Source organism: Thermobia domestica, chromosome 8 (genome assembly GCF_964235325.1).
Source record: "Thermobia domestica chromosome 8, izTheDome1.hap1.1, whole genome shotgun sequence".
Taxonomy (NCBI): Eukaryota; Metazoa; Arthropoda; class Insecta; order Zygentoma; family Lepismatidae; genus Thermobia; species Thermobia domestica.
The window spans coordinates 160,746,424-160,890,602 of record NC_137461.1 but is presented as its reverse complement, the minus strand read 5'-3'; the positions used below and the strand labels follow the sequence as shown (position 1 = coordinate 160,890,602).

The following is a 144,179-nucleotide window of genomic DNA, read 5'->3' as shown; positions in this document are numbered from 1 at the left end:
CATTTTCCCGCCTTAGATACATGATGGAGACACGCGAGTCATACCGCCTGAAAGGCAGTTCTATTCTGAAGAGAATGATGGGCGAAACATGACCCTAGGATAATTAGGGATGTCTCTGGAAATTTTTTACCTGAGATCATGGTGTTTTACGGTAATTTGGGACATGGTGGGAATTCCTGATAAAATTTCTCCCGCCCTTGGTATTCAAGATAGAAACTTGAAATTTGGCACACACATTCAGTATACCAAGTACTGTTTATCAGATTTTTTTTATATGGCTACGTTTACACAGGGCCGCTCCAGAGGGGCCCAAAGTGCGAGAAAAAATTTTCCATCCGAAATTTTCCCTTTGACATCATTTTTACCGCTCCTGGTATATGGTATGAGCATGCAAGTGGTATCATTTGAAAGCCAGCTCTATTCTATTTATAAGAATGTCAATTGTAAATTTATGAAACCAGAAAAAGAGAAAGGAGAAGACCACGAATGTTAGCAAGGTACCAGCAAGCTGTAGTTATGTCCCTGAACAAAGCCATGTCTTTCTACTCTTAAGCATGTTGACGGATATTTCCACTCTGTATGGTGTAGGAGGAATAGTTAATTACATGTATATATGTATTAATCACAATATATATGTATTATATAATTATATATATTAATCACAATCAGGCTCACATGGCTTGTTCATACAGTATTACTTTCTGCTTTCAAATTTTCAATAGTACACCAACATTTGGGAGCCTTCATTTTGGGACAATATTCTTCAGCTTGATTTGTTTTAAAATTGTTGGAAGCAACTGGTTCGCAGTGTATTATACAATGCACGACCACTTTGATATAATTGTTTTCGTGAACAATATTTTTTTTAAATCTTTTTTAAAGAATTACGGCATTAGACATATTATTTAGGCTCTTGTGTAGCCAAGTGATGAAGGCATTGGCCTTCACTAGGCCTTCGTGTGATTCTGGTAGGAGCACGATGGTATTACAGTTCCTAACCGACAAGTTACGTGCCTATATGAAAACGAAATATTTATCTCGCTTGTGACGTTTTCATTTCCCTATATATAAAAATGTTTGTAGTGTTATTGGGGGAGGGGCGATTACCCCCTCGGTCCCCTTACGAACGGTGTTTATGTTATATATATATATATATATATATATATATATATATATATATATATATATATATATATATATATAATTAATACGTAGATAATAATTAGTTAATTAGTTATTTCACAAGAAGCTGTTACATTGAAGTTTATAACAGATTTTGATTCAAAATATTTGTATTTTCTGTAAGTTGGCCAGTTTTCAATGGAAACGATGGTGACCAACATAGACAGATTTTACTTTACTGTGAATGATAAAATTAGGACGTAGTACATTTCTACTCCTCCAAGCAATCTTGAAGTAGTGTTTTCGCTAAGCCTTATTTGAAAAGAAGCAATGTAATTATGACACTTTAAAAATCCATTTAAAAACGTGAAAAATGCCACGTTATATTCTTTTCTTTTTTATTTATTTATTTATAATATTATTATTATTATTATTATTATTATTATTATTATTATTATTATTATTATTATTATTATTATTATTTTATAATACCAGCTGCAATTGTTTAGTTGAACTTCCGTTTCCTTGTGAGCTAAATAATAACTACCACTAAATGATTATGTTTGTATAGGTGGAATAAAGACAATACAAGAGAAAAAGTTAGTTCTGAAAGACCCCCACTATCACATTGTCTGCCACAAACTCAGATAGCTTGGAATCGAATCTATGGACACTCGAAACCGGGGTGAATGCTCTACCGCTGAGCTATCGTGCGTTATAACACAATCAATCTTCCTTTCTGGTATTACGTGTACATTGAATTTTAGCGGAGGACTGAGTGATTCCCAGGTTTGCCAACGGAAAAAGGAAGTAACGCAAGAATAGAATCAGATAATGTTATACAGTATATGACCTTTGTAGCTCATACATGTACAAAAGCGTCATTCAATTATTGCTGTTACTAAGGTTTCAGTGAGCAGGCAAGATTGCTATACATTCGTTACTCACATTTTCGTTCTGTTTTACGGAGCAAAAATATTATGGTATTAATACAACTCAATTTCAACACAGGCCAGTGTTTCCAGTATGTCAACAACTTTAGCGTGTTATCTTAATACCAAGAGTGAGATGCTGGATTTAGCACAGGCCCGGTGTTACCATTTTGAAATAGAACGGGTATTGAACGGTGTGAAAATAACACCGTGGTGATGTTAAAGAATTAGGTGGATGAATGAAGGATCGTGGAAATATGAACACAACAAGGTTGATTCGTAACATCCTATTAGTGTAGTAGCTTAGCGACTGGATCATGCAAAATGTGATACCAACATGCCACTTTCAGAGATGATAGGCCTATTAATAAGAAGTAAATCCTGATATAGAACCACCTCGACGGGGGTCTTGTTTTAGGTATATGACGTCATCAATATGGCCGCCAACGAATTTCGATTTAACTGAGTTTAAAAATGTATAACTCCATTACCATTCAAGGTAGAAACTTCGTTTCTCCTTTATTTTGCAGAGAATACATTATACCTTTGTCGTCATTATAAATACTTGCCTTATATTGCCGCCATTTTTAAATATGGCGTCTCAAACTGGAAAAATGTTTATTTTCAAAACGATTTTCTATGTTTTATAGCAAATAACTTTGAAACTGCTATGATTATGGAAAAATACAATCGTCAAAGGTCATTTCAATAGCTTTCGAACGCGACCAGAATCACTGAGGTATCTCAACAAATAACTGAGATAATAAATTTTTTGTAGGACTAAATGTCGAACTTTCGTGAATAATGTTCGAATGTATCCGTAGATGTAGTTATATGGATTTGTAGTTCCACTGGCCTTTTAATAATAGGAACAAAGTACCGCTACCAGTATGTCAGCGAGAGATAAATTTACAACACAATAAACAGTTTTACAATTAAATATGTTAAGAATTTAGAAGAGAAAATATTAGTGATATAGTATGACTGTTAACATCTGAAACGTACTTCAGAGAACTAGGGGAAGTAATTTTTGTTAATCACATTTCTTATTTAGACAAGATCAACTCACAATAAAATGATCTTCTCGATCACACTGTCCATCGCAGGTACACAATAAAGTGCACACTAACCCCAAGTTTTGACACTTGCAAGAATGTTGACAAAGAGTCTTGCAACCACAGCGAATAAGTTCTCTACTGTGCACAGAAACTTCTGGAAGTAAGGACCACAGAGGATAATAACCACGATCCACCTTCTTCCAACCCCATTTACAGATTTCGGGTATTATGGGCACTTTCTGGAGAGCTTGAGACCAGTAATACCCGGCCTGTAGGGCAGCTCTCAGACAGTGTTGAAATAAGGCTGCCTCTGTAGGTGGGATCCCTTCGTAAGAACAATTCTTTTTCGTCATTAATCTTTGTCGACAGTCATTAACATTTATTAAAGAGCTAGAGCGATCGTACAGGAGTACGGTGAAGCGTTGAAGAGCTGCAAAGTCCTGAGCTGAAATTTCAACAGGAGTAATTGAAAGTTTGATGAATGTATCCGTTATTTCAGGGAATGCTTGCCACACCTGCCAAGCTGTCTTCTTGCCACGACCACCAAAAGCGGACACTGTGTCACACCCTGTAAATGCGTGCCAAAATAGCAGGGCTTTTGAGTGAGACTTTCCTAGGCTTGTTGCAATTTCATGGACAGGAATATATCTTTTATTTTTACCAGTCCCATACTCAATCCACAATTGTGATACATTGAGCTCAAAGAATAAAGCAACGGCAATAACAACTACATCAGAATCGACAGTTTTAATTGAAATATTCTTATGTCCGTGGTTGCTGGCATGCAATGCATGCAAGAACATGCGTGTATCTGCTTCTTCTTGTTAGCAGGGCATAAGGCTTGTTACGTCCATATTAGAGTTTGCTGATGCGGTATCATCATATGCACACACAATCTCTCTCTTACCATCAGAATCACGTATGTTCTGTAAGTGTTTACACAGAAGTCGAAATAAATCAGTTTTGTTTTCAGAATTATTCAAAAATAATGCCCATTTTTTGGGAGTTCGTGTGGAGTCTTTCACAAGTATTCTTGGTCCTTTTCCTCGTTGGTCTCGTTCTTCTTTTTTCAGACTGTCGGGATCATAATTGTCAAAGACTATGTCCATTCTAATGACATCACTCGCAAACTTTTCTAAAAATGGTTGAAATGTGTTAGTGTAATACATAGAAAACGTCTGTTCCGGAATAGGTTTCAGCATGTGAGCTAATACTGCTCCATCAAATATAACACACGATACACTAGGTACATCGTATTGTGATATTCCAAGTGGTTCTAAGCAAGAAATAACATCTGATTTTGTTCCCTTGCGCAATTGACCATTTGAAGAGAGTGACGGAGGATACGAAAGGTTTTCGTGAGCAAAGAAGTCTTTGATGTCTCCACCTCGACTTTGACAAGCTATGTATAAGCGAGAAAACAGGCTACAGTCACTCTTTAAAATTGACTCCTTGAGTCCCTTCTTCGTTCCTTCTTTTTGCGATGTGTGAAAGAGCGAAAGTTTATTTCTTTTAATCGGTTCTCTTAAAGGCGTGTTGCATTCGATGAGCCGTTTCCGAACAAATGTTTTGTACTGTTGCTTTCCCAATTCTTCTGCTTTGAAGACAGACTCAGCTGCTTTCTCATCCATAACACCATATGTGGCAATGCATATTAGGGCTCAATTTTCTTGAGCAAATGGATTTCTGTAATCATCTTCACATCCATTTACTAAAGCTTCCACATGTTTTTTGAACCTAGAGGAAAAAGCGTCTGTATCTTCATGATGACTGTGATAATCTGAATCGTCTATTATTCCTGCTTCTTTCTCAAATTCGGTTAGTAATCCTGCAATCACTGGTCCCGAAACCATCCAACGCAGAAGAGCACTTTCATTGTCAAAGAGACCAATGGCACCTCCTTCACATTTTAGATCCTTATTACATTGTTCATGTAACTGGTCATGGGACATGTACGAATAATTACTGTTTGTCTTTCTTCCCACAAAATTACCTTTCTGAAATTCATCATATACTTGAGGGTTTCGTACATTCAACTCTCCCAAAGACTTTACGAATACTGACATCCAACGGGCATAATTGATATGATCCAGAGCGAACATCCAAGGACAAATCTGATCCAATGCACTACAATAGGAGGAAAATTTCGCCGATCGAATACTGTCCAGCAAATAAAAAAGAAGTGATTCAAGGTTCATGGCCGTGTACCAAAATTTGAATTGGGCCGATTGAGTCTGTCTTAGTGCTACCCAGTCATGTAATGTGAGAATTTGCTCATTTTGAGTTGCGTTATTTGCGTACTCAGAGTAGGCTTTATTCAGAAGGATGTATAAGGCTGCCATTGTTACCTGATGAGCATAACGTGAACGTTTAACATGCGAAGAACTGAGACAACTCTCTGCTTTTCCAGATGGGTAGACATTCGCTTCAACGAGCATTTCTGTCCAACCACTGCCCCGCAGCCAGTCGCCCAAAACGCCCAATACAGCCATTTCTATGTGAAGGCCTCCCATCATCACAACTACTTGATCTTCTCCATACTGGTCGGGGAGCAACCACTGAAGTTGTTTTGCTATTGCATACACTGGCTGGTCGCAAGTGATCACTGGCGTTTGATTAGGATTTATTGAGCGCAATATGTTCCGTACAACGTCTATCGCATGTCTAACCATTCCAGGGGAATTAACTGAGTCACGGAATAATGGAAGTACAGCAATTTCACTTTGTGATGGTCCATCACAGTCTTCCTTATTATTGGAATGGAATGCTGACCATGATAAATGTTCAGTGCTATCTCCATATCCTAGCACGGTTGTTTCAACAGCACTAAGCCACTCCCTAGCTTCTACTAGACTGTTTGTGTGGGTCCAAACCAATGAATTCACGGTTGAAAGTGGCACTTCAGGACGCTGTGTTGGTGTATTTGGGAGCTGTGTATACCAATCTGGTAACTGATTAACACTCTTCGTCCATTTTCCGTTGATTTGCAAGTAACATGAGGCTGGTTGAAACTGGCTGTGTGACTGAATTAATGAAATAGCTGTACCATGAAATGATTTAACAGACGTACTTGATGAAGGATTGTGGTCCAGATTATCGATGGCAGCGCAGGTAAACACCTCTTTCTGAAAGTTTGGGATGCAGATGTTACTTGAATCAGCGTATGTTTCAGTTATCTGATTTGAGATTGTAGATGACACTTCCAGAACACGATCATATGAAATTGATAATCCTAAATGTGCCAATCTGTCAATAATACCTCGTTTTCTTGTTTTTGCATGAATCATCAAACCAACATATAGCGGTAAAGGTGTCTCTGTATCTCTCTGGTGCCGAACGTTCGTAGTGGGTTCTTTTCTCTTTCGCTTTATGCAGTTGTGACGAATTAACTGGGAAATCGATAGTGCAGCTGTATTAATTGTTTTATCCTCTTCTTTCTCTATAGTAGGACCTTCCAAAATCATGCCCACTAGTGCGGACAGAGCTGCTGGGACGGAACCTTCCTGACAATGTGATGAAAAAGATCCATTAAATGTGGACAGTGTAGAAAATATTTCTCTGCGTATGATAGCTGCTGCTTTTGCTATATATATACCGTCTTCTTCTATGCTCACTGTCCTATTTCTCAGTACATCGCCTACTTCATCTTTGCACACCAACAACACGTCTCTTCCACTTTGGTACAGAGATGTTCACCCTCGCGAGGGTGGCCCTCTCGAGGGCATCCTCACCCTCAAGTTCCCTCGCCCACAGTGACGCGAGGACGAGGGTGCGCGAGGGCGAGGACAAGCTTCGATGGCGAGGGTGAGGGTGCGCGAGGGCGAGGACAAGTTTTGACCGCGAGGGCGAGGGTGCGCGAGGGCGAGGACAAGCTTCGATGGCGAGGGTGAGGGTGCGCGAGGGCGAGGAAAAGCTTCGACGAAGAGGGTGAGGGTGCGCGAGGGCGAGGACAAGTTTCGGCAGCGAGGGCGAGGGTGCGCGAGGGCGAGGACAGGCTTCGATGGCGAGGGTGAGGGTGCGCGAGGGCGAGGAAAAGCTTCGACAAAGAGGGCGAGGGTGCGCGAGGGCGAGGACAAGTTTCGGCAGCGAGGGCGAGGAAAAGCTTCAACGAAGAGGGCGAGGGTGCGCGAGGGCGAGGACAAGCTTCGACGAAGAAGGCGAGGATGAACGAGGGTGAGGGCCAAGTGTTACTGCGGGAGCGAGGGTGCACGATGGCTAGAGACAACTTCCTTCAGGAGAACGAGGGCACGCGAGGGAGGAGGACAAGCTTCCTTAAAAGCAACTGTTTTGGAGTTTGCTGTTTGACCTCTTTTGGAGAGAGGCAAAATTTAAAATATCATCTGCCATGTCTCCTAGATGAAAAGTTAGTGTCATAGCAAGGTTGTACATTAATCGTATTTTTCCTTTCAATTAATTGCAGTAGACAATTTCTCGTGTGTACGTACATAATTATTAAAAATAATAATGCAAATAAGAATAATATTTGATTTTTCCCATGAAAGTTTCCGGGTAGAAATAGCGCTACATTAAGAAGTAAGTGTGCCTCATTGTTGCCCTCCCTGTGTTGGAGACGTTTTAGATAAGAAGTGTCTACTACACTGTCATGTTTAAAGAGTGTTGGTAGACAGACAGACAGTCACTCACGTCATTCAGCAGTAAATGACAAGAGCGCTGATATCTGAACAAACACAATCAATGAGAGAACCATCAGAATGCAGTAGATCAGATGGAGAAAGACTTGATGGAATGACTTTGGTTCATATATGGCCATTTTGCTCTGGATTCTCTCGGACTCGGGCTCATTTTTTTCAACTGGGCTCTCGCTCATTTATTCCTTTGGGAATCGTGCTCGGGCTCACTTCCCTCAGTTGGACTCGCGCTGACTTATTTCATTGGCGCTCGGGATGGCGCTTAATTATTGAACCCGAGAACGGTTGAGTGCGAATGCCGAGCTAGCGAGCGTTGGGCTCGTGAGTTTGGATGCCCATGAAATGGGCTGATTAATAGCATACGTCCTCCTCCAATGTCCACCACTGATGAAGTTGTTACAATTAATCGGAATTTTTAACTTTTCATAGTTTTGTGACAGCCCAAACTATTATCTGAATCGATATTTGTTAAAATAATGTCAGTCACTATTGTATCGATTTTCATTGTTTCTGCTTTTATAATCTACGTGGGTAGAGCTATCATTTAGTTACAAAATAAATATTTTTTTTCTTGTCCTTAAATAGAAATATCTGACACGTTAATACTGAAATTTTGTTAAAAGAGCTGCTTTAACAAAATAAATTTAATAAGTTCCACAAGTTGTTTATGCAGCCGAAATTTGCAACTGTTGACTGATTGCCGTTTAGCGTCCTCTTTCGTCGGCGAGGCTATATGAGAAGTGGACCTATAGGTTTAACGCGGAATTCGATCCACTGTCGTTCAATGTTCTCCCACTCGGAATTGTCCCCAGGATCCCAGGCACCAAAGGTTCGCGTGCAAGCCAGTGAGATAGGGTTTGTATGTTGTGTTGTTCAATGATTTTTATTAGGAATAAAATACGTTACAGGATGATATACTGATTGTAAATATTATAGTGCAAGTATTGAACGATTGTGTGGTAAAAGGAGAAATATAAATTTGGACAAATTAAAAAAAAGGCCTGAAAAAACTGTAGGATATATGAAACATATAAAACTTAGGAAAAGCCACTTCAGCAAAACGAGCAGGATTTTGTTGTGGGTAAACAGTTTAATCATATTACTATTAATTTCGCACAAATGTGCCACACATCATAGCATGGGCGGCGATTAGGGGGGCAAAGGGGGACAGTTATCCCCCCCCACTCCTTTGAAATGAGGGGCCGCGGTGGCTCAGTGGTAGAGCGTTCACCTCTGGTGCTTGGGGTCCGGGGTTCGATCCCAGCCCCCGCCAAGTGAACTTTGTGGTGGACAAACACCGTGTGCGTGGGTTTTCTCAGGATTCTCCCGTTTCCTCCCACTTTCTTCATTCCACCATTTCATTCATTTCTCATAATCACCGTCTCCTTTAGCCTAACCGGCATAATCGTGGGACGTAAAACTCAAAGATTTCATTTCATTTTTTCCTTTGAAATGACCCATTAATGTCGCTATATAGTTTCATTTGGAAATATAAAGTTTTTGTATGTATTAAGGTTCATAGAATGAAAATGAGTGTTCTGAAGTATTTTATTTGTTTGCTGACGGAGTTTCAAAATTAAGCTCTTTAGATCTTTCCCTTTGAATTTGTTCAAATTGCTCAGTTACGCTACATACATCAGAATGGCCAACGTGTTGACTGTCAAATTCTGACAGATAGTCCGCGGCAGTCACTCTACCGCCACTCATCAAACCTTGATTTCACCCTCACCCTCATGAGAGCCGCCCTTGTGTGGCTGAATACTTATGCTTGCATCGTAGTTCAAGGAACATTTTGAAGTAAAGGCATTGGATACTGTTGATAAATGATGTAAACGTCACTATCGACCGAGATCTCCATTGTAACAGTTGTTCCATTTTAGGTGTTCCACAGTAAGTTATACGATGATATGTTTAGTTTCCTTTCTTTAGGACGTATGTTAAGCAAGGGCGGATCCCGGACGGACATCTGGTGGGGGTGGTGGGTTGTAATACTGCTACTTAGAGCTTCTTTTAAGAGCTCCAAACTCTCGGATGCGTTTTATTTGTATATATAAAATAAAGAAGTTTCGTCTTCTGGGGGGGAGCGATCGCCCCGATCGCCCCCCTGGATCCGCCACTGACGATAAGGAAATAATTCAAAAATAGGTTGAATAATTGATGTTCTGATCCTCACGAAGGAGGCCCTCTCGAGGCCTCCTCACCTTCAATTACCCTCGCCCTCAATGATATGAGGGCGAGGGTGCGCGAGGGCGAGGAAAAGTTTTGAGCACGAAGCGAGGGCGAGCGAGGATAATGGACAACTCCTATCGCGAGGGCGAGGGTGCGCGAGGGCGAGGACAAGCTTCAATGGCGAGGGTGAGGGTGCGCGAGGGCGAGGACAAGCTTCGATGGCGAGGGTGAGGGTGCGCGAGGGCGAGGAAAAGCTTCGACGGAGAGGGCGAGGGTGCGCGAGGGCGAGGACAAGTTTCGGCAGCGAGGGCGAGGGTGCGCGAGGACGAGGACAAGCTTCGATGGCGAGGGTGAGGGTGCGCGAGGGCGAGGACAAGCTTCGATGGCGAGGGTGAGGGTGCGCGAGGGCGAGGACAAGTTTCGGCAGCGAGGGTGAGGGCGCGCGAGGGCGATGAACAATTCCATTCGCGAGGGCGAGGGTGAACGAGGGCGAGGGCCAACTGCTACTGCGAGGGCGAGGGTGAGTGAGGTCGAAGTAAAATGAACATCTATGCTTTGGTATGCTTCCAAACGTGGAATGCAGGCAAGTATTTTTGTCTTTAGCCTTGTGCTATGGACATATTTGGTTGCCTCAGTTGCTCCTAACATGGTCATTCTTTGGATGACAGTCTGAGTGATTTGCGACAGTTTGAAAACGGGAACTGTTTCGGAGTGTTGAATGATATCATCCAAATGATTTATAATGTCGGTGGATGCAGCGCTGTAAATGACAGCTTCAGAAGCATTTTGGGTATGTTCTTCGCGATCAAGTTTCCTGACACGATTGTACAAGGAAGCTAAACACTTTTTGTGGTATTTTGCTTCGGTTGCAACCAGATCACCAACACTTACTTTTGCTAGCAACTTTGTATCACATAGACGGGTAGCAGCCATTCGCACACGATCACTAAGCTCCAAAGTACGAACATTAACTAAATTGTCTTTGTTATCTTCCAGATCACAAAACAAACACGTTGTTCTTTCACTTGTCAACTGACAGGATGAACGGGTTGCAGCAAGATGCTCAATGCCATCTTTCCCTTTGTTCTTTCTAGCTCGGTCCAATTTGACTTGGTTGTATTCACTCCGGCATGATTTGTGAAACTTTGCTTTGTTCTGGAAAAGCACTTGCACTGTTTCACTACTATCATTTTTTATGCTATGGAATATTATATTCTTCGGAAGTCCAATTTCTGCTTCATATTCCCTTAAATCTTTTACGAGACTGGCATATTCTAATGTTTTCTCACTTATTTTACTATCTGCGGGGCATACTAAGTTTTCTGAAGTTAACTTCTGGCACAGAACACACAACTCCCATTTTAGGCACGACACTGAGGAACCAAGTGCTGCAGTACTGCTGTCTACCTCAACCGCTTTCCATTTCCTTTTCTTCGACATATCGGTTCAGTTAAAGAACATAGGAAATTATGTCACACATCACGTACTGTTTCCTGGAACACAAACCAAGAACAACAATATATTAAAAATACCAAAAAACAGAAAAATAAAACATATAATATTATGCATAACATATATTTAAGAGTCGACGGCAATCTTGGGTTTATGACGTCATATACTCGCCTTTTGCCTCAAAGAAAAGACAATAACTTATGTTACTTTATGATTCTACATATGAAAAAAAATATTGGTGGTTGTTGCACGTTTCTATCGTTTCTCTAATGCGAGAAATAAATAATTTTCATAATCCGTATGTAAGCCATGGCGCCATACTGTGTTTATGACGTCATATACTGGCTTCTAGAAACAAAGGGGAGCCAATCACATGTTATGTCAAGATTCTTCACATCCAAAGAAAGAGATTGGCGGTTATTGCATGTTTCTATTATTTTTCTGTAGCGAGAAATTCCCATTTCTCGTACCGGAAATAAACCGCGGCAGCCATCTTGGATTTATGACGTTATAAAGGGTTTTCATCACGGACAGAAGATAAACACTTATGATTTGCTATTCTCCACGTTAAAAGGAACATACTGGTAGCGGTACTATGTTCCTATTGTCAAAGGGCCAATGGAACTACAAATGCCATATAACTACATCTACGGATACATTCGAACATTATTCACGAAAGTTCGACATTTACTCCTACAAAAAATTGATTATCTCAGTTATTTGTTGAGATACATCAATGATTCTGGTCTCGTTCGAAAGCTATTGAAATGACCATTGACGATTGTTTCAGAGTATTTTTCCATAATCATAGCAGTTTCAAAGTTATTTGCTATAAAACATAGAAAATCGTTTTGAAAATAAACATTTTTCCAGTTTGAGACGCCATATTTAAAAATGGCGGCAATATAAGGCAAGTATTTATAATGACGACAAAGGTATAATGTATTCTCTGCAAAATAAAGGGAAAACGAAGTTTCTACCTTGAATGGTAATGGAGTTATATATTTTTAAACTCAGTTAAATCGAAATTCGTTGGCGGCCATATTGATGACGTCATATACCTAAAACAAGACCCCCGTCGAGGTGGTTCTATATCAGGATTTACTTCTCATTAATAGGCCTATCATCCCTGAAAGTGGCATGTTGGTATCACATTTTGCATAATTGGGCCCTTTTATGCTGCTAAGCTACTAGACTATATCTACTGTGATGAAAATGTAAACCCTAGATGTACCAATACTGATATCTGTATTATTTGTCAGTGATCCACCACGGTATTTGTTTTCTACGAACTTTATATACCTTGGCTATCAAAAGTAGCTTAGAAAAGGATTATAGCCAATTCAAAATTCTGTGTATCAGACAGGTAATCTATACTATTTTAAGGAATTGGTCTTTAATACACCAACTCCTCTATAGATACGAAATCCATGTTAAACAGAGTGAAAATGTGCATGGCTGTACCGGGGATCTTCCGCATACTGTCCCGAAGAGTTAACCACTATACTACCCAATGCGCTCCCAAAACAACCACACTCTCTCTCACTTCTTTCAGTCAAACCACACATGCCTTGTACACTTCTGGTCACAAAAACCTAGACTGCCTTCTAGAGTCTATGTTGAATCTATATCCTTATGTTCTTCGCATCTCTTTAGAAGGGAAATCTATTTTCTTCCCATTCACTTACAGAGCAATATACGTATTCTCTAATAGAAATATACCATTTGGACATTGCCTCCAAGTAAATATTGAAATTACGTGGTATGTAGTATAAGACAAAAAAAAAAAAAAAAAAAAAGATTGTCTACACTGGCATACTACATGATACGAAAATAAAACTCGTGGACAGTATAGAACAGTAACACAATGTAAAGGTAACCAAGAAAGTTCTGTCGCTTTTTCACCCACCAACTTCAAACACCGATATGTCACCTAAGACGTACCTGGAAGATCAAAAAAAGTCCCCATCACCATCGAACCCTTCTGCCAACATTCTGAAAGGCCATGGATTCCATCGCGGTAGAACTTGGTAGGTCGTAAAGCGAAGAAGGTATCAAGTGCATTTTGCACCTCTAATAGGGATTTGAACTGGTGTCCTTTAAGATGATTCTCCAAGGAATGGAATAAGTGATAATCGGACGGTGCAATGTCCAAGGAGTATGGCGGATGTATTAGTGTTGCCCACCCAAGGCGTAGGATGGTGTCTCGGGCCACGTGGGGCTTAGCGTTGTCCTGTAACAGCAGAACCCTTTTGCGATGCAGAAGTGCTGGCTCTAGAGTTTTGATTTTATTTTTTCTTGAGCACGGTTCAACTGCTGACAGTACACAGTTGCATTGATGCTCTGACCAGCTGGTGGCAGTTTCCGACGCACGATGTTTATTTTAACATGGGTTCAAAACCTGTCTACACTAGCCTTTTGTGAATAAAAAATTGCATTTTCCTGACAAAGAGCATTCATATTTGGATGCAAGAAATTCATAAAAGTTGTAGAAAAATAGGGGCCAAGCTTACCCAAGCCCCATTTTGAAGTGAATTTATATATGGAAATTGCATAAACACATTTTACGAAAAAATTCTGAGCCAAACTGTTTACTATTAAGTTAAATTGATTAGATTACTAATTAGCATATAGAACTATACGTAGAACTCTATGACTTTTAATCATAAAGAACTTATATCTTTAATTATTACACATAACTAAATTTAATCATAAAGAACTTATCTAAAATTATTACACTATAAATACGTACTATAATACTACTATAAATACATTCTACATTTATTTCTATTCTGTCTCATAATGAATCTACAGTAAGGTGTTTATACCATCTTTCAAAGCACATCTCTTATAACATATACAACTAGAGTGAATTTATTCACCTCTGCACTATATAATTCATGTTTGTAATTTCTAACTAAATTCGTCTTCTTGTAATATTCATTTCGATTGAACAGTGAGATTCATTACTTGTGAGCTCCTTACACAGGGTGTTTCAAAACAGAGTGTAAAAACTAAAATGTGCGCTATCCGAAAATACATGTTTCAGAATCCTAATGTACTCACGCAACAATTTTTACAGAGGGAGTTTGGTTACGGGCATATAATTCGTAGTATTCACCAACTACCTTAAAAATTGTTGCGGAAGTAACGGAGGATTCTGAAACTTGGATATTAAGATGAGGATGAGGCACATACCAGTTCCTAAGTGGAGTCTTGACCAAACTATTGTGGGTCCCACAGTTTTGGAACTATGAACCTTTAAAGTTCATTTTTTCATGCTTTGGGCAGCCTATAGCTCCGAAAGGAAGCATTTGTGCACCCAGGTTGCTTTATACTTTTTGTTTTATCTTGGTGTCAGGAATCACCTCCCAAACTTTGATGGTGATGTTTTGAAACATCCTGTATATTATATTTTTCTTAGCACCCTTTGCTTTTTTTTTTACACATTTCTTTATCGAATATACTTTTTAAAATTTTTATCTATTAGATCAATCTGTAATGCTTTAATTGAGTACATTTTGATAGTAATCTGAATAACTTCTCGATAAGTGTTCATTTAGCTTGATCCTTCATTTTATCAAGTACTTTTTACTTATTTGAGTTAATTTGTACCTATTGTTTTGCCGTTAATAATTTGTATCGAAGTAGTTAATAGAATATTTTATATATTCATACCATCTTTCGTTTAAATATGATAAATATATCTGCAGTGGCGAAGCGTAATCCCACAAGTAGGGTAAGCCCGACAAACTAGTAATACAAGTTACATTTAATGTATCATAAAATTTTTAAAATTATAGTCATAATTCTACTTATCTTATTGAGTTAAACAAAAAACTACCAATTATTTTAAAGAACTTTCTTAGCTGTATTTCTAACACTGTTTAGAGTTGAATTTATGTGCACTCCCATCTATAAGTTTAGATCTATAGTTCTTTAACCAATCAAACTGTTTAAACCCTATTACTCGATGAATTTTCTTTAATTTTGATCTAAGTGACAGATGTTGTTTTAACTTTCGATAGTGAATAATATATATTTCTTTATCATATAAAGTTGTTTATATCTTAGTTTGTTTTGAAGATCTAACTATTATTAGAGGACCTTAGGGATAGTCTTTGTGGTGGCAAGGTAGTTTTTGAGATATTCAAGATCAATTTTCAATATATAACCAGTAACATAATTGCTAGGTATGCTTATGAAATTTATTGTTTCTTTTTCTTTTTCATCTAAAGTAGAATACGATCTTCACTAGTCCAAAGCAAAGGACTAAATGACAAATTGGCGACACAGCTAAGGTCATTTACTTCTTTTCCTTAAGCAAAAGCAGGGTTTCATCCACCAGAGTGTAGCGACGGTGGGGCCGAATTATAGTTCGCCCATTTTCCGAGGGCACAGGTGGAATAGACAGGCTCTAAAACATTAACATATTGAATATGAATAAATCAACTTGCACGGAGAGAGACCTCCTTGCACATGAACTTCTTGTCTATTGGTTTCTTTTTATAGCAAAATTAAAGGTTTTAACTTACAGAATTAATAAAGAAGAGGAAACAGCCACTTCTACCATCGTTGTTGACTAGTGATTTAAATAATATGAGTCTTTGAGAACAATCCCAATCCGAACTAGCCTCTAGTTAGTTTTTCGTCACTTGTTTATCTTGTATCTCGTTTCTATATTCTGGTTGGGTCTTTTACCAGTTGTTTTTACCTTCAATCTGTTTTGTTTTTTCACTTTCAATATTATTTCTAGCCTTCTCTTCTTGGAAAATGAAAATTGCCTGTTTTCCAGGAAGCATTATTTAAAATTATTTTTACAATGGTATACAAAAATTTTTAATACACATTAAATAATCCAAAATTATATCACATTCACTTTTCTAGGAAAAGAAAAGAAACAAGTGCTGTGTATCAATCATTGGTTACATCTTGCTCTTCCTGTTTATTTTTCTAAATTTTTATATACATCAATTTGGACCAACACACTGAAAATTTAATGCCGGCTAATTCCTGTGTCGGAACAGTTTCACGAAGGACGGAATACTAGAAGTTCACTAGTACTAGAAGAAAACAAGTGTATCAAGACGGATATTCTGGTTGTTTCGATTTTATAAAAGCAATAATAAACAGAACAGAAATAAATGTAAACAAACGCAATGGTCTAAAAGTTTCTGTAACAATTGTTAATATAAGAAAAATACAAATTTTCGAGATTTTTACCTTACCACACATAATGCACAAATACTTGAATCAGCAAACTTAAATTAATTAATAAATAACAAATATGAACTGAATTTGGAAAATGTGAATAAACTAATGGGTTTTGGAAAAAATGTTCGAAGAAATTTTAGGCCCAAAAGTAAAGAACCCATTAGTCATATTCCCGTTAGAAATAACTTATGCCATATAGAATTATTTAGGAAATTATTTATGTGAACTATGAGCAAAAGCGTCTGAATAATTTCTGAGACAGTTGTCGAAAAAGTCACCCTCAAGAATACACTATCACTTGTGGATCTTTTCAAATTAAACGAGTTGTGCTGTGTTGTTACTGTTTTCATGAAACATTTATGAAATATTAACAAAATCGCCTGAGTCGTTCTTGAGGAAGTCGCAGGGTAAAACTTATTCCCAAAAGTGATATACCACTTCTAGATTTTCAGGATGGTGGAATTATATCATTAGGTTATTTATGTAACATTTATTTATGAAATATGAACAACAAAATCTCCTGAGTTGTTTTTGCGACGGTCATCGGGAAATACTTACCTCCAAAGGTAAACTATTCTTTCTTTAATTTTGAGGATAAACGATCTATGTATATTGTATGAAATTTGTACCAAGTAGCTCGAGTCTTTTAAAGCAAATCGTTAGAAAAAAATTCACCATCAAAGTATACGTCTTTTGGACTTTTCTTTTCGAGATAAGCAAATAGACTAATTTTATATAGACTATGATATAGACACTGAATTAGGAACGTATCCAGCGTGAGGTCCTGGGGGCTGTTCCCTTCCCAAACTCAAGCACTTTTTAATAAACTTGCTTTTATCCTTTTGAGGTTCTTTTATATCAATTTACTTTCAGTCAGTGTCCAAATTTTGGGCAATGTAATGTTGTCTTTTTATAATTTTAAGAACATACCGTAATTCCATTATAACAGGTGGAATTAAAGAACACTTTTAAATAGAATTAACATTTCATTTCCGTTTTGTTTATAGTTTTAATGTATTAGGACGATACACTCATTGCCTTCTTGCTATTTTTGTTATGTGATATACGTAGTAGACAGTTTTCCTTAGTTATAGTATGTGTCTCGAAAATATGTTTTATTTCGTTTGTCCTACAATTCAGTTTGTACAAAGTAAACAGGTTTATAAATGAAAAGTATGAAAAGTTTAAGAGAAATACAGAGCTGTTGCATTATTATTATTATTATTATTATTATTATTATTATTATTATTATTAGTAGTAGTAGTAGTAGTAGTAGTAGTAGTAGTAGTAGTAGTAGTATTGATATTTTATTGATATTTTTAAAACATTAGAATTACGTGCTTACGAGGATTCGTATTGGGACCCTTCCGAAGAGAAAACCTGGATACGTGTCTGTGCAGAATGATAGACATACAAGGCATGGGGTAGACGGGCGCGCTTTTAACAATATTGTGTATTTTTAACATCTTTACTTGTATTTACGGGCAATATGTGCTATTAAAATATGCGCAAGCTAGCTAAAAGAAGAATATATAAAAAGAACTAGAATTAATTTTCTTTCTGATATTATGATTGATGTTCTGTTAACAAAATAATCTGACGATATATGTTATTGGTTGTCATAGCAACGAGAAATATAAGATATAACAAAGGATCCATCTTGTATAATCTACATGCATGTTATTTAAAGGGTGTAAATGTATCCTTAATTTCCTTCCGAACTGTGGGCTATAGTGTAACGCTATAAATAAACGGCTTTCATGTTAATAAGAACCGAAGCAATATAATAAGGAAATAACTTATTGACATTTTCCTTTAATGACGCATTTATTCAGCATTAGAGTACAATTGGTAACAACGATTGTTTTCAGCTTATGTATGCTGACTCCTCCCCTCCTCGTGCTTGCACAGCGGACCAACTTCAACTCACTTCATGTGTGCGTGTGTGTGAGTCAGGAACAGAATAAAACACGCGGCCTGCAGCCTTACACTTCCAGCAAATGAAGTAGGATAGCTTGTTGTCATAAAAAAGAGATAGAACAAAGCTGATGTTAAATTATTGTTCTAGTGTTTATATGTGTGTGTTTGCTTTTAGAGAATTGACTTTCTCTTTTTTTATATCCACAAGTGCAAGAAATGCAATCATAAGTTTGTGTAAGGAATAAAGAATGATTTCTTGAAACAAAACTAAATTATATAGATCTATGTATGCCGAACACGGATGCTTCCAAAAAATAGTATGCATCTGAACGATAATTATACCATTCTTCTAAATTATACAGTAGCGTGAAAAAGTGATATTAAAATGATATAAGGCATAAGCTTTGTCTTCTAGCATGACAATACATTAAACGTAACTCATTAAATTTTTGGGATTACAAATTATCACCTTGTAAGTGTAGGCCTATTCGTTTTCACAGTCGAGTGACGAAAAAAAAATTGTGGTGATAGTGGTAAAAATCGAATTCGAGATTTCAATGAATTGAAGTTTTATGGCCCCTACATATCAAAAAACTGATTTTTCTATGTCTATCCATCTGTTCGTCTGTCGGTTCGCCACGCTTTCACATGCACTCAAATAGAGGCTATACTGTTCAACGTATCTGGACAAAATTCTACACATGAGGTTTTTATAATATTCTATCGTTTCGAATTCTATACCCTCCGACACCTAAAAGTAAGGGTAGTTTACTGAAGGATGAAAATTTAAAATAATTAAATTTTCTCAGAAGCAGCTGTAACGATTTTGTTTATTTCTACAAATATATATTTTACTAACAACTCTCCACCGTAGTATGAATCATTGCTCTAAAAAAATACATAAGGTGTAATTTACTGTATGGGATGCGTTTTTTCGAATAATTTCTCAACCACATTTCATAAATAAACGTATCGTTAATAGGATAACAAAATGACATAAATCGTTCGTCATGTAAACATTTCTAAGGGGTAGTTTACTCTTAGAGTGACCTTTTCCTCGACCATTTTCCCATTAACACCTCAGGCAATTTTGTTCATATTTCGTAAAGAAATGTTTCAGTAATAATCTAATACACTGCATAACTCGTTTGTCCTTAAAACATCCAGAAGGGATGGTTTTCTCAAGGAATGATTTATTTTTGACAATTTTATTTGTAATAACTAGATACCGAATGTTTTGGCATTAGAAACCTGGAAAATAGGCACTCAAATAGGCACTAAAATGTAACTCGAAGTAATGAAGATAAATTAAATACTTTCTGTAACATTAAATACAATTCCAAAAATTGAAATAAAACTTGATATATCTTACATGTATATAATATAAAGAAGCCTATTCGATTTATCTATTATGTCACAAAACAAAAGATAGAACAATATTAATTTATTATGTAAAAACAAAATAAAGAAGGAATTAAAGTTGGAATAAGTTTTTAAATAGATTAGCATTTTCTCAACTAAGCAAACATAAAAGAAAAAGATGCTTATGTGATAGAAGTTTGTCATACATTTATTTACAAAATACATTAGAATAACATAAACAAGATTGCCATCAAATGACACAGTAAAAATTGAAATGCCTAAAGAAGATATATACGTGTATATATATATATATATATATATATATATATATATATATATATATATATATATATATATATATCAAATTTAAGAACTATCAATATACTATGAAGATGCCATTTGTGATATATGCTGATTTTAAATGATTCAAGTACATTGGATCTGGATTTGATTCCCGGTGAGAGCTAGGTATTTTCATCCAACGTTAAGGTATAGGTGACACGTTGGTGCAGAGAAAAAAGTATTTAAGTAAGCCTAACCAAGCTAATTAATAATACAAGGAAATAATACAATGTTACGAAATTATCGAAGAAACGTTGCTAATATTAGCTAGGTGCGACTGAAATGTCTACAGTTGCAAAGGTAAAAAGGTAAAAATATAATACCAGATTAATCAGTGTTCTCTAGGTAAAGCTATCCTACAAAGAAGTGATTGATATACCAAAAAATGTTGTAATCGCTGTAAGACATGTTAGGAAAATACAGTAGGTGAGAGTGAGGCTCCATACCCTTCGATTTAGAAATACGGTTCGCGAAATTTTTTTTAAAAATAATAATACTGCAAATCATGAGTAGCAAGGACCTTCTTTTGAGGAAAAATGAAAATGAAGTGAAATCTTTCAGTTTTACGTCCCACGATTATGCCGGTTATGCTAAAGGAGACAGTGATTATGAATAATGAATGAAATGGTGGAATGAAGAAAGTGGGAGGAAACGAGAGAACCCCGAGAAAACTCACGCACACGGTGTTTGTCACACAAAGTTCACTTGGCGGGGGCTGGGACCTTCTTTTGAGGGCGAGAATTGAAGTTCGTATGTGGGTTTGCATTGAAATGAACATTAGAACACAATATCTGTTGAACGTTGCTGAGGGCTTGCGAACAGTTTTGCAGTGCAGTTCACGGGGTTCGATATTGTAACGATCCTAGCGAACTCCTGAGCCTTCCCCACTATACACTATAAGTTAAATTCGTGCTTAATTAAAACTCTATTTGTTTAAATTTAAAACTGTTGACCGTTATCACCCGTGTGCCACCAGCAACACTCGCCAGTAATACTTTGTTTCCGCCTTTGTTTAAGCCCCATAAATGTGTTTGTTCATAAATTTCTTTGTGTGTGGTTTTGCGTATACGTGTCATGGACATTCAATTTTGACTTCTACGCCATTCGTATCTAATTATATACACACCTATAGAATGAACACAACAAACTTGGAATATATTTTTTGTGTATGGAAAATTACACAGGCAATGCTGCACGGGAGAGACGTATATATGGAATTCCATACACGTGGCAGTCAACGTGTTAAGAAATGTATAATAATAATAATAATAATAATAATAATAATAATAATAATAATAATAATAATAATAATAATAATAATAATAATAATAATAATAATAATAATAATAAACAGAAAAAGAAACGATCACTTACATAATTTATAAACATAAGTTAACATTTATTAACGCATGTAGTGCAATGGACTTAAGTTATTTCTCTCTCTTCCTGAACAAAACAGCTCCTACTATGCTAAGGCATAGAAGAGAACTTGTGGCATTCACGATTTGGGGTGGTGTGCGATCTGCACGGTTGTAGGTATATGCTCAATACCAAACTGCACCTACATCTGTAAAAATCATACTTTGAGCAAAATCTGCACATGGAGCATTTTGAAGGCTCAGTAACTGTATGCACTTCAATGTAACTCCTCAAAGGATGATATATACTATCTATGATTTAAGTATAAAACTCTTCCCTACTTACAATTTTATCCTAATATCTATTATCGATTTCTGCCTTTCCTGGTATTTCAGTAACTTCTTGGCAGGGTAACTTTAACCAGAGTCTGGTTTCATTTTTTCAGATTTCATTTTTTTACCTTTGAAAGTGACTCATTTAAGATGGACATTTCAGTCGCTCCAATCTCTTTTAAATAATATATCATTGATATCTTCCTAATATTAAATGCTTTGTTTGAGTAATTGATTTATTTGGTTTGGTTTATTTAACACTCCTTTTATGCGCCGGTCACCGTCCCAGGTAACTATGTTTCATTATTCTATATTCCGTTGTGCAAAAGAAGTAATGTCGTCCAGGAAGTTGTGAAGGAATTTGTCCACCGTTTATATAATTCGTCCAAGTTGTCTCTGTTTATAATATCTAAACGTTATATTATTACCATCGTGTGTTTATTTTATTGTCTCACATCGTTTTATAAAGCAAAAACAATATATATATATATATATATATATATATATATATATATATATATATATATATATATATATATATATATATATACATTTATTAAGCATTGGTTCCTCAGTGTATTTACATATTATATGTGCATCAATTTTACAATGTCTATAATATCGTCCAAAGTAAATCTTGTCCGTAACATGTCCGAGTAAACGAAAGTGAGTCTCTATCCAGTAAGTCGAATCATACGCCTGCGGGGTAGTCTGATATCAACACCGTTTCTCTCTTGCTTTGAATGGAATCATTTCCCCGAGTTGTGTAAATGTATAATGTATCACTCGTTACCATCTAGCTTATGTCTGTCCAGTAGCGGGCATTCCGTATTGTCTATTTTCCTCAAGTACTACGTTTGATAAAGTAAAGATTGATTAGCGATGGCTAGCTCATGTCTGTCCAGTAGCGGGCACTCCGTATTGTCTATTATAATATATATATATAGTTTACAATCCAAGTATTAAGTCGCCACACAGAAAATCTATGTAAATACTCGAGTTGTCTGCATGTTATATCTTGAGCTATAAGCTGTTCACTAGTTCAGCAAGGCGCGCCGAAGACGGTGGATATACGATAATACTCGCACTTTGATGTGATAGTGTTAGGGGTAGAGTCTAATTTACTGGCTGGTCTTGTACTTCCTATAATGTTTCTGCAGTATGTATTGTTATTACCGCCGCTGTTAATTGTAAGTTATGTCGAGGGAAATACCCTCTTAACAGCTGGTTGCGGAAGTAGTGGAGACGTTATGTGCCTAGGGAGGAAGGTTAATCGACACAGCCACATGTTTACTCCCTCTACAATGAGATGTTTTATGAACAGTAATGTAATTGGTAATTTCCTCTCTGTGAAGTAGCCTACTGAAGATTGTGTACTAATATTTAGTCGAGGAATGTAAACAACTCTCTTACTGTTATTAAGGATACCGTTGTTACTTATTGTTGTTACTTATCTTTGAGTTGTGTTGGCGCTAGAAGTTCTCTGAAATCTTTTAAGACTGAATACATATGATTTTTTTCTGACAATTGAGTTTAGCTGTCCATGATCGCTAAGGTTAATGATAATTCCAATATTATACGTTGTTTGCAAGAGAGTTAAATAAATATGATTGCAATATATGAGGTGTTGTTCTGAAATGATTTTTTTTTCATCTTTTCTTCCTCAGCGTCGACGATGCCACTAGTGTGCAAGAGTCTGGAGTTAAATAGCGTTGTGCTTACTGGTCTATAATTATAGCGTAAGAAAGGAATAATGTCGGCGACCCATTTTTTATTTTTCTTTCCTTTCCCTTAATGTCAGCTACGGATACAATTTAAAGTAATAACGTTTCAAGTTGGCTATCCGGCCATAGAATCGAACTAGCGTAAATTGTTGCGTTTCAACTTGATCTGGTGTATGTTTTTCTTTTACCATTTTCTTGTTCTCTTAGTAGTATTTCATGTTCCTTTAACAGTATTTTTTCTTTTCAAAATTTCTCTCTCTATTAATGCTGCTAATAGTTAAAGATAGTTACGAATTACTTTAAATCATGTATTAAATCAGAATGTCTTCTCATATTTGTTATATAGAAACTCTTGGCTATTATGTATTTATGCAAAGTTAAATTAATTAACATTTATAAGTAAAAGTTACATGTAAAATTATATATTCAAAAGAGTTACTAAAGAAAATAATGCATTGTATTATAGAAGATATTCTCTGTAGATATGTTATGAATTCGAGACTCTCTGAAGAGCAATTATCTCAAATTTATAATTTATTATAACGAATGTGATGATGAATTTGAGTATAGTACTGAAGATTTCATACGTGAATATCAACACAAAGCCAACTGAAAAATCAAACCACAGAGCAATTATCAGAAGATTTTATAAGGGAATTTTCAGCTAAGGTTAATTGGAAAAGAATTTGTGAATATTCAGAATTATCAGAATATTTTATTGAAGACTGCGCAGTCAAGGTTGACTGAGGTAAGGTAAATTTATATCAAGATTTTATTAATAAATTTATGGATAAAACTAAATTTTAGAATATATCTTGTAGAAGTAAACTTCCAGAAAAAATATAAGAAAACATGCTGATAAGCTCCAATGGTCTAGTTTATCATCACATCAAACTTTATCAGGGGGTATTGTATGAGATTATGCTAATAGAGTATAATCACTATTTTAATGTATCAATGCATAACGAGATTTTTCATTTTAGAAATTTAAAAATAGTTTTTTTTTGGTATAACATCTCACAATATCAAGACCTTTCTATAGAGTTGTATATCTATTTAGACAATACTTGGATTAGAGAATTATAGTAGGAAAATATCACAATAACTCTAATTTGGAAGATGTTTTAAATATGATGGTTAGAGTAACTGCAGAAAGTTTTTTTCATCTTTAAGTTTTTATAGATACTTTTATGTAAAAATACACAAAAGATCAATCACCATTATTATCATTTTGAATTTTAAATGCTTAAAATTCAAAACTACAATAAAACAATCTTTAGCGTCATATTCAATATTTTTAATTATCTATCTATCTATCTATCTATCTATCTATCTATCTATCTATCTATCTATCTATCTATCTATCTATCTATCTATCTATCTATCTATCTATCTATCTATCTATCTATCTATCTATCTATCTAGATCAACCATAATAATAACAATCATAATAAACGAAACAATCATAATTTTCTTTAACTTTATTCAACAGATTAATCCAATTAGGATCAATAATTTCTGATTGTAAATAACGATTCAAAATCAATCTTCTGTATATTGTACTACTATTGGTTTGAGAGATTAAACTCTTATGTTTAAATTTCCTATATGTTATTCTAATTGATTGATGGTTCGTTCTTTAATTTTAATTTGTTCATTGTTTTTCAACTTTTTAAAATTTAATTTTGTGTTCTTGTTTATGTTATATTCTTGTATTTGTTTAAAATCTTGTATAAAATAACCCTCAATGATGTTATAATATTTGTCGTAAAAATGATCAGATAAACACAATACTGTACTCAGAAATTTTTTATAAACATATGTTCCTGATATAAAAAATAATTGTATTTATTTTATTTCTTCCTTTTACTACATATATAGACCGATAAACCGAATCCAGGGGATCGCCTTTTTATCATAATTTTTTATCAGTTCTTTAGAATGTTTATTCTCTAACCATTTATACAATTTCCTTCTAAAATCTTGTCACAATTATATAGCATTAAAATAAGTTTTTGTGCTCTCTTACTGGAAATCGAAGCCGGGACCACATGCAGCAAAGACACAACCGCTAGCCACTAGACCATAGGGAAGAGCTTTACCTAGGTACATAGTTTACTTCCCTAAAAGTGTTCATTTCCGTTTAATTAGAAGAATCATATTTTTGTAAACGTAGTTGTTCGGCAATTGCACACAAAACAACACAAATTATTTGTAACTAAAATAACTTCGTATTTTATGTAAACATGTCATGTAGTTGATTTAACCTCTGCCATTTTAACGATTTACTTCAAAGTGCGATGTAATTGAAGTCATAAATGGCTTATGCAGGGGTGTAGCCAGCAGGTTTGTGTAGGAGAGGCCCGTCGTTTTTTAGGGAGGGCCAGCTACAATGTACAAAGCCAAAAAAGATATGTTCCTGCTAGTGTTTTTGAGGCCTGAAAGAAGGATAATTTTGGTTTCCTTCTGGAAAACTAAAAACACTATTTAGCTTCTTCTTCTTCTTCTTCTTCTTCTTCTTCTTCTTCTTCTTATTATTATTATTATTATTATTATTATTATTATTATTATTATTATTATTATTATTATCATCATCATCATCTCCATAAATTCTATTCAAGATAGTTTTTGCTTAATCAAAAACTTCTGTCCGGGATCAAACGCTATACTTTTGTGCATAACTATAAAGGTAACCAAGAAAGTTCTGTCCCTTTTCAATTGGACATCATACCATGAGTTGAATGCGAGTTGAGATAAGGCAGAGGTCAGTTGTTGGTGTGGGTATATCCAACATACTACCTGGTTGTGGCAATTCAGATACACCGTGTATTTACGTAAAGACAGAGGGAACATGAGACATCCATAGAGCGTCATAAGAGCACGTATGCTGAACGAGTTCAGATGGAGATCAATCGCCGCTGTAGCGGGACAGAAGATATGCCAGGCCTTTGGTGAGGATGTCGTGACGACGCGGACAGTGCAACGATGCTTTAACAAGTTTAAGGACGACGACGAAAGGACCGAAAACACCACGTGCCGAAAGACCAACACATGTACAAAGAGGAACTGGGACTACAATTCAGTGTGTAGAGAAACCATTCGGCAGCACATCCATCAACTTGGGAAGCACTACAAGTTGGGTCGATGGGTCTCACATGTTTTGACTCCGGGCCAGAAGGCAACGCGGCAGTCGCCTGTGTTTATTTACTGTTTCGGAGCCATTTCTGGACAGGGTATTGACATGTGATAAAAAGTCGGTCCTATACGAAGCTCCACGGCGCCGTTATCATTGGTTAGCATTCCATAAACCGATTTCAAAACAGCCGAAACCAGCATTGTACCAGAAGAAGGTCCTTCTGTGTGTTTGGTGCATCGTACATCGGGAACTGCTACCAGCTGGTCAGAGTATCAATGCAACTGTGTAGTGTCAGCAGTTGAGCTGTGCTCAAGAAAAACACAAAACTCTGGAGCCATCACTTCTGAATTGAAAATGGGTCGTCGTTTAAGGAACAACGCTAAGTCCCACGTAGCTAGGATGACTCAGGACACCATTCTCCGCCTTGGATGGGAAACAATATTGCAACCACCATATTCTCCGAGTATTGCACGTCCGATTATCAGCTGTTCCATTCTTTGGACAATCACCTTAGAGGACGCCAGTTCAAATCCCTAGTAAAAGTCCAAAATGTACCTGATACCTTCTTCATTTCACGGCCCAGCAAGTTCTACCGCGATGGATTCCATGGCCTTCCAGAACGTTTTCAGAAGGTCGTCGATGCTGATGGGACTATTTTTGATCTTCCAGGTTAGGTGACATATCGATGTTCGAAGGTAGTGGGTGAAAAAGCAACAAAACTTTTCTTGGTTACCTTTATATTTAAATTTAAGACCTTGTATACAGAACCTATCTACACAAGATTGATTTTCTTTGAAATTTCACTTAATTTCTTTACGATTTCCTGACAAAAATATTTATTTCTTATTCGTGACTAAAAAAACATAATTATTTTATTACACTGAGTAAAAAATAAAAGAGAGAGCGAATGAAATCCAAATTGAATTAAAACATTGTTTCTCACCAAATTTTCCATCCTCTATGTCTTTTAAAACACTTGTTAAAGTATATAAAATATACTGTACTTACAAATCAGTTTAGTACCTTTGTTTTGTGGCTGTATTTATAGTACCTTGTTAAAACGTTTGTCTTCAAACTGTCAAATATAAATCGCAGTAAATTGTGTAATCAGTGTCACGAGAAAAGTATCCTATTTTTCGATCGGTATAAGGAAGAGATACTATACTATTTTTCGATCGGTATGGAAAAACAATATTTCTCCATACTATTTTACCGTAAATTATTAATTGTCAATAAACTGTGTTACTTTTAAATGAATGAAGCGAGATAATTTTACTATGATATTTTAAAAGCTGGTCATTTGGGGGGGGGCAGGAAACCATTTGGGGGGGCTGGCCCCGATGGGCCCCCCTTGGCTACACCCCTGGGCTTGTGTAAAATTTAACACATCTCGAGTAACACAGACTTAATGTTTTGAATTCACACCATCATTTCTTACGGTGTAGATAGTATTTCACTTGTTCTAAAAACTCCTAACTTTACAAAAGAACTACTGTTTATGCCATGGACACTGAATGCAATAGTGACAATAATCGTCCATGGGATCACGACAGAAGTGACTTCTAATTTGGAAATATATCAACTTTGAGGTCATTTTTCTAGTGACTCCATTTGGAAAGTTCGTAATTATTATAATGTGTTCACGTTGTTTAGATTTTTCTTTCATATCTATCTATTACATAAGATTAAAGGTGATTCACTCATCGACATTAAGACCATACATACTACCATAGCTAGAAAACTAAATTTAAACAAGAAATTCCTTTTACAATGAAAACAAGAGATAAAAAAGGTTTTTTGAAACACGTATGTTAAGGGAGGTTGATGTGTACAAATCTTTTTTTTTCTTTTTTTTAATAAGGTATCCTAAGTTAGGAAAATGAAACTCGAAATATGAGTTTCTCATTAAAAGTAACTGGACTCTGGGAAAACTGGTCTCTTTATAGCAAAACTGCCAAATGTGATGACTCACTCAGGTTAGATGTGTGATATTTGATTTTAAAAATAAGAAAATACATGTTTCGACATTTTCGACAATTCCGCTTCTAATTGCTAAATTTAAACTAGCACTCGTGAAACCAGTATATAAAAAAGGGTCAAGAAAGGATCTCAATAACTATAGACCAATATCGCTACTTAGTAATTGTGCTAAAATATTAGAAAAATGTGTTAAAAAGAGATTAGTTTCCTTTCTTGAAACTAATAACATACTTGCATTAAATCAGTTTGGTTTCAGAAAAGAGAGAAGTACATCTGATGCAATTTATAAACTAATGGAAATAATAACAAATTACATGGATCATAATGAAAAAGTAATAACAATATTTTTGGATTTAACCAAAGCATTCGATACAATATCTCATAATATATTGTTAACTAAGCTAGAACATTATGGAGTAAGAGGTGTAGTACTCTCGTGGTTTACTAGTTATTTAAGTAATAGATTGCAAGCTGTTAAAATTGCAAATGTTATAAGTGACTTAACACAGGTTAGCTATGGAGTGCCACAAGAATCCAATTTTATTTATAATTTATATAAATGATTTGTACAATATAGGTATTGATGGCTATATACAATCTTTTGCAGATGACCACTATAACAATAACAGGGAAAAAGTGGGAAGAAACTTATAAAAAAGAGGAAATAACAGAAACTTATAAGAAAGTAAAACAATGGCTTGAACAAAATTCCTTGGTACTAAACTTAACGAAAACCAATTATATTGCTTTCTCACCAACAATAACCGGACAGCCACAAAATTTTGTCTTAAAATATCATAACTGTATTAATACTTTAGACTGTAACTGTAATATAATAAATAAAGTAATTGAACAAAATTATTTAGGAGTGAAAATTGATAAACATTTAAAGTGGACATCGCATATTCAACATGTAGCCAAGACATCAAGAAAATTGGTGTATAAATTTGTACAATTAAGAGGGTGTTTAGAATTAAAAGTTTTACGTATGGTATATTATGCACTAACACAAAATATATTACAGTATGGTATCTTAAGTAGGGGATCTGCCTATGAGACGCATATAAGACCTTTAAAGGTTCAGCAAAATAATATTATAAGAATATGTTTAAATAAAAACAAAGAAGACAGTCTAGAAAACCTGTATAGAGAATATTCAGTCTTAACTGTTGAAAAATTATATATAAAAGCAGTCCTACTCTATGTAAAAAAACATGAAAATGAATGGAATAAAATTTCTCATGGGTATGGAACAAGAAAAGTAACTCAAAAAGATCTTGAAACAATAAAAGTAAATAAGGGTATATCACAAAATCAAACATATTATTTGGTTCCGAAACTTTATAATAATACTCCAAAAGAAATTAGGGAAGAAGGAAAAATGCATAGATTAAAAATACTAATAACTAATTGGTTAAAGGAAATAAAGAATGATGACTTAAGAGCGTTAATGTATTAAATTAACGTATTAAATTAATGTATTAAATTAGTAAATAATCGATTAAAGTCACTTGAAATATGCTTATCTACAACTACTGGGGGTTTATTTTTTATTATTTTTTAAAAAAAAGGAAAAAATAGAGGAGGGGAAGGGAAAAGAAGAATAATGGAGGAGAGAAGGAAGAAAAAGATAAAAAAAGAGGAGAAAATGATAAAATTTCACTTATATATACTTTATGAAGATGGTTTCTCACTCACAAGCGAAAGCTTCTGTGAAGAGCCATCTATCATAATCATATTATGTCATTAGGTTGTATTATGTATGTGTCTTCTTGTTGAAAGATAATGTAAAATTAATAATAAATTAAATGATAGTTAATTAAAATTGTAGTAAAAAAAAGTAACAGCTATAAAAATGATTTATAATATAATACTGATTAATATTAAATAAACCCTGCCAAGGACTGGAACCTCAAGGAGGTCCGGAGGTTACCAGTCATAGTGCTAATAAATGTAAAAGAAAAAAAATAAAATAATTTTATAGTTGTGGTGTGTGTATTAGAAGTGTTGCCACCAATATATATATATATGTATGTGTCTGTCTGTCTTTATGTATTTCATAGTATGTTTTAATTTTTTTTTTTTTTTTTTTTTTTTTTTTGCCTCGTGGAATACCGGAGGCCATCCGGCCATATAGGCTGGTAGGTAAACTAAGTTTTTTGTATAGGCCTGATAATAAGTCTCTGGAGTACCGGAGAATTTCCGGCCTAAAAATAGATATACTATTTGTGTGTGCAGTGTGTGTGTTCTGTATTGTTACTTGTATATAAATATGGAAAAGGAGTATTGTATAATATTCAAATTTTTGATTCTTTATAAAGAAAGGCTCAATGTGAAAACACGTTTAAGGTTAGATATGGATTCCTGTATATATACTCCTAATTGAAATAATTCGCAAATGTATTTCAGCCCTTTTCAAACATTCGGCTCCTAAAGGGAACAATTTGTAGTATTAACATTTTCAACTCTTTATTTTAAAATGTGGGTATTTGTTTGAGTTGTTGGTACGAAATCCGATATATAAACCCATAATCCAAAACAAATCAGTATCGTTTCACAGTGTAAAACTAAGACTTTCAAACCATGCGAATTCAATATTCAAACTTTAATTAGTGATTCTATAAGTATTGACCGCAATAGAGTTATAATATTAAAGAAAGAACCTGTTCCTCAGGCGCTGAATCAACATAAAAAAGCTGTTTGCTGTAAACAGCGGTAAATATTGCTGTTTTTTTTTCTGGCGATAAAGTTTGAAATGAAAAACAGTTTATTTCAAGCACTTTCGGTTTGAATAGAAGGCAAATTAAGGAGATAGAACCTATTCTTGGGATACTCAATCTATTGAAAAAAGGCGCCTCTTGATATCTTTTACCATTTTCGCTATACGGAAATCAGCATTCAAACCGGAAATATTAGTAAATTTCAATCACTTCCGGTCTTGGTAGAGTGTTGTGGATAGTCATGATATGTTGTCTTAAGACGTTGAATCGTCTTCAAAAACAGCTTCTTGCTATCTTGTACCGTTTTTATAGACTGGCGATAAACGTTGAAAACGATATTGGCACTGGAAGTAATAGAAAATTTAATCCACTTCTGGTTTATGTAGGTTGCTGTGGATAGTCATGTTATGTCGTCTTGAGACACTGTATCGTTATATATATATATATATATATATATATATATATATATATATATATATATATATATATATATATATATATATATATATAAAACTTGCTACCTCACCGTTTTCATTGTGTGGCGATAAACGTTAAATCTGAAATGGCTAATTTTAACCATTTCCGATTTCAACGTCTATCCACATAGAACGAAAACGGGAAAGATAGCAACAAACAGTTTTTTGAGACGCTTGGAATCGATCGCATAAAACCGCATTACGTATTTCTTACCGTTTTGCTATCAGTTTGAAACCAGAAGTAAACTTCTGAGTTTCCGTAGAGCGTTGTGAATAGTAATGATGTGTTGCCTTGAGACGCTGAATTGTTTGAAAAAAAAACTGTTTGTTGCTATCTGTTCCCGTTTTCGTTCTATGTGGATAGACGTTGAAATCGGAAATGGCTAATTTTAACTACTTCCAGTTTGAATAGAGGGTTTTACAGAGCAGATGAAAACTACTCTTAGGATGCTGAATCGATTGCAGAAAACCACATCTTGATAACATTTACCGCTTTTTGCTCTGCGGAAATCACTATCGAAATCATAAATAGTGAATTTAAATCACTTCCGGTTTCGGTAGACTGCTGTGGATGATAATGATATGTTGCATGAATAGTTGCACAAAACCGCTTGATGCTATCTGTTATGAGTTTTGTTTTATGGTGATAAACGTTGAAACCAGAAATGTTTTTATAACCATTTCCGTTTTGAATAGGGGGTTAACAGAGCTGGTGAATTCTATTTTTAGGACGCTAAATCGATTCCCCCCCCCAAAAAAAAATGTTGATAACATTTACCTTTTTTGCTCTACGGAAATCAGCATTCAAACCTTAGGAACAAGTAAATTTGAACCATTTCCGGTTCTGGTAGAGTATTGTGTATAGTCATGATATATTGCTTTGGGACGCTTAATCTTCTGGAAAAATTCAGTCTCGCTATCCGTTACCATGCTTGTTCTAAGGCAGTAAACGTTGAAATCGGAAATGTCTAATTTAAATCACTTCTGGTTTCAATAGAAAGTTAAGAGGAGATGGAATCTACCTTTGGGATACTGAATCGATTGCAAAAAACTGCGAGGCAACTAGATATTTACAATATTCAAATTTCTAGTTTTATATTCATTAAATCTTATTCTTTCTGTACGAAGAACAGGCAGTTACACTTGTTCTATTATAGACATGATTCATTTGCTGTAGTAAATATGTTTAAATAATAATTTAACAGACAAATTCATTTAGGGGACAAGAAGTTATTTTGGGAGTGGTAGCCCACCATTTGCCAACCGTGGTTACATCCCTAAATGTAGTAAAATTATGTTAACTTCTTATAAGCAGTTATATTAAGCGAGGCTACTGCAGTTATAGATAAACAAGACTATGGAGTCTATTGTAATAAAATGACAATATTTCTGTTAATACAGTACTACTAGTTCTTTTGTCCTAGCTTTCGATTCGCTAGATTCATCAATGCGACATATCAAAATGGATAAGAGCCAAAGAAAACATTAAATATTATTTTTGTTTTGCATCCATAAACAAGAAGAGAGTGGTTGTAGTATTTAATCCATATCTGTACCAAATACATGCAATTAGGTTATTAGTGGCTAAATACGAACTTAACAAATAGCGATGTTGAAATCTAAATATGGTTGTTGGCCCTTGTTCTATTTTAAAATAATTAAATAGGAAGAATAATAGTTTTAAATTTGTAATCAAATCGTCACATTTTGAAATAATTAAAATGAAACCCTACCGTTTTTAAGTTGTAATTAAAACGTCATAGTAGTGTCAAGCGCATGTAACAACGTCTATTAGCATCAGATAGGCAAATAATCGTTCAGGTAACATATTTGCGGATCCCAAGCGTTTCAGGTATTCTCTGACCTTATTGGCCGATACAGATAGCACGTCAAAAGTAATGACACACATATAGCAGAAAACAAACTCTAAATGTTGTCGCCCTCTTAACTGAGCGTGCTAGTGACCGGATTAGTAAGCGAAGTCAAACCCGGGTGGGTTCAAACCCGGCCCAGTAGTAATAGTACTAGTAACGGATTAAAAGAACTGCAGAGGTTGGTTGGGTTCTGTTCTCGACATCAAATGGGCAAATTAAAGACTTGCCCAAAATTTTCTGTACATTTTACATAACCAACTTAAAACAGTTGGCTAGAGTAGCGCGCGAAAAATAAATACAGGGTAGCGCGAGAATAGTGAAACGTTTCTGATCGGCAAAATGCGTGCACGTAGCTATAATCTATTAGCGTTACCATTTGTTATTAGGAATTAGCGTAATGCACAGACTGATATATTTATCTTTGTTATTAGGATACTATCAAAAGTTATTGTTGTTCGGTGTAATAGTTAGCTGTTGCCAATGATCTTTTAAAGTAAATAAAATGAATCACTGTCCATCATTGATGGCAAAAAGAATAAATTAACTATTAACATTCATTTGATTGTATACTCAGATTTTTTGAATTACATTCGAATATTGATTATTTCTTTCATACTTATATTTAGTACAAGCAGAATATCCGTTATTCGCACAAGAGGAATACGTTTCATCTTGGACATAAAGGGCTGAATGTGGATTTAAACTGCATTGGAAGTGTAATTGCCCGTCTTAGTGACGCAGAAAATTATGGATTCGAGACTAATATCGGCCATTTTTTATTATATATATATTCCCCTCCCATAAGTTGCAGCGTCAAAATGAAACGATAAAATCCATTCCAGGCCCGAACCTTATCTATGTGGCAAATTTGATCGAGATTAGTCGGGTGGTTCAAGAGTCACAAACATAGTCACTTTCATTCATATATATATATATATATATATATATATATATATATATATATATATATATATATATATATATATATATACTGGCTGAACCTGCACTCTGTACACAGCACATCATTCACATACCAGCATGAATTTCCCTGTCATTCCTCACAACACCTGTACATGTCCCTTTACAGACACAGGTGAAAGACATCTTGATAAAAATCGTCAAGGGGTACCATAAAGGGATTTTTTTTTCGATTTTTTCAATATTTCGCACCGTTTGCAAGATTTGAGCCTACTTCCGGTTGGAGTTTCTAATTCCTATATGATCAGTGTTTTCTTCCTTCTCGCATACAGTATGTAATAAGCAAATCATTACATACGCAATTAATTGTAATCTTATGGCTATATGGGCTGAACACTCCAAACAATAAAGATTCATCTTAGACTGGAGAAACGGTTATCCTTTGTTTTTCATTTTCATTTGGGCATGAAACAAACGCCTGAGAGATATACAACCCCTCTATACACTTATGTGGAGTTGGAATCGTAGGATATAATGTTTAACTTTTTTTAAAAAAATATAACACTTCCAGTATATCCCTAAAAAGGTAATAAAGAAATAGCGGCCATATTTTCAAAAATATTCAATTAGAACTGGACGATCTACACAAAATTTAGAATCGGCCAATAAAAACGCCACATTTCTAGCACTTATGGTTTTCGAGATCTCATTGTCGAAAGGATTGGAGACAAACATATAAACTTAGTATTTTTATATATAAATCCAGTGTATATCTGAGCGTCAAGGGGGAGCTAGAGCCCCTATAGCCCCCTTGGATCTGCGCCCTATATATATATATATATATATATATATATATATATATATATATATATATATATATATATATATATATATATAAAGTGCTGATAAATTGATTCGAGAAGACAGGCACATTACAGTTCAGAATGTTGCTGGTGGATTGAAGGACTGAGAGTCCAAGAATAGTTACTGACTTGGAATATCACAAAGTCACAGATTCAATGACTTGGATGAAGCTAAAACAACATTAAAAATTATCAAGAAGGAAACAACTGGATTTTTCGAAAATGGTTTTGAAGTCTGGTTTCTACGAAGGCCCAAATGTGTTCAAAATATGGAGACTATGTTGAACAGTAGTTTTCTGTAGAGAACAGTTTAGACCATGATCTGTAATACTTTTTGTTGTTATATGTTCATTAATACATTATTAATGCCACAGAGGATATTACTTTTTGATAATTCACCCTCATATATCTATCTATTCATATATATATATACAGTGGTGCCCCCCCTTATGTCCATGACGCACCCCCCTCAATTGTATATCCATAGGTGTTCTTCCATGAAAAAAAATCTTTTCGGTTAATTTTTACACCTCCTCAAACATATTTATATAGATTTTTAACCCCACCCCAAATATTTTAATGACACAGTTTGCGTCATAGCCCCCCTTGTGGCATCCCTGATATATATATATATATATATATATATATATATATATATATATATATATATATATATATATATATTAATGAAGCAAGAAGATTTCCTTTCATATTGTTGTACAGTCGGTTTAATTTGCAGAACTAAATTATAGTTTATTCATTAGTTATTTAGTGAAAATAAACTTTACTGTAGAGACTGGATCTCCTCTCCCATTTACTTTATAACGTACTAGGCATTAGTTCCAATAGATTTTGTAATAGAATACGTGGAAGAGCATACTGGAGTAATTTTTCCATATTGTGAGGTATTAAATATTACAGTCATAAAATATTAGGCCTATTGATTTACAACCATGTCCTAAGGATGTAAACAAATGGTTTCTTCTTATAAGCACAGTAGACATAGTCAAGTAGTAGTCCTTGGCAGGAAGACACTATGTAACATTTGAAGGTTAAAGAAGCTAAAATTAGTAATGACTTTCATTTTTAAGATGAAATGTGAGATGAGAGGATGAACTGACAATTAAATTTTTAAAAATCTTTTAAAACTCAGTAAATGCCGCCAAAAACAAAATAACTCATTTTTAAAAGAATGTAACGAAAATGATTTTTATCATGGAAGTACAATAAACACAAGTTAATATTTAATAATTATTTATTATTTCACAAAACACATACACAGCCAATGATAAATTCGTATAGAGTCGAACTCCCCTGAGTATATTAGCAGTTAATATATAAATACTTTTGCTCAAGTAGATCATACCCATTTTACTGAAATCTCGCTCTTGCATCTTTGAACTTACGAAAGTTTTCTAATGCTTTTTCCTTATATATAATATTAAGATTCACCTGGGCTTATGGACAGAATAAAGGGAATGTATTTAAATTTTACCACTGAGTGAGAGTCGAAATGTAGATCTTATGAATAGGGTATTTAAAAAAATACACACAAAATTACAGGAAGAAAATTTCTAGAACGTAGGTAAGAAAAATAAGTTTTGTTAATTTTAATCTGAGAATGCTTAAGTTTCGAGGTATTCTGGATTTTTGGAACACACTTTTCCAGGATATAGTTTTATGATCTATTGGATCTAAAAACAAATAATAAATGATCCTTTTTGAGCAATGTTCTGTACATTTCCTAATACTGAAGCAACATTCAAATTACATATCTTGTTTAAAAACTCATATGCTCAATAGATCGAGAATAAATATTATGCGAATTCTTCACATGCTGTATGTAGATATAAAGAATCAACAAATATATGCACAAAATGTCAAATATGTGTACTTTACAAAAGTCACCGAGTTTTGGATATGATTAATACAAAGATGACTGTAAATGAACTTAGTATATCCAGCACAAAAAAACTACAAGCATTATCATAGTTTAGGAAAAAGTATGAAACAACAATGAATAGGAAAAATCTCTGTTTATGTACGTCAGAAGACATCACAAACGTTCAACATGTGGACCACCTTTCAAAAGACGTATGTAGAGACTTTATTCTAATTCTTTCCACATATTAGCAAGCGTGCCAGCATCTATGGATTAAATAGCAGTAGCAATAGGACGTTACAACTGTCATTTGTTACGTTGCTGATGTGATAACATACATCACATACTGTTACAAAGGGAAAATGTAGAGAAACGTCAGGAACTTGGGCGATCATTTGTGATATGCTTATTCGTTGTCAGAATAAGCACGATCAATCAAAATTTAAGCAGGTTTTTAATTTTATAAAATCTTCAGACCTCTCCAGAATCGGTATTTTCAAACTAATGGTACCAACTGGATTCCACACGAGAGTTACAGTACATAAACTTTGAAAGTTTTCCTATTCTTTGTTATATCGCGCATTCCTGCATTTTTCTACAATAAATGTTTATGGTGAGCGTGAAACATAGTATTTGTACTGCTGGGAAATCGTACGAACGATTAAAACTTCAACAGTGTGGCACATAATGCGTACAGTCCCATATCACCCTCAATTTGGTATTTGAAGTAGTAGGCTCTATTGCGAAAGGGAGGTTTACATAACATACAGTCAGTCAGTGCAAACGTGAACAAGCAAATAGAAAATGAGTAATTAAACATCACTATGGTGGTCAACGTTAAAAGGAATAATATAAACAGATGATTACTTTCGATTGAGCCGCATGTTCAACCTTCAGGAAGGCGGTCTCTCGTGTAGCGAAATTGGTTCTCGTACAAGGCATGGCACCACAACAGTGATATGTAAGAAATGGACAAAAGAGAACCGTACGCTGCGATGATCTGGCAGTAGACCGCGCAATTCAACAGGGTAGGATTATATATATCCTGTCAGCATGTTGTTCACAGTGATAACTTGACTCTGGAATACGATAACGGCGGGTACTAAGTTATCCGTGTCAAAAAAACAATGGTGCCTGATGAACAACGGACTGGTGATACATATCCCTTTAAGGCTTCTTCCATTGACTCAGAACATTTTGTACTACATTTCTTCATCCTCTATCTGTTCACTGTAGAACAATTTGTGCTTTATTTCCTTTTCACCACATTTCTTGCAAACCTAGGATGTTCATTCTTCTTCGGATCAAGTCTACAACCTTACTATTATACTCTTTTCCTTCACCGTTTCGACTTTCAACATCTCGATTTTTACATTGAACTTCCTTCTCCTCTTTCTTCTGGACTAACTTCTGCAGTTGAATCCATGGGGACGCGGTACTGGTCCTGAACGGCATAAGTTCTAAACTACACTGAAACTCTCATGCTCTAGTCCAAAACGACACAAGTTCAAAACAGCACAAGATCTAAACAACATAAATCTCAAAAATCCCTTGCGGTGTTACCATTACGTCCATGTCAAGAATACTGTAGGAGCAGTACACATAGGTAGTGAATACTGCCTTTTAAAAATCTAATATTTAAGTTTGTAGATTATAGCAGGGGTGCCCAAAGGAATGAAAGGGTTTTAATCCTCAGTACGGCATTTAAATTTTAGAGAATTTTTCAAAATTAACTTAATAGAAATTCATAATACTTAAGAATATATTAAAAATAAATATCCTTAATACAACAACAAGAATAATAATTTAATCAAGGCTGCACCCAGGGTTTTGAGGGAGATATTGAAGAACGGGCCATTGGATCAGTTCAGAAGAAATAGTTGAGCTTGAGTTTTTGAGTTTCTGTGTTTTGTTTTTATGGAAAGTTGTGGTTACAAAGGACGATATTTAATATAAATGTGAGCTCCAACCCACGACTGGGGATTGAATTTGTAACGATTTTAGTTTGCAGAAGCGTCAGTTACCGCGACTGTTCATCTGAGCATGTTGAAACAGTTTGTATTTCCAGAGATCGAACACATGCAATCTGACATTCGACATTCTGCTGCAGCAGAACGGTACATCTCCTCACTGGGCCACAATTGGTATGAGGGTTTGGGCTGCATATTTCCAGGTTGCTGGATTGGTCGAGGACAATCCATTGCCCAGTATTCAAGGTTTTCGGACATCATCCCACCAGATACTTTTGTTTCGGACTTTGTAAGGAACTCCAGTGCAGGACCTGTAGTGCAGCTCACATTGGCGAGGTGTATGTGTGAATATTATGCCGCAAACCACACCTTTCTATCTAACCCTATTTCTGACTTATAGGCTATCAAAGTTGGAGTTGAGTTGAGTTGATTTTGAGTTTAACGTCCCGTTCAGCAGCGAGGCTATATGAGACGTGGATCTACTGATTAACGTGGAATCCGAACCACATGAGCTCCCGCCGGGAATCGAACCCGGGCCTCTCACGCCAAAGGCGCGTACGCTAACCGCTTAGCCACGGAGGAGCTCTATCAAAGTTGGAAAGATCATTTTGGAACACCCTATATAATTCATGAACAACTGAATAATAATAATAATAATAATAATAATAATAATAATAATAATAATAATAATAATAATAATAATAATAATAATAATAATAATAGTGTTAGTAGCTGTTACTGTTGAAATTAACTACATTCGTAAAAGCATTGTGGCAATCACTGGACTGTTTCAGCTCTGGATAGTGATGGCAAATTTCAGAACTAAAGCAAGTGAATAGAACAGACACAAGTACTAAGCAGCACAATTTCTGAACTGTGGAAGACCTAAAATCTAGGATTTGTGGCTATATTTTTAGTACAAAACTAATGCTTTTTAGGGCTTATGAATATTATCCAATTCCATCTGTTTTTCAGGAACCTTTGCTCAATTACTGCAATCTTCGGGTGACGTGAGCGCACATTGGTTCTGGGAAAAGCCCTAGATGTAATAACTTCTAACACACTTGCATATCCATATACACGTTGTTTTGGTAATTTGTTTCGTGACCGGATGCCCTTCCTGATTTCAACCATGAAGACTTACGACTTCTTAGATGATCTCAAATTGTGTTGAGGTTGGTTAAGATCAAAACCTGAAATAGACAAATGGCTGGAAAGTTAAGTTCTGATATCACTAAGAAAATATAATAACGTAAGTATTCGTGGACTAGAAGAAGAGACGAACAGAAGCCATGTCAAAAGTCGCCAAATTATTGGGCAGCCTAATTCACACAATAAGTAACTCATTCGAAGGAATTTACAGATAAGAAAGAACCTTACCCTATTTACACTGATGCCAGTCACCGCGCAACGTCTATTTATTCATTGAAGATTAATTTTCAATTAGACATTAGGCAACTAAAATAATAAACCTTGATCAAAAACCTTCATGCTGCTTACATTTAATTCATCGAAAATGATGGCACCATAATTATGCTAATTGTTCAAAGATTTATCGAGAAAAGTAACAGTGTCCTTGAGGAAAGCAAATAAGTTCTTGATTTCATTTATTACGTTACTATGTAAATTTAATGTGTCTTGGTAAATTATACAGAGTACCTTTGCCCCATGCATTTCATCATATACTGCATGTGAGGATAGTTGCAATTCAAGAATCCTTTGAAGGATACATGTAACGAAATAAACGACAATGACTTATTTCCGCAAATGGGGGCTACCCTGACCTTATCTCATGCAAAGAAAATACCTTCGTTTAGCGTACTCTACATTCATTGCAATGGAAGAATTGTATTGCGTAATAAAATATTATTTCTGATTGACTTCATCAGCTTTTCCATGTATATACAGTATATACGAGGCTAAGTCAATAAATAACTGGAATATTTTTTCTATTTCTTTTCAGTTTGATTCTACGGCATTGTGTACTCACCAGAAGCTAGGTGTCACCGTTGGCTTCGTTTGTGATAGGTTGCAGAGTTATCACATCAGTCCACTTTGCGCTGTTATGAATAAAGATTACAACGATAACGTGTATTTTCTTTAATTAATTATTTATTCTGGGCAAATGTGCTATTCAAACATGCACTAGCTAATAATTAGAAGAAGAAGAAGGAAAATGTTATATCTAATATTACGAAAAATGTTGATTTGTAAATTACAAATTCTAATGATTATTTTTCGGTTCCCATGTAAACGAGTTTCTTTATTTGGTGTTATGGCAATTAATCTGGTTACGAAGGAAACGGTTCTGGTTTCGAGATAGATGTTTACGACTAATTAACAAGATTAATGAGCTAGAACATCGTATAATACAGACATGTATCGTGATCGCTGAAAATCAATTAATAATATATTGCAAAATATAGTGAGTAGAAGAAATTCAGCTGATATGTAATTCTTTAATAAATTCAATAGTTAGCAACAGTTAATTATACGTATATGTAGTTTAAGGCAAAATCTTGACAAAACTGGACTGCCAGTAACGTTATTGTTATGCATCTTATGGTGTTTCCGCCCGGGATTACCTTGTGTTAGACGGATTCCATTTTACTACGAAACCAACGTAGAATATACACTAGACAAATGATAAGATATTCTTGATCTGTTCCAGACATTAGAGTAGAAAAACAGTCTTCTGAGAGTAATTCTATACCCAATATGAATCTTCAAAATTTTATGCAACCGATGAGAGGACTTATGGAATTGTCACAAAGCCAAATGAACACCAAATTGGAACGTGTGGAGAGCAAAATAGAACAATCAAAGCATCAAATAAATGTTATATTGGAACATACGGTGAGCATTTTGAGCAATTTAGAGCAATCGGAATACCAAATAAATGGCATGTTGGAACGATTAGAGCAATCTCAGTCTGCTAAAATGGAAGAATTTGAGAAATCCCACAGTGTCAAACTAGAATATCTATCATTGAGTCTGAAAAGCAAGTTTGATGATAAGGAAGTCAGGGTAGATGTTAATTCTACTCAAACTTCTGAGTTTGGATTTCAAGAAAATAATAAGGATCAGCAGTGAAATCAATATGAGTTACAGCCAGAGAAGTTTTTCCAGAGGCACACCGTGTAGTAAACATTTCTGAATCACGACATACACCAAGCATAAGTATGAAGACAGAAGTTCACCGGAAATTACAACGGGGGGAAGAAATCAGTTCAGATCCTGCGAGAAGAGGGAAGAGAAGACTGGAATCCTAATCACGTAGCACCTAGATAATTAAGACCTATAAAACGGAGTAATACTAAATACCTAAATGTACCGGTAAAATTTAGTGACGTAAAATCTTTAACTAAGTTAAATGGTCGTGTGGATGATATTACGCGAGAACTTTCATAGAAAATTCGAGGAAGAATGTGAGCTAATAGGCATTAATGAGTCTAATTTTTTAAACAGATTTTACTTAATGTTTTATTGCCATCCTGTACAGTTTCGTACAAAAGCAATTAAAAACTGTTTGCGTAATTATAAAGATTTTAAGAGTATTTTGCTACCTAATTTTGAAAACGACCTCATCTTATAGAGGTAACCAAGAAAGTTATATTGCTTTTTCACTCACAACCCTCGAACATCGATTTGTCACGTAAGACATACCTGGAAGATCAAAAATAATCCCCATCACCATCGACAACCTTCTGCGAACGTTCTGCAAGGCCATGGATTCAATCACGGTAGAACTTGCTGGGCTGTGAAGCGAAGAATGTATCAAGTGCATTTTGCACCTCTACTAAGGATTTGAACTGCCGCCCTCTAAGGTGATTGTCGAAGGAATGGAAAAGGTGATAATTGGATTCTGCAATGTCCGGGGAGTGTGGCGAATGCAATAGTGTTTCCCATACAAAGCATAGAATGTTGTCCCTGGTTTCCTAGCCACGTGGGGCTTAGCGTTGTCCTGTAACAAGAGGACCCTTTTGCGATTCAGGAGTGCTGGCTCCAGAGGTTTGAATTTTCTTGAACACGGCTCAACTGCTGACAGTACACAGTGGCATTGATGCTCTGACTAGCTAGTAGCAGTTCCCGATACACGATACCGCGAGCAGTCCACCAAACACATAGGAGGGCCTTCTATGTTGCACTGCTAGTTTTGGTTGTTTTGGAACCGGTTTATGAGATGCTAACCAACGATGACGGCGAAGTGGAGCTTCGTACAGGATCTACTTTACATCACATGTCAACACCCTATCCTGAAATGGCTCCTTCCTCAGAACGAGACAGCAAAGAAACACAGATGTCTGCTCGCGTTGCCTTTTGGCGTGGAGTCAAATCGTGTGGGACCCATCGACTTAACTTGTAGTGCTTCCCAAGTATATAGAGATGTTACCGAATGGTTTCTCCACTCACACTGAATTGTAGTCCCAGTTCCTTAAATGTCTGGCCACTGTTGGCCTCAATTGCTGCCTGAAGATCTTAATTTTGTACATGTGTTGGTCTTCCAGCACATAGTGCGTCTTCGAGTGTTCCGTCACAATCTTTAAAGTTGTTAAGCCACCGCTGGACTGTCCATATAGTTACGACACCCTCACCAAAGGCTTGGCATATTTTTCTTCCCTGAGGTGGCGTTTGACCCCAGTTTGAACTCGTACAGCAATCACGCTCTTATGACGGTCTGTGAAGGTTCCATGTCCACTCTGTCCTTACGCAAGTTCATAGGTTGTGGTGGTAACTGAACTGCCAGAACCAGGTAGTATGTTGGATATACTTACACCAACAACTGACCTTCCCTTATCTCCACTCGCATTCAATTCACGGTGTGAGGGCCAATGGAACACAGACCTCCACAAAAAGCGACAGAACTTTCTTGGTTACCTTCATAGCTAACAGAGACTCACAAGTCAGAAACAAGAAGTATGATCCTAGAATAGACAGAAGCATTATGGATTTTGTTATTACCACTTACAACGATCTAAAGTTACTAAATCCTTACCAACCACATTCGATAACTTTGCGTCTATTAGAATTTTGTTATCGTACAAATTGCAACAGGTTCTAATGTAATCACAGTGCAGTAATTTTAGTCACTTATTATTGATAGTACAAAATTTTGAAAATCTGATGGCTATGCAATACAGTGCAAACAAGAATGTACTCAATAATGTTAGCAGACAAGTGCCTGTACGTAGTGTAAATATAAGACAAGAGAGTTGTAATTAAAAGGGGAATTTTAGATTTACCGGTAATGTAACCAAACCTAACTCTAATGTTAATACAGCCTTTAGAAACAAAGGTACAATCAGTCTAATCTAGTTAACATCAATATATTTCGTAACAATTCTTATAGGATAGATGGCAGAGTTTTCTACAATAGTCAAACAAGAAATGAATTGAATTCTCCTCATAGTTCGACACAAGAGTGTGCGATTCAATGTAATTTAATCGACGCGTCGTACAGTAATACCAGTACTTAAACCTAGCGTCTAATCACGAATGTAGAAACTAAAGACAATACTTCAAATAATCATTATGAAACCCTCAATGTAATTATAGAACGATGGATTGTAACGAAACCTTATTTATATACCAAACTGATTAATTCAAATGTTTTCGAATTGTATTATGTTAAAACTGTTAAACTTCTAGGTCTGCGTAAAATAGACGAATTAAAGAAATACTGTCCTTCACCTCATACGAAAAGCAAATAGATACGAATTGTTAAAACTTTAGTTCTCAAGAAATATTTTTCAAAATCAATATAAATAATGTCGATTTTCTTGGTTAATTCTTAGTAGAATAATTTTCTCGATATGTAATTTTAATGTAATACGAGCTGAACCTGCGCTCTCTACACAGTGCATTATTTACATATGAGCATGAATTTTCCTGTCATTCCACAACATGTCCCTTTACAGACAAGTGAAGGATGTCTTGATAAAAATCGGCAAGGGATACCATAAAGGGGAATTTTTTTCGATTATTTTTTCAATATGTCGCACCGTTTGAAAGATTTAAGCCTACTTCCGGTTGGAGTGTCTAATTCATGTATGATCAGTGTTTCTTTTCTTCTTGCATGCAGTATGTAATAAGCAAATACGTTACACATACAATTAATTATAATGTCAGTGATATATGGTGTTTATTGGGCAAAACACTCCAAACAATAAAGATTCATCTTAGACTGGAGAAATGGTTAGGTTTTTCATTATCATTTGACCATGAAACAAACGCCTGAGAGATATATTACTCCTGTACATAATTACATGGTGCTGGAATGTATAACTCCTAGGATATGATGCTCTCTAAAATTTCAACACTTCCAATGTCTCTAACAAATGTAATAAAGAAATAACCGCCACGTTTTTTAAGTATTCAATTAAAACTGGACAATCTACACAAAATTTGGAATAGACCAGTGAAAACTGCACGTTTCTAGCACTTATGGTTTTCGAGATCTCATTGTCGAAAGGATTGGAGACAAACATACAAACTTTTCTTTGGAGACAAACATACAGATGTGTTCAAATTATTATTCTCAACGTTCAGTTTCTGAATATTTTACTGTTCTTACAATATTACGGAGAAAATACGTTCTAACTTAGTCCAAATTACTACTTTGTAACTCTGTCCTAATTTCTAGTAGGTGTGGCATATGCTTTTCAATATCAATAAAACAAATGAGTACGCAACATTCAAATATAATTACTATAAAGTGTGTATATCCAAATTGGAAACAAAAAAATCAAATGGAATACTTACAAGAAAATTATCTCTCACACAAAGATTAATATTTCTTATGAAATCTCTTATTCTTTATTAAGTCTTTTGTCCTTTGTGGCATCCTATGTACGAGTTTAGCACATTTTGCCTTCTATTCAGCATCGTGATACCACAAATTGTTGATCTCTTTGATCAATTGAAGTTTGGTTCTAATGTGCTTCTTCTCTAGCTTTTCTTTCATGAAGCTCCAAAAGTTTTCAATCGGGTTCATATAAGGACTAGTGCCTGGCCACGAAAAAACACTGATTTCATTGTTCTCGAAGAATTTTGTCACAGCTTTGGCTCGATGGCATGGGGCTCCATCATGCATAAAGATAATTGTACGTCATCAAACCGGAGTGCAATCTGGGATAGCAGTTCTTCTTGAAGAAGTTGCAGGTATTGGTCGTGCTTCATTGTTCTCTCTGCTATATACAGTCTTCAAGGCCCGAAGACAGAGATTACACCCCAGACCATGACTGAAGTACGATGCTTTACGGTTTATTAAAGATATTTCAACTTGAATTCCTCCCAGGTCAACGTCGCACATATCGTGAACATTCATCAGACACAAAAATACATGATTCATCACTGAAAAACGATTTTCTCTAATTGTCCCCCATTCGAAGCGCATCTTTGCCATGATTGGAGTAGAATCTAATTTTTGGTTTCTTTGTTGACCGTATGCTTTTATTCCCTCGGCAAAAAGAATCCTTCAAACACTTTCAGGCCAAATGTCTGCGCCATACGCAGCCATTTTTATGCTTAAGTCTAGGGATGCGCACGAGACGAGTCGAGACATTATTTTCCTGACAAAATTCGAGTCGAGACACGGCTCTTGCAATAGAGAAATATACATTTTTCGAGTCGAGACATCACTTTTACAGCACATTTTCGAGACGAGACAGCCACAAATCTTGGCCCTACTTAAGTCTATTAGAAGTTGCATTTCTGTTTCCCAGAGCCAATCTTTTTAGTTTTCTGATACCTCTTAGAGATAGCTTTGGTTTTCGCCCACACTTCCCAACCCAATTTTGGCTCTTGTTCATTTCAAAGAGATTCTAGTCACAGATTTTAGTTCTATGCCAACTCTACTAGCAATGTATTGCCATGTATATCTTATTTCCACCAGAAGTATTTTGTTAACTTCCACTTTACGCGGAGAAAGGTCTTTTGCTTTTCCCATTATGCTGCAAATATAGGACTACACAGAATAAAAGATTGATACACAAAACACGTCACGATCATTTTAAACTGACCCATTCGAACTGTTGAACGCTTTGAATGTCGTTAACTTCTTGACAACAACCACAACACTTCAGACTGTAACTTGTTGATAGGAACCACAATAGCTACCTACAACTGAAACACCACTTTCAGAATTTCCCCCCTCACCAGGGGTAAATTGCGATGGAAAGCGGAGGGACGCCGTCTTCCCACTTCCAAAAAATATGTACAACGTCCCTCCAGTTTCTAAAAAAACGACAATCGGCAAAGATAGGCAGGGGGGACGGTGTGACGTCATGTCGCTACCTACCGTTCCCCTAACTTTTCAGATCCGCTTTTACTCCTGCCCTTCACTAATACACTCTGCTGTTCACCGGTGATATTAAGACTTCAATTGTACAGTAAATAAATGAAGGATCCTATATTGGTTGTTTAACCATTGAATTAAATGTTCTAAATCTCTAAAATTAGGACTCCTACATCAGTTTTGCATTTTTCGGGCGTGAGCTTGATTGAATACGTCTATATAAACCTGACGTTTTAATATATAGATTAATTATTGTTTGTTTCTTTTCATTTTAATTATCGTTATGTTTATTGCGATATTTGTTCTGTATCATGATAATACGAATCACATTTAAAAATTTTATGTTAGTTGTGCCTGGAGATTTCTTCATAGTTTGTTATAAAAATAATTACTAACATATCCTCATTTTATTGTCATAACAAACCAATATGCCTATGTTGCCATTAAAATAGTTTAGGTTGATCGAGCTCCTGGTGTGATAACCACAGTATTTCATGTGACTACCCCCCTCCCCCATCATTACGAAATCCTGGCTAAACGAACCAATATATGTTGCCAGTAAAATAATTTAGAATGATCGAGCCTCTGGTGTGATGACCTCGGTATTTCATGTCACGGACCCCCCTCCTTCCACTTTACGAAATCCTGGCTACGTGCCTGCTGATATTAGTGTGCAGTTCATAGTTTTCGGGGTCACTGAAATGAATAGTGAAGCTCTCATTGCCGGTGAAGTCCAAGTTCACTTTCATCAGCAGAGGCTGGGATAAGGTGGAAAATAAAATTTCAAAAATGACTAAGATTTGAGTAGAATTCATAGTTTTTGGGGTCGGGAAAACGTATGACTCTTTTGAAATGAGTTTTAGAAAATAGTACCCACTTTAAGCTGTTTTTTCAATTTGATTAAAGGTATTCTGTTTGGGTAAGTTGTCTCAATATTTATGCCAAACGTAGAGTATCTACTGTACATTTACCACTACATTCATTAAAGTACATATTCTAAGGAGGCAAGGGAATTCAAACATTTTCCCATAAACCTATTCTCCCCGTGCCAAGAATGATCATTTTAACTAGTATGTAATAAAATTTCCCATGCAGTAATAACAATTTCGCATTCTTTGCTCTACCTTTCACTAAGGACATATTTAGAACTAGGATGACTAGGTTGCTGCCTAGAAGAACAAGCTTCAAAAGGCTACAACTTCTAAACTATTAGTTTAATTGCTTAATTATTATATATTTGTTTCAGAGTAAAAGAAAGATGAATTTAGTTGCAATGCAATACAGTATTTTCCATACAATTAATCATTATTACGCAAAAAGGTACTCTACATGTGCATCAGTTGCTGTTCTAATCCACAAAAAATAGTAATTGTATTTGCACAGTACAGATATTGCACTATTTGAATGTTGTTTTACAATAGCAGAAAACATCAAATTGCTCTCCTTTACCACTGACAATACTGACGATGTACAAGAGAAAAGCAACAACGTAATCTTCAGAGACCTAGCATCAGCAATTCAGTTTCACTTATAGTGGAGAGTGTGCTTGTGTTATATTGAGTTCTTAGTAGTTTGACGTTTTGAGGAAAAAAATGTAAGAATTATAGTGGTGTTAACGAAACAAACATGGCCAACTTGTTTCTGTTTGAACATAGACATATTGAGACCACAAGCGAGATGTGGTGAGTCTAGAATTGACATAATTTTATTCCCTCCCCCTGCCAAAAAGCGAGGCAAATAACACTATTTCTGGGACTAAAATTAATAATTTTAAATAAATTTATTGCAGTAAACTTGAATCTGATATAAGAAATTCCATGTCAATGATAGTTTATCAGTAATTTGAACGTATGGACAATATATGTTTGAAGCAAATATAATAAATTCGTATAAGTAGATGGCAACATTATTTTTTGAATTTCTAACGTTTTCAGACGTTGGCATTACTGTTCAGATAGTGTTAGATGTTATATTCAAAGCCACAGTAAGAAAGCCTCGGTTTCTACTTACTTAAAATTGATTTATTATGATTTTTTGGAAATGAAATGAAATGAAATCTTTCAGTTTTACGTCCGACTGTTATGCTCAGTAGGCAAAGGAGACGGTAACGATGCGAATGAATGAAATGATGGAATGAAGAAATTAGGAGGATACGGGAGAACCCGACAAAACCCGCCCACACGGTGTTTGTCCAATACAAAATCAACTTGGCACAAACTGGGATAGAACCAGGGACCTCATACACCAAAAGTGAACACTCAACCACTCCCTCCCATGATTCTTTGAGTATACAAACTGAATACAAATATATATCCATAGTATTTCTATGAATTATCTTTTCAGTGTTTATGTTCAGTATAAATAATTAGTGTCAGTACAGTAGGTTAAAAATATTCAACGGAAAAACCTGGTACTTAATGAAAATATATTTCTTGTTCCTTGCATATTGCACTGGGTCTAATGGAACAACATTTGTGAAGGCTATGTATGCAACAGACAGAGGGTTTGCTTATCCTGCTGAGGAAATTCCTCATCTATCACAGGCTAAATTTGAAGATGGTAAATGTGTGGATTTTCAGATTCGACAACTCCATGTCTTGGGAAACCCAGGTTTGATTTCCGGCAGGAGCTCATGTGGTTCGGATTCCACGTCAAGCTGCAGGTTCTCGTTTCATATAGCCACGCTGCTAAAAAAAGACGCTAAATTACAGTAGCGGTTCGTGGTCTGTAGAAGCACCGGTTGCGATGTTGCAATATCAAAGGTATGTAGTTACGTGCAAGTGTTTCCCTCCTCCCAGCATTCTTGAGTCTTATCCAAAAATATTCAGGAAATATGAAGAGGAAAGTCCTTTTAAGCTCCATTTGTATATATATTGATTAAAGTGTATTCTCTAATATTGATTTAATATATGTTATTTCCTTTTTTTTTTCAAACAGCCACTATCAATGTACGTTTATACACTATTTATATACAAAACTAGCACGTTCATGTTGTTGAACAAGAGATAAATCGAATATATAGCATGTGCTGTAAGCCATGAATGATATCGTTAACCCAAAAAAGAAGAAAAAAGCAAGGAAATTGCATATATTCATGCACACAGTTAACCCATTATCAGCCATTGTCCCTCTTTTGGGACGGGTTTTTTCGATTATTTTTTAAAGTGTTTGCAAAGATATTCTTTCAATATTTCACTTCCTTTCATTTGTTTAGAGTCTTTTCTGCATGATACAGAAGTTACTTGCAAACTTTTAATAATACGGTGGCCAAGAGATTACACCACGTTACGTCGAATTTGTATTTTTCAACTTTTTTCCGTTTTAGCGTAATATTTGTACCGCATATTCAATAAAATAAAGTTTGTTCTGTGACAACATGAATCTCAAAGTAAAATGATAGTTTGCTATGTAACATAAATGCATTCAGTTAAATTTCTCATATATTTATTTCAAGCGTCCCAAAATTGGGACATTGGCTGGTTGCGTTAGTATTATTTCCTATGGTATTTATAAGTTGGTCTTGTGCCGAATAGTGGTAGTTCTGAAGATATAATTAGGTGTTGGTGGTAAGTAACAAAGGTTGCATTTTGTAGAACACTATGACATTCTATAAGTCTGCTCTCACAGTGGGTGAAATAGTGAATTTATTAGAAAAGTACGATAGTGATGAGATCGCCCCCCAAGATGTGGAAGTTGCAATTATACCTCCAGAACCAGACGAACTTACCGACGAGGAAGAGATAAAAGAGAATTCTTTAGTGAAAAGTGCTGTTAGTGATGTAGCTGGTACCTTCGAATTGATCGACAACTCCGATAGAATTGAGGACGGAACGAACACCAATTCCAAAGAAAAGGAAAACATCAGAGGTAAGTGTCGATGTTGCGCCGTCTACATCAAATGTATCTGAAGCAGAAAATAAAACAGGCGAGAGGAGTTTTCGTGTCTCGAAGTGGTATAAGTGTGGTCCAAAATATAGTGAATCAATGCAAACTCAAGAAATAAATTTAGATAATGTAGTGAATAAGTTGTCAGGTAAAACAGTACCAGAAATGTTTGCTGAGTTATTATCAGACGAGGTTGAAAAACTAATCATTGAACAGAGTAAAGTGTATGCTGCTCAGAAGAATTGTGGTAATTTTGAAATAACAAAAGACGATTTGCATGCATTTATTGGGATTTTGCTGCTGTCAGGATACCACACGCTTCCGCTAGAAGATATGTATTGGGAGCAAGTATCAGATGTGGGTGTTCCACTTGTTTCCAACTCTATGTCAAGAAATAAAGAAGTATTTACATCTCAACGATAATTCAAAAATTGACAAGAAGGACAAAATGTATAAAGTTCGCTTATTTTATGACACTTTATGGTGTCTGGCTAGTTCTTCAGGCTTTCTATACAACTTTTCATCATACTGTGGCAGGAGTGATGGGAGGAGTGGATCACTTCGTGACAGAGTGATTCAGGAACTTACAGCTTGTATTCCAGTTGCGGACAAAGGGAAATATAAAATATTTTTGACAACTTTTTCTCGAGCGCAAATACATTTATTGCATTCAAAGAAGACGGACTGAAAGCAGCCGGAACTATTAGGGAGAACCGTACCAATCACTGCCCTTTGATGAACAGCAAACAGATGGAGAAAGAAACAGAACGTGGTTTCATGGACCTTAGATTTGATAAAGAAAATGAAACTCTCATTGTGAAATGGAATGATAACAAAGCAGTTTCTGTTACAACAAACTTTGACACGATCGCTCCTGTGTCGTCAGTTTGGAGTTATTCTCAGAAACAAGAAAAGGAAATATATATCCCAATGACACATCTTGTCAAAGAGTACAATGCGCACATGGAATGTGTAGACCTTCTAGATAAACAGGTAGCATTATACAGGGTAAGAATCAGATCAAAGAAGTGGTGGTGGCCTTTATTTACACAAATGAAAGATGTCGCAGTTGCCAATACCTGGACGATCTATCAGATTGTCAATGTAAACGAGAACATGTCCCCGCACGATGTTCGGAGGCGGATTGTCCTATCTTTGGAAGGGAAACCGTTTTGCGACAAGAAGAGGGCCTCAGGCAAGCAAAGTGTTAGGTGGCAGAGTGAGCATTGACGTGCGTACAGACCCAGGAAATCATCTCATAATAGTAACAAAAACGCAGAAAAGATGTGTATTTCGCAAGAAGAAGACAATAAAGATTTGTAAAAGATGTAACGTAGGACTGCATGACAAATACGTAACGTAGGACTCATTTCACACATAAATCGTAGTGAAACATTGTTGCTCATGTGAATTAGTGAAGTGAGTAGTGCTTTATAATTTATAAAAATTAATTTTTGTGTAATCCTATATGATTTGCAAATATGGAGATAATCTAAAAATTCATAAAGATAAGTGTACAAACTGCTGTAGGATAACAATAAAGTAATTTAGAATTACATATATGTAAAAAAATTCAGGTGTGCAAATGTGTATTCATTTGGAATAATTTGATAAAATTCCCCATTTCAAAGACGTTTGTGAAATGCACATATAAAATGCTTACGTATTCTGCCATTGTCCCAAAAATGGGACGAGTTGTATTTCCTGAAGTATATCGGCTAACTGTATTTTAACACTAAATTTGCGTCTTTATATATCAAACAGTTATGAATAAACACATTTTAAACAATTAACAACGATGAAAGAGTTTTGGCGGGTAATGGGTTAAACAAAATAATTTAATTAAGTAAACTATGCATTATTTTAAAACGGAAGGTCTTTCTTCGTTCTTTTCGAGCTTCAGACTTCATTGAAATATGAAATGCTAATCGAGAAGTTTTTCTGAATAGAAAGCATCGCTATTGCAAATATTTTCCTCTTTATTTTCTTTAGGGTACAGAAACACCTTTCTCCTCCGACAATATGCTTTTGTTATAATAGCATTTCTTTGTATGAATATAAGGGACAAAAAGTCCATTTTTAGTAACTACGTATTTTTATCTGCTGTTCTACTATAAAGAAACATGAAATCTAAGATATTTTTTTTCAAAATGAAAAAAAAAAATAGTTTAACATTTCAGCAATTTAGGCTAAAGAAGACAGTAGACAGTGAAAGTAAATGATTTGAGATTATTTTTTTTATGCTCTCCGCCGGAAATCGAATACGGCATCATATGCACGAAAGACACTAAGCTAGGAATTAGACCAGCGGTAAGACATTTTCTTCTTGGAGACTCGATTTCACCTCCCCCCCGACTAGGATATTTCTTATTTTAAAAATAAAATCTATTCCAAGAATTTTCAAGTTTGTATTATAAATGTAAAATAAAATCCATTGACTTCGAACGACCGCCCTTCCCCAAACATTCAGCCTGGATCCACCCCTGCTTCCACCAGACCCGTATTTGTTCTTTGCGAGTTTTTGTTTTGTGAATAACTTCTTTCTTCCAAGCGTCTATATCTCAATCAGCCTATCAATTGAGTCAAGCGCTGCCAAGAGAGGAATTAGTAACTATTACAAAAGCTGACTATATACCAGTTGCGGAAGAAGGAGCAACTGGAAGAGGGCAATACGAGAGGATAGCAGCAATGCAGGAATAAATCCACTTCCTCATGGTAAGATATAGGAGCTCGCTGCCATATGCCCAATGTTACTGCTTCCAGTGGCAACGCTCGCTGCAACTGGAAATGTAAATCACTCTCTTTCTCTCAGTTTTCTAATTGATTTTTTAAAGAAATGCATCAATACTGTTTTAGTATTAAAAAAATATCCGGTTGTACAACCATGCAACATATAGATCAGGAGCATGTAATTCAGACGTAAGGCATTACTCCGTGAAGATGAGGAACTTTCCGCAAAAGTGCGCTACATTGTACAATTTTATTTCAATAAAGGCCCAAATACTGCAAAGGTCTGTAAAGAAATGTCTCCATCAACAGCATTAGTCAAAAGATGCTTCAGTTGCTTTCAATCTTGAAATGTATACGTTCAAGAGGGATATATACGTAGTGGGGGACCAATCATCTCAAATTGAACAATATTCTGATCAAGGTCGATTAAGACCAGCACATAAGCAGTCACGACATCGCCAAGAACCGAAACATCTGTTACCAAACAGCGTAATAGTAGCAATAGGAGAGGCGAAGGAGACTGTAGTTGAAGGAAGGTACTGAAGCAGAAAATTGCTACGTCAAGACGAAGAGACTAGCTAAGGACCACCGTACCTCGAAGCTTCTTAGTTGCAGCAAGTGACTTGCCAATAATGGCAGAATATCTATGATTATGATTTCTTTAGCAATATTGTCCGGAAAAGAGAGAAAAAATAAAATATTAATGATTACAATTTTATTTTAGAATAGTTTGAGTAAAAACTGAAAACGACTCAACTCTCTATGTCTTTTTTGTAAACTCAATTTATATAAATACCTTTGACCTATACCGCCATAGAAGGAGAAATGGAAGGAAAGCGTGGAATAGGAAGAAGAAGAACACAAATGATCGATGATTTCAAAAATAAAAGGAAATATTGGGAGTTAAAAGAAGATGATCTTCTCGAGACATATGGAAGAAACATTTCCAGACCCAAACTGGAAATTAAGAAGAAAAAAACACTTATTAGTCAAAACTGCATAATACTTAATAATAATAATAATAATAATAATAATAATAATAATAATAATAATAATAATAATAATAATAATAATAGAAATACAAAATAACGGCATCAAACTCCGAATTATTTGAAATAACTGTACAAAATCTCTCTCACTTGTGAACATGGATTATTGTTGTACGTAGGTATAATGTTGTATCGCTCAATCCTCAATGTTCCATATACCTAAGGAGGCTAAAAGTTATATTGATAAAAAATTATTAAGTGTATAAGCAGCCGGCCATGAAATCAAACTTGCGATCACATGCACAAAGTTTTAGTCAATGAAAATTATTTGGATATTAATTTTACGAGAACACATTAAAAATTTCCAATGGATGCTTGAACATTGGACCCAAGGCCATACCCATGTAGTCGGCACTTATGTGTACGGAATTATTAATTGTTCAATACTATATTTCTCTTTACTTTTGGAAGGAGAACACCAATGATATGTTTTGAAATGAAACGATATATCTGGTTTAACGTTTATGTACCAAAGCTAAGGGATACGGTGATGATGAGAAATGAATGAAACGGTGGAATGAAGAAAGTAGAATGAACCAGGAAAACCCCGAGAGAACCCTCGCACACGGTGTTTGCCCACCAAAAAAGCTCACATGGCGCAAGCTGCGATGGAACCAGGGATCCCATGCACCACAAGAACGCTTGTGCAAGAGTCTTGGTCTTGATCTTGCACCCCTTGGTCTTGGTCTTGGTCTTGCATCGGGATGCCTGGTTTTGGTCTTTGTCTTGGTCTTGGTCTTGCATGCAAGACTCTTGCACAAACTGCAAGACCAAGACTCTTGCGCTCAGTGCTGCCGAGCAGAACGATAGACAATCAGCGCGAGTGCGTCTACCAATTCAAAAGAAACAACCGAAAGGGGTCAATAGATACGGTGTCGTTAACCACGCTGACAATGCCAGACTGCATATATATTTAATGATCCTTTAGGAATCAAGAGAACTTGGCTTCGATATTTTAATACATCCACCATATAACATGGACCTGACACCGTCACATTATGATTTGTTTCAGTTTCTACAGAACTCACTGATTGGTGTAAGGTTAGTTTGAAAATAGGCATGTGAAAACCACGTGTCACTTTTTTTGGCTGGAAATCACAGAAGTTCTATGGTTAAGGGATTATTGTATTGTCGAAAAAATTGACAGAATGTAATCGAAGAAAATACTGCACATGTTATTTCATAATCTTATTCTCAAATCATAGTAAATGTATTCTTAATTGTGTCCTTCAAGGGTTCAATACTTTTTAGGCAATCTGATACATAAGATTTCGAAATACGACACGAAAGAGAACATATTAATAATACCAGCATATAATATAAAATATAAATTATAGTCTATTCTTCTTTTCCTGAATCTCTAGGTGGATTACAATAGTCTATTATGTTGTGAAAAAGATCTTCAGAAGCTCTTAATTGTGATTAAAAGAAATAAAAAAAAAGATTGCGACAACATGGAATTTTCATAATAAAGTATGACCGGAGAAGGAAAATGATTTCAAGTATTATTTCGCAACCCTCACAGCTTAATAACTGAAAATAAGGGACATGAAGACATTAAAACTACGTATTAAAAGATGATTATCACCATTAGTAATGATTTGCAAATTTTAAGTTGCTTAAGCATGTGAGGCTTTCTTTAGTATCATATTAATTGTTGATTCTTGATTGCAGCCTTGGAAGTCATAGAGATTGTTTCTTGAATAAATTATTTTTCAAATATATGAAGAAGATTGTTCATTAAGGGATGTAGTCCAAATTTTCAGGAAAATACATATTTTTATCAAAATTTTTGAGTTTAACTGGTGTCAGCAATGTTTCGAAAGAAAATGGAGAAACTAGGCCTCTTCACTAGAAGGTAACACTTCATAGGATTATATATATATATATATATATATATATCGAGAAATAGATAGTAGATACTCTATAGATGTAAATATGGATATACAGGGTGTTAATGAATTATTCCGACAAACTGTAAGAGGTGATTCCAAACATCAAAATAATTCAAAAAGTTCATATGGACCTGTGGGGAAAGTGCATAGTTTCAGAGCTAGGGCTGTCCAAACTCGTGAAAAATCCAAATTTCAAGCGGCCCTATTTACTCTATAGATGTAAATATGGATATACAGGGTGTTAATGAATTATTCCGACAAACTGTAAGAGGTGATTCCAAACATCAAAATAATTCAAAAAGTTCCTATGGACCTGTGGGGAAAGTGCATAGTTTCAGAGCTAGGGCTGTCCAAACTCGTGAAAAATCCAAATTTCAAGCTGCCCTATTTCGAATTCGAGAGACTGTGGATGGTGGTCCTTATCAGCTTAAAGTAAGTCCGCATACGCAATCCAAAAATGCATATTTCATTAATGTTCAATGAGTATACAGAGTATTCTTGCTGGGTGAAATTCCCAGACACGCCATCAACCGAATTTCGAGATATGCTCTGACTTTACGATTGGTCCAAAGTAGGCAAACGATAAGGCTTGATAGCAGTGAACACGAAATCCTTTGGTGCGATGCGGGAAGTGTTAAGGATCGTCAGCAACACGGTCTCTCGTACTCGGGAAAATGCATGCTGCAACGTTTTCTTTCCAGCTTATAAATAAAGAAAACGTAAAATATACCATGAGGAAATACATAATCATACGTTATTCAAAACACAAAAGAGTTGGAGCTGCCAGTTCCTAACACTTCCGAATTCCCTCCGAAGCGTTAGATGTCCATTGTTGTCAAGGCTTACCTCCTGCCTACTTTGGACCCTCCTTAAAATCAGGGTAGGGCTATATCTGAAGACTCTATTGAGAACATACCTGAGAACAGGGGCTTACGCAGGAGATGGGTTTTGGGGGTCCGGACCCCCCCGAAATTTCGATCTTTGTTTAAATTTAGCCTAACTTTAGGGGCAATTTTAGGAATTTAATATAAAATACCCTCATATTGAGTTTGGACCCCTCCCGAAACAAATTCCTGCGTACGCTACTGCCTGAGAATTACATCCTGTGGGGAATACCCTGACTCGCCTATTGAAAATTAGGGATGGTATCGAGACGAGACGAGACGAGACTTTGTACACTCTCGGTCTCGTCTCGATTGATAAATAACGATCTCGGTCTCGGTCTCGTCTCGAGTAGAAAATCACCGTCTCGGTCTCGGTCTCGTCTCGGTCAACAGATGCTTGTCTCGATCTCGGTCTCGGTCTCGAGTACCAAGTCTCGGTCTCGTCTCGAAAGTCTCGAAAGTCTCGAAATAAATAGTGTGAAACTAAAATAATGAAACTATTATTCTCGTACAGTTTGTCGTTTCCGCTTATTTTTTCCTTTCATTTTGACTTAGAATTATGCTATGGTGTACCTCTTCATAGCTAATTTGCTAGTGCTAATGCTTTCCATGCGCGTAGTCGAGGTTCAGTGATCAGTGGGTATATCACTCTAAAGCCCTAATATAACCCATATTTCACTTTCAGCAATAGACTTTGTCTCATATAACCTCAGAACTGCCTATACATTTAAACTCTATTAAATTAATTCCAGTACTATACAGTAGTTTATTTCCTTCCTTTGAATCAGAATTGTTCAATACCTCCTGACGGATTACACAACACATAGCAGCACGAATGTATTTAATTGTACCGAAATTGAAACTTTACAATTTCTCATTTATTATTCAATACATTCTGCTTTGACTGTCATTTTAAAAACAGAATATAACGTTCATTATCTTAACAAATAGGGTAAATTATTAATAGGGTAAATTATTACTATAATATACGTATTTTGTTTGAAATTGCTGAAATGCTTTATTACCGTTTCACATCTCAGTGTTTAATTGACACTTTAAAACAGGAACTTATTTAACCTTGTGGTGGGAGCTACTACACTCATCTTTGCTATGTGAGGTCTCGAGTTGGATCACAAAACAAGTTAGATTCAAAGTCCGATGTTTCGCATAACTTGCGTTTCATTTTAAGTACATTCTGTTTCTTATACAAATTCATAAGGTCGTAATGCATTACGTAAGCACATATCCAGTGCCATAACATAGATTAATCTTATTTCTGAGCTCTCAACGGTGCATGCAATCTATATTCGAGAAAACTAATCTTGCGTTCATTACGTTGAAATTTTATATTGATTAAAAATTACTTGCGAAACATGGACATACATATTATATAAGTATATAGGTAATTCGAGTTATCTGTATCTATTTTTTCTCACTCGCCAAAACAAGTGATTCTTAACTTTATAGTTTTCTTCTGTATTAATTTTCGTAGTTTTTCTGCAACATGATGGATTGAATAGTCAAAAATATGTTTTTCGCTCTATGATTTTCATTAAATTTTGGATCCATTTTTACCCTACCTTACCTAGTAAAAGTTATATATTTAGTCTTAGTTGAGGAACCGGTTTTTCGCTTCTGTAAAATTACGAAATTATGACTTGGTTTAGCTTACCTCCGAGGTTTAGATATAATAAAATCATCACCATCATCATAATCAATCATTATCAATCCATTGCTGGATGAAGGTCTTTCCAAGTCTTCACAACTATCTAACTTGGGCAATTCTTTTCCAGGTTACTCCTCAGTGGCTCTTCATTTCCTCACACCTTCTGGTATGCGTAGGTTTACTAGGCTGTTTTTGTCTTGTGGTGTCCAGTCTAGGATTGTTTTCGTCCGTCGATCATAATTTCTTCTTGCAATACGTCCAGTACATTTTCCAACTCATATTAAATTATTTCATTAGCATCATCAGTATTCATTTCTATATATTTGGGCTACAAATAATTCGAATTCGCTACTTTCGGTGTACAGACACACTACTTTTTAATCTTCGGATCTGGCAACACTGACTGAATGATTTAGATCAACATAATGTGAGAACCCCCATTTGGTCTAGCGGCTAGCACTCTTGATTTCGGTTCGCGTGGTCTCGAGTTCGATTTCCGGTAGGGGTAAAGTTGAACGACCGAAGTGGTTCGGATTCCAGTATAATCATTAGCTCCATCTCCTTTAGCCGCCCTAGCATAACTGTGGGACGTTAAACTAAAACAAAACAAAAGAAAAGTGAACACTGTGTATTACTAACTGTAAGTCCTTGAATAATTGCATATAGCTATATGGTATGGATCGAGTTTGAGGTGATCGGTGGTCAAACTAAAGGAAGTGAAATATAATTAGTGTGTAATTAGAACTTTTAATTAAGCACGGTCTTAATCTAAAGAGTACACCAGGCCTAAGGCTTAGGGGGAACAACTAGTGTTACTGAAAATTTATCACTTACATTTAATTTCAGTTACAATTTGCATTTACATCTATTGCTGGAACGAAGACTTAAACATTAACATTATAAGTAGCCCAAAGACTATGAAAAACGTCGTCTCTTGAAAGCATTCTTGCACCATAAAACAAACTATGAGTAATTTTAAAATATCTTGCAGATCATCTACGTTATTTGCACATATTTAGAATAATATTTAGCAATTTATTTAAGTTGGCAACGCTGCTTAAAATAATGTACCGGTAACTGCCACTTGTAATTAAAACCACCAAAAACTATTGTTGTAATGTTATAGAAGCAAAGAAAAGCAATAATCATTATAAAAATTTAATACAAATACGTCATTTTACGCAGTATAACAATCACTACCAATGTATTTGGTATCTCTGAAACGATTTGAAATAACAATTGTTGTAAATGGCGTTATAAGCATTTAAGTCTTTTGGAAGCATCTGCATGATAAGACTTGATATGTCAGCGCGTTTTCGAAGTAAAATCTTTAGAAACATTTAAATTTTCCGTTTCTTGTAACTTTATTAACTCATTCATTCGAAATATATTATACCATGATCACAGTATTTGACGCTAAGATACAGTTGATGTGCATTGCACCGTCCATGCCATTTGAGTTATTAGAGATTTTAAAATTGTTGATGTTAATGATACTGTATTGTCCTTTGTTACACTAAATAATGTATGGGCTATTGTGGTTTTGTTAAATAACTAAATTAGAAATATGTAATACTTTACGTAGCGCAATTTGAAAAAATACAACTTTATTTTGCTTTTAGCAACATTGTTTATCTAGTGGTATTGCAGAGTATCTAGAAGAATTTCCCAACTTGGTACAAAATTTCAGCATTTTTAATCTATCTATCTATCTATCTATCTATCTATCTATCTATCTATCTATCTATCTATCTATCTTTCTATATATATATATATATATATATATATATATATATATATATATATATATATATATATATCACAGAATAGGGGAGGGCTATAGGGACTTTAGCCCTCTTAACACTCAGGTATACATTGGATAAAATGGGTTTCAATCCTACTTTCTTTACACTGGATAAAGCGGCAAACCATGGTTTAGCCCCTCCCTTGATCACATACTAGGTACGCGGCTATATATATATATATATATATATATATATATATATATATATATATATATATATATATATATATATATATATATATATATATAGCCTATTTTGGCCCATTTTAATCTTTCCACGGAGATATCTCGAAAACGGTGAACATAAATGAACCGAACAAAAACTTAAATAGGAAATGCCATGGGGCACACCGAATGGTGTTGTCGCGGCGCCTCCCGGGGCCGCCCTTCATGGGGTACCAGGGCCAAACTTTAAAATTTTAAATATAAACATGGGGCGAGTAATACCTCGTTCCATAGATCTTTAAAAAGTAAAAAGCGTTGTGGCAAAAGTTTTTTCATATTGGTCACCGTATTCAAGATGGCCGCCAAGACATGGTGCCTGTATCTGATAAAACGTCCAGTAACCTAATATGAAAACAGTTGGAGATAAACGAACAGTCAGAAAGTGAAAAACAGGAAAGGCATGTGGCGCGTCGAGTAATGTTCTCGCAGTGCTCCCAAGGCTGCCTTTCAAGGGGCCAAACTTAGACATTTTGAACCGAAATATGGGTCAAGTGATACGTTGTTGGATACATTTTGAAACACTAAACAGTATTGTATCAAAAGATTTTTCATATGGGTCACCGTTTTCCAAATGGCCGCCAAGACATGGTACCTGTATCAGATAAAACGTCCAGTACAGAATATGAAAATAGTTGGAGATAAATGAACAGAACAAAACTCGTATAGGAAAGCACAGAGCGTATTTATCATTCCACGGCTCGAGTATAATGCAACGGAGATTATTAAAGTATAATTAACATGACCCAAAAGAGGAAATGATAGAAAATTATCTTTCCGATCTGTCCGTAAGTGGGTGAAGCGGGAATGAATGGTAAACTCAAATGAGAACCTCACTTTTATTTGCAATAGATATGGTTTGTCTGAAACACTTGTGTGTACAAATGACTGGTACTATAATGAATAAAAATAAAGTGAAATAAGATGAATAAAAATAAGGTGAAATTCAAATTTAACATTTTGCCCGCCCCCTCGCCCCTGATAATTTAACGCAATGCGTGCAGGATTTTTGGGACATATCTGCATCAGTATGTACCGTTTCGTTACTAAAGATCACAACTGAAATTACCGTTGAAAGTTATTCGGAATGTAACTGTGGACATCTCAGTGAAACTCATATTCTATCACATGCAAGAAGACATATAAGGAAAAGAAGCGAACCAATATCATGCAGACGACTGTTGAACAAAACCAACGTTTGAAAACATTGTTCTAAAATTGCATTGTTCGACAAATTGGCTTCGCATTTCAGTTGATTCATTTTTGCATCAAACCATTGCCCGCAATCAAAATAGAAGGTACCATTTAACAAGAATTTTACATATTTTATCCCATTACAGAGACATTTATCTCTTATAAAAACACATTTCAAATAACTTTGTTTCGTAGATACAATTTGCAAAAACTAAGGCTCTCATTTGCAATTTCACCGATCCTTCCCGCTTCACTCACGTACGGAGTGAGGTTAGAATACATTTCTAGGAGTTAGACTTCTTCCTTTCCATTATGGCACTTTCACTTTAATCATCTTTTCGACTGTTGCAACATTCCCGAGCTATAGAGATTTCTTCCTTTCCATTATGACACTATCATACTAATCATCTTTTCGACTGTTGCAACATTCCCGAGTTATAGAATGATAAATACCCTCTGTGATTTTCTATTCGAATATTTGTTCTGGTGTTTTCATATTAGTGATACTGGACGTTTTACCTGATGCAGGTACCATGCCTTGGTGGTCATTTTGAAAACGGTGACCCATATGAACGGTGACCCATATGAACGGTGACCCATATGCTTTACCAACAGCACTATTTAGTTTTTAAAGATATGTTGAACGAGGTATCACTCACCCCATGTTTCCATTTACAATTTTGAGGGTGGCCATGGGAGCCTCCGCGACAATATCAATCGATGTGCCACATGACATTTTCTATTTGAGTTTTTGTTCGGTTCATTTATGTTCAACCGTTTTCATATTAGTGGTACTGCACGTTTTACTGTATCTGATAGAGGCAACATGTCTTGTCGGCCATTTTGAATACAGTGCCCGATATGAAAGATCTTTTGCCACAACGCTTTTTAGTTTCTCAAGGTCTATCGAACGAGGTACTACTCACCCCTTGTTTCCATTTAAAATTAAAATTGGGCCCCAGGAACCTATGCAGGGCGGACCTGGGTGGCACCGCGACCATATATATACAGTATATATAAAGAGAGAGAGAGAGAGAGGGAGGGAGAGGGAGAGAGACACAGACAGCAGAAAGAGAAAATTCTATTTGCCTCAGCAGTGGATTTTGTTTGCGGAGAGGCTCGAGGAACGAGTAAGAAACATTTGCGTTGTACGTGCAATGCAAAAAATTATCACAAATTTATTTCGGGGAGGGGGGTTGAGCCCGATAACCACCCCCTAAATGTGCCAATGTACATCAGTCAACCGTTCTCATATTATCTAACACAGCAACGAAACAAATTTTGAGTGAAGGCAATTTTAGTATCTATTAATATCAATATTCGAGACGAGACCGAGACTTTCGAGACTGACTTAAGTCTCGTCTCGGTCTCGTCTCGATCTATAGAGGTCTGTCTCGGTCTCGGTCTCGTCTCGGTATTTAGAAGTCCTTCTCGGTCTCGGTCTCGTCTCGGTATATAAATGTCCGTCTCGGTCTCGGTACCATCCCTATTGAAAATTGATGTAATATGCATTTTTGGATTGTACACGCGTGACTTCCTTTACGCTGATAAGGACCACCATTTATAGTTTCTGGAATACGAAATAGGACCTGTTAAAATTGAGCTTTTTCGCGATTTTGGACACTTTTCCCCACAGGTCCATATGAACTTTTTCATTTAGTTTGATATGAGAAATCACCCCTTACAGTTTATGGGTATAGTTCCTTAATACCCTGTATATATAAGTAGATAGAGGGATGTATGTTCGTATGTTCCAGCAAAACTCTGGAACATACTGAACAATTGAGGCCTATTCCGGAAGAATGGCACATAGACCGTTTCCGTGAATGGAGAAAATGAGCCTTAAAGATTTTATCAGAGCATATAACAATAACATATGCTCTGATAAAATCTTTAAGGCTCATTTTCTTCATTCACGGAAACGGTCTATGTGCCCTTCTTCCGGAATAGGCCTCAATTTCAACCAAACTTGGTACGTACAATTACTATTTACAGTCTGGAAAAGAATACTGTTAGGGTAAGCCCCCTACCACACCCGGGAGAAAATTAAATGGGGAGACATAAAAATGGTCGAAAATGATCGATGTTAGTGTTGAATCCATAGTTTTCAGGGTCCATGAGATGATTGGTGACAGTTTAAATTCCCTTTAAGTCCAATTTCATTTTCCCAGTGGAGTAAAAACTCCTAGCATACCTAGGGAATAGGAAGGGTGACATACAAAAATGATTGAGAATGACCGATATGACTGTCGAATCAGCAGTTTTCGTGGTCGTTGAGAGCAACAGTGACACTTCTGATCCCGTTGAAATTCAAATTCAGTCCCCTTTTAGTACTCCCGAGGGAGAACGGTGAGACTTAAAAATAATTAAAAATGACCTATATTAGTGTCGAATCCATAGTTTTCATTATCTCTAAATTGATTAGTGACAATTTTGGCGCCCTTTAATTCCATAGTAAGCTCCAAGTTCGGGTAAGAACTCTAGTATCCCTATGGAGAGGGGTGGGTAAGACAAATAAAATGATGGAAAGCGACCTTTATTAGTGTTGAATTTATAGCTTTCAGGGTTGTTCAGAGAAGTAGAGACTACGATGCTGTTTAAATCTAATTTAAGCCCTCATTGGTACCGTGGTAGGATGTGAAATGGTGACATGTAAAAATGTCGAAAACGACCAATATTAGCGTCGAATCCATAGTTTTTGGGGTCGCTGAAGTGAATAGTGACGCTCTTAATGTCATTTAAGCCCACGTTCATTCTCATTTGCAAAGGTGGGGTGGGAGAGGTGAAAAATAAAATATAAAAAATGACTGAGATGTGTCGAATTCATAATTTTCCGGGTCGGGAAAACGTCTGATCCGTTTGAAATGACTTGGGAAAGAGTCAGTATCTATTTCAAACTGGGTATTTTAATCATATCAATTTGATTAAAGACATATTCTGTAGGGTGTTCTAATATTTATGACAAAAGTAAAGTATCTTTTACATTTTTACCATTACACTTTCATTGAGATAAATATTCTAAGTGGGAAAGGGATTCAAATATTCCCCATAAACCTATACCCCTCGTGCGAAAAACGGCCATTTCAGCTAGTAATAAATAATAGCCATATATAGCCATAAAGAACGCAACTTTTGAGTGCATAATAACATACAAATTTATTGATGAAATTAAGTAATCTACAGATTACATATTTGCATATTTTTGCATTATATGCTATCTGTGATTTTGTATTAAATATGATATATCACAAATGTCCTCCATTACTCTGGACTCTCCGACGAAATATTCCGTAACTTTTTGGCATACTCGTACGTACAGCTCTGAAATTACACGCTGAATCTCGTCCTGAACTCTGGAAATGACCATGATTTGTTGGCGTACACACGTGATTCGAAATACCCAATAAGTCATCAATGCGAGAAATCACCTCGCCAAGAAACCTCTCTCGCAACAGGTCCATACAATTCCTATCCGTACAGAAAACAGATAACAATTATTATGCGCTATGCGGAGCTCTGTTACCAATGGTCGAAGTGAGACGGTATGCGGCGGTATGCCATACCGCCTCTTTTTTTTCAGTGATGAAGGCATACCGCCTCTGTTTTTACAGTGATCGAGACAAACCATCACTGGAGAGTAGATGCTAAATACCTTTAATAAATTCATTTTGATGTATAGCTTTGCACGTAAAAAGATTTTATTTTTTATGTAAACATTATTTCTAAGTTGACAACCCAGACATTTTTGACATCATTTTCCTACCTTTTGTTTTAAAAATGAGGTGTCTTCAAAGAAATTAATCTAATTTATATTTTGATGTGCCATATTGAATTTTCTTTCTTATATATGTGTGTTTCCTCTTTCTTTGTGTGTGTCCTCTTGCCTTAATACATATAAATAACGTGCTTGAGCATGGGTGGGTTTAGGGTTGTCAGCTGTGGGGGCAGGTTTGGATTACCGCTTAGTCGAGTGAGGGATCCGGAAGTTTTCACAGAGGAAATTTTAATATAAAACTCGGTTTTTGAGCATTTTTGTGGATAATTCTCTATGATACAACATAAGGGGATATTTTTATATTTTTTCAGAAAGTTGTTGGTGGGGGATTAAAGTCTTTCCATGTCCTCCCCCTCCCGATAACTATAGAAAAGTTCTCCAATGGTTTCAAGCATTATATAAACAAGAATGCAATCTTTTAGGCAACGTACCCTCACTGTACTTCAATATTTAGATAGCCAGTATGTCGAGTCAAAATCGTAATAAAACATACCGTCTCTGCTTTTTTTCCACTTCGAACACTGTCTGTGGCTACTAACAACACAGACAACAGATGAAGATCTATAACGTTTAATACTGCCGAATTAATAGAATAGAAATGGAGGAAATTTCAAAAGTTGTGTTCTTTATGAGACACCCTCTATTTCATTTCCCGTAAAATTCAATTGAGGACCGTTTCTTCAAAACTCGATACAGAAAATTTTGAGAAACGGAGGTATGTTTTTTATGCTACCAATCGAGCTGTGAAATAAGAATTTGCAGATACAGAAATGTGCCATGTGTATAGAATAGTAAATCATGAACGCTTTGTCAGAACTCGATACAGGTTATATATATATACAATAAGAACAAAAATGCAAGAAAAAGATGTTTTGTGTTCTATCGAGTTTTGAAAAAACGCTCCCCAATTAAAATAATCCATATTCAAATATAAACTAAAGACAACGTAGACAAGTTCATATATATATATATATATATATATATATATATATATATATATATATATATATATATATATATATATTCTCAAAAATTGAAAATAAAAATTAACCCACTAGCGCCGTGCATAATCATATGATCACAACACTTAGTATTTATCAAAAGAATTCTTGCGTAACAGTTTTATTAGTTTCTTCACAAAGTATGTGTTACCTATTAGGAGAAGGTTCTAGCAACGCTGTTCAAGCAAAACAAGTTTCACATTGCGGCGTAAATGTAACCTGGAGGAACAGTTAAGCACAACGCTACAGAAATACAAGAAAAATGGCATCGACTTCCAAGTAAGTATTAAAAGATATTTTTGCATCTTTTCAAACTATTTTGTGCTGGGTTATATTTTGGAGATGTCAAAAGTTGTAACAGATTACATTTCGCTTATCTGATAATATTTGGAGTATGCCTATTCAAGTTTTTCATCAGTGTGATCGTGTGAACACGCAAGGCGTTCAAGTAGCTTTCTCTCTTTTACCTACGTATGAAAAAATGTCGATATTACATGTTAGGGGTACATAAATCAAAGGACAAAAAATGTTACGAAATTATACACATACCGTTGAAACAAGAAGAAGAAAAAGAGAAGAATTGAAAAACAGAATGGTTGATACTGGAGCAGCTGTTTCAGCTATAGGTTATCAATCGCCTTTATTAAAAGAAATTTTGATTGAAGATGTTGAGGGTCGTTTCAATAGTGCGGACGGATCTCCTATTAACACTGTGGGAAAGTGTAATGTTATGGCAGAACACAAAACTTACAAGGGTCGTTTAACTTTAATGGTAGTTAAACAAGAAACATTCCTTCCTATTTTAGGAAGAAGTTGGTTGACGAGATAGTACCTGAGTGGAGGAAGCAATGGTTTGAGATGTTTGATTTTACTAGTGATCTGAGACATATGGAAGCAGTAGACAGCCAAACAGTAAATTTATTGCAAGCGCAATTATTAAATCAATTTGAGGAAGTTTTAAAAGGATCCATTGATATACCTATTAAGAATTTTAAAGTGAATATTCCGGTTATACCAGGGGCTACGCCTATCTTTAGAAAAGCATATTATATACCTTATGCGTTACGAGATCAAGTAAAAAGCGAGTTGGATAAACTATGTAGCGCTGGAGTTTTAAGGAAAATTACACAAGCGGATTGGGCGACACCTATGGTTATAGTTAATAAGAAAAATGGTTCCATAAGATTGTGTTTAGATTTTAAAAGGACCCTAAATTTGGTTACAGAAAGAGTAAGCTATCCTTTGCCGAAGATACAGGACGTACTCAATAAGCTAACAACAGCTAAATATTTTGTATTGCAGGATTTAAAGCAAACCTATTTACAACTTGAAGTTCAAGAAAGCTCTCTAAAATACTTAGTTGTAAATACCCCCTGGGGCTTATATGTACATCACATATTGCAGGGGTGCCCACAAGGGGGGGCTATGACGCAAACTGCGTCATTGAAATATTTGGGGGGGGTTAAATCTATATAAATATGTTTGAGGGAGTGTAAAAATTAATAGAAAAGATTTTTTTCATGGAAGAACACCTACGGATAGACAATTGAGGGGGGTGCGTCATGGACATGAGGGGGGTGGGCACCACTGCAGATTGCCTTTCGGCTTGAATTGCTCAGCTCAAATATTTCAGTAGTTCAGTAGTAACTAAGGATTTGAAAGGAATAATCTGTTATCTGGACGATGTGCTAATATGTGGAAGCACTTTAGGAGAATGTCATAAAAGAACTACTCAAGTTTTGCAAAAAATCAAGGAGTACAGTATTCAGGCTAATAAAGACGAAAGAATTTTCTTTGTACAATTTTTACGTATTTAGGTTATGATATTTCACAACAAGGTATTTTACCTGCGAAAGATAAAATGCAGCCAATTTTGGATACACCTCCTCCAAAAAACATTCTGCAGTTACAGTCGTTTATGGGAATGTTGAATTTCTATCATAGACATTTACCTTCTTTACCTACTAATATTCCTTCGTTATACGGCTTATTGAAGAAAGGTGTCTGGTGGGAGTGGTCCAGTAAGTATGAACAAGAATTCCAATTAGCAAAAAACCTGTTAAAGGAAGCTAGGATCTTACATCCTTTTAAAGAAGATGCTAAAGTTGTTTTAATGACGGATGCTTCACCAGATGGAGTGGGGGCAGTATTATATAACGAAGTAGAAGGTCAACTGAGGACAGTTGCTTGTGCATCAGCTACACTCTCGGAAGCAGAAAAAAATTATTCTGTTTGAAAGGGAAGCTTTAGCCATAATTTTTGGGGTGTGGAAATTTCACAAATTTCTTTTCGGAAGGTATTTTAAAATTTTAACTGATTCACAGCCTGTAAAATGGATTTTCGGGTTGAAAGCTACACCTGATGGTGCTTCTCCGAGAATACAAAGATGGTTTCTGTTATTAACAAATTATGATTTTGACATTGTACATAGTAAATCGGTGAAATTGGCAGATTATTTATCAAGATTCCCTCTAAGAGTGCCGACAGAGGAGGAAAAGGTAGCACCTGAATTTATTAGCGAAATCTCGTCCACTATTTTGAAGAAAGAGGAGATAAAGGAAGAATCTAGGAAGGATCCCACGATTTTGAAAGTTAAAGAATGGATGATGAGAGGTTGACCAAAGAAACTGCCTTCTTGTTTCGATTTCAAGGAATATCAAGACATGTTTAAAAAACGTTTTCAGTTAGAGTGGCAGGAAGATCGTGTTTTTTGGAAAGGAAGGATGTTAATACCTAGAAGGTTAAGGGATCAATACATGAGAAAATTACACCAAGATCATATGGGTGAATATGCTACGCTAAAATTAGCATCTGAAGAAGTTTGGTGGCCTGATATGATGAATGATTTACGTTGTTTCTTAAGAAATTGTGAGATTTGTGCGGCAGTGGCTAATAATATTCCTAAGACTAACTACTCTTCTTGGCCTGCATCTAGTAAACCTTTTGCTCAAATGTATATAGACCATTGCCAATTATTGGGTTTTCTATTTCTGGTTATTGTCGACACGTTTTCACATTGGATTAAGGCGTGCAGAGTAGATTCTACAAATACAGAAACTACCTTAGAATGTTTGGAGGGACTGTTTGCATTAGTTGGGTTTCCTCAATCTATAGTAACAGATAACGGACCACCTTTCAATGGTCAGAAATTCCAAGAATATTGTAGAAAGCGAAATATTAAGTTATTAAATACACCACCTTATTCCCCGGAGAGCAATGGTAGTGCTGAAAGAGCAGTACAGAAGTTTAAAAGGTTACTAAGGAAACGGTATGTTCAAAATGGATACAAAGTTAACAAACAAGCTGTGGTTCAGTGGTTAAAGGAAATTAACTATGCTTTGTTACACACTCCTTTGAAAACTATACAATCATCACCTGCTTCGTTGATATTTGCTTTTAAACCAACTACTTGGTATAAGGTTGGTGTAACAGTTCCGAACGAAGTAAAAGACTGGGGTGTAAGTAAAGATAAACCTGAACGTACTGCTATGGAAGGTAAAATTATTTGGGTAAGAAACTACAAGACAAACTTTCCTAAATTTATTAAAGGAAATTTCGTTAAATACACTGGTTCTAATACAATGGTTCAATTCGGAGATGTCATATTCATCAAGTTAGAATGACTGACCCATTTTTCAAGCAAAATGAGAGAATGACAAAAGTAAACTTTACAACGCCATTCTTCAGAAGTAATTACAGAAAGGATAGTCTAGGTCCTTCTGGCGTAGATAGGAGAATTGATAATGCTTTTCTTCAAAAGAACTTGTCAGAGGAACGGACATTAGAAGATAAAGATGAAACAGTGAGTAGAAACCACAACGAATACGTAGATCTCCGGACAGATGGGGGTATGAATAAACATTTTTTTGAGGGGAGAAGGATGTTAGGAGTACATAAATCAAAGGGCAGAATATGTTACGAAATTATACACATACCGTTGAAACAAAAAGAAGAAAAAGAGAAGAATTGAAAAGCAGAATGGTTCGTAATGATAGTGTTTCAGGTATTATAGATTTAAAGTGTAATACTTAAAAAAAGGGGGCATTGTGTTTAGACGATATTTATGTTTTATTATAAGCATTTTAAAGCATAACAGTACAGTAAACTTTTGCAGATATATCAATTTAGAAGTTTCTACATGCTTTTATTTGACTTGCTTTATTCTTTCCAATTTATTATCAATATTATTATTATTATTATTATTATTATTATTATTATTATTATTATTATTATTATTATTATTATTATTATTATTATTACCAACTTTTATTACTGCTGTTACTGGTAATTATATGTTTTTTCTTTCCTTGCAGAGTTATTTCACTTCAGAAAATCCTTGATATTTTGGAATCGGATGACGCACAAGATATACAAGACATAAATTTTGAATCCCCGAACCTAACATCTTTTCGGCTGAAGATTCAGGAGAAGAGGATAGCGGTGGACTCATCGACAACCTTACCAGTCATGTTGAAGTTGTTTTCGTAGATAATACTCGACTTGGTGAGGATGATGTGACAATTCTGTCGTCTCAATTGCACGGGACTCAGCTTGTTTCTAATGTCGAGCGTTATTCCAAGAAAGTACATGTAGCTCTTTCATATGTATTCGGAGAATACAACAAGCACATGGCAGGTGCTAACAAAATGGACTAGAATATCTCACATTATTGCATTGAAATCATATCGAAAAAGTGGTGGTGGTGAGCACTTTTCTCTTGGATAATTGATGGGTCGGTACAAAATTCATGGCTTCTGTTGAGAAAAATCGGAATAGAAATCTCACATTTAGAATTTCGAAAGCACATTGTACAAACTTATTTGCAGGAATATAAAGTCGTAAAATTTCCAGGTGCAGGTCTTCCAGCTATTTCTAAGTTCAGCAATCAACAATACCATGTAAGTGATGATGTTCGTCTTGTGGAGAGGGACAAGCTAGTATAATAATTTGCGCTAAGCGTAAACGCTGTGCAAGACGAAAGAAATATTTCAAGTGAAATGTAGACTTGTGCACTGACTTGTCTTCTATTTTCAATTTCCATAAAGTCCCATAGATGATGCGCTGTTAAATTCTCAACACATATTATGTGTTGTCTCCGAAAGGACTTAAACGCCTAGCGTGTTCATATGCTCACAGTGTCCCCAACGAAACTGCTTACATCACAAAATCAAAATTTTTCATAAGTTATCTTTTCAATTAAATAACTCAAAATTACAAATTCCACCAAAATTGAAAACAAAAATAATTCTGACGTTAATGAGTTAAACCTACAATATTTAAAAATTTATAAAATGAAATAGTGTACAACAGTATTTCAAAATTTTGTAATTGGGTGTGCTAATTACCTCCTCACTTCTTGCGTATGGACAATATTAAATTTAGCTTTACTGTAATCATGCCTACTAATTATGGACTAAAATGATTGTTGTTTTTGAAGTATTCTGTACTGATTGGAAAATTTTCTCATCATAATTATAAACCCTCAAAGTGAAAAACAACATTTTGACTTCCCGTTACTATCTGTTTTAAAGTAAAGACTATAATTAGTCAATTAGATGAGATTATAATTAGCACATTATAAGAATTAGATGAGATTCAATGATATAATAGTATAGAATAAGGCTGTTGACATTCCTCCTCTTCCCCCAGAAAGATCTTAAGAACACTTTTCTCTTAGAGAAAAATAGGAATATACGAGATGGAATATACTATTTTATCCAGTGTAAACTGATTTTCGAAAGAGGAGTTCTGATTGTGATTTATTTCTCTCGGTAGTTAAGCTTTTGGAGAGCAACTTACTGGGAAAATATATTATGTTCTCAACACTCTTGAACGAAGAGTATACTTAATAATTCTGCAATAAAGGGTACATATGCTTGCATATACGTTTTGAAATTCACTCACTTGAATATGTCTTCAACTACATAGACCTAATTATTCAGTTTCTTTTTTCAATTAAATCCTTCCGAGTGAAAAAAAACGAGTTCATTGGAATGTCTTTTTATTAGTAAAAGACTAATTAATGTTTTATGCTAATCGGAACTTCCAAATTTATATTACTTTATGTAGTCTGTAACAAATCTTTATTTCTATTGTTTCATTCGCTATAAGAAGTACAGATTTATATTTATACAAATGTTTCATCTTCACTTCTGCAGGCTAAAATATCGAAATAGATAAAATAGGTGATTTAGTGCTTTATTTTCTTCCTTTGAATTGATTAAAAATATTGAATTTAAAGTTTCACAAGTAGGACCAAATGAAATTATTAGAGTAATATACCGGCGTTATTTCTGAACAGTAATAGTCGTTCTTCGCACGGGAAAAATAGGTTTATGGAAAATATTTGAACCACCTTGCCCTCTCCTGTTGTAGACATTTCAGAGATAGTGTAGCAAGAGAAACCCATAAGATATTCTATTTTTGCATGAATTTTGCCTTCCCCGTATTCCCCTTAGAATATGCTCTTTAATCAGTGGCACGTTAAAATTTTAACTTGACACAGGACTATGCTGCAAAGTTCATTTTAAATAGGTAAGATGTCTTCCGTAACAAGGTCTTAACCAACAGACAACGTCGATTCCAATATGGCAAAATAAATAAATAAATAAATAAATAAATAAAAATGTAGAAATTGCCAACATTTCCGCAATAAAACCGAACTTCTGGAAAATGTTGGGTCACGTGTCCATTTATTTGTAATGAGGAGTTTACATTACGGGTTTCAATGAAAGCGACAGGGAATTTTTAAAAATGGGACGAGTATTTTCAAAAACGCTGACATATGTTTAAGCCTTTTTTTAAAATTAGAAGTTTATGTGCCTAATTTTGTTTCCATAACATTAAGAGTTCACGTGATACTCCATTCTGGACAAAAGATTTGAACCCTCTTTAGATGTTTACTATTATGCATAAGCGCCCGAAGGGGAAGGGGCAAGGAGCGCCCCCCGGCCCAACGAAAATGTATAATGTAAATTTCTAAATTTCTTAAGAGTTTCTTAATAACTAACTAACTAACTAACTAACTCTATGGCCTATGGAACCCGGAGGTTCAGTGCCGCGTTCACAAAAGCTCTCCACTGACTTCTATCCTTAGCTAATTGGATCCAGTTTCTACTTTGTATTCCCATCTCTGCGAGATCCATCTTAATATTATCCTCCCATCTGCGCCTAGGTCTTCCTAATGGTCGTTTTCCTATGGGTCTACCGGTCAAGACTTTGAAAGCGTTTCTACATTCTTCCATTCTAGCTACATGACCTGCCCACCTAAGCCTCCTAGACTTGATGACCCTAACAATGTTGGGTAAACCGTATAAACTATGTAGTTCCTCGTTATGAAGCTTTCGCCATCCCCCATTCTCGTTCCTCTTGGGTCCAAATATTCTTCTCAGGATCCTGTTCTCAAATACTTTCAGTCTATGTTCTTCCCTCAGAGTAAGCGACCATGTTTCACAACCATACAGAACAACAGGCATGATTATCGTTTTATATATTTTAAGCTTCAAATTCCTCGACAGAATTCGCGATGACAAGAGATTTTGAACCGAATAGTAACACGAATTCCCTGATTTTAGTCGACATTTAATTTCTTCGTGAATATGATTTTCATCTGTTAATATTGATCCTAAATATTTGAAAGTATCCACTTTATCAAAAGTATTATTTAATATTTTAACGCCTCCACAATTTGCCGTATTACGGTCCCGACGCACTTCCATGTATTTAGTTTTCTCTGTATTTACTTCTAAACCCATGTCCCTGCAAGCGTTTAATAATATCTCTGCATTTATTTCTACTGTTCTCCTATCATCCCCTATTAAATTTACATCATCAGCATATGCCATAACCTGGTGAATGCCGTTCAACTCTAGGCCCTGGTTGCTATCTTTGATTTTCCTTATGGCGTATTCCAGCACAAAGTTAAATAATAATGGCGACAACGCATCTCCTTGTTTCAGGCCATTTTCGACGTGAAAGCTCGTGGACAAAAATTTTCCTACCCGGACTTCTTAATTAATCTAATTAGCTTTCTCGGTATTCCAAGTTCTGTAAGAACGTTGTATAATGTTTCTCTCCTAACCGAGTCGTAAGCCTTTCTAAAATCAATAAGTAGTTGATGTACCGGGGTATTGTATTCCCACTTCTTTTCGGGTATTTGGCGAATGGTAAATATTTGGTCGATAGTTGATCGATTTCATCTAAATCCGCATTGATAATCTCCAATAATTTCATCTGCGTATGGGGTCAGTCTTGCTAACAGAATATTTGAAAGGATTTTATAGGATGTTGACAGAAGAGAAATGCCTCGATAATTATTACAGTCAGTTTTGTCGCCTTTCTTGTGAATTGGAACAATGATTGACTCTTTCCACTCTTGTGGCAATTCTTCCTTGTTCCAGATAAGGAGAATGAGTTTGTGTATCTTGTTCCACAATTTTTCGCCTCCAGCTAAAATTAACTCAGCCGGAATTTCATCTACACCCGGAGATTTGTGTTTCTTTAATTTCTTTATAGCGGCTTCCACTTCTATTCGATTGGGTTCTGGAATATACGGTTCTGCGGTGTGTATCTTCTTTTCTCCACGCACATTAGTTTTTGGCTGCGTGTTCAGAAATCGTCAAAGAAATCTTTCCATCTATTTAAGAGGCTATCCGTATCAGTGAGAACTGTTCCGTCAGATTTCTTTAATATATAAGCACGAGGTTGATAGCCTTTCTTAAATTCGCTGATCCCCTTATACATGTCCCGAATATTTTTATTTTTACTATTATCTTCAAGTTCCTTAATTTTAGCTTTCAAAAAATCCCGTTTTTTTGTTCTAAAAGTTTTGGAAGTTTCCCGCCTGATATCTGCGAAATTTTGTGTACTTATTTCATTCGGATTTTGTAGCCACCGTAATTTTGCCTGTTTTCTCTTCTCTACTAGTTTAATGCATTCTTGGTCGAACCATGGTTTGTTCCTACGTATTTCCGCGTATCCCAGTTTTTCTATTGCTGAACTTTTAATGCTATCTCTAATTTCAATCCAAGTATCCTCAACACTAGTGCACTCCGAGTCTTCTAAAACCGAGAATCTATTCGAAACTTCAATCTGGTATTCCTCTCTTACCTGGCTCTCTTCTAGTTTCTTTAAATTAAGTCTCTCCGTTTTCTGACATTGAGTATTATTTTTATTCAACGATAATCTCTCCCGTATTATCGCTGCTACCAGGTAGTGATCAGTGTCACAATCAGCCCCTCTAAACGACCGGACGTCAATTATGCTAGATTGTCTTCTTCTATCTACTAAAACGTGATCAATTTGATTATGTGTTTTTCCGTCTGGTGATGTCCAAGTGTATTTATGAACGTCGCGATGTGGGAATTTTGTACTCTTCACGATTAGGTTTTTGGATGTTGCAAAGTTCACGAGTCTAACACCGTTATCATTACTTTCCTTATGCAAACTTTCGTTCCCTATAATCGGTTTGAAAATATCCTCTCGTCCTACCTCCGCATTGAAATCCCCTAATAGAATCTTCATATGGTATTGCGGTAGTTGGTCAAATATCCGTTCCACTTCTTCGTAAAAACTATCTTTTATATCGTCACCCTTATCTTCAGTTGGAGCATGTACATTTAAAACAATATCACACCACCGTCCCTTAAGAGTAATAAAAGAAAGTCTGTCAGTAACAAATTCAACCCGTTTAATTGCTGGTAATATTCGTTTGTGAACGAAAAACCCTGTTCCTAACTGGTGATTTTTATTTCCTTCCCCGTAAAAGAACGTAAAATTTCCGGAATTCTCAGATCCATTTCCTTCCCACCTAACTTCCTGAACTCCTACTAAGTCCATCCTGTATTTCTCTAACTCACTCGTTACAGATTTTAACGCGCCTGCCCTATAAAGACTTCTAATATTCCATGTTCCAAATCTCATGTCCATTTTCTTTTGCTGATGCCGTGCCAAGTTATCAGTCATTGTCCGAGGCTTTTGTGAATGTTTCTGAACAAGTACCTTTTTTTACAGGATGAGGGTGTTAGCCTTACCCAAACCCCCAAGCTGGAGGACCACTCCTAGTCGTCTGTCCGCGACTGCTTATTCAGTATATTCGCAGCTAACCTCTATATCTAGAGGCCTTCTCCTCGATCCGCAACCTGAGGACGCGCCATGCCGTGGTGACAGGAACCCACGTTATAAGAGTTTCTTAATACGAATAAAAAATAACAAACGTAATATAGCAACCAGGGAAAATCCCACCCCCTTGAAAATTTTCTCCGGTGGCCCTGGTAGTTTACGTATTTTTTCTATTTGAATAATTCTTATTAATTACTCTTGTAACTAAAGAAGTTCTCTGTCCAAATCTCATGTTTCTAGGTACATTAGTGTGCCATTGGCGTCTATAAGTGACATACTTTCATATAGACCCTAATATTGCCCCTTTTCTCTTTCAGAAGTGAAATTTTCGTAAACACTGAAATAGGAGAGGAGTTCCTATATTTTTCATTATGAGTTTATACAACGAATTTCACACCTTCAACTCAAGTGAATCTTTACATTAAGCATTTTCTGAATAAATAGAGTGGAAATTATCCCCCTTTAGAAGTGAAATTTTCACAAACACTGAAAGATACATTCAACTTTTTTTTTTAAAGCTGAGTTTAACTTAAGAGTTTCTTCATATTGGGCTCTTCATACAATAAAAGAATAGAAAATTTCAATATTATTGAAATTGCTTGAGGAAGAGCTGTGAAGAATATGGGATGAAAATAAATGGTAGAAAGATAGAGCCTTGGTGATTGGAATAAAATGGTAGGTTTCAAATATAGAAGTAGGAGAGAAGAAAGTAGAACAGGTGACTAGTTTTTGATACTTGGTAGTATTATTAGTAAGGACACGAGAAACAAAAGTATAGTAAAAAAGCAAGGACAGGAATGGCGAATGAGTCCTTGAATGGGGAATAAAAAAAACTTATTAGTGTTTCGTGCTAACTATTGTAATGTATGGGGCAAAAACATAAATCGATGAGAAAAGAACGGAATATTTCAAAATGTGGGTGTGGAGAAGAATGGAGAGAATTGTCTGGGTCAAACTGAAAACGAATGAGATGTTACAAACAGTGAAGGACAAAAGAACAATTTTAGGTTTAATTAGAGCGAGGAAGAGAAGCTGGTAGAAACATTGGCTAGAAAGGAACTGTATTGAAAGAAGCTGCAGTTGATGTACGGTACTAAAACAAAATTCCTACGTCAAGACGAAGTTAACTGAAGACCGTAGTGCATGAAAGCTTCTCAGTTCCCATGAAGTGATCTGCCAATAATGACAGAACACCTATGACGACGATGATTGTGTTGATTGTGAGGTAGCAATAGCCAAATTCTGATATTAGATCCAGGTATAGTGTCACCCCTAACCTTGTAGACACAAGAATAGTTAATGGAAGGAAAGTTTTGATTTCAGATTTAAGCAGTCCAAAGTCCAAAAGCGAACAAGGTTTTTTTGTTTTTACTAATGTCTTTAGGAGCACAGCCAAGTACTCTACCACCAAAAACCTTCAAATAGCTCGCAACTGGTTAAAGATAGACAAAGTTGATTTCTTACTTCGGTATCTCAAGACCAGTTGAATTGAGAGGGTTTTGTGTCAAAGTATGATCACTTAGGACCACAAAATAAATTATATAACATTTTAGATTTCAAACTAGCTGAACCTGCGCTCTCTACCCAGCGCATCATTCGCATATGAGCATAAATATACTTCTCATTCCTCACAACATCTATACTTGTACCTTTGCAGACACAAGTGAAAGACGTCTTGATAAAAAAAAATATCGGCAAGGGGTATCATAGAGTGGAGAATTTTTTCGATGATTTTTTCTCAATATGTCGCACTGTTTGCAAGATTTGAGCCTACTTCCGGTTGGAGTTTCTGATTCATGTATGACCAGTGTTTTCTTTCTTCTTGCATGCAGTATGTAATACGCAAATACATTATATATACAATTATTTATAATGCCAGTTATATATGGTGTTCATTGGGCAAAACACTCAAAAAATACAGATTTATCTTAGACTGGAGAAATGGTCCTTCCTTTTTCATTATTATTTGGCCATGAAACAAACGCCTGAGACATATACAACCCCAATATACAATTATGTGGTGTTGGAATGTATAATGCGTAGAATATGATGCTTTAGTTTTCTTTTAATTTCAACACTGCCAGTGTACCGTAAAAATGTAATAAAGAAATAATGGCCATATATTTTTTTTTAATATTCAATTAGAACTGGACAATCTACGCAAAATTTGCAATCGATCAGTGTAAACGTCATCTTTCTAGAGCTTGTAGTTTCCGAGATCTCATTGTCGAAAAGATTGGCCACAAACATATAAACGTCCACAAATATATAGTCTAAAAGAACTCCAAAGATGGCAGCACTATTCATTTGCATTGATTTTGGAGAAGGTTTATTAAAATACAAAGGCTTTGAACAATAATTTTAAAACATAAACTTTATGAAAAATAAAATGTTTGTCTCTGTTAAACGTGAAATCACATATAACCGTAAATAAAAGTTTTGAAAGCCAAAGTTATAGGTTGGAGCTCAGGCGTTCTTAATCCATACTTCCACTTGTCTCTCAACTCTCAGACCGAGGTACCTAAGTCTAGGCTTTGATCGGTCCTGAGTTGTGGACGCAACCAGGCAATCATTACTACGGGCGTAGTGGTGCGGCGAGATAGAGGGTTATTTTTGTTTATTGCATCATTTCATCTTCTCATTCAGTATATCTTCATCTGAGTTACGCAGTTTGTTGGTTCATCACATCGATCTAGACGACCATGGATATCGACACCAGACAAACAACACCCTCACCTTCTGGTTCAACTGGCGCTATCAACAAGACTGATAAACGCAAAAACAGCAAGGGGTCGCGGGCAGGTGTTCGATCTCGTCCGCGATCCCCAGCTCCAATGCAAACTACTCGTAGTTGGCAAAAATAGCACCGCCAAAAAGCACCACTCTTCGCAACCTGTGCAGCCTAAATCTACCGAGATGGAAGTACCGTCTCCTGACGATAGGCAGCAATTTCCTTCTCTAGAAGATATCTCGAAACCGACGTTCTATTCTTATCTACTTACTAATTACGATCCGAAGTTTCAAAACGAGAAGCAAATCTTTCTTTAATTAACGAAGTATTTCATTCGAGCACAAGTCATTCAGATCACTAAAACTCGCAACGGGATCATCATTAAATAATCAGATTCTAACTTCGCCATCACTATTCGGAATAAATACTCATTTGAAATTTTTGGCAAAAACGCTAATCTGCAGAAACTAACAGATAAGCACATTAAACAGCAACCTTCTCCACGCCGACAACCTGCTTTATCAGTAGTCACACGTGGAGTCGAACCAAGTATAAGCGATGACGAAGTCAGCGAAGAACTGAAAGGTGAGGGGCATTCAATTCTGAAGTGTTTATGCATTAAAAGCGTACATGGCTCAACTTACATGGTCCGCGTTTTGACTAACTCTCAAGAGACCATTGACGATTTACTTTGCAATGGAGCTTTCATTTATAAAAAAACGCCACAGGGTGGAGTCATCACACACTCCAGCTCCCCTTCCATTGCGTTGCGAGAAATGCCAAATTTATAACCCGCATAGCACAGCGGAATGCCGTAATCCTGCGAAATGCGGATACTGCTCGCAACTTCACAACACGAAAACCTGCTCAAACCTCCAAAATCCACCAGCGTGTAGTACCTGTGGAGATGCTCATCCCACTTTTAGCTACAAGTGGAAAGCACGGTCCAGTCCTGAACCAAGCAAGCCAGAACTAGTTTTGCAATTAAGGGTTACAGCACCTACCGACAATCCTATGGATACACCAACTTCTGTTTTTCAACCAATTCAAATCAACCAGTTTCTTTCCTTTCTCACCACAACACTTAAAATATTCTTCCCTTTCAACGGCAACAAGTCTTCCAACAAATTTAACTGGCAGCCAAAAAAATCATCAATGTTAATTTCCAAGCTACTTACTTTGGTCAAAATGTATATTTTCACTCTTCTATTCTCAACACTGACCTTACATCTGATCCACATCGAGTTTTCAGACATGGACTCTAATATTAGTTTATTGTTTCTGAATATTAGCTCCTTAGAGGAACACAAGACTTTGTTTGAACAACTTCTATTGGAGGAAACCATTCATGCATTCTTACTAAACGAAACTCACCTTACAGCTGCAAGTTATAGCAAAGTTTCAAACTATCATGTACTTTGCCATGAAAACACCATACCAGCCCCCAGAGCAAACGGTGGGGTAGCTATTGGTTTCCCTCGAAGCTTACCATATCGCATCTTCCATTCTCCAATACAAAATCTGTCTGAAAACTTGATTGTTACGCTTTATTTTTCAAACTTTTATGTAACCATTGCCAGAATTTACATTCGCCCTGGTCATGAGCTTCCTTATGGATTTTTTAAATATATTTCCAATAACTTTCGAATGTTTGTAATCATGGCCGACATCAATTTTCACAGCCGTTCCGATCGTCAAAAACGCCACTTCCAGGATTTCATCATTACGCATACTACAGGCACTATTCTGCAACTACCCAAACCAACTCGACATGTTTCCAACACTACACCAGATGTAGTCATAGTTTCGCATAATCTCATCGACCGATGCACTGTGCACGTACTCGATCCGATGGGCAGTGATCACCTTCCAATTAAACTTTCTATCACACGCCGTATCTCAAACCTTTCCAATTCTATTCCATCACGTGAAGTTCCACGTTTTGATAAAGCAGACTGGGAAGCATACCGCATTTCTCTTGAACACAGCCTGGAAAACTTAGATGCCCCTACTACAGAAGAAGGATTATACATGCACTTGACGTTATCACATCTTTATTCATGCATACGCTAACTCCCATATTCCCAAGTCAACTATTTTTCCTCATCTTCCTCAGCTCTCTCCCCATTACCTTCTACTTATTCGTCGTTCCAGAGAACTCTATAGAGATTATCAACGCACTGGTAATGTCAAATCCTTGAGGCTTCACAATTTCAACGGACAGTCGGAAACTACATACGAGCATATAGAGCATATATTGGATAGATACTTGTAATAAACTTTCAGACATAACTCATCCCACGAAATTTTGGAAAAGATTCAACATCCTAACAGGTAAAAAGATACATACACCATATCCATTAATTTACCATGATAAAGCTCTTCATGCCGATAAAGATAAGGCGGACGCTTTTGACGATTATCTACAAGCAATTTTTACTCCTCTACCACCTACTGATCAGTCGAAAAAGTTAATTTTCAGTCTCCTCATGTTCAACCAAATCCTTCCCACTCTCTATCAGCTACCCATTCACTTACAGCTCCTATCATCACAGTCGAAATTCTAGACACCATAGCACGAAAACGCAATACTGCTCCTGGCATAGATGAGATCAACTACCGCCATATCAAAGAAGGACCGTATATTCTCCTTCACCTCTTAGTTCTCATATTTACATTTATACTCAGAACAGGTCACATACTGTCTTACTGGAAAACCTCAAAAGTTCTAATGTTTCAAAAGCCGAACAAACCTGCCAATAGCGTTGCTTCTTACAGGCCAATTCAATTAACATCCATCTACAGCAAAATTCTCGAACGTATTCTCGTTCACAGGCTCTATCAACACCTCTCTGTTAAAAACCTTCTCCCGAATCATCAAGCAGGTTTTCGTCCAAATTAGTGTATCAACGACCAACTTTTACGAATGCTCACTATAATAACTGATCATTACAACACCTTTAAACCATCCTGCTTAGTATTATTTGATCTCGAAAAAGCAGTTGATAAAGTTTGGCACCGAGGTCTCATTGCTAAATTGTTGAATTTCAAACTTCCTCTTGCCTACGTCCGTTTTATTTATAATTTTCTCTCTTGCAGATTGGCCTATATCTCAATCAATAGTGCTCTTTCATATCCCCATCTTTCTACATTCCGGCGTGCCTCAGGGTTCAGCACTTTCTCCTTTATTATATCTTCTATATATCACAGTTATTATATATATATTTATTATATCTTCTATATATATCACATCCAACTTTTTCAATACGCAGATGATACAGCCTTCTTTGCCTTAGGGGACACCGTACAGCAAATTAATACTGCTATGCAGTCTGCTATCAACTCCTTCGTCAGTTGGTGCAACCAGTGGAGGCTCAAGATCAATCCAGATAAAACGCAAACATTATTTCTTCTTCCTCCCAGAAAAAAATTGTAGTTCAGAAAAATCCATCTTATCTCAATTTAACCGTTGACGACACTCGCCTGAAACCTGCTAATTACGTTAAATATCTTGGTCTCACCATCGACAAACACCTTACCTGGCGTTCTCATTTAAAGACGGTTCTCGCTAAAGCTTATAATAGGTTGAATCTATTACGACGCTTAACTGGAACGATTTGGGGCTTCAAATCATCTGTCGTCCTAAACGCATACAAAGTTTTTCTCCGGCCAATACTAACATATGGGTTCGTGGCTTGGTTTAACGCATCTCCCTTTTATTACGAGAAACTAAAAATTCTTGAACTTCATGCATTACGTATTGCATTCCGCATTAAATTACCCAGACCTACACATGAACTTTACGAGTGCCTAACTTTTTTCGATATTTTATACCACCTTGAAACACTACGACTGAAGTGTGTTACTAAACGGTTCGAGGAACGACATGCCCTTCTCTTAGATATAATGAACTTTGATATAGCTTATACCCCTTCTCATCCCCTTTATCATACTTCACTTTCCCTTCTATTTCTTTATATCATTACACTTTACCCCCTGATCATCCCGATATTCATGCCGTTGCTGCTTATAAAACCGACTATTTTCACCTCTCATATTTCCATCCTATGTTGCACAATAGTCCTTTTGTTTTAACAGGGTTCGCACTGTCTCCATCATGGTCCTGAGCCACCCCAGGACTAGAAGATAAGCTCATTCGTCCACTAACACATCCCGCGTGTTGTGACGTCCGATGCACTTCATTTCCATCTTATACATTCCCCTCATTTATTATTATAGGATTAAAGCTATAATGTCCTTCATATGATCTCACAACCATAATAAAGGCAATGTCATCTCTTGAAACAGTACCTACTCCCCATCCTTATGATTATAGCATAATGCTATAATGTCTGCTGTTATATATTCACATCTGTTTCTGTATTTACCTTCGTAATATATCTATTGTTTGTTATTGGAACTAAAAATAAACAATGCACTCATAGACCATCAATATATACCTTCTATCCACAATCCTCTTCCTTCCCATAAGGGCATAACACCTTTGGGGGAACTAACCATCAAGCTAGCACTTAAAAAAAAAACAAATAAAAAAGCTTTTGTTGCTATTGTAGCATTTTAATAGATAATAATAATAATAATAATAATAATAATAATAATAATAATAATAATAATAATAATAATAATAATAATAATAATAATAATAATAAAACGTTCTTAATTGGTATTGTAGCATTTTAATAGATGTTGAAGAGCAATAATAGGTTTTGAGAAATAAGAAAATAAATATAGATGAATGGTATGTTATAATATTCAAGCAATGACCTCGCCTGTAATAGTGTTTTGTAATTTATGATCTTAACGCCAATATTGTTTGATCGACCATAGTTTCCTTTCTATTATTTTGTTGAAGTATATAAAAGTTGTTTGAAATTTTTAGCAGTAGAAGAAGCTATCGTTTAAAATTGAGTGACGAGATGCACGGTTATTGACAACCCTATATTCTTTGAGCTGAAATATCAAATTTGTTTGTTTTTCATGAAGAACTTGATATTCAGATTGTGCTATAAGTGCTTATATGCATGTAATACGCTACAAATTCTCTGCATCTTGCATAAGTTATTTAATACTTATTAAATGAACAATACAGGGGGAAATCCAACATAGACCGATCTAGCAAAACTTCAGAAACTCAGATTTACATATCACATACTTATGGCATTGATATGAATGATAACTCCTGTTTCAGTGTACAATGTGAAATAGTTTCTCCGGAAAATATTGGTGATACTGATTTCATATGTGAAAACTTGTAAATGAGAGTCATGAAGTGATACTGATATCTATTCTTTTTATATTTCTTTTTAAATTCTGTTGTATTTTCCCTCTAGCCTTGAAATAGATTCAATGCAGTTTGGACGCATTTTATCTTCACGTAAATTCAAATAAAAAAGTAGTTGCAAATCATCTTCCCCTGTTTCTTATTATCCAGAGTGAAGAACATGGATAGACACTTGATTTTGAAGAAGCTTCATATTTAATCAAATCATGTCAAAATTTTATCTGAGATGTGTAGGAAAAATATCTAATTTTCCCAGATCTAATGTCAGATATGAAATATAGATTGTATCACTTGATTTCGTATGTCATTATGAACTCTGGACTATGATCTACATTATATCCGTCTATAAATATAGGATATTTTTTCTTTCTACTTTGTATCCACATGATAGAAGTTATTCCATGACTTTCAATTTTGAATATGTATAATATTGACATTGAAGTTGATGCGTATAGAAAATAAACTCGGCTAAATACAGTCAAGGAAATCACGCGAAACGTACATTTATGAATGAATGGGATTTTATTTATTAAATTTTCGTCCAATGTGCACCTCTAAGCCCAGGCCTAGTGGTATATCCAGCCCTGTTTCCGGTCGACTGTAGTAGCAGCCCCGATAGTCTAAACATTGAGCTGCGCTCGCATGCCAGATTAGACCCGCACAAACTTTTCAATTTACATAGGTCGTGTGTCGAGGCTACCATAGCGATATATTTTATATTGTAAACTTCTGCAATCTATCGGAAATGCTTAAATAAGCAATCTGCTGTCTGCAGTAATAGGAAGATGAATGGAGAAAGAAGGGAAAGTGTTTTATTACAAGATATATTCCAGAGAGCTAAAATAGCATCAGGAGAGTGTTTCGGACCCTGAAGAAATGCAATTAAAACACGGAAATACAGACTTAGAACAGTCATCTGTAAGACAAAGGTACTATATCCATTTGTTAACTTTATGTCTGTATTAATTTTAATTAAGGTGTTTGGTTTACCAAAAATTCGTTTATGTATTTACTCTGTGTGTCCATGTGTTCGTTTGGGAGACACGAAATCTCGGGATATAAACGATCAAAATTTAAGAATAGAGTTCGTTAATGGACGTGCTCTGCCTAATTGATCCCAAGATATAAACAATCAAAAATAGATTCCCATGTTCTCCACTTATTGCTATGGGAGTAATTATATATATCGTCTTTAGTTGATAGATTACCTGCAATGCTGTTGAGGTTAGCGCGTTACTACAACCTCAGGACTCAAAATACTTATCTTTCCGTGGAATACGACACTGAATTGAAACTTAAAGACGTTTTACTCAACAAATCTAAAGATTTGAATATTTTCTTTTTTCGAATATTCATTCGTTTTAGTACAATGTTTTAGTGAGGAATATCATCATCATAATAGGTATTCTGCCCTTACTGGCAGGTCACTTGCAGCAGCTGAGAAGCTTCCATGCTCCACTGTCCTCTGCTAACTTCTTCGTCTTCGCGTATGATCTTTCTGTTTTTATATCATCCATAATTGTAGTCTCCTTCGCCCCCTCCTTCTCTTTCCCGACACCATACCCTCTATGACGTCGCTCATGATACAATCTCTTCTTAGGTAATGTCAAAACCAGTTTCTTTTCCTCTTCCTAATAATATCTAAAAGTGTTCTTTTCTCACCCACCATTTCTAACACTCTCTCATTCGTTTTCCGCTCGAATCAACTAATTCTTTCCATTCTTCTCCGCACCCACATTTCGAAGGATTCCAGTCGATTTTCGTCACCTTTACGTAATGTCCACGTTTCCGCCCCATACAGTATAACACTCCACACGAAGCATTTTGAGTCTTTTTCTCAGCTCTCTATTCAAGGTCTCACAAAACAGACTTTTCTTCCTCCTAAAGGCTTCTTTCGCCATTCCTATCCTTCCTTTTATTTCACGTTCACACTTCATGTCATTACTAAGAATACTACCCAGATATCGAAAACTATTCACTTGTTCTATTTGCTCCCCTCCCACTTTTATATTTGACGCAGACCTCTTCGTTCCAATCACCATGGTTTTTGTCTTTCTAACATTTATTATCATCCCATATTCTTCAAAGCCCATCCTCAGGTTTTCGAACATTTTATTAATTTCCTTTTCAGATTCTGCAACAAGCGCCATATCGTCAGCAAATCTTATGCATTTAATCATTCTACCTCCTACCGAAATGCCGTCATCATCATGTAAACTCTTTTTCACTATCTCTTCTAGATAGACATTAAATAGTGTTGGCGAGAGGCAGCATCCTTGTCGAACTCCCCTTCCAATTGCACTCTCTTCCGTCAGTTCTTTCCCTATCCTAACACTTACTTGTTCGTTCATGTATAAGTTTCTTATGAGTCTTCAATCTTTCCATTCCAACCCTATCTTCTTTAGAACTCCCAACAACAATTCCTAATTTACTCGGTCAAAAGCCTTTTCTAGATCGATAAATACAACATAACCTCTTTCCCTTTTGCTGTAAATCTTTCACCGATCGTTCTTAATAATCCAATAACATCTTTTGTGCCCTTACCTCTCCTGAACCCGAACTGCTTCTCCTCAACTTCTTCGTTTGTTCTTTCATATAACCTTCTGTTCAGTATTCGGAGCAAAATTTTAGCTGCATGAGATATGAGACTAATAGTTCTATAATCCTTACATCTCTTTGGGTTCGATTTCTTAGCCATCGGTATCATGATCGTCTTCAAGAAGTGAGAATTTGCGCATAATTGATAAAATGAATTTTTATTTAAAAATTTGCGATATCGCAAATTTATCCCAAATTTTTGAATAAAAATTCATTTTATCAATTATGTGCAGATTCTCATTGCTTATCATTAATTAACCTAAAACACACCTGTTGCAGTAATTTTACGACAACAGTGCTGCCAGGAGTCGCGTTTCTGTAAAAAAAAAAAAAAAAAAAAAAGGACACCTATTTCTATTTTACGAACTTGCATTAAATAGCCTTTTTATATGGCAATACTGCATTAACCTTGTCACATTTTCGCACCAATGGATAAATATTAATGCATACTGTACATATACACAGGAATTCATCCACAGGAAATCAGTTTTTTGCAACTGAATATTGATTTTCTTCATTTTGCACATTTTTTATTTTACACTTACAGTAATTTCTTTCTTTACTACACAAAAACGTTGCAAGTTCCAGCATTGATCATGGTCTCGAAAATATGTGCATAGGACATGCTTACATTTGTTTCAAGTCTCAGGTCTCTATCATTCTTAGATCAAAAGAAATACGCAATCAAGCTTTGGGTTGCGCAACTTTACGGACACACTGTACTAACAGATAGGGTGCCAAGAGTAGGCATAATGCGAGTGAAATGGTTAATTAAAAATATTTGTCTTGACGTAATACATCTTTCGGAAGAAATTTGTAGCTCTTTTTGTACGAATTCAATATGAATGATAAAGTCAAAGGGAGAATAGGGAAAGGAGAGCGTAGAACATTGCCTTCGACAATACGCAGGGCCATTCCCTACTGCTTCACATTTTTTTTTTAAAGAAGAATAAGAGAAAATTTAACTTGTTACAAAAATGCACAAGCGTAATAATAAATGGTCAATTGTCAAAATCCATGTTATTCAGTAATAGAAAGCACATTAGCATCTGTTACATATATTCAAATCATGACTAAAATATTATAAAAGAACAAAGTCTAGTATTTCAGGGAAAATGTAATTACTGAATTGCAATAAGAGGAATCTGGAAATTACAAAATGAAAGCAAATAGTCAAGTATTCATTACCTTGATGGGTACATGAGCATTCTTATACCATTGAGATTTAAAATTCTGCAAATTTGATATTCACATCTAACTTGTCATTGAAGATACCCAGAATATATGTTCATAAGTAATTCAGTTTTTTCTGAAATAACCAACTTTATCTTTTTCAATTAAATATACAATTACAGAACTAAAGATAATAATAATAATAATAATAAACATCTAGAAGTGTAAATGAGAGGGCAACAATATTCTAGAGAAAATGCTTGTTTTACGTCCTTTATTATATTTAATAATATAAAGAGCTCCCTCATAGGTCTATGGTTGCCTAGGTTCTTTCGTGAAAGCCATATTCGATTCCCGATGGCAGCTCATGTGGTTCGAATTCCACGTTTAAGCTGTAGGAGGTTTATGTTTCACATACGGTTTGTGTACTTCCTATATTTTACGAGATTGTTCCTTATTAGAGTTGTATTCCACCGTTCCGACAAAATTCTACGAGACGCAGAATTGTCCCGTAACTTGTGGATTTCTAGTTAACGTTCTTGTAGAGAGTAATTATATCAATTGTCAGTAGAGTCATGTTGCGAGAATTGTGCCCCTAGCAGACATGATAAGAACTAAGCATGAATTTCTTGATATGACACTGTTCTGCTATGAATTGAAATTAGTTTTATTATTTTATTTGCCTTCAAAACTAAGGACTGAATAAATATCCTTTATTTCAGTGGTTCCGAGCCTTTTCTGATTGATAACATACTGAACGGTATCGACAATATGACACACTTGGTTTGGTTTTTATTAATAAGTGAAAGTCACTATGTTTGTGACTGCGTACCTCTTGAACCACCCAACTGATCTCGATCAAATTTTCAACATAGATGAAATTCGGGCCTGGGGTGGTTTTGATCATTTCACTTTGACGGTGCAACTTAGGGGAGGGGGAGGAGGGGATATTTAAAAATAATCGAAAATAACCGATATTAATCTTGAATTCATAATATTCGGAGTCATTGAGATGAACAGTGACATTTGCAATGCCGTTTAAATCCGAATTCAGCCCCTCAACTTGGAGGAGTGAAGGGAATGATATATAAAAAAAATTAAAAATGACCAATACTAGTGTCGAATATTTAGTTTTCGGGATCACTGTTCATTTCCGATGACGTTTAAATCTAAATTACCCGCTATTTTTTTTTTATTTTAGCCCAGAGAAGCGCGTAATTGACGCTAATAAAATGTACAAATTCTAATAGGGTAAGACTATAAGTTTCTATAAAGAAGTGATTGTTGCTGACGCTTGATTCGTTCATTACCATACTCTGTCTCAAAATTGATTTTAAATAATTATTAAATATTTCATGATTTTCAAATTCTAAAATTTCGCGACTCTGATTGAAAGTCACTACTTTATTATACATTGTAATTTCGATGGAAACTTGTCTCGTATTATTATTTAAACCTAGGGCTCCGAGACTTCAGATTTAGCTGGGACAATCTCGGATTTACATCATCTGTTGTCCAGACATATCTTTCCAATTATTCGGGACTCCAATGTATCTGTTTAACTTAATATCATTCATGCGATATTTTTAAAAATCTCGCTTTTGGTGACTGTTGACTTATTACTTAATTCTGATATCTCAGCAAGAAGTAAGTGCAGAATTACGACCATACTGTTAATTTTTATTGGGTGCCCCAGGTTTAGTTTATGATTATAAGGATCTATATTATGTAGACTCCCTATATATGTAAACGCTACTCATATAACCTCAGTGCTAAAAGGAAGGTAAAGCTCAAACAACAACCAACAAAATAATATAACATGGAGATCAATATAAAATAGACCAATAGAAGCGATGAGATTATAGTATGGAGCAGGACAAGCCTGTAGCTTTGAGGTGGCCAGTGAGATCATCCCCCTACCACCACATTTAGACCCCCAGAAGCTCTCGGTTTGTTTGTTGGTACGTATATGTGAATGTAAGGCGAACTGAACTTAGCTCCTCCCAAAATGACCTCGACACCCCCTTCCGTTTTAGTGTTTTGGCTATGGGCTTGAAGTAGGGTCTTTAGAAAGTGAATAACAACAATTCTAACTGAATGTCTTGCACATGATAGGTTCCAAACACTGACGTACGCAGGGGGTGGATCCTGGGGGTCCGGATACCCCGATATTTTGACTTTTGTGCAAATTTAGCCTAATTTTAGGGGCAATTTTAGGAATTTTAATATAAAATACTCTCATATTGAGTTTGGACCCCCCGAAATAAATTCCTGCGTACGCTACTGGTTCCAAACACCAATATTTTCTATCTGTAGTGATGAATTTTTGGATTTTTTATGTTCCAAATGCTAGTACTTGAACAATCTTTTTTCTCTTATCTCAGTTATCACTTACGTATAAACTTAGCTTGCAATATACAATGCTGCGTCAAGTTAATATTACGAAAAGAACAAATCTTGACACTTTGAACAAAATAGGAAGCGGATATTTTAACAGGCTCTGGAGGTGAGTTAATCTTTGGAGTCCATTTAGTGTATTGCACAGTAACTATACACTACCATAAACGAACTTTGCGCTTATGTGACCAAATGTTGACGAAGATGTATAACATTATCATGTGCGCATGTTCACATATATAAACACATGAACTAACACATACACAATGATAGAAGCGGAAAATAGAATAATACAAGGTACAGTGTATGAATCACAGTCCACAAAGGTTGACAATAGACTTGTTAGATAGAACTATACAAAGTCTGACACATACTCGAAAATCATCGAAATTATTTTCTTCCCAAAGATTAGGTCAGGTAAAAATCCTCTGATACTGCAGGTATCAAAGTTCTTCCATTACCCACCCCCTCTCTCTACCTCTGCAATTACTCACACGTGCTTGTGTATGCTTTTTATTTAAAGAAGTTCGCTTCTTTTTTTTATCAGAACAAAAGTATAAGATTTTTCTTACAATACAAGTGTCACTCATAATACATATAGCCGTTGAGAAAGACATATCAACTGATAATCAGGTGATTTGAAGGTAGGAGAAACAATATATTTTCAGTTACTATATTTACTTTATAAACTATTACTAGCAATTTACCTTGCTGCATATTCGTTACTTAATAAGACATTTTAGTATACAGCTTTGTTTACAAATCTTATGGTTTTCATTCAGAAGTTTCATTCTTGAGTTGTACAAATGGATAAATAGAACAAAAATTTAACTTCTTTGACTTGGTTGACATTTCCCTATGAACTTCAATCTCGGAATACTAGACATATTTATTTAAAGAAATAATATGAGACAGTGAAAAAGAATAAGAGTTGTTATTTCATTTAATTTCAAATAATTATGACTGATTTGGATTGTCGGTGTCTAGACCTATAACAACAAACAATTCAAGAACACGAAAGTTTGAACATGTTAAACATTTTAAAAACATGTTAAAGTCTCGAAATTGAGTTCAAATTTAATTGAAACACTTTTATTACTACAGTAAAATAAATACAATATATATCTAAAAATACGAAAGTTTACCCATATTAAACTTCGTTTTATAGGTCAGTTTTGAAATTGAATTTCAAATATGCCTTTATTACCCGGCTGTGATAAACACAGTTAACATCAACGATTGCAATCCTTAAATTATACTAATGATCATTTATATGCATAGAATCAGATTTTACGCATCGAAAATGTACTCAAAAACAAATGACAATACACTAAATTATCAATGGCAATTAGAATGCCAAATTTGCCACGTTAGATTTAGAAATGCAACTCACTCCTGCTTTATAGCGCAAATTCTTATCGAGTAGAAGTGTTTAACAATATTCATGAATGCATTTGTTTATTTCACGCAAAATACATTTAAATGTTTTACATTTTGGCTTTATTTGTATCAATATTGCCACTGAAGGCATAACTAAACGGCTTATTTTATACAGCGAAATATATGGTATGCTTATAGTTACTGGTATGCCTAATTTTCACTTGATGTGGTTTTATGTATATAATAGTTCTTCGGTCTATTGTGTGACATTACATAGATATTGGACATAAACAGGAACGTAAACAGGGACCACATCGCAGAGGACGGTACTGCGGGTCCGGAACCCCTACCCGAAATTTCGACTTTTGTGTAAATGTAGCCTAATTTTATTGGCAATTTTAGGAATTTTAATATAAAATACCCTCTTATTAAGTTTGGACCTCTCGAAATAAATTCATGCGTACGCTACTGCACATACATATAAAACAATGACTATATAATGTTTTAATTACATATTGTGCGCGCATTAGGATTTGAAGTTGTTGTCTAGTGCCGTAGGTGCAAAATTTAGGAAATCGGAAATATTACTCCGGAAACGTTGTTAAGCTAGCAAAAGTTTTTAGGTTCAAGTTATTACTAGTAATTGAATCACTTGGAAGAAAAAAATAAACCCCGAATAAAAAATATAGTACTGTCTTGGACTTATTGTTTTTTCCAAGTTAAGAATATGACGTGACCTTGCTTCACCATTGAGGTTAAATTTGTCAATGGTGCCGTAAAGTATGGAAATTATCTTATAACTAACTCTATGGTATATGGAACAGGAGGTTCAATGCCGTTCACAAAAGCTCTCCATTGACTTCTGTCCTTGGCTAACTGGATCCAATTCCTAAATTGTATTCCTATTTCTGCTAGATCAATCTTAATATTGTCCTCCCATCTGTGCCTAGGTCTTCCTAATGGTTGTTTTCCGATTGGATTTTCAGTTAAAACCTTATATGCGTTCATACTTTCTTGCATTCTGGCTACATTACTTGCCCACCCGTGAGCTTTCTAGACTTGATGACCCTAACAATGTTTGGTAAACCGTATAAATTATGTAGTTACTCGTTATAAAGTTTCCGCCATTCCCCATTCCCGTTCTTCTTGGGTCCGAATATTCGTCTCAGGATCTTGTTCTCAAATACTTTCAGTCTATGTTCTTCCTTCAGAGTAAGGGATATGTTTCGCAACGATACAGAACAACAGGCATGATTATCGTTTTATATTTTGTTTCAAATTCCTCGACATAATTTGTGACAACAAAAGATTTTGAACATACACGAATTCCCTGCTTTTAGTTCACATTTAATTTCTTCGTGCAAATTTTTTTGATCCTAGATATTTGAAAGTATCCACTTCATCGAAAGTATATTTTAATGCATCCATAAATTGCAGTATTACTATCCCGGCGAACTTCCATGTATTTAGTTTTCTGTCCATTTACTTCTAAACAAATGTCCCTGCAAGCGTTTAATGAGACCTCTGCCTTTCTTTCTATTGTTCTCCTATCATCCTGTATGAAATTTACATCATCAGCATACGCCATAACCTAGTGGATACAGTTCAACTCTAGGACCTGGTTACTTCTTTAATTTCCCTTATAGCGTACTTCAGAACAAAGTTGATTAATAATGGCGACAACGCATCTCTTTGTTTCAGGCCATTCTAAATATGAAAGTTCGTGGATAAGAATTTTGATATTTCGAGTTTACTTTGGGATTCACTTAAGACATGTTAATCAATTTAACTAGCTATTTTGGTATTCCAAATGATGTATCTTAAAGATAATAAATCAGAGATGCTCAATTTTCTATTTGGCACTTATTTTCTTCTTTGAATTACCATTTTAGTAATTGAAGATTATCAAATTTAACAATATTCTCATCAAAATCACACACACACACACACAAAATGAACTCAAACCATACAGTAACTCTGTCAATTTATAAATCAGCATGTATATACAGTACGTGACGTGTAATTTAATTATGATAGATACATTACTTTGGGAATATTTTTGCTGTTGAAATCAACACGCTTAGCTTTTGTCGAGTTTGAATCAAACGAACAGAGCTTAAAGCCACGCATTGTAAGCAGTTTAATGAGAAGTGTTAATTCCCATTCTCGTGTCTTTTTATAACGAATGTTATCTCTATAGTTAACTTTAACTTTAGCTGAGGCTGTCAGATTTGACATTTTGAGCAAACGCACCCTGCTATTCCGAAGATTTTCTGTGGGATGAATAGTAGAACCCTAATTGTCACGCAAATAGCGTTATGATGCTAATTTAACAAAAGCAATCTTAAATAATTACATTTTCTGCCCACTTCTTCATTATCGTAGTAATTATCTATATTCAATTGTTTTAACGTAAGACCTGAAACTGGAAATACAGAAGTCCCAAAGAAGATATAAAGAGAAAGCGTACTTGTTAAAAATAAAGAGAAAAGTCTAACATTACTGTTTCTAATTGCTGCTTTAAAATAAATCTTAACGGATTTAACTGCGCACCGTGGCTCAGTGGTGGAGCACTCACCCCAGGCCATGTGGATTTGTGAGCAACATCGTGTCCAGGGGCGGATCAAGGGGGGGGGGCGATCGCCGCCCCCAGAAGAGGAAGCTTTCTTATTTTATATATATAAAAATAAAACCCATTACAAAGTTTGGAGCCCTTAAAAGTAGCAGTATGACAACCCACCGCCCCCCCACACAGAAGTCGGTCCTGGATCCGCCCCTGATCGTGTCCGTTGATTTTCCCTGATTTTTCCAATTTCTTCCCATGCTCTCATTCACCAATTCGTTTACAATTAATCACTTTCATTAATCATCCGTCTTCTTTAGCTTACAACCCATAAACACGAGATATAAACTTAAAGATTTCATCTTTTAAGAAATTGATTTAAGAAAATGTCTAAATACGAATAGTGTTTATTATGTGAACCTGCATATCCTAGAATTTAACTAATTATCAATTCTACTTCCTCAACTGTATAACTTATAAGTCATACAGTTATAAGTAATTTCATTCTAGTATATAGTTAATTGAAAAGACCAACTTGTAGTGATTGACATTTTGTGCTAGCCTAAATTTTGACGAGTACTGCTGTTTCGGATAAGTAAATTGATAACCACACATTTTCTAACAGAATGAAAATACAGGGTAGATATTTCCTATGAACATCACAAGAGAAAATAAATTGTAGTATGTTAAGAATTGTGGTATGTGTGCACTTCAGTTTATCAAAATAAACTTGTAAGGCTATTAATACAAACATAATAGGCTTCACACAATGTGCAGTGTTCTGTTCTAAAAAATTTTATCATCTATGTATGTCAAGATCCGGCTATCAATATCTTATCAATATAAGCCTTGAAGTTTAGATAATAACTGAACACGCATCACAACACAAATTTTGCATAAAAATATAGGCTTACAAGATAACAGCTTGATCCCAATTATTAGTCTTAAAACAGGTGGTATATTTCTCAATATTTTTAAATACTTAATCTAATTAGAAAATTCTTGATGCTAATCGAATAAAATAGAGTGTTAGTAGATGTTACTCTCGTATATGTAAGTCTAGATTTGTTTCACATTTTTTTTTTTTCAATGGAATGAATAGGATTTATTTAAGGGAGAGGCTATAGCTGTAGGATTTAGTAATTGATATCTATAAGTTTCTGAAGTTCGTTTATAAATACTATTTATTTGCGAAATTTATAAAGCGTTAATCGCAGGATGGAACAATTTGAAACAAAGTGTACTTGATTCTATCGGATCTTAAAACTTTGCTCGTATTCTGTGAAGATTAAAGATGAAATATTTTGGAAATTTTTAAGTATAATTTTGGTAAGGATTTCACAGTTTGTGCATTTTTTATTTGCTATTTGGGTTAATTGTTACAAATTCATACTTTTTTAAGTTACTTGCACTAAAGTTGCAAGCGCTAGCCACTAGACCAGCGGAGCGTGAAATTTGATAATTTATTTCGCAAGTAACTTAAGTACTGGTGCGTTATGCTGACAACAATTGAAGAATACCTTCAAATTATTTTAAAAGCTTCATAGCATACGTGCTTTTTCAGAATTCGAAATAGTTATGCCTATTCATGCTGAAAAGGAACATTATATTTGAGTAATATTGTCTTTGCAATTAATATTCAATGTCGGAAGTAAAAAGATCCGTTTAGCCTCGAAGGAACAGCAAGTACGTACTTCTCCAGTCGTTGTGTACAATTGATTAGAATATTGTGTACAGAATTACATATTGCATAACTTTTGGGGGAGGAGACCACTAACATACATAACATCGTTACCTAGAAAAGCGAAAAGACGATAAAAAGAATGAAGAAAGTAAAAAAGAAATCTTCCTTCCATAAAAGTATTTATATTCCTTCGTTGCGGAACCTTATTAACTTACATTGACGAAGTTCACTGTGTATGTAATGAGTCATAAAAGGCTCTTGAATTAATCGCTGACACTATTGTATTTTTTCTCTTGAAACTGAGTGCCAGGTTCATCTTTAAAAAACAATTTGCAATTTACATTTGTTCGTTTCACGTTTGCTTCTCTTTTACTCTGGACTTCTGTGACAATAAGAAGTCATCTTCTGGTCCTCGGGGTTTCCTTTCTATGTAAAACTTGTACCATTTCTACAGTGTACTTTATGCATTAGGTAAGTACTGTATTATAATATGAGGACACAATATACTTTAACGAATTGTGTTCAACAGTTTTCGTATTTAAATTTATAGAAATATTTCTTAACGTTGCTCATTCTAGCTTTGGAGTTACCTACAACTTAAATCAAAATAAAATCTCGCCTATTATAAATAGTATCTTACTATTCATTATTAATTTGTGTTATAGTTTTGGCAATATATCGTTGCCTTCGTCAGACACATTATCTAACGAATCGGATAACGAGTCCGATGAAGGCAATGGTATATACAGGGTGTTATAAAAATGTCTCAATATTTTGGGAACGGATTCCTCACATCAAAATAAGAAAAAAGTTCATATGGACCTGTGCTCAAAAGTGGATAGTTTCGGAATTGTAGGGTGCCGAAAACGTGAAACAAGTGAATTTCAAAAGTTCATAGCTTCACTGCTATGGGACCTATCGTAGGAGAATCAAGTCATCACTAAGAAACTGGTATGTGAACTATCCAAATATCCTTGTTTAAGAATGTTCTAGTACTTGCACACCAATTTTTAGAAAGGTAGGTGGAGACTGATCAAGTACTCCAAAACAGGCTCTCTAAAAATGATTGTGCAAGTACCGGAGGTTCTGAAAGGTGGATATTTGGATAGTTCACATACTAGTTCCTCAATGATGTCTTCATCCGACTACAATCGGTCCTATAGTAGTGCAACTATGGACCTTTAAAGTTCAGTTTTCACGTTTTCGACACCCTATAACTACGAAACTATGCACTTCCGACAACAGGTCCATATGAATATTTCCTCATATTTTGATGTGTGTGACAAATTTTTGTAACACCCTGTATATAGAAAGAAGTTTCTAAACAATACTATCGTCAGAGTCAATAATTTGTAAGATGTTTGAAGCACTGTCATATTCTCGACAACTACAAAAATCCTATAGAATGATGCATATAAGTAAAAAATAGCTCTTCATTTTATCACATAAACAAAATAAAAAAGAAAGTTCATTTTAATTATCTGCGGTGCTCGACGCATAGCTATAGGTAAGGCTACTTACAGCACATACATCACTCCAATGACCTGATAATTTGCGTAAAATTGAACAGCGACGCGGAGAAGCCGTATCGCACTATGTATGTCGTTGCATAAAATCTTAATTTGATCTATTTTCTGTACGATTTTATGATAGACCCTTACTATTATAGGATAAAAATAAGTGGTAAGTGTATATCTATCTATCTATCTCATATAGGGTAGGTAGGGGGAAATCGGATCACCTTTCCAGAAAACGTCAAATGGGAAGTTCAATATGATTCTATTTAAACGAAAGTACATGTATAATAATAAGTGAACCTTCATCTAATAGACTGTAATGAAAGGTTTTTAAATTTTATAGTTCTTACACCAAAAATTTCACTTTGTAACAGATGATAGATCGATCCGTTTTACCCTAACGTTGTGGGGTAAATCGGATCACAATGATTGTGATATGCAAATGCCGCAAATAAACTTTTTTGTTGCCTGCTGATTGAAATATGCCTTTAATGGCTTAAAAAACACGAACATCAAGCGGCTGCAGAACATGTGTTGTGTGAGGTGGTAACTATATCAGATTTTTTAATACACGTCTACTACAGCAGGAATGTGTGCGAACAATGTCCATTTATAATTAAAATAACTTCACCAGGACTTCGATGTTCGTGGAGATGTTCCACCCATTTCATGAAAGCCTCCTCGTTCACCCATCCAGATTCCGCCATAGAAACGTCGGATCCTGGTGGCATACCATTGCGATATTCAGCTTTCAGTCTCTTGCCCTTGAAAATAACAAACGGTGGAATGTAAACTCCTGTTGCTGACACAGAAGTTAATACTGTCACATTCTTTCCACTGTAATCGCTTGCTCTGGGATAGAACCAGAGACTACTGGAACTAGAGGTGAATGCTCTATCACGGAGCCACAGTGTTCCTTATGATTATAGCAACATCATATAAAAGAGTTTTTTTTTTAATAATAGTAATAAAACGATATATAGAGACAGGTAGTTTAAATACTTCCCCAATCTTCTTACAAACATCTAATGCAAATTATAAATTCAGTGATTCGATTTACCCCAAACTGCTCTTTTCTGCTTTTTTTCTTTTTACACAGTACGCTTAGTAACTTTTGCACAACTTGTTGTACAGCCCAATGATGCATGCATCAGTCAATGAAATAATAGCATTGAAAACCAAATATAATTCTTACACAGTTAGAACAAGCTTATTTTGCAACAATGAAAAGTTACATTTGTTTTTTCTTTTTTTGCCACTCAAAAACCACACGTCCTTAAACGATGCTGTCTGGAACTCTTCTGGCGCCAAATCAAGAGCGTCTTCCGTTAGTACCCATTTCTTCTGAGAGGTGGCACTACAATGTGCCCCACGTCGACGCAAAGAGTATTCTTTCAACGTCCAATCACAAGGGTTGTTTTCGACTGATCCGATTTTCCCCCACCTACCCTATATATATATATATATATATATATATATATATATATATATATATATATATATATATATATATATATATATATAGCGAGCGAGAGAGAGAGAAAAAAAATAGAAGTTTCGTGTTTACCATAACATTTAATGCAATAAAGACCTATTTTTTCCTTTAAGTTTTACTCTTTGATATATTTATGTGCTAGTCTATGTACTTCATTGTCTTTGTTTCTTCGTTTAGTCTGTTCATTACCTCATAACAGTCGGATCTTAAAAGAATAAAAATGTTTAAATAACCATTCATTGCATATTATGTTTAAAATACAAAGTCATATTTAATGTAAGATCTTTTAGCCACTTTTCTTTCGGATCGGAGTAGAGTTCAGGCATTCATTTTTGTTTTCGAACATGATTGGCATTATTTAATACCGATAGTTCGATTTAAATAATTCTAAAGATCTTGTTTTTCAGTGTGTTCTATAATTAGTTTATAGGATCATAATAAACTTATCTAACAACAATGGTGTGACAGAGTAGTGAAAGAGATATTTTTATTATATCAATTGTAATGTATAATAATAATAATAATAATAATAATAATAATAATAATAATAATAATAATAATAATAATAATAATAATAATCCAATGAAAGGTGACTAAATTAACTAGTATTGGGAAACGATTAACGTTCTCACCATACAATCACTAGATTTCGTGGGATTTTCCAACCTCTATTTAATCTCATACGATGAATGCAAAGGTAACATCTTCAATTATGTTTTCAGACTTCCTATCCAAACTTTCCTTCCCACCTTTCATTACTAGTGATTCCTGTTTAAAATGATTTCATAACATTTCGTAATTAACATTCTGTTATTAAAAAAAATAAGTAAGTTTAATCAATCTCTTTCGTGATAATGTCGCAATTTCAATTTCTCACTGATCAATAATTTTATTAACTTATTATTATTACAAAATATAGAGCAACGTTATATACTCTGGAGTTGTTAATAAAATTTTATAGAAGAAGCTAAATTGTTACAGCAGTTTTCGAGGGAAGTTTTCTTCGTCGTTAAGCTAATCTTCATGAGTTTTTTCTAGAGAATTCAATTTTCACCATATTGTAGAGTTGTTAACGAACTATTTATTAAAATATGAACTGAATCTTAAAGCTGTTTTCGCAAGAAAGGAATCTTCAGTAGTAAACTATCACTATTGGATTTATGAGAAAAGGTGGTTACTTCATAGTGTAGAGTTTTTAAAGGAATGTAAACATAATCTAGAGAGTATCTTCGACAATTTGTCCGAACAAAATTCATTGGAATTTTCTTCTGGGCATTTTACTAATTATTATAGTATTATTAGATACCTGATATTTTATTTTACTTCCTTATGCAATAAATACCAAGGCTATGAAGGACGGGATCGACAACCACGATTGGAGCTTAATAATACAGTTGGAGAATGTGCAGACCTTTATACAAGACCGACTCTCACATGGGCCGTTTGTGGCCTAAGGGAAATGGATTACAGGTTCATGGCATCGGCACCTGTTCAGATAGAAATGTATTTTACTGTATATATCATATTGCATAAACGCAAAATTGTTATAACGATTTTCAAAGCAATATTCCTAACAAAATTCACCATTTCCACTAACTACCCTTTATGTCCGAGACAAACGTCTTTACCATACTACACGGTTCACAATGAAATATGTTAATATATTGAAAGACGCTAAAATTTCGTCGATGAATCTGATCAGTATCTTCATATGTTGAACAATTGTTCCTTTCAGGCAAACTTCCGAGAAGGGTCATTTTTTTCTGGAAGAAGTCTATGCTAAACTGTATAGCATAAAAGCTTCTGCCCATGTAGACAGAGGACATGTGTGGAACAAGAACATTTTTTTTAAAGGGTCTGAAGGGGAAGTACAATACTACAATACATTACATCTACGTTAATCTTTAACCGAAATCATGATAAGTAATTGTTAAGTACTTCTACTTATATTCGCAATATTCGCAGAAAAATTATAGATCTAGATAGTTTTTTTTAAAATATAAAATAAAGAAAGAGTACACATCAAATATTTTCCATGCTTGTAAGTTTCACAACTTCTGCAGTTGCTCGAAAATAGAATTTAATAATAATAATATTATTATTATTAATAATAATAATAATAATAATAATAATAATAATAATAATAATAATAATAATAATAATAATAAATAAACGCATAGGTGTAAAAAAAAACATTAGTTGCAAAACCTAAGTGAAAACAAGATAAGATAGTGCATACTCAAACGTTCTCTTTGTTTCTGTTTTCCTTTAAATTTACACTCACAGTTATTATCAATACGTGAAATATTTACTTCTTTGTCCTGTTTTGATACAAGAGAGTATTATCTACCATTTGCCTGTAAAATTATAATATGAAAGCAGGAAAGAAGGAACTTGACACTAGTAGGTCTAACTGGTTACGAATTATCTGTTTTCTCAATGTTATTCTTATATGAGTGTGTAGATACAGGTATACTGAACTTTGCTAAGTTCTGTAAACACTTCGTTAATTTCCAACACAAACTAGTAAATGGCTCTCAAATATTTTGAACTAATGCCATTGAGTGTAAAATGTGCAAATGTACTCACATTTAGATGCTAATTTTGAAAAGCTTATTTTTAATGCTTTGATTATATGTACTTAATATATCAATATATATATATATATATATATATATATATATATATATATATATATATATATATATATATATACCCCTCTCCCAAGTTCGGGGCTGAATCTTGATTTCAACGACATTGGAATTGTCACTGTTCATCTCAACGATCCCGAAAACTTTGTATTCGACCTTATATCGGTCTTTTTCGATCATTTTAAAATATTTTTTCCTACCTCTAAGGTGCACTCTCCAAGTAGAATGATAAAAGCCATCCCAAGTCTGAATCTCATTTATGTTGAAAATTTGATCGAGATCGGTCTTGTGGTTCTAGAGTTACTAAGTTCTATTTATTTCTATATATCTTTCCCTCCGCTATGTTGTATCGTGAAAGTGAAATGAAAACCATGCCAGGTTCGAACCTCATCTAGAAAAAATTTGATCGAGATCGGTCGAGTGATTCAAGAGGTACGAAGCAGCAAACGTTGTGACTTTACATATATAGTGTAACTACATAGATTATTTCCTAGTACTACAATTACGTATATAGTCTAATATATATATATATATATATATATATATATATATATATATATATATAACGTACGGGCTCAAATGTTTCGAATTGAGTTCATATAGAGGTGTGTTCAAACCGGAAGTGATAGAAATAAACCATTTCCGATTTTAATGTTGGTAGCTATAGAGTAAAAGCGCTAATAGAAAGCGAAAAGCGTTTTCTGCAATCAATTAAGTGTCCCTAGAACATATTCCATCTCTACTCCAATCTCTCTATTAAAACCGAAAGTGGTACAAATCAACTACCGCCTTCGGTTTCGATTATTAATTTTAAAAAATCAAGTCATACAAACCAAATTACTTCATTTGGCAGTGCACATGACATTACTACTTGTTTCTATGATTTTTGCAATTGTTTTCAAAGAATAAAAGCGCAATTAATTATAGTTAATGCCATTTCACAGTTTTTTCTACGTGATTTCTGAAAAATTCCTATATTATTGCAAAGCACCTGCCGTCGACTCTAGTGGAAGCAAAGACTTATTGCTGTGCGGCATGGCGTCGCTACTATCGGTAATAAAAATAAAGTGATCAGAGTTAATATTCTCGTTTCTTTCTAATAGAGATACTGCCAATTAGAGTTGAGATCTGAATTGTTATCATTCCATATACACTAACGATAATTGATGTTGCCCACGAGAGCAAACTAGATGAGAAAATATTATTCCTTGTCCCGTCTTGTAAATTGTGTTGAACATTTCATCTAAAAGATATAAGAATTATTCCTCGTCACGAGAGGTCTGCAAAAAGTGTGAAATAACAACATTTAAATCATATTTGTTATTGGAGTATTTAGACCAGTGGTGTCCAATTATAAGGTGCCTGAGGGCCAGAACGGTCTTTACTAGTAAAGTGGAGGGCCGCAGCTAAATACTACTATTACTACTACTACTACTACTACTACTACTACCACTAGTACTACTACTACTACTACTACTATTATTATTATTATTATTATTATTATTATTATTATTATTATTATTATTATTAGTATTAGTATTATTATTATTATTATTATTATTATTATTATTATTAGTATTATTATTATTATTATTATTATTATTATTATTATTATTATTATTATTATTATTACGCTACAAAAGAAAAATATAAAAATTTATTTGAAATATTACCTATTCAATCTGTGACAAATGAGGGTGACTATCAGCTTTTACAAGGGCTGCGATATCTACATCTATTCCTGTTGTTGTGAGCCACAGGAGATGTAAAAGAAAAGAATTTGCAAGGCAGTTTCTGAAGCAATTCTTCACAATATTCATGATGGTAAATGCACTTTCACACAAATAAGTACTATCAAATATTGACACTCTTTTCCGACCAAACTCTCAGTTTTTAGGGAGTGTTGCCGTGGATGTTCGCGCCTTTTTGTTGTACAGAAGCTCTAAATGGGTGCTTATTTCGAAAGAGGAGTGGAAACATTAAACTAAAGAATAAATATAAATGAAAATACTATCAGTAATAAAAATCGTGAATCGTGAAAGCTTTGTGGGCCGCAGAAAATGGTTTGGCGGGCCGCAGGCGGCCCGCGGGCCGCCATTTGGACAGCGCTGATTTAGACCATTTATTATTTTGCTTGCGTATTTTTAGACGCTGAATAATGCTCTTTGTTGTGTTCACATAATCATTTTTTTCAATTGATAGTTCATACTTAAATTATAAATGATAATTGCGAGAAAGAAAATATGAATATGTCTTCAGCACATGCAATGTAGTTACTGTAGTGTTGGTAATGTTAATCTTAAGACCAAAAGGTTTTCGTTGTTGAACGTTACACTGAAAGTTTTATATCGTAATTATACTAACCTTTCGGTGGAAATTGAGGAAACACGTATATAATTTACGATAGACGGTACTATATAACAAATTTCTTTTAATATTCAATATTTTTTCAAAAGAATACCGCAATAAAGTGACTGCTTTTTGTTACAATAGAAACAGTTTTCTCTTTAAAAAATGTCTATTTTTTATTTTGAAAAACGCTAAATTTTTCCCGTTTAAAAACCCGGGAAAAACATTTTTTTTCTCTGAAGAAGTCAGTTTTCTTTCGAGATTTTTAATATCTAGTTACAAATCCATCTGAGCTATTCGTTCGTTAAATTATCATCTTGTAAGCAACACGATTCTGTGACGAAAGCAACTTTTTTAAGGTTGTAACATGAAGTTACTGGGACAATTTTCAGTCAGAAATAGTTTCTGAATCGCCATTGTCCATACTATTTCTTCAAATTTTATTTAGAAACATAGTATAGGAGTTTCTCTGCCTTCTTTAGTTCTTTGTTGAAATTAACCTGAAAAATAATTTTAAAATACTTTCAAGAAATTGATAATAAATGCAAGTAAATGATAACGAAAATTTGTTAAAATTAACATAGAGGAAGAGGAGTGGAAATGATAGACTCACGAGAGGAGGTCAATGTCTATTATTTTTTTTCAAAACACTCATTTGGTAAATTGGTTGATTGACCAATAAATAAATAAATAAATAAATAAATAAATTGAATTAATTTATAAATAAATTGATTAAAATACTCATACAATCTAGAATTGAACAAGGGATCGTTCACTCTGCCAACCAATATGATTCAAACTTCGAACACAAAGTTGTATTACATTTTATCTCCAATAAGTATAATAAAACTTAATGAAAGCTCAGTTGTATATCGCTTACCCTGGTTCGATTCTACGCTAAGTGAATTTATGGTGGACAACATCGTGTTCGTGATTTTTTCGTAGTTTTACCGTTTTATCCCACTTTATCCGTCCCGTTTAACCTGAAGGGCATAACATGGGACGTAAAGTTATAAATTTCATTTTACTTTCATTTCATGATTTTTAATGCAATGACGTAATTCTCGTGTTCATATTTTTTTTTAGAATTATTAACCTGTGACTGAAAACATCCAGTAGCAAGGCATATCAGAGTTAGAATCCTTTTCTACCTATACTCAAGTATTCAAGTCTTACACGAAAATGCAGCTTAATCCCTTATACTTAAAGATGTCTTAAATTTTAGTTTGTTGTAAAATTCCATGTTACAATATAAAATAATATACTTTGTTCATTAATTTATTATCAGGGCTACTAGCTCAAAAATGGCTAACAACGGATTGCAAATAGATAGAAGTCCACCCACTCCAGAATTGTTAGAGGTAGCTCGGAAGGAGTTGCGAGAAACACCTGATGTAGTGGAGAACGCATTGCAAGAACTCAAGAAGAAGTTGAAAGGTAAGCTATTGTTTAAAAAAAAAGTTCAAATAAAATGCACAGTAACAGTTAAAGAAATCTTTTGGCAAGTGTGTATAGTATTTTCCTATACAGTACTTGACAATACATTCCCTCGTTTTAACGGACTAAAAGGGACAATTTATGGTCTGCTACTGCCGATTGTCCGTAATTTCCAATACTTCTGTCTGCAATGGCTAGTATCCACAAATATACTATTCATTCTTATAACGTAAAACGCCTGGTACGCTGTAAATATACACTATTATAGTAGATTAAATTGACATTTTTAGTATAGAACCGGAATTTTCAGACTGAATCCGTCACTCCGGATTTAGTCCATTGCTTCCGAAGCCTCTAAACTCGAGGGTACTGCACATTATTTACAAAGTACAGTACGTAAGGTTCTTGAAAACTACTACCGATAGCATCTTCAATAAGTAACTGTTGCCAACTAGGTATTAAAAGGAATAGAATTACTATAGAGTGATTGGAATATTACAATTCTATTGCTGTTGAGAATATCCTATAGTATTCGCAATTGGCTTTGAAGTTATTCTGTTCATTGTTACCATCACATCAAGATTTTAAGAATGGATACCCAGGAAAGGTATGGGTTTCCTAGACAACTTTAATTCCAGTGCTATTAAGCTTAATATATTTTAGTTACGTTTCAAGCTATTGAATATAAATATGTATTTGATACTTGAGCTGAGCCGTTGACCATCTCAATCCAAATCTTCCGTTCCTCCCCTAAATATAATTTTTGGTAGTTTGTACGAATGTGTCTCTTTAGTTGCAAAAGCACATGATTTTAATAAAATATTATTAATTGCCTGTAAATGAAATTTGTTACACTAATTTTTGAATTTGATTTGATTTTAGCGCCCCTTTCAGCAGTGAGGCTATATGAACGTTGACCTACTGATTAACGTGGAATCTGAACCACATGAGCTCCTCTCACGCAAATGCTATAATGACCTATGACATCGCTTAATTATTAGTAATATGAGTGCTTATAATTATGTAGTCTGTAAGTGTGTAACTGTGTTCTATCCCTGGTAATCGCATAATTTCCCGGATATCAGAGTAACAATTCGAATCCAAGTTTTAGTTGCAGAAAATAATAAAACAATGTACGTTCTCCCCTATTTTCTTTCTGAAGTAGCTCCATATAGTCTTTTACTGTCGTTTGTTCTGCAAATAAATAAATAAATAAAATCAATTGCCATAACAGCATTCTTCCAATTTTTTAATCTACCTCTAACATCTTTGGTTGTAGACCCACTTTTCTTAACCTCGATGTTGCGTTATGAATCGATGTCAAAAACAAACAATAATCAAGTGAAATGATACATTATACAACACCTTCAAGAAACACATTCGGAAACATCTTGATGTTAACGTACCTATGCCGTACAATATTAATAATAGCTGCAGATTAATAAAGATTATAGAAAAGTTGAAACAAACTTTCAATATTAATAAATATTCTTTCTCTGTAAGATTCAAAACTACCCGAAAGATGGCCGTTACCATTAATAGATAACCAATGTAGAAGTTGACAAGCGGGACTTTCGGAATTTTAGATTTTTATTTAATTCTGTTGAACGTATCAGTTTCGATGGTCAGGAAAATAACATGCATCTTAGATCCAAACTGAACCATATGCTATGATGTGGCGCGCACTATCAATATTCAAGTGTACTTAGATTAAACATCAGAGTGTTGGTGTCTGATGAAGAGGACGTTAGGTCCTTGAAACTGTAAAAGATTGTAAGTATAGTTTTTAATATATTTCATTCTGCTCTGGCCAGAACTGTGTTTTATTTGTTAGATTAAATATGTGGCTATTAATATAAAAGTAAGTAACACCTGAAATAATAATTTAGACCACTACAATGAGGATAGAACAGACAAAAAGGGACGGAAATATTGTCACGACTGAAACGCGGGTCAATACGTGAAACGGCAGGACACCAGAAGTGCCTTCAAATGAGGACTGTCTTGGTGAAAACGGGACGTATAGTAACTCTTGTCATTGGTATTGCAAAGTTAGATATATACCAATAGCAAGTGGAATATAGTTTTGGTTTTGTCATTTCTGTGCCAGTATCTAATTCCTCAAAAGTAACTATTCTTTACCATTTTCTGTTTCTGCCACCTTCATGTAGTAGAAGGAGGTAAATTCAGTAGACTCTGAACTATCCCGCCAAGTTCTAAACATGTTTTTTTTTTAAAAAAAAGGAAGAAAAAGAGAAAAAAACCTCCGTCATAAAATCACAGAGTATATATAAAAATATATATTAGAATAATCTATTCAACTTGTAACATCTTCATAATAGCGTGACTTTGACAAGGAAAACCAGTTATCTATCAAGGACCTTTTCAAAAATTAAAGGGAGTAAGTTTAGAATATATTAGGTCTACATTTTCACATTTGTGTAATCATTTATCAATGAATAGAAGAAACAAGTTTAAATCATTTATTTATGAGTTAGGCTTTTTGTTTAATTTAAAATTGTATGTATATACGGTGCACATTTTTTTATGTTTCCTGCAATTTAGACATAAAATTTATCTTAAGTTTACGTACAACATATTTATTCTTGGATTGCCTTTTTCTGTAATAAATTTTTGAAACGTACAATACAGTACAAAAAAAGTTTATAAAATACTGACCTGTACTTAGAAGTCAGAAAATATGAATAAGATCGGATTTTGGTATAAAAAAATGTGTTATTAATGGTATGGGTAGAGGAGGAAGTGAGTGATATAGGATTCCGTCCTTTCCGGCTTTTTTGCTATTCTGTTTGCTACATTAGGCCAGATAGTCGGTAGTCTGTTGCAGATGGATTCTAATAGTAATAGTTTTCGCCTCTCAATACCTTTTTGCTTCTCCTCCACCTTCAATTAATAATAATATTATAATAACACCAAAAAGTTCGCCTAGATCGTAATAGCGCAAATTATGGATGTGTCAAAATATTAAATAATACTTTCGACAAAGTGGGTACTTTCAAATATCTAGAATCTATATTAATAAGCCATAATCATATCCACGAAGAAATTAAAAGTCGACTAAATTGTTTTATTATTCAATTCAATATATTTTGTCTTCGCAATATAAAATGTTAATAATGTCTGTTGAACTGTATGGTTGCGAAACACGGTCGCTTACTCTGAGAGAAGAACGCACACCGAAAGTATTTGACAATAAATTCTTGAGACGAATATTCGAACCCAAAAAGAACGGAAGTGGAGAATGGTGGAAACTTCATGACGAGGAACTGCATAATTTATACCATTTACCAAACATCGTTAGGGTCGTCAAGTCCAAGAGGCCCAAGTGGGCAGGTCGCGTCGCTAGAATGGAAGAAAGTACGAACTTTTTCAAAGTTTTAACTGAAAATCCAATCAGACAACGACCATTAGGAAGACATAGGCGCAAATGTGGACAATATTAAGATGGATCTCGCAGAAATAGGGGGAAAAAAGTAGAAAGTGGATTCAGTTAGCTAAGAACACAAGTCAATGGAGAGCTTTTGTAAATGCAGCATTGAACCTTCGGGTTCCATAGGCCATAGAGTTAGTTTTATTATTATTATTATTATTATTATTATTATTATTATTATTATTATTATTATTATTATTATTATTATTATTATTATTATTATTATTATTATTATTATCTGTTCTTGCAGTGCATAAGACAAAGGTGTCATTCACTTATGAAAAGTTCGCTGAATAAGAATTACCGGCATTAGTCTTGTGTTACGGTCGTTGTGTCATTACTTCCAAACAGTTTCAAGGTCGTAAGCTGAACGTTGGAATTAGTACCGTACTCTGTTCCCAGCCAAAGCAGGGAAAAATCCTTTGTGAAAACAGTGAACACGGATAGTTGACTGATAATAATTATTTTATCTATTGTTTCAATAATCATTATCCTTGGTTGATCACGTGAAACATTCTATGCTTTTGCCCTTATCAATCAAAATTGGTCTAAAATTATATTTTCTTTTTTATCCGCTTTCTAAGACTTTTTTCTCTTTTTTCAAACACAATTATTTACTTAAATCAGGTTGCAGTGTTTATTCACAGCTAGTATTGATACGTAGTGTAGTTTAAACAAAATGTCATATATATATATATATATATATATATATATATATATATATATATATATATATATATATATGTATACTAAGCACATACTAAGCAAGAACATAATAGCTGTCTTGAACTATATTTTCCGAAATTAGGTCACGGATTTAGTTTGACATTTCAATAGTCCTCTTCACGTTCCATACGTCTTGTCTGTTTTATGCAAACAACCTAGAAACAATCCAAATATTTTAAAATAATAATAACAATAATAAATATTTTGACACGAATAGTAAATTATTTTCTGCAAATTGATAAAATTTGGTGCATTCCAGTTGTCAGTAGCCTCTTAGATTTGATACGGGAATGATCTTTTCATTGTGTACCTGTTACTGGTAACCTCGCTAAACTCAACTTCGTATTTCATATGTCATTACCTACTATTTAATAACTATATTATAAAATATGCTTTTTTTTTATTTTTAGATGAGGACAATATCATATTACGAGATGATGACGAGTTCCTTACTTTATTTTTGCGTCCTACAAAATACTACCCAGACAGTGCTCTAGCGTTGGTAAGTGTTTCATTTGTGTATCTTGAGAAGGAGACACTGAACTGAAAACATTTTTCACAGCTAATAATAGCTCTAAAACGAACACATTGTAATTGATCAAAACAGTAGAACATTTTGTAAGATCTACATACAATGGCGTCATTTGGGGCTTAATGAGGGGCAATTGCCTCCCCTGAGTTTGATATTTATAGACATTTTTATCAATAAGATAATTATATACGAGGAACAGTCAAAAAGTTCCCGGAATTTTGTTGTAGCTCTTTACTATCACAATATAGGTACAATTTACTTTGTCGCCTTCAAAGTAGGTACCTTCGGAACACACACACACTTGCTCCACCGCTCCTGCCATTGCTGAAAACAGCGACGGAAGTCCTCTTTTGGTATTTTCCCAAGTTCGCGTTTGTTTTGATGTCTTTTATGGTGGTGAAACGGATATCAGTACTGTTTTCCTTACAGCACTCACACTTAGGGTGACCAACCGTCCCGTAAAAACGGGATTGTCCCGTTTTTTCACTACCATTCCCGGTGCCCCGAAAAATTTTCCCGGGACGCCAAAATGTCCCGTATTTACGTACATTGGGTAAAAAAAGAATTCCCAATCTAATTTTTTCTAATTTATATTATTATTTCCTAAGCTATATGATTATATTGGAATATGTCTAATTACTAAGCAATGTCATTACGACGTTTGCGATATTGGATGTGGTGGCTGCACTGTTTTCCCTCCTAGGCCTCCCCACTCCGCAGACGACAGCGCAAGGGGCTGAAAGTATTATCAAGAACAAATGTAAGCTGTTTTTACTCTCTGTTTCGGGCGGTGGAAGATTGAGGCGCTGTCATCAGTACAGTACATTGTTTCCGTGATTTGATTAAGATATAACGTACTTTCATTTACGAAAGGGTGGGTGAGGTGATTTTAGTTTAGCGTCCCGTTCAGCAGCGAGGCTATATGAGACGTGGACCTACTGATTAACGTGGAATCCGAACCACATGAGCTCCTGCCGGGAATTGAACCCGGGTCTCCCACGCCAAAGGCGCGTACGCTAACCGCTTAGCCACGAGGGAGCTCCATTTACGAAAGGGGAACAAAAGTATAGAACTATAAAACTGAAAGTAAAAAGAAAACTAACTGTAAGTGAAATAATGTTTAAAATAAGAAAAAGAAAATAAAGGGAGTTGGAATGAGATGCTGAGAGTAGTTTGTTTAAATTCTGCCGGTGACATATTTTGTTGATTGACAGATATTGATAAATGTTTCATATATTTTTATTAATGCTTTCAAAATTTCATTTTTTGTTAGTTGCTGATAGTTACTTGTTATTTAATTAATTCCACAACCTTTTCAATAGGTTTTAAAACGAAAAAGTGTAAATTTGTCCTTTTTTTTTTTTTTTTTGGTGAGAGATACAGAGAGAGAAAGATAGAGAACGGAGATGCAAAATATATATATTTAGGGGAGTAACCTATCCAAAAGTAGAAAGTTGTCCCGTTTTTTCTAGTTGACGATTTGGTCACCCTACTCACACTGTAAATGGATTTTAAGGCTATCAAAGTAAGTATCTGAAGCATTTCCCCAATTTGCACACGAACTTGATGTTTTTGTATTGTTTGGACCGCGATATTGCATCAACTGATCACCACGTGCTCCTCCGTTTAGCTATACTACTCGTAAACTGACTGTTATGATCTGTTCACACTTGGCATGTTCATAACTAGGTGACGTAAGGACTGCACTGTGCGAGATATAGTGGAATTGCATCACAAATTCCAAAACTAGAACAACATTCCGGAAACTTTTTGACTGACCTTTTTACAATAATAATGGGACAAACGTGAAACTTTACTTGTAAGTTATTGGAAGGTCTTCCACCAAGCAAAATCTGAAATGGCACTACCGTGTACACCTACACCCCCATTGTCATTGGAGAGATTTCTAGGCAAGCACTGTTCGTATACAGCATTCATAAAATCATCCACATGTTATAGGTGATCGCCATTTTGATTGTCTGTGGCCAACGATTGAGCAACTTGAGCGAACGTAATGGTATGCCACATTTTTAGCGTTCGAGCAAACTGTAAAAGAAGGCTGACTATGGAATGGAATAACACATACCAAAACAAATTTCCGCTGCTATCTGCAGGTATATTTCCGAAATAAAATTACCTACATACTGTTATGTGGTTCGATCATAACTCATTCCACCTATTAACTCAATTTCGCCGGAAGTGACGCTTGTGATTATGCTCGCCCGAGCCACTCAATCATGTCGATTAAACTAGCGCACAACAACAATGCATATCCAGTGTGTATACTTGTATATAGCTTGGCAACCACTAATAAACACATTTACCATAGAAAATTACGCACTAATTAAGTTCTGTTTGACTAATCTGTTAACTTTGTGATATCACGTTGACAGTTTATTTTTCATTTACTTTCATTTTTGTTTCTTTCGTTTCTTTTATTCTTAAGTGGTTTACTCTGCAGATTCACTCAGTGTTTTATTTTAATTTTGTTTATCATTTGAGTCTATAAGGTAAAAGGAGTATGTCGACAATAAAAATGTGTGTTCAAGCTTTTATTCTGCAGTTTCACGGATAGAATGTTTTGTGTGTGTTTTCTGTATCAATTATGTACCTTTATTATTATTATTATTATTATTAGTGTAGATCCTATTTTGTGACTAGTTAAGGTAGTACCCAGCGTTATTCGGATAAAATACAAGAAATTGTATGTCTTAAACAACAGTTCGTACTGTATATCCTCTTTGCCTCCCTCCTCTTCCATTAGAAGCAGAATTTTCGAAAATATTCGGATATGTATTCAATAATAATTTTTAATGAATTTACATCCCAAGCTTTGTCTCCCATACATGGGGTGTTTCCTGAGATACTGTGTTTTTAGCATAATATTGAACTCCCTTAGGAGATGCATTTTATTCTAGTTGACATTATAAATATCCAGTTCAAAATAGGTACTAACTACGTTCTGAAGCTCATTTCAAACTCTTCAATGGGATAGATTTGTACACAGAGTTTCTCCCAAAAGTTTCTGGAATGATTTTTAAAAAATCATTTATTCAATATCAGTTTATAATCTTTTCACTTTACAATCTTTCCACAATCTTTCCAATATCAGTTTACAATCTTCCAGAACTTTTCAAAGTATTCTCCCCCTGCTTCGATGCACCGTTACTAACGCTTCATCCAATCATTGAAGGCGTCCTAGAAGTCGTCAACGGGAATATCCTTCAGTGAGGTCGTCGCTGCCACCTCCAGCGTCCCATGCCGAGTTCCTTTCATGGTTTCTTTTTATCCATGGCAACAAAAATAAATCTGCTGGTGCCAGATAGGGGCTGTACGGTGGCTGAGGTAGCGTTGCCACACTCATTTTGGCCAGCAACTCGGAGACAATGAGCGCGGTGTGGGTTGATGCGTTGTCATGGTGTAAGATTCAATTGTCGCAAATTTAGTTTCAGACGCCGAGCGGTCGTCGTCGTTGATGGACTCCCGACCTTCCCAAAACCGCTTGTTCCACATGAAAGTGGCTTTTTTCATCGCTCCGTACCATACGTTTTCCGAAGAATTTCGAGCGTCTTCACCCCATTTTTACCCAGTTTCACACAAAATTTGATTGCATAACGCTGCTCCAAAAACTGGTCCATGTTTTGCTCGACGAGGGTGCAGTAGATACCACTGCGCTGAGCGCGACTATGCCTCAACAACTGCCAGTAGGTGACTGATACCAGTCTCGTTTCCAAGCTTAGGTCCCCTACCAACTTCTCTGCCCGAAGCTCAGCCCCTTCAGCCAGTATTGCTAACTACAAAACATCATTCCAGGAACTTCTCGGACAAACCCTGTAGCAATGTAGATCCTTCGAGTTCGGTACACCTCTGCTTGTATAAAATACTTATTTAGTTTTCCGCTCTAACTTTAAAGATGTTTCATCTTTCTTCTTTTTGGTTATTTATCAATACATTGGATCAGTATATGCATTGTTTAAACTGATTTCCAAAACTTATCAATTCAAAGTAAGTTATAAAAACATAAGAATTTAAGAATGCCAATTGGAAACTTTTGAATAAGGATCTAAATTGAAAAATTATAACATTTTGATATTTTAAGATAAGGATTAACATAAAGTTGTCTTGAATTACACATAAAAATCTGTTATTTTGATATACACTTGCTCCTACTTTATAATATTCCACAGATTTAAGGGGTATTGTGATAACATGTTATAGACAACATCATGCTGCTGAAGTAATAAAAAAAATACTTTTCGACGTTTTCCCGACGCATAGTTAACATTGTATTTACAACTTATTAATTTTTAAAGTAATGAAGCACAAGACACTTTCACACGAGTTATCATCGTTTCATATTTTTGCAATTATAATTAAAGTTCAAACTACATAGGCATATATTTTTTTAGCGATCTTATATAATTCTTAGTTTTTATATGACAATTGTTGCATGTAATGGCAGGGCTAAAGCTACGTATTATACAGCGAAATATTTTCTTTCTTTGACCTGACTAGTATATTAAGGTCAAACGTAAACAAATCTATGATTCGTAAAGTTGCCCAAAATGTATTGATAAGCAAACGTAATGGTTTATACCATATTTAGCTCACTGCTAAAACTAATTATTCAAAAGTTATAGTGTATATATATATATATATATATATATATATATATATATATATATATATATATATATATATATATATGAATAGATAGATACATATAGATATATATGAGGGTGAATCATCAAAAAGTAATATCCTCTGTGAAACTGTTCTCTACAGAAAACTACTGTTCAACATAGTCTCAATACTTTGAACACATTTGCGCCTTCGTCGAAACCAGGCTTCAAAACCATTTTCGAAAAATCCAGTTGTTTGCTTCTTGATAATTTTTAATGTTGTTTTAGCTTCATCCAAGTCATTGAATCTGTGACTTTGTGATATCCCAAATCAGTAACTATTCTTGGACTCTCAATCCTTCAATCCACCAGCAACATTCTGAACTGTAATGCGCCTGTCTTCTCGAATCAATTTATCAGCACTTTCTCGACCTGGATCTGTGACAGATGCTGTCGGTCGTCCGCTTCTCGTTTATCTGCAATTTCTGTTTTGCTGTTTCTAAACTAGCACTTCTCCCAACGTAGCACATTGCTCATGTCCATTACAGTGTCCACATAAGCAGTTTTTAATTTATTATGTATTTCCTTAGGTGTACAATTTTCTTTATATCTATATCTATACCTATCTATCTATCTACTATATATATATATATATATATATATATATATATATATATATATATAGAGAGAGAGAGAGAGAGAGAGAGAGAGAGAGAGAGATAGATATAAAAGCTTTATTGAAATAAAGTATGACGAGCTAAATATGATCAAATTGTACAACATGCATTAAATTTAAAACAATTTTGAACCAGTATACTCACTACAAAATACTGTACATAGTACAAATATGTGTAGATTACTGTATCATGCTTGAGTTCTATTTACGCAATTGGAGCTTGATTTAGGTTGTAGTCCTATTTTCGAAATTAGATAGGTACATTTGCTAATCAGGCAAATTTTAGTAGTTGAGAGTATGTGAGCTTAATACATCGCGGCAATTTGCTTCTGAATCGAACAATTTACAAATAAAATGAATTCAAAAATCAATGTTGTTTTCCTTTCACGTGTTAAATATCAAAATGATTATTTTATTTTCTAGATTAAAAGATGTTTAGACTTCAAGGAAAGAAACGCCCAAATAGTAGCAGGATTATCAATAAGCAAAATGGAGGCTCTTATGAAGGAAGACTTAGTAAATGTACTAAAGGATAGAGATCAATTCGGTAGAAGAATATTGCTCGTTAAAGTTGGAGGTAAGTTGTAAAGATTAGATTGAACAAAATAATTTTTTAAAAGTTTAACAGTACTATATTAGAAATAGCTACTAGGGATATATTTCTAAACCTTAAAAACATGTATTAAATGGTAATACTTGGAAAGTACTTTAGTTACTTTATGTAATAACTATGGTTACACATACTTTAAGGTTAATATAGTAAAATACAATTGGAAAATGACACATAGATGGCGCTACGATTTCCCCATCCTTCAAACCTCTCTAAACACAATTCTATTATAACTCGCATAAATTAGACATAGAAAAGTCAAACTACCTTAAATTAAAAGGTCTTTGATATGTTTTGTTCGTGACATTTATGATTCTTTTTTCTTCTTGAGAGCAGTTAAGAAAGAACAACACTGAATTATTCTCAACAGGAAACAAAAATTTAAATTTTTCGTAGTGAAAGCTACTGAAATTTCATTTGGAGAAGATAATACATAAGCGAGTAGGGAAAACGTGGTACTATGTGCGGATATTAAGAAAAGAAAATGAAGTTCGTGTCTAATTTGTTCATACACAAAATATGATTATTGTTCCAGATTGTACATTTGAATTTTTCCTTATATCCTGACATTATGACAATCTTACGACAATATCTTCATTATTTTATTATCGTCAAGTTAGTTGCGAGAATAAGTAGAGCTTAACGTCTCTTTTTACCACCGAGTCTATATGAGGCATGAACTACAATTTAGTGTTGCCACCGGGAATGGAACTCGGAGTAAGTCCATGTAAATATCATGAGAGTTGTATTTTCCTCAAAAGTTTAACTAAGTTTAGTTTCTGCAGTTTATCGTCTTTCAGCACAGCACCAAGATCATACATGCGGCTTAGCCTGCTAAGTAATGTCGTCTGGACCACGTGAGCTTTCCATGTGACTAGAATTTAACTTTTTCGAGTGAGACCTATATTCTTTGTAATGTATGTATCATACCGGTTGAATTTTAGTTATTTTCTTAAATTCTGAATATTTATACTTAAGATATTTTATTTTACAGGAAGACCAGAATGAAAATATGTGTATTTTTTAAAGCAGATCCTTTAGACTTACAAAGACATTTGAATTATCTAATGCAAATTTCTCTCAATATAGTTATTAGTTCATTTTGGTTCTTATCGTCCAATAGTTCATAGCAATTAGTAGGGTACTTCTTATTTACATTTTCTGATTATTGTTTCCTCCCACAGATACATGGGATCCTAAGAAAGTAGCCATAGACGACGTCTTTAGTTTAATTTATCTTTTCCATGAGTTCGCTGTGTTTGAACCAAAGACTCAAATTGCTGGTGTTGTTGTTATGTTGGATTTCGATGGCCTCAGCATGAAGCAAGTGACAGCGTTTACACCGGGGTTTGCAATGAGGTTGTTGGAATTCATTCAGGTATGTGAAAAAAATCTTTTAAAAGCATTCAGGCGTACACCATATTAGTTTCGCAATATATGCATAATACAATGCTTGTTGTTCAGCATGTACAAGATTGAGATGTTGGATGCTCGTGACGTCATTATGTAGAACAACAGAAATGAGACAGTGTTTACTGAGTGATTTTCTTGGTTAAACAGCCACAGATTTGATTCAAGAACAGTTGGATACTTTCCTATGTTACGTATAGTAGGAGAAAGTGAGAATTTACAAAGCAACATTGTATATAGGCCAAGGTTCTTCATTACGCTTCATCGTTTGCAGTAGAAACTCAAGATAAATATTTATTTTGGCGTTATTGGAACTTAGTATTGTATAGTATGTCATTTTCTATATCGCTGTACTATATTGATACATCCATTAGTTTATATGAATACATAATGCTTGTTATTACTGTACATACGTCCGGGTTCAATTTCAAGTTGTAGATCAATCTATATTAATTTACGGATGGTAAATGTAAGTAAACTAATATTTGAAATTAAGTTGTAATGTAGCACAGAATATGTGCTAGCTGATTAAAGAATTTCAATACAATTATGAATTATTGAACTATTAGGTTGGTGCAAATGAAATGTCCACTCCAGGTGCGTTATTTTCGAAGGCAGAAAACAAGAACTATATCTGAGTACTTGAAGTGGATATTACGTAGGTTTCCATAACTTGAATCTGGTTCTTTGCAAGTAAGCTATATATTTTACAGATAAATTGTATACGTATGTTCTTATTGTTGTAAGGAGTTTGATCTCTATTAACAATAAGAACATACGTATACAACATGGAATAGACACATGATGCTCTCCAGTCCTTTTTGAGTATATTTTTTGTGAATAAAATAATATTGAACAATATAACCATTATGCTAAAGAAGGCTGTTTCATATTATAGAATTCTAACAATTGAATCAATACTAATTAATAAAATAAATATTATTTTATGTATTATTGAGAGGAAACCATAGAAATCTGCCAGTGTAACGAAAAATTATCTAGTATCAAGTGGACTCTTGTTATGAAATTTTGAAAATTTCACTCGGCGATTTAGGAGTTAAAGGCATATTTTATGATTAAAAAGTGTAAAGAGACTCACATCTTCGCTTTGCGAATCAATCACAGCAGTATAATTGTAGAAAATGATTTATTAAAGTAATGGATGACTTAAGGAACTAGCATTAAACTAAAGTTGAAATTGAGATGAATATAAATTTTATAATACACATAGTATTTTAAAATATAATTTTATGTTGAGTGACTGATAAAATCTTCCACGTTAATATCTTTACAGGACGCAATGCCATTGCGTTTAAAGAATGTCCATATAGTAAAGCAGCCGTTTATATTTAGATTGGTTTACCAATTATTCAAGCCATTTATTAAGGCTAAGCTAAAAAGCAGAGTAAGTATTCCTTTCTTTCCTACCATATATACAAACACACATGTTTATACGACAATTTTTAATTCGACCTTAAGAAAATAATTCTAAGTATAGCGTACCTTTGAGATAAGTGCGGTTGAAAATGGGCAAATTTTTGGTTCATTAGAAGTTCAAATGAACGCACTTTTCCCCAAAAGATTACAAAGTGTGGTTTTTTACTTCATAGGTTTCTATGTTAATGACATTTAATTTTTATGATGCATATTGTTACTGTATTCAAATTTGTAAACATTGTTAATGAAATTGTTACATGTATCATAAGATAACAATCGCGTATATTTCCTATTTGGATTGATCACACCAGACTAGTTTTTGGTTCTTCAAATTTACACGAACATGTACTGGGATCAGTTTACCTATTTGAAGGTTAGGTATTTATAAGACATTCTCAGAGGGTATGAACGTATTTTTAAAGTTAAATATACTTTTAAGCAAGTAATGATGTACTGTAGGTGTTATTTATAGAAAATAAACAAAATTCCTCACTTGTAGTCTATCACATCACATATCTGAAGTAATAGAAGCAAATGCTGTTCTGAACGACACATTTTGCAAAATTTGTGGACTCTGTAGATTAAATGTGCAATGTGTACACAGCATTTAATATATTTCAGAAAATTAGCAAGCTGACGAACGTTGTTTCAACCCGCATGTATTATATTCCTGAAAGTGAAAATATTACTCAATAATTAATTTGGGTCAATGAAACTTTGTAATTCAGTTGCACGCATTTGTTGTCGACTTATTTTTCTGGGTGAGTTTTGTAATTGTTCCACAGGTCTCTATACTAAATCTCTTTCATGAAGGTATTTAATCTGGAGTCTCTTAGTTAAACAAACACAGTTACATACTTTTCGTAAATAGCTTCAGAAAAACACTTCACCCTTTCGAAAATAGTTTTTCCATATATTTTTGTTTCTTCTTGTGAATGCAAGTTAAGAAGTAAAGGAAATAAAGAAATTAATATTTTACATATAGTGTACCTCACAATATGTTCAAATTTGGTCAATGGACCATGCTAGAAGTGAAGTGGAATGGATGTAGCAAAGAACATGTTAAGTAAACATTTTTAAAAAGCGTTGGTAGTATCAGAGATAAAACATAAAATATAAGATGAAATATTTGTTTCAAGTTCCACGATTATGCCATGTAGGCTAAAGGAGACAATGATGATGAGAATGAATAAAATGGAAGAATGATGAAAGTGGGAGAAAACGAAGAACTCCAAGAAAACCCATGCATACGGTTTGTGTACTACAAAGCCCACTTGGGGCAAGCTGGAATTGAACCAGGAATCCCGTGCACCAGATGTGAGCGCTCTACCATTGAGCCACCGTAGTCCTTGCATCAAAGATAATAAATGCATCAAAGCTGCAACATTTTCTCCCAAACAAGTTTACTTCACACAATAGTACCAGGGGTCTATATGAATTTATTTCTATTCCTTTACATGGCGAAATTACAGCAATAAATGCCTTATCTCAGTATATTATTATATTATATTATATTTTCCTATAAAACTATCTATGATTGCATTATAAAATTATTAATTTAAAAAAGCAATACAGTTTTCTAATATATTGCTTATTTGATTAAATAGGTGATTGACTCCTTCATTTGTTTTACCTACTTAAAGTACATATTATGAAATCCCCTCTCCGATTACTTTCATTAGGAGTGTTTCACATGAAATATTTAACTTGTGCTTATTTTTGCGTTTTAACCACATAATGTTAAGCATTAACAACATTAAATTTTACGTAACGCCTTATACTGAGTTTACTCTGAGACTGACGATTTTATCAACATCTTATTCATCAAACTAAATCAAGGTATTTGTTTGAGTTCTGCGTGGGAAGAAAGGAAACTACAAATATACACAAATATATGTATTCATATGCGTGAAAAACATTATCCTTCTTTCAGAACCATCAAAGTCGGGGAAAAAGTAATTCAGAATATATACCTGCATCTCTTCGGATTAACATCCTATTGCACCAAAACCAGGGGCGGATCCAGGACCGACTTCTGGGGGGCCAGTGGGTTGTCATACTGTTACTTTTAAGGGCTCCAAACTTTGGGATGGGTTTTATTTATATATACACATATAAAAGAAAGTTTCCTTTTCTGAGGGGGCGATCGCCCCCCTGGATCCGCCCCTGACCAAAACTAAAAGTAAAGAAAAAAGTTTCATAGAGAAAAAGTGACCTATAATGAATATTAGTGCATTAAACTATTTTGGTATTATAATCTTTGGCTCTTGTATAGCCTGTGTTTGATATTTGTGGTTTTTGATTCGATTCCTGATTGATAGTACAAAATTCTTTGGTGTTTGTATTTAAGTTAAAGAGAAGTAGCGAACCTCATGTCTAGAAATCCTGAAATGAATTGTAACATAAACCAACTACCAACTTTGCTAACCATACATAATCCAACTGGAAAGCTATTTAGTGCTTTTTAGATCGTATTATATATATATATATATATATATATATATATATATATATATATATATATATATATATATATATATATATATATATTGCTTTCAATATATGATATTTTATGATTTTTCTTACTCAGTACTTTACCTACCGTATCCTAACTTTAGAGATATTAGAGTAACTAAATAATTCTTCAAGAAAAAAAGTTTTCAAAGTTTACAGCTTTGACTGTAGATATTTAGTTGGTTGGTGGTACTTTAACGTCGTTTTCCAGCCTTTGAGGCTGCGAATGATAATCATGAAATGCGGCAAACAATTTGATGGTACACTGATCGATAATAGTACCAACCAGTATTTATGTAGTTTAAACAGCAACTACCAGATAGTCAGAATTAGCAAGAGGCCTTTAATAAAGGTAATGTTTCTTGATTAGAGCAGGCGACAACATGAAAAAATTACTATTATTGTTATGTTTAGTCTTTAAACGTTTGTGATCATATTTTGGCATAGAAAGTAATACTAAGTGCTATAATTTTCCTTTTAGTTGTTCTTCCACGGCAATGACATGAAATCTCTGCACAAGTTCATTGATCCCGAATGTTTACCACAAAACTATGGAGGGAATCTCCCAGCTATTAATTACACAACACATGACTGGTATCCGGAACTGCTGAAGAATCATAACGTTCCAAAGGGTAAGATTCCAATATACAGAAATGAAAACATAATTTAGTTAAGGTTTATTGCAATATTGAATTGGTTCAAGAAGTTTATTTTATTGAAATCTTTTGGTTCCTTTCTCTGGTTTCCTAGTTTACGTTTCTCGTTATTTTGTACATATATTATAACAAACACACACGTGTAACATTGAATAAATCGGGTTTTCGAGGGTCAAGCAGTTAATTGGGTATTAATCGGTGATAGATTAATACCCAATTATGGTAACTTAGAAGTTATAATCGTGGGATATGAAAATATATATAAAAATAACCTTTTCTGAATCACCAATTTATTACTTAAAAAGACAAGAAAAGGAGGATTTCCTTAAACTATCTATGATATCATTAAGCCTATCCAAAGGACTGTCCCATGCACGTCTTCCTCTAATAGCAACAAGGACTAGCAGTCCTATAATTCAAATAAGCGATTGACCTTTAGAAGTTCAGCAAGCCTCATTCAAACTCCAGCTGGTATATATAGATCACCCAAAATCCGGGGATTCTAAAATATTCCCTTCATCCAGAGTATCCAAAAAATAATTTATTCCAAAGATTCGGTACTAAACCTCTAAATATGGTCCTTCTCTTTGAACAATTTGGCCTAATAAAAATTATTTAACAATAAAAGAATGTCAACAATCTTGTAACATAGAGGTTGTTACAGCTCTCTATCAGGAACAGTTAACCTTGCAAGCTCCGTCAAAATTTTGGCTGGCTGCTGGCTACTGCCAGAACACATCAAGACATCCATCTCTTATTCAAGAATTGAGCTCGAGAAAAGTATATATAATGGCCAAACTACTATGCGAATAAAACAAGAGCTGCTGTCATGTTATATACGGCCAAGATGCCAGTTAGTTATTGAGCCTCTAGAGAAGGGTGGGTAAAAAATGAATTAACAATATTAAAAACTTATCACGGAATATTCCCAATTCCTTAAATAATAATAATAATAATAAGCATGGACGATGTCCGTAAAAGTCAACCAAGAACAGGTAGACAAAAAGGCAGAACATTCCAGTTGATGAAAGTGGGAAATCCAGTATCCAGATACAGAAGGCTTCACGCAAGGAATGCAAAACTAGGTGAAATATACGAAATATTACTGAAAACACATTCTGAAAAAGCATCATTTTAACAAATGTTTATTGTCATAACAAAAGATGGTTATGACAAAGTTGTCATAAAATAAGAAAATATCAAATATATCCAGAAACAATTCAACACATCACAAGTGGGTGACGTAGGGCAACCAACTTTATGCTTTATACAGCTATATATTATGCTTTATTTTTCCATCCTGGAATTATGCTTTATTATGTTTTTTTTTTTCAAAATTATGCCTTAGTATGCTGTTCCTTGAATTATACTTCATTCTTAAGCATTTCTATAAAAAATGTATATGAAACTTAATTTTTTCCACTAAAATCACATCAATAAATACTACATCATTTTCTGTAGTTTTCCTTAAGCGATGTTTCCAAGAAGAAACATGTAGCTACACAGTAAACTTCTCATATTTAATGAATTCAGAACAAAGAGTACAAAGTAGATTACCGCCTTGTACTTTGAAATGATCAGTTGAGAATTCTCTTACTCTCTGAGATTGCATAAACTCTTGATTTTGGCACATTGGAATAAGCACAACCAGCTTTGCCTGCCTTTTAACACAAAGTGAGGAAAGGAAAAAATCCTTCTGAGCGGAAGGTGCGAAGAGAGGAGGAATTTGAACTTTCCGTTGTTACGCGTAAAGGCAATTGGTAGTTGATTTCCATTGTTTGCGGCGTTGATAACAGCCTTTGTTGAACATCTTTTCTTTGGCACAAAATATATTAACATATTTTTCTTTGATGTACACATATACAGATTCTGGAATGAAAAACATTATGCTTTATGCTTTATTTCTGTAAATTATGCTTTGTTATGTTTATAAAATTAGCAAATTTCAATATGTAAAGTGGTCAAAATCACAGATATGGTACCAACCATAGGTGAAAAATTCCATTATGCTTTTACTGCTTTCTATGCTTTATGGTTGCCCTTTGAATGAGTAATGATGATACGAACTGAACACAAAAAAAGACACGACAAAGTTATAAAAATCATACATCAAGAAATACGAATGAAACAAAAAACGATACCGGAAGACGGACCGTATTACAAATACTAAACGGAAACCATACTAGAAACCGACCAACATAAACTTAGCTGGAATAGAACAATACAAATCGACAAAGAAATATATCATAACAAGTGAGACCTCAGAGTAACAACATAGAAGAAGTACACCTAATAGACACCACAATCCTAAACACAACAAACTTGCTGAAATCGCATAGAAAAAAATAGAAAATTCCAAAATACTAATAGAAAACATGAGAACTATGAACAGAATTAGAAAGACCAAAAATGTGTAAATATGATAATATCAATTGTAATAATATCGGATACTGAAGTGACCTACAAGATGTTGCGGAAAAGCACTTAAACAATTGGAATTGAAGAAAAATATGATGAAAATAGAGTAGAGCGTAATACTGGACACAAGCAGAATTGTAAGAAGCTCCGCGCAACCCCCAGAATAAAGGAAAACCTAAAGAAAAACAGTAATATATGTACATACTAGGATAGCCGTATATTAAGCCTACTATGTCGCCTTCTCAGGTGAGGAGTGGAGAAAATATAATAATAATACTAATAATAAGTTATTTTCGTTTCATAGTGTGAAACTACAGTGAACTTCCAAACTATGCGAATTCAATCTTTGAATTTGAAGTAGTACATCTATAACTTCTATAACTACTGGTTGCAATAGAAATATACAGGGCCGGATCTTGAATCCTGCGAACTACGCGTTCGCAGGAGGCACCAGCTGAAGAGGGCGCCGAACTAGAAAATTAATTTTGTGTTTTAAATGTGAATATTTATTAGAGAAAATTTATGATGAAAAACATTTCATAGCTTCAAATAAATAGATGTACATACTGAGATAGATAAAATAGATCAAAAGGACCATAAAGTCGAATCTTTGCGTGGTTGGCTGTAAAACACCCCTTTACAATTGAATTGGACTCGTACATTAATTGGCGCCAATGCCATACTCAGAAGATGCTAGTTTGAGGATTTAGAAACGACGTTTTAAAGAAACGATAAAGGGAGATTTTACGAATATCAGATAAAATGCAAGGAAATTTAGCTTTTCAATAGATGTTATATTAACACAGTAGCACGACATTCTTTCCACAATCCCACCATATGCACAAAATACAAATATAACAGACTCTTCATTCCTCTTCTAACAACCTTTCCACGATCTTGCTAGAGAATACCATTGCCAAATATGTCTTTGAAATGGGAATGTATCAACAAACAAGAAAGTCAACTGCACGTGTTGCTTATGGATTGGGTGGCATTATCACAGTAGAAAGAAATGTCTTCAAGGGTGCTTCGCCTTGTCATAAACAATGACTCCCACATAGTGCTTCGATTCAATCACCACAGTTAAGGGTTGAGAAAGGTCAGCCTAAATCAAATGCACATTATTGAAGCGATTAGACTTTTGTTGTCTATTTATCGAGGCAGGGGGAGGGGGAGAATACTAAGAAAAGACGGGCGATACAAATAGAATTTTAGATCATTCCTGAGGGAAATTTTATCTTAAGTTCCTAACATCAGTGGCTCACAATCACTGTCCACTGTTTGATACTCACTCACTTTGTTAATGTCTATTAGTCAATCTGTCATTAGTCAACATTTTCGTTTCTATCGTGAGTCGTTTCGTTTTATTCTTTCTATTATTTATATTGATATGTGGTTTCACTTTTCGATAGTGCTTTGTGTTTCATGTAATAATAATGGCTAACGATGAAAAAAAAACTAATAGTGAGAATTTATCGAAAAAGAAAGCTACGAAATCTGAAAGAAGATAAGAGGCAAACGAAGGATCTAAAAAAGCTTATTTCGACTCCTGGACAAAATTTCGAGAGTAATAATAATACAAATGTTGAGGTGGGGAGTTGTCAAGAAGTAGTGAACTGTTAACAAAACATTTGCAAGGCTACAAACTTTTGAAACTGTAAATTTATTTAACTTAATTGCAGTAATTTAACTGTTAAATTAAAATAGAATGGATACGGACTCTTCGGTTACAAGTCTGAGTTAAATTTAATGTATTTCAAAATTTGTTTGAATAAATTAGTTTTCACGCAGTATATGCGTATATGACTCGAAAGGGTAACCATCATCGAAAGGTCATTAGGATTATAAGTAACACTTTTTTTTATATATATAGAACTTTCACTGTCAATCACAGCAACTTATACATATGCTCGTTGTATTATAACAGTGTAGCAATCATTATCAATCTATTCTCCCGTATTAAATTTAGATGGAGCGATAGTTTTAAACATTTTGTAATAGTCCTAATGTAAAGTAGAATTTTGATTATTAGTTACTTGTGTTCAGGGATGCACCGATGGATGTATTCCGAAAGTCTGGATCTCTCAGAACTTTTAATTTTTAAGAAAATGATCACAATTTCACTGAACAACACACAAAATTATTTGCATTTTGTAGGCTACTCCGAAAAGTCTTAGAAGCCAGAAGAGAAACCTTGGGTGCGCCACTGCCTGGGTTTACGTTTTGTTAACTCATTGCCTGATTTCGAACGTCTATGCTGAAACGAGATATGAAAGAACTTAATTGTTTTATAACCCTAAGGGGCCCTGAAAAGAAATTTTGCGGGAGATCTTATTTTGAAATTCCATCATTGGATCGATGACAAATTAAATATCGATTAAAGCGCACACTTTTGTCATTTGTTGTATATTAAGCAAGTTTAACTAAAATTAATAAAAAAATATTTGACATTAACTATACCTCAGGAACAATCAAATGGGCTAGCTTTGATTGCCATTGAAAATGACATACTCAACAAGATGGATATGAATGCAATAATAAGAGATTTTGGAACACTGAAAGTCAGAAAAGTGTCTTTATAACATGAACTTTTCAGTAACAAAGAAAACGAGAAATTAAGTTAATTACCATAATCGTATCAGTCAGTAGAAAATACTATCTAAATATGCTTTTAATGAAGCATAAGAGGATACCTCTTTGTCAAAATCAACCCTGTGTTAATGTTAAACTTTAAGCGCATGAGTTTTATTCTGTCTCGACTTTTCTGTTTCAATTATACTTATCAAAATACATCTTAAATATATATCTTAGTTGTGCTTATTTAGTGTGTAGTCTCTTGTGCTTATTTAATAAAAATCTACTAATTATTAAAAATAGGAACTTTGTTCAGTATTCATCCACAGTCAATTAGTTATAATTTTCCCATTTTTCGTTAATATTCACAAAGATACTACAGACATTGAAGATATTTTCAATTGTGACAATTATTTGAAGATTTTTTTATTAATCACAGTTTCTACTCTTTTATTATCATTTAAGTGGGGGCACCTAAATATTGTTTGCTTACACTTACGAAATGTATAGAACCGGCCCTCTGTATAAGATCACATATAGAAACTCGAACGCTGAATCTTATCAAAAAATCACTACTCTCTATCCCTTATTGTTTTTTCTCTGTGGAGATTAATATTGAAACCGGAAGTGCTAAATGATATTCACCACTTCCGCTTACAGTATAGGAATAAAACCAAAAGTGAAACATATTCTTGCAGTATTGAATCTGTCAAAAAAAAGTGCTTGTCGATATCTATTTCCGTTTTATCCATTATACGATTAATGTTATGACCGGTAGTCGTAGATTTTTATCACCTTCGCTTTAAACAGTCATGTAAAAGTCAAGACAAAACTCAGTCTTTGCACGTTAAATGTCCGTCAAGATAACAGTTTTTCGATATTTCTTACCCCTTTTTGCTCTAGGGAAATAAGTATTGAAACAGAAAGTACTATAAAATTTCAACGACTTCTTCTTTTGGTAACGTATTGCAGGTGACGATGGTTTGTTCTCTTGAGACGTTGAAAATGAAATTAAATCTTTGAGTTTTACGTCCTACGGTATTGCCGGTTAGGCTAAAGGAGAATAATGAATGAAATGGTGGAATGAAGAAAGTGGAAGAAACGGGAGAACCCCGAGAAAACCCACACACACGGTGTTTGTCTACCACAAAGTTCACTCTTGGGACCCCAAGCACCACAGGTGAAAGCTCTACCACTGAGCCACCGCGATCCCCTCTTGAGACGTTGAATCAATTGCAGAAAACCTCTTCTCAATATATATAAGTTTTCTCTCGAAGGAAATCAATATTTAAATCGGAAGTACTAATAAGTTTCGATCACTTCTGGTTTTCGTAGTGTTCTGGATGTTGATGAAATGTTCTCTTGAGATGCAGAATCAATTGAAAAAAAATAAAATGAAAGAAAGAAAGAGATAATTTATTGCTGTCTGGTAAACGTTGAAACTGGAAGTGGTGAATCGATTGAAAAAAGAAAATCTGCTGCTCGATATATCTTACGTTTTTGCTGTGATATCTGTCGACAGATAGACGAACGGACGGACGGACGAACATAGGCGTTCTATAAGACTTCCGAAATTTATGCTACCATAGCTTGTAATAATAATAATAATAATAATAATAATAATAATAATAATAATAATAATAATAATAATAATAATATACACGTTTGTGAAGTTAACATTTTCTCTTTGTTATCCGGAGGCCCTGAAGTCGAATCACCAGGCCGGCATTTTGATTGAGACTTTTTCAAACTTTCACCAGTTTCATTAAATGAATATTGAAACGGTACCTTATAATATAGATGTTAGCGTGGGAATTACACAAATCAATAAAATTCGATCGAACCGTTTGAGTGAAACATTTACCTGATTCTTGGAAACATAGTCTGCAGTCATAGCTGTGGATTTAAACTCAACTTAATGAACAGTTCTGCTGTAAAATACAAAAGTAAAAAGAAGGAATAATATTGATTTCAGTCTTTGTAGCATCGGTATCATATGCACAAGTTATAAGGAAATTATAAGCATTGTTAGTACAGAAACATCGTAAAGACATTTAGCTATTTTTTCATCAAGAAATACGAGTACGTGATTGAAAACCTGTTTCGTGTGTGTGGAATACAGATTGAAGCCTGTTTGTTATATAAAAGATCGCCTTTGAACTTGTTTCTCAAGGTTTCTGTCAATAACATTATAAAGTAGCTGTATAGGCTACAATCACTTTCTTTTCCTTCTTATTGTTATATCATGTTTCTAGTTATTTGAACTAGCTGAACTAACCTGAAAGGGGACACACAATCACAAAAGTAAACGAGAAAAGTTATTGGATAGAATGTTCCCACAGTTCCAGACTACCTTGGCGATGTCATGAATGCTTACATGACCGACTTGCTCGATTTTTTCCAGAATATCATTCATTTTTAGTGATTGGTCCTTATGTGAAGAATATCTTGTAGACGGAAATGTTCAAAACGTGAGCGACTAAACCATGTTTTGGTTGGTTGTTTTGATACTTGTTTTGCCCATAAACAGAAATTTCTTCAAGGGTCTGCGCTGCATTTGCGCTTACCGAATTGAATATGACAACACAACATTGCTGCACGTCTTGCAAATAAGAACAGAAATAAAACACTGAACCGCTGAACAAGACTGTACTATTCATAAAAATAAATACTTTACATGTTACGTTTCGATCTTCTAACCACGATTCTCATCAGACATACACTCTGATGTATGTATGTTTGATGAGAATCTTGGTTAGAAGATCGAAACGGAACATGTAAAGTATTTATTTTTATGAATAGTACAGTCTTGTTCAACGTTTTATTTCTGAATTGAATCTGTAAAATATAGCGCAGTTTTGCGGAAAATTTACTCATTTTTACGGGTATACCTTACGTCTGATTACATGAATTCCAACACTTTTTACACAGCTATTAGCTTCAACTGTTAGTTTCAAATGACGTTAGGCCTGAGCCGCTGCGAGCATATACTCTGAGATTTGGGACACTAACGACATCTCGTGTGCAAAAGGCTCGACACATTTCCGACTACCTGATATATCCTGTCCATAATGAAATATTTGAGAATGATTGGGAATAAAATAAAATTAAAGAATAACTAAGATTGAGTTTCCTACCGTCGGCAACATCAAATTGTGTGATTCTAGGCCACAATGAGCTATTACAGCGTTGGCATGTAGGGTAGGATAGGGTTGCCGCTAGGAAGCAGAGGAGAAACTAGAATCGTGGAACAAGTGTGAGTGACAGTAATGCCAGTAGAACTTGGAGTAAAAAATGAAACGAGTAAAATTTTAAAGGAACTTTGAAGCATTTTTTTTTTAAATTTTATATTTACTTTACTTATGATGTGTTTGTGTTGCAAAAGTAAGTTTCATCTAGGAATTAAATTTACTTTGACATCTAAAGACTACTCTTAGAGAGATGAGTAATAATCATCCTAATTGACCTTTGTTTCTGTGACGACAAACTTTAGGATATTTGTGGAGAAGGAATGATCAGAGTAAAATTTCTTAATTTTTTCTCCTTTACATAAGAATCATGAAGGTATTTAAAATCTTCCGCAGCTGAATAGTTTATGTCTATGTTTTCTAAATGTGCCTAATAGCCTATAGTTATGAAATTTACAATTCACATCGTTACCGTAATAATGGTTCCATGCTAAAGACAGTAGAATGGAAGAAAGTAGAAACGCTTTCAAAGTCTTGACAGGAAGACCAATCGGAAAACGACCATTAGGAAGACCTAGGCGCAGATGGGAGGACAATATTAAGATGGATCTCGCAGAGATTGGAATACAAAGTAGAAATTGGACGCAGTTAGCTAAGGATAGAAGTCAGTGGAGAGCTTTTGTGAACGCGGCATTGAACCTCCGGGTTCCATAGGCCATAGAGTTAGTTAGTTAGTTAGTTAGCTAAAGACAGTAAAGAAGATTAGACGACATTCATTTACGGATGAAAAAGGATTGACACTATTAAGCAACTTGGCCTAGATAATCGCTCTAGTTATCCATTGCAAAACACAGAAATAAAGAAAACGCTTTTGTTCAAGAGTTATCGCGTAAAGTACGTACGTATGTACTAACATTACAAATTATTAAATAACTCTCACAATATAAAAAATAACTTTTCAATTATACTTTATGCCTCTTTTCCTCAGAACTTCGGTAATTGGACTTGATTCCCTTGTGCGCTGAACGCCCTATACGCCTTATTCTAATTTGGCTATGTTTCAACCATATGGTCCTAGAAGTTCTGAGTTTGTGTGCACGAGGGTCAGTATCGGTTTCCACAGTATGAGTAAGAACATCGGATATCCTATCCCTCTCTGGATTATCAGATCTTTTTGATTAATCTGCTCTTTTGGCTCCATAATTTATTTATTTATTTATTTATTTTTGTTTATGAATACTTTTATCTTACACTCACCTTGTTGTATCAGTGAATAGTTGTTCTATTCATAGAGTATAAGGGCACTAACACGCTCTTACAAATTTTCTATCTGTATTCATATCTTCTTCGGTATTAGTCACGACGTTAAGAGTCTTGCACCGAGTAGTATCATATACAGGGGTTGTTCAGTCTACATTTGGCCAATTTCGACATACCTAAAAATTTAGAAGAATCCATGGCGCCAGGTCCGTAAGTGCTTGATGTGTTTCCCTTGGTTCCTAACAATAGCCCGACAGTGTAATTTCCACTGTAATAGGCTTCTCTGAAGAACTGGGAGGGGAATCTGGTTCCATTCCATTTGCACAGCTTTCCAAAGTCCTTCCACAGTTCGCACACGTCGTTTTTCCAAAGCCCGTTTCAGCAATCCAAATCCACAATAGTCCATAGGACTTGCATCTGGAGATTTAACAGGTACCTCATTGAAAGGTATCACCTGTGTACCACTTGCCTCCTCCATCTCCCTGTAGAATGCGAGGGACGATCGTGAGGTATGTGATGAGGCCTTGTCCATTTGAATGCGCACCAGATTGGCGTCATTTCCGTGCATTATTGGAACCTCATGCTCGTAGATCGGCCGCATGATCTGCTGCTGAAAATACTGCGAATTTATTTTTCAGTTCTTCGCCACCCTACGAATCTTCAGTTTACCTCGGTAACAGTAGCTAGTGACGACCACGAACCCTTTTGGGAAGGATTCTTTACAGACACGGACCCACCTTCTGAAGTTCTTAGAGCCTTTCTCTCGGTATATGATGGCTCTCGGTTTGCCGCAGTCGGAAAGGTAAATCCATGCTTCATCGAGCGTTACGACGTGCGTCCACCTTTGTTTTGCCAGATGCCCTTCGTACAGCTTCCGGGCGTTACACTTTCGTTCCTTTTGGTGGGCATCCGTGAGAAGATGGCCGCGAGCTTTCATGACTTTTTCCAGATTGAGTTGATGGTGTAACGTCCGGCTCACAGTCCTTAAAGACACATCAAGACGATTAGCCATACACCTTTGTGTTGGCGGATTTTCTTGCATTGTCATTTTGCGAAGTTTCCTCTGCATGGTGGAGGTGGTCTTGGTGCATTCCCGCTTCCTAGGCAACTTCGTTGGTGATCCAAATGGTGGAGCTTCGTTGCCCTTGTACTTTTTAATAACAGTTTTTATTCAACTTAAACTGATGTTGCATCCATTCTTCTTGCACTGTTTTCTAATGACAGAAACTCTAAAGTGGGCATCATGAAGAACCGCATTGGAAATTGGAAAAAAATTAACACAACACTCACAACAATTGTTCTGTTTTATGCGTTATTGTCGTCCGCGCGGAAAAACAATCCCGTTCCCAGGAAGACACTGCACAACATTGCAGGACGCCACGAGCCAGGTCGGGTGAGTCCATTCTGCCCGGGAGGGGGAAGGAACGAAATCGGCCAAACGTAGGCTGAACAATCTCTGTATTTTCTCCGATTAATCCAGTGTACTATTAATTTCTTCACTAGCCCGCTTACTCCCGAAGAGTATACGGGTGCTTATACACATAGTTTAACTCCAAATCTGTGTATGTGACACTTTGTTTCTTGAGAACTACTGACCGGATCTAAACCAAATTGGAGGGCAAGCAGCTCATCGTCCAAGCAATAAAGATCACTATATTTGTGATATTTGGTGATCGAACTCGGCTAGGAAGAGGCTCTGCTTGACAACAAAAGCTGGTTCCACAGCTTTGCAAACCGGGAGATTCTGAGTTCTATTCACCGACTGTGTTTCCTTTGTTCTTATTTGTCATAACTGCATCTAAGTATAGTCTACTCTTTACTTAGGTAGTCTATAGTCTAGTTTACCTTAATACTATCTATTTAAATATTTCTCTAATCTCGATTAACGTACGCGCTCTGACTTGCCACTTATGTTAGACTATAATAGTATTGATATTATTTGTAAGGAAAATTATGTTACACAATTGTGTTTTAATTAATAATTTTTGAAATAATTTAATTAAAATGTTAATGTATGATTGAATTAAATCATTTCTATTAACCCGGGACTGCATAGATGAAAATTACACCTTTTAATGTATAAGTGGGGTCTATATGGACCCCATCCAAATCTTAGATACATACTACAAACGTCTATAATATGTGGGAACATAGATAAACACAGTTTATTTAACTCTCATTTTTAATAGAAATAAAATAATATAGAACCTGTTTTCACATGTTATTCTGTAATTAAAACTAATAAATGGCTTCATATATAAATACCAAGATATTGGTATGTAACTACAAAAAACATATTATTTTAAGCACAAAGCTATTGATGTGATTGTCACAATGATCACAAAATATTTTTTGCCAAAGTAATACAATTGAAATTATATATCGGGAAATTACCACACACATAAAATGCTTTATTGAGTATAGTTTTCAAATAACACAGATATTACAAAAATGTTATTTATCCTCGTGCATTTCGTCTCTCTCTTACAGACATGAAGAGCAAATGTCCTTTTTGTGATTTCACATATTGGTCTTCGACCCTTTCCACACTGAATGCGTGCTTTTCTGCCTTTCGCTCTCACGCACTGATAGCATCTTCCACGTTTCTGTGAGCCATTATCCTGATTAGCTTTAGATCTCTCATTGCCCTCTCAAATTCCGAGAATATTTCTTACGGAAATTTTTAGTTCATTATTGAGATACTGAGAAATGGAATACTGAACCATCTACTCTCGTGCTAATTCCGCTCCTAGCTCCGTTAAAAAAATCCATCCGAGCAATTTTAAGCAAAACCAAAGCATTGACACCAGCTTGGTCCAGAATACCATAGAAGAATCTCAGAGACCACCTCCTAGTTTTGCGTGTCACTGTATATGTACGGCAAAGTTCATCAAAAGTGTCAACGCCACCTTTAGTTTCATTATAGAAGTGAATAACTTCCGGTTTCTTAGTATTTTCATGTACCGGTATATCCTTACTCGTGTGCATGGTTGATAACAATAAAACGTTTTCTCCTTTTCTGGTACAGTACGAAACCAACAATTTTTCCTTATGGAATGCGAACTCAGATGTTCCAATGTCTTTCTTGCGAGAAGGCTGGAAGGACGGCGGAATCTCTGGCTTATTTTTTCGTAGTCTTCCAACTATTGTAAGATTGTGCCTCAGCATTCCTTCTGCAAGGGGAACTGATGCAAATCAATTATCCATTGTCAAGTTTATGTCTGATCCATGCAAACTTGATGATAACTCTCCTACGTATTGTATATCAAGAGGCTCTTTTGATTTTTTTCAGCTCCAATATAAGAAATGACACTTATCATATAAAACGTTGTTGCGTTTCACATTGTTACTATTTTTAACATACGTATAATTATCGGGCTTGGAAGCAATGCAAACTCTAAAAGGATAGTTGTCTTGAAACTCTAAAAGTTGCTCATCCACTGTGCAGTATTCCGGTGGAACCTAACTTTCCGTGCATTTTGTTATGAATTTCTCCCACAATTCTCAAATTGGAGCAAATTTATCTTGTTGATTACGAGTTGACTTATCATCAAAACGTAAACAGTTTATCAAAAATCTGGAACGACATTCAGACATTATGCAACGACAAATGGTCGAACCGCATTTAGTGGACCACATTCTCTTAGTACTCTTTTTGAGCACCGGAAATATACAATAAGCCTATCAGAGCTTTTATTTCTTCTTTAGTTGTGTTCTGACCATACGACGTATTTGATGCACCTCTTGCAGTTGTTCTCTGTCTTGTAATTTCTTCATTTGTATGATCAACAATCAATTTTATTATATCTGGTGTAAGAAGGACACTCCAGGCTTCAGTTCCTGTCTTCACATTCTGTGCTGCACCTTTGCCTTTTGGGATGCGAATAATATTCCGTGCAACAGGAAAACCGAGTTTGAGCACGTGGCTCTAGCGACCAACGGAAAAAAATTCTTTTTCCTTTTATTACGTTTACCCTATCAACAGTGTCACTATCAGTTTCAGCTGTTTCACTCTTACTTTTTGATGCACATTGTTTATCGGACACCTCGTGATCAACTGCTAAATTATCAATGAACATATCACTATTGTCAGCGTCGCTATCAAAATTATCGTCATTATCTAAAATTGAATTCACAACACTGATTAACTCATTTGGGTTAATGGACAGTGAATTTTGACGAGCTCGTCTTCCCAACATTATAAAATTTCACAAGAAACAGTTCACGAAATAAACACGTAATACTAAAATTTTACACACGTAAATGCATAGCGGGGTCCAGGCCGACCCCAGACGCTTGATTGCCAAGTACCGTGAAGGAGCAAAGAAATATTGTGATCGTTCCTCACAATACCTGACACTCAACTGAAATTACACAGAGGGAGAATGTTGTAACTAGTTCCATTTTTACCCTAGACGTCGGTAGTTCACTTGGAGTCGGGCTTGGCCCTACTATGCATTCCCGGGTTAAACAGGATTCTTAACGCTAACAAAACCGATTTCTCCGCCCCCCCAACAAAAAAAAAAAAAAAACGATAACGGGCACTGAATCTAACGAAATTTACCAGTAGAAATGGTTTCAGAATCGGTACCCGTGACTGAAATTGATTTTCTGAGACAATCGGTTCGGTTATGGAACCGAAACCGATATTTAAGTGGAAGTGAAGTTACAGAGAAAAGACAAACAACTTTTGTAACAAAACCGCTATAGGTAGTTCCCTTCAGTCATTATTTCACAGTTGCTTGTATCAATCTTTACCTAACGATGTTTGCAAATGTTGACGTCAAAATACGTGTATGGTTTTCGGCTCTGTGAAAGAACCGATATACTGAAATGTATTTTGTTCTTTTCAAGAAACACACTGAATTAAAACATTTACTTAGATTCCGGGACTTGAGCCCAAAACATTTTCCGTTCCGTTACCACTAACAATCTTGCTATTAACAGAGTATTTAACGTTGTTGTATTAAATTGTTACTAATTTTGGACAAGATAGGCATACTTAACGTAAAACAGTACACAATGTAATATTTCAATTATAAAGCAGTATCATCATCAAGTACAAGATACTGCCGTAGTATCGAAACGTGATACTGTGTGCTTTCTTTTAAATTGTGTTTATCTTGTTAACAATTATGGCAATAACAATTCAATAAGCACATTTAAACTGTATATTGACGTAACCTCGGAGGTGATGTGCAGACGTTAAGCTTTAAACACACAAACAATATACTGTATAAACGGCTTGGCAGACACAGTGGTAAGCATCACTTCCCGTGAAATTAAGTTATTAGGTGGAATGGGTTGGCGTCAAACCACAAAACAGTATGTCATCATCATAGTTATTTTACCAGTATTTGCAGGTCACTTGCCGCAGCTGAGAAGCTTTCATGCTCCACGGCCTTCTCCTAACCTCTTCGTTTTCTGTTTTGATATCGTCCATTAATTGCAGTTTCCTTCGTCCCCTCCCTCTCTTCCCTGCCACTATATCCTCTTATCACGTACCTCATGATACAGTTCATTCTTAGCCAATATCCTAACCAATTTCTCTTCCTCTTTTTAATAATGTCTAAAATTGTTCTTTTCTCCTCCACCATTTCTAAGACCCTCTCATTCGTTTTCCGCTCGACCCGCTAATTCTCTCCATTCTTCTCCACATTCACATTTCGAAAGTTTCAGTCGCTTCCAGCGAACAGTATGCCATTACTTTAATTTCTGAAATCACCTACAGATGGCAGCGGAAGCTTGTTTGGTGTGTCGTTGTATTGCATTGCATGCGAATGTTGAACTTCCGTTTCCAATTTTTTCGAAAGTTAAAAAATGTTACATACCATTGTGTTCCCCCGATCCGCTCATTGTACGATCTATAAAATATATATCACTAGAAAATTTATCGTTAAAATGCAATTATTAGTATCACGATTTACTGTATACACTTTAATAATACACTGTAACTTTTCTTTCAGAATGGGACTCGTACGGTTTCAAGAACAAATGAACTGGACTACAAGAGTGTAATTCCAAGTGAAGATTATTCTTTTATGCTTTATAGGAACAGGTTTTCTATCTCTATACCTGTCTGAGTCATCAGTCGCTTGATAAGATATTATTATTCTTAAATACTGGTGCTCAGCTATCTGTCTCTCTGTTTCTGTAAATAAAAATGATTTAATATCGAACCTTCATTCTTATGAAGCCATATTGTTGCTTAAGTTAATGTAAGTATAACCGTGGAAACGAAAATAAGTGAACGAATACTCAGACTTCATCCATGATATTTTAGTTATTATTTTTTGTGCATAATATATTTGTAATATAGTCTAATATTTTTAATTGGGTGTTTAAATTTGTTACTAAGAGCATTCCAATGACTTGTTCTGTGCCATAATAAACGCGTGAAATGTAACGTAAATCTTGAATAAGTATGTTTTGTGTATCTATATATGACATGTGCAGTTTTATTTGTTAGGAATGAGCATGTAAAAGACATAAATTTTGTATTGTTCGTGTAAGTTATTTTAAAAATGATTATATTTGTAAATTATGTCTTTTTTTTTTTAAAAAAAAAGAGTAAAATATGTTGAAGTGTACCTGCAGCTGTATACTGAAGACAAATTATGTAATTAGTTTGAGGATAATGATACAAAGTGGATTTCACGCTAGTAGCTTGCACCTTGCAATATCATTTTGATGTTTTATAGAACGGTTTAATAATTATTAATATACTTTATTTAGAAAACAAAACAAAAACAAAGAAGGATTATATACAGAATGCTTATACTGCTTTAAGCACCAAATTCGTTCTTGAGAAATGTCAGATACTCGGTTAGTTCCCAACTGGAAACTTTTCAATAATGTTCCACATTTTTTGTTCAGAAAAGTACAAAAACCTATTTGATTTCCAAATACGATATGAATGTTTTTTATTTTTTTATTTTGAATAAGTTTATTTTTTTATGTTTCAATTTCAAAACATGAACACGAATAATTATGTTTGTATGATTTGAAATCGGAAGCACTAGCACAACTATGAAAATATCTACAACTTCTAAAAGAACTATTCCTGGTACATATGAATCCTGAAGTGTAAGAGATTTGAATTCCATTACCTGTAACTAAGTAATATATTAAATATACATGCATATTTGCAAATGTATAATTAAATAAATGAGTGTGAAATTGTGTGAAAAGTTGCTGTACAATGTTATGATTTTATATTTGCTTTCAAGTCTCTTCCAGTGTCTGGAATCAACACTCACTTTATCTGTATGTATAGCAATAGTTTTCGTGCCAATATAAGAATTAAATTACACATGCTAAACGACAGTTTTTTTTTTTTTTTTAAATTTCTTTTCATCCATTTCCTTTCTCTTGGTCTAGTCATTGTTGATGAAAGGCCTTTTACTATTTTTATCAAAATACTTCAATAGTTTTGACAGAATTCAATCTTTACGTTGTTTCTGGTCCTTGGTTCACTTGCTGTTGGTTGAAATAAAACCGTATGTAGAAGAAAAATTGGTATATGGCCTAATGACGTTTTTGTAGGTGTGTTATTTGAGAATTTTTAGCATATTTTATACGGAAAAGATAACAATTTCATCACTAGAGAACAGCGACGCAAATACGCTAGTTGTGAGATACTAGTCACGATGCAAAGAATCTTCCAAATCTGGCAGACAAATCGGATAAAATGAGGACGATGGACGAACTGTTCGATTCTATGGCCGATGGAGGATGAGAGAATACTTTGCTGTTCGATTCTATGGCCAACAAAATTTATGTATATCTTGTGAAATTTTAAAGTTTAACTACCGTTCAGACTCACGAGCTCAATCGTGGCTATATGGTAAGAACACGTGCCTTTGGCTCGAGATACCAATGTTCCATTTCCGGTGTGATCTCATGGTTCGGAACCCACGTTAAACTGTGAAGTCTACTTGTCTTGTTGATTCAATATTGAAAGGGACGTGAAACTCCACATCACCTAGCCCACCATTAAAGCTTGTCTACCCAAGTCAAAAATTGCTTACATATACGAATAGACTAATAATGGTTCTGCTTTCGTACTTCATTTGAATTTCTCTTGAATTAACAATGACGTGAACAGTAGATATCGTACGAGTCCCACAAAACTCATCCAATCTGGATTAAATTTGTTATGCCGGTAGACCTTGACTTGTTATACAATCACGTGAAATATTATTGTGTGCTGACCATTGGCTATTAAGTTCACGAGCTTCTCCGTGGCTATGTGGATAGCATATGCGCCTTTGCCGCGGGGGACCTTTCAATTCCCAGTGGGATCTCATGTAATTCGGATCCCACGTTAATTTCTAAGTCCAAGTCTCATATAGAGTTGCTGCTGAAGAGAACGATTAACTGAAATCGTAAGTTACACGTAAATTAAAAATCAAATAAAGGACACATTTTTTTACGACTAAGTGTAAATTTTACTAATTAGTATACAAATAAATTTCGATGCGACTAACCTGACTATAATGATGCAAATAATTATCATGGTCCGCGACAATACCGTATGTGTAGAGTTGTATACAAATATACATTTAATTTTGACTGTACGGTGAATACATTATAGCCTATATTTAAGTGTAAAAGCGTGGAAATCACTGTCCGGGAGAGGTAGACAAGTCCGGTGAAAGCCCTCTCAACAGAGTGATCATAATTTCAACAGCTAAAAGTGGGACAGCGAAAATACTTAGGTAAATATCAGTAAAAGCGAATTTTGAAAACAAAATAAAAATCACAGTAAAACATAACTACAAATTAACAATGCGAAAGAAAAATTGTGTCATGGAGTCATATGTAGTAGGAAACATATTAAAGCAATGTTACATAATAATGAGATGAGATGAAACGAGAACTAAAGGATCCCGCTCAGAGCTTATGGAAATCCTGTTTCCGTCAAGTTGGCTGATATTGTAATATGTTGTGTATTTTGGTGCACTGATGAAAAGTCTCAATGGGCACGAAGCCCGAAAACAACACGTTTTTGAGATATCCGCTGATTATTATCGTTACTTAAAGGCATACACTCTCTCGTAAACTGAAAATAATAACTAGTTCGACATTTTATTATGACGTATGAACTAGTCTTACTAGGATATACAAAGGTTTCTGGGGTAACTGATTCCGAATCCGAAGCCGGTTAACTTCCATCAAGTCAGGTTCAAGGTTATTTTAAGGTCAAATAGAGAGAAGGCGTTGCAAAAATCTGAGAAAAGTACACAAAGGTTTTCGGAGTCTCTGGATCTGATTATGTCATTTTCTTGACCCTACAAGGTCATTTCGAGGCCATTGCACGGTTATTTCAAGATCAAACTTGAAAAACCGCCGGAAAAATCTTTAAAAAATCATAGATAGGCTTTTAGGGTAGCTGATTCCGAATCCGAAGTCGGTGTCAATCAAACCAGTAATATTGTAGGTTTAGTTTTCCAGTCAATCATTTACAGCGTCGTCTTCTCCAATAAGATTTGTTCTGCATCTCACATCTCATCATTTGTCAATATCAACCTCCAATATTTCCTCTTCATTTACATCGTTGTTTACATTACCATTACCATCATTTTGTATTTTTTCTAGTAGAGCTTGAAAAGGTATTTAATTTGTTATTGATGTCGATCCCATCCTGAACACCATAAGACACTGCTACATGTACACAGCAATCTAATGTTCTAGCTCTAGATTTACGAGTGCAATAATATCCCATCAGACCATCTACTTCCATGACCGGTAATTCGTCATCATTCACTGGAAAGCGTATCCAAAGCTAATATCGAGTAGCGTTTCTTAATCTTGAAAAGGTTCTAATACGTAACTATCCTGGCTCAAACTTATTTCTATCTAATTGAAAAAATATCAATACTTTCATCGTCTAAATAAAATTTTTCAACTACCCTAAAATCATATCTATGAATTTTTCAGTTTTTTTTTCTGATGGTTTTTCAAATTTTACCTTGAAATGACCCTGCAATGGCCTTGAAATGATCTTGGCGGGTCAAGAAAATGAAATAATTGGATCCTGGGACTCAAGAAACATTTATGTACTTTTTGTTCAGATTTTTGCAACGTTCCCTCTCGATTTGTCCTTCAAATGACCTTCAGCCTGAGGTGATGGAGGTTAACTGATGTTGGATTTGGAATCAGTGACTCCAGAAACCCTAGTATACTCTAATGAGACTATTTTATACTTCATAGATAACATGTCGACCTAATTATTATTTTCAGTTTGGGAGGGAGCGTACGCCCTTAAGTGACAATTATAATCAGCGGATATCTAAAAAAAAAAAAAAAAAAAAAAAAAATGTTGTTTTCGGGCTTCGTGCCCATTGAGACTTTCCATCAGGGGACCAAAATACACAACATACTGCAATACCAGCCAATTTGACGGAAACCGGATTTTCACAAGCTCTGAGCGGGGTCTTCTTTAAATTCGAAACAAACGGAAAATTTCTCAAGTATCTATCGTAGGCAACACTAGTTCATCCAAGTCTTATATCTCAAACACTGTTTTAGTGTTACATGGTTCATAATATTAAAAATTATAAATTATATATTGTAAATTTACAATTTAACTCACAAGTACACAAATCTAACACGACAATACTATAACGTATGTTTTCCTAAGATACTGTACTTTATCCCTATCGTTTTCTGTTTTTTTTTATTTCCACGCAGAATTCGACTCAGATCATCACTAATTTTCGTTGTTTTAAATAATATTATATTCATATGTGTTTATGCAGAATGTGAAGAGAAAATCAATAAAATAAGAAGTTAGAAAACATGAGGAAGGGCTGTGAAGAATATGGGACGAAAACATGTTAGAAAGACAAA

The 144,179-nt window shown here is 34.9% G+C and overlaps 1 protein-coding gene across 2 annotated transcripts; it reads left to right on the top strand.

The window, feature by feature from the left end:
• The first annotated feature begins 92,667 nt into the window (after positions 1-92,667).
• LOC145693320 (clavesin-1-like) lies at positions 92,668-139,880 on the top strand. Of its 2 annotated transcripts, none has more exons than XM_081769205.1 (8): positions 92,668-92,819; positions 107,103-107,251; positions 111,839-111,930; positions 117,682-117,835; positions 119,053-119,246; positions 120,573-120,683; positions 123,711-123,861; positions 139,292-139,880. In XM_081769205.1, the coding sequence occupies exons 2-8, from the start codon at positions 107,119-107,121 to the stop codon at positions 139,321-139,323; spliced, it is 867 nt and encodes a 288-aa protein (XP_081625331.1). In that variant the 5' UTR covers positions 92,668-92,819; positions 107,103-107,118; the 3' UTR covers positions 139,324-139,880. The 2 variants fall into 2 exon arrangements, with proteins under 2 accessions (XP_081625331.1, XP_081625332.1); XM_081769206.1 differs by lacking the exon at positions 92,668-92,819 and adding an exon at positions 98,167-98,273.
• Positions 139,881-144,179: the final 4,299 nt, after the last annotated feature.

What these genes read in the sequence shown, in the direction of transcription:
- LOC145693320 (XM_081769205.1), top strand. Translation starts at nt 107,119, where the DNA reads ATGGCTAACAACGGATTGCAAATAGATAGAAGTCCACCCACTCCAGAA. An exon ending in ACTCAAGAAGAAGTTGAAAG is followed by an intron (nt 107,252 to 111,838) that starts GTAAGCTATTGT and finishes TTTTATTTTTAG; the next exon opens with ATGAGGACAATATCATATTA. An exon ending in ATTGCTCGTTAAAGTTGGAG is followed by an intron (nt 117,836 to 119,052) that starts GTAAGTTGTAAA and finishes TTCCTCCCACAG; the next exon opens with ATACATGGGATCCTAAGAAA.